This window comes from Varanus komodoensis, unplaced genomic scaffold (assembly GCF_004798865.1).
Source record: "Varanus komodoensis strain SLA01 unplaced genomic scaffold, ASM479886v1 scaffold17, whole genome shotgun sequence".
Lineage (NCBI taxonomy): Eukaryota > Metazoa > Chordata > Lepidosauria > Squamata > Varanidae > Varanus > Varanus komodoensis.
This window is the reverse complement of record NW_025335505.1, coordinates 7,934,204-8,066,081: the sequence shown is the minus strand read 5'-3', so window position 1 is coordinate 8,066,081 and position 131,878 is coordinate 7,934,204. Positions and strand designations below refer to the sequence as shown.

Below are 131,878 nucleotides of genomic sequence, written 5' to 3'. Positions count from 1 at the left end.
GGTGTGGAATGGGCTTTCACGAGAGGTCGTTGAGGCCCCATTGGTGTGGGTGTTCAAGGATAGGCTGGACATCCACATGGTGGGCATGTCGTGAGCGGAGCTGGCTGGTGCCGGAGGTCAGACTAGATGGCCCGGGAGGCCCCTTCTGACTCGCTTTGTTTTCTGTGTTTCTATGTTTCACACTCCTCATTTAGTTGACAGGCGAGTGTGAGATAAATGGGGGAAACGGGATGTCACCCTGTTCTTTCCCCAAGCTCAGCAGGTTCAGCTAAAATTTTGCATGGGCCCTCTCTGTGGGCAACAGACCTCATGTGCAGTCATTCTGAACATGTCTTTTGCAGAGAGGATCTAAATGCAGTTTGCAAACATGTGGTCAATCCTCATTGGATTGGATTCAGCTAGGATGCATGGAAATCTTGATCAGAGGGAAAAAATGCAAGCATCCTGGTCCCCCTCCATAAGTTTCATAAATGTGAGAAAAGGCCCCTGAATTTTTTTTAGGTGGTGCTCATGCTCATACATTGGCTGTCATGTGGGTGTGATTTGCTCTGCCCATTTGTGGCTGCCATGGTGGATTACAAAACACTAGTTGCCCAGAAGACAAATTGGCGAGACTGTAAGAAAAGTAACCTGTCCGGAGACCTAAGGAGAAGGCAGAGGTGAGCTGCGAAGGCATGCAATTGCCCCTAACACTAATAGTAACCATAAGCATAACAAATCCTAAGAAATAACATAAAAATGTGGAAGGCACTTTGAAGTACCCAGGAAGACAGAGAAGAGAAAGTGATCTGGTATAAGAGTGCTTGGGATCTTGTATGAATGCATGCACTTCAAGGACAAGAGTGTTGACCCCAACCAAAACCAAGGTCTTCATTCTAACTGATGGCCGTACAAAGTTAAATTGTCCCTTGCTTGCTTGACTTTCTCCATTCACTTCAATGGAGGGGAGAGTTTTGTGTGCAGAATGGGAGGCCTGTGAAGGGCTACCCCTACACTGAAGTGAAAGGGAAAAATTAGCATTCAGGAATTCTGTGTACACAGTTGAGTTCATAGGCCATTTCTGGACTGGACCTCCCTGGGTGTAGACAGGAACATGTAGGGATCTCTTTTTTCCATACTTGCATGCCTCACGTATTGGACTCTGTCAAGAATCCACTGCATTGTTACGTATAGATGTGTGCTCTGATCTCAGTTCCACATCTAATGGGAGAGTTTGTTCTGAAGCTTTCCTAGCCAACATTTTCGATGATGATGATGATGTGAAGAAAGGCATAACTTATCTGCACCATATGTGAAATGAATGCAGCATATGGACACCTTGAAGGTAACAGACTAATTGGATGTACTGAGTAATTTCTGTATTCGGGGAGAATCAAATGCATTGGCTTGTTCCTGTGCTGTCAGACATTTGGGCAATGACCTGGGTGGCACTGTCATGTTCAGACAAATGAGAAATAATTACCCCAAATTGACAGGTATGCTGTGAGCGACCGCCTCTCTCATTTGCGCTTTAATTTCATAATGCCAGTCAGTCTTGACTCACTTGGGCATCACTAGCCAGCTTCTCCTTATGCATCTGGATCAGCCCAGGGCCTTCCACTGCAGCCCAGTCATTGACGTTTCTCAGGCAAGTGCAAGGCTCATCCTCCATCCATCTGACCAGCCATCCTTTGTCCAACACCCTAACCACTGCACTACACTGCCTCTTGTGTATGCATCTTATGTCTTTGATGTGTTTTTAAAATATAGATCAACATTTTTTTTCAGAGAGGCACATTACTTTTGTATGTTTTTAAGTGGTAAATTGTACATGAAATATTTTCTTAAGAGAGATGAATGAACTTTTAAAGAATCCCTTATTTCAGTTGCACTTGACAAAGAGGCATTCTCAAAAATGTCAGGACACAAGTATATTGGGAATTAAACCTTGCAGACTGCTGAGTTACCCTATTTTTATGCTAGGTCATGGGATGGAGGATGATCGACAGGGCAAAGGAGGCATGAAGCCAGGCGGGAGCCTGGGGCTGTCCAGTTGGATGTGAATGCATCACTAACAATCAGCAGCACCTTCTTAGCAAGGGAAGAGCACCAGAAGATGCTGCTCTTCCTTGCCTACCAGAGGGCCTCGTGCATTCTGGAAAAACTTACGGCCTACCTGGGCTGCCCGCCTTGCTGTGGTGGAGGCAGGACTTCATGGCAGACGTGTGATTCATTAAAAAAGGCAGAAAGGTTGAATCATTACTGGTTGTCACACTTACTCTCTCCTGTTCCTTCCCTAGCACTCCTAGCAGCAGTTCTCAAAAGAACCCTTAGTAAAGCATTAAAAGGAGCACTTAGTAAGCTGTCCAAGCAAGCCCTGGTGAGAGCAACAAAGGCAAGGCGCTCCGGGGCTGCGGCTTTTGTGCAGAACTGGGTCGCCAAGTCAGGCAGGTGAATTCGGTGTTTTGGAAGGGCTGCAAACTTATCTCTTGTCATTGTATTTTTTGCTGTCAAAAGTGGGAGGGGTGCTTGTGGGATTCTCAGGTTTCAAAATAAAATTGCCAGGCCTTGGGTTGAGGATGATGGGGCTTCTAGTTCCATCTGGAGGGCACCAAGCTGCTCTAGGCCTTGCACAGGGCTCAGATGCATTAAGACCCACCGGAGTGGCTTCCAGGGGATCTGGGTGGCGCCTGTGGTGGAGGGCCTCCTCCCCACTCAGAACTTTGTAGGAGCTGCCCATTGTGTGCCAGGGGGCTCCATCTAGTGCAGGGAGAGAGTTCAGCACCATGGATAGCTCCGAGGCTGCTCTTGTGGATGGAGAGCCCCGCCGGCCCTACTGACGCACCAGTCTCCCCTGCTGCCCCCAAATGCGCAGCTCCTCCATTGTGTGGCAGGGAAGGGAAGGTCACGGAGAGCTCCGTGGGCATCAATGCGCACCGTTCCATGTTCATGTTCAAGGGTGTTTGAGTGTCTGAGGAGAATGATCTCATGTCTTCCTGTATGTACAAGCGGCACAAACTAATTACTGCACTGAAGTCATATAAATGGAGTGTGATGTAATTTGTATATGCAAGAATGAAGGTGTGCAAGTGTGTTTGCGTGGCTGTTGGTATCGGAATGTTCCCAAACCTGACTTGCATTCATAAAATGATAAAGATACAGTTTTATGTCTATCTATATTTAAATGCCCTTCCTTCTCTTAATCTTTTGTATGAGATAATCCATTGTATCCCCTGGGCACTTATTCATCAAAGCTACTTTAAACCTCTTCTTCAAGATCAAATGGCTCTTTAATCCATTTGCCCACAGTTCAGTCTCTTATAGAAAATTAATCAGAAGCGTTAGGTAGCATCAGCGCTCCGCTTCCTCTGAAGGGCTGCATTGCCTTTATGCTTGCTAATTCTCAAAGGGGGGGAAGGAGCCATGGCAGCGGGGGTGGTGATGGGAGGTGTCTTCTAATATCTGGCCACTCCTGTTACATGTTTCTCGCCAACTTTTAATGTTCATAGCACTTCACCCATCAAAGCAACGGATCGCCTGATTGGTCGAATGTCGGCCCCGTTCAAGTGCTTGACTTCTGAGTAGGGCGCCTCTTGTGGGGACACAGATCCAGCAAGTGTGCTTCAGTTCCGCCAGGAATTCTGCTCACACGGTGGCCAGGCAGCCTCCCACAGGCCGCACGAGCAGGACAAGAGCAGCCCCTGTTCCCTGGCAACTGCAGTTTCCTCCCTTCCTTATTTATTAGATTGATATCCCATCTTTTTTCTTTTAAAGAATGCAAAGCGACTTACCTCATTCTCCTCCTCCTGCCCTCAGTTGTATCCATACAACAACAACCCTGTGAGGAAGGCTGGGCTGAGAGTCTGTGACTGGCCAAAGGCACCCAGCAGGCTCCATGGCTGAGCGCAGACTAGAACCCAGGTCACTTGAGTCCCAGTCCTGCACTCTCAACCACTATTTATTTATTTAAAAATGTTCTGTACTGTCATTCATTGAAAATCACATGAAGGTTAATACTACACTACTCTGGCTCAAGACTTTGCCAGCCATTTGCCATTTAAACTTTCCGGTGTACAGTTACACTCTCCATGCCATAGCCAATGACAGGAAGTGCCAATTAAAGCTCTCATCCCCACTGCTGGAGTTGGAGAGAGAAGCTTCGAAGTGGGAAGGCTTCTCTAGTCATGGAGGCCCGCCAGGCAATGCCGAGCCCTGCAGCTCCCGAATTCTACAAAACAGTCTGCACAAGAGTTCCGGAGCATGTGCAGCCTTCTCCTTCTGGGGGAAGGTATCTTTCAATGCAGCGTGGAAGGGGGCTTGTTCCTGGCTACATGTAGATTGATGTCTCCCTTTTCAGCAGAGACTGAAATGGGCATTGCCCGCTGTCACAGCCGCCTTTCTGAGGAAGATTGTGGCCTGCACATGCTGGAATTCCTTAGAAATGGTCTGGGAGCAGACCGCTGGTGGTCAAAGGAGCGTTCGCATGAAAGGTTGCTGGCCCAGTGTCCTTGCCTCACGCGGAGGAACTCTGGTGGTATGCCAGTGCACATACCCCCAGAGGCTCCTTCCAAGAATCCGCTGCATGGGAGGCCAGCAGGGGGCACGGCCAGTGCGTGTGGAGGGAGTACAGCTCTTGCGTGGCCCCGTCTGTGTTCTTTCTTGTGCCAGCTGGGATGTGAACGCCCTGTGGTGCTGAGAGAGGAAGCGTTTGGCCTCTGCTCTGGGTTGGCTGGTTTGTCTGCATTGCATCTGGGGGGCCACAAGCACACATGCAAGCGGCTGGATCCTGATTTAAAGTGGGCTTCCCTGTGCCTGCTCCCACCCCCCACTTCCTGCAGCAGCCCCTCCAGCACTCTGAAAGAGCTAGACGAGATCAGGTGGCTCTACCGAGTGAAGTGGGCTGGGATGCGCCGTGGGAGGAAGGATCCCGCCCAGTCCGACAGAGTGGCCTTCCTCAGGCAGAAGGGCCCTCCTGCTGGAGCAGGCAGTGTCAGGATCCAACCCGATATCCACGGAATGCTGCCACAGACCCCTTGAAGCAGGGCAGTCCCCAGGGACAATGGCGAGCTTTCCGAGCACACAGGGTTACGCCTCTTCAGCGGGCAGGCGTGCCTTTAATTTAGAAAAAGTGTGCTTTGGTACTCAGACATTTAGGAAAGTGTGAGATACCAAGGTCTTGTCCTCCTCATTTGCAGCTGCTTGCAGTAATTATGGTTGCCACCAACTTAAGCAAATGTTTAGATTGGATTTAAAATAACATGTAAGGATTTGTTATTTATTTATTATACCTATAGCCTGCCTTTTTTTTCAGCTAGGAACTCTTTTACACAATCCTTTTCCTCCTCTCCATGTCATCCTCATGACAACCCTGTGAGTACGTCAGGCCGTGAGTGGCCCGGAGGAACCCAGGAGGCTTCATGGCTGAGGGGACTAGAACACAGATCTCCCGACTCCCAGGCTAACAGGCCACACTGGCTTTGATGCTGCTGCAGCCACATTAGCTGCAACATAACCTAATGGGCCAATATTCATGTCAGTCATAGTTTCCGACATGGCGACTTAAAACCATTTTACAATATGGGCAGTCCCTGAGTTATGAATGAGTTCCATTCCAGAGAAAATAGAAATTCACCTTTGAGTCAAATTGGTGAGTCAAATTATGTATAGGCAGCCTTCCCTATTCATGGGGGTTAGGGGTGCAGGACACCTGTGAAAGTGGAAAAACCTTGAATATCTCTATCCCTCCACACACTCACCAGTGGGGTGGGGGTTGCCAGGAAGTACTTCCTGACATTTAGGACCCCTAGGCATGGAATGGGCTTCCACAGGAGGTGGTTGAAGCCCCAACAGTGAGGGTGCTTAAGGACAGGCTGGACATGCACATGGTAGGCATGTCTTGAGTGGAGCTGGCTGGAGCCGGTGGTCATACTTGATGGCTTGGGAGGCCTCTTCTGACTCACCCTGTTTCTCTGTTTCTTTGCAACAAGAAAATGCTGGACAGATGTCCAAATGGACTGGGCAGGAAGGCATGCATTGGAGGCCTCCCTCTCCCCCCTTTTGCTTCCTCTCTTTCTATGGTAATTATGATTTTCTGCAGTAATTAAAAAAGGCTTTCTGGTAGTTCGTTCATAAGTATGGGTTGTTCGTAACCTGGATGTTCATATCTCAGGAATTACCTGTTTCCCCTTCACTTTCAATGATTTATATACCCAAGTTATAATGAGAAGTGAGCAGATTCTGTTATAGGGTAATGACTGGCTGATGCAGAAATATCCTCCAAGGAAGTTGGTTCATTGCATGAAATGATTAATGAGGCAGACAGTCATTTCCAAGACTGGGCGTTAGTGGGCACATGGGAGCTTTCCCACAGGGCCCATATTGGAAAGCTGCTGAGCTTTTGTGCACAGGTTATTTTACATAACGGCCGGTTGGATGCCAAGTCTGTTCTCTGGGATGCTGCAGCGGTTTGTCTCTACATTCTCCTTGGCCTGCACAGAGAGAGAATGGATTCAAAGCTGCACTCCTTAATTCTTCTGTTGGTAAATGTCATTTTGATGCAATCACATGGCTTGATACTGCAGCTGATCGCATTTTATAGAAGTACTGATTCAAGGGCTGTTGGAGGCAAGATAAGAGTAGGCAGGCCACAATGAGAATAAAGTCAGCAGTGCTAAAAGAATTGGCCACAAATGAATAGTGCCTGTCTCCAAAAAGTGTACAGAATATCAGCCACTTAAGATACGTAGCTGGGGAAGACAGTCAGCTGGTGCGCCCATCAGCTCTGCTATTATTGTTTTTATTGTGTTTATTGTGTACTCATCATTCCCTACATAGGATTGTTTATGGTTTCTTTAGGTGCATGTTAGTTTTTAAATAGCACTTTTTGAGCACTGGTTTTTTTGCAGACTTGAGATCCAGGCACTACACAAAGGACTTTCCTGTTTTGCTTTCCTGCTACGTGATCAGAGACACAACACCTGCCTAGTTTAAGAATATATGGTCATGCATCGACCAAGGTTTGCACGTTAAGCATCTTGGTCAGATATGAGCCACCTTTTGGGGTCTGAACTGATGCGCTTTTCTTTGGTTTTGTTTGTCTCTTAATATATTTTCAATGTTGCATTGCTTATTTCATGAACCTGCTTTTCAAGTACTTCTTTTAATAATTAAAATATGTTTGAGACTGTGTTATAGTTTTATTCTGTGTTTTTTTGGTCTGTCTTACTGTTTTTGTGAGTGAGAGGCTTAGATCATAAGTATTCATGTTTGCACATAAGCCTTTATATTTTAACATACTAGACCGCTGAAGAAAACTGGTTTGGTCAAAATGTGTTGGGAATTGGTTTTCGTAATGCAGGGATTTTAGTACAACACATTGTCATTCTCTTCTCTGTTTACAGGCCCATAAATGTATTGATCAAACCCATGCTTTTTGAATGGTATTTTACATTCCCCATATGGGTTATCCCAGTTCTTCCACCATGCCTGGTTTGAGAGGCCTTTGACATGATCCAATTGTGTTCTTGGATGCTTATGCTCCAGGCATGAAACTGGCTCATTTTCTCTAGAGTAAGAATGTTCAATTGTCCCGTTAATTACACCGCATTTGTACTTCACTATCAGCCTGCCAGTTCCTGATAAATAAGAAAGCGGTCTCCTCTCTGGAAAGCCCTGTGGAATCCTAGATGTCCTCAGTCGCCATGGGTAGTAGCTACTGTGGAGACAATGCAATTAAATTTGGACAGCAGGCTCACTTCTCTTTAATTTGCCTCTTCCACTTTAGTGCAATTAAAGCTCTCCCTTGACAGACGTGTGGTGTGGACTGTGTCATAGCCTTTTTCCGCTGCTAACAAGAGCACTGAAATCGTGCTGAAGTAGCTGCACCCGTTTTGGTCACAGCTTGCTGGGCTATCTTCTGCTCGTTTTGGGGGTGTGTTCAGAGTCCCCACAAATCCCCCCTGTGCTGTTCAAGCAACCAGTGCTTAAAGCAGCCAGGCAAACAGATGTGGCAGTCCACTCCAAGTCAGCTTCCAGCTGAGGCTCTTATTGTGCAATTGCCCTGCTCATTCAGGGGATTTTAGGAGATATCCAGCGAGCATCAGCTCCCACGCACAAGGTTTTTACCTCAGAAAATCAGTTAAGGAAAAAGCACTGGGATAGGTGCGCAATGCTTCCTGATTATTGGCACCAAGAGCCCTCCCCCTGGAAGCACCTTTGGATTGCGAAGTCTCCCTCCTCCGCCTGCATTTAGTGTGAGGAAGATTCTCAATTGTTAGTGAATAGTGATACATTTTCTTTCTGTCTAATGAAAAAACGAATTCAGGGAAACTGGAATCATCTGGTTCCCAGGTTAATTATACATTGGCATATGCTGGGGTGGAGAACGTGCAATGCAGGGATTACAAGATATTTTGGTCTCTGTCTCTCATCGTCCCTCACCATTGGCTGTGCTGACAAGAGCTGATAGGTGTTGTAAGCCAACCCTGCTCCATGTGAAAGATGGCATGAGGAGGTGCCTGAGGGAGCTGGGGTTCCCATATCCTCCATGCCCCCCCCAATAATATATAATACTCCCCTTGCCATGGCACCAGGGTCATGGGAAAGAGGAGGATCCAGTCCATTCAGGGGAGGGGGATACTTTTGACATGGAGGCCTTTTGGCCTTGTTCTATACCGAACGGCAACCTTGGATATGCATGGCATCTAGAGGCCTCAGGAGCAAACCAACCAACCAACCCCAGAAACTAGGCCTCCAGCTCGGCCAACCTAGGCCCAGCCATTTTGAATACTGGGGCCAGTTCTGCAGCTGAATTTGACAGTGGTGCAGTCTGAGCCCTCCTTGTTCCATTTAGCAGGTGTTTTCTGGAGCTGAGCCTGTGAATGAGAGCAGATGCTATACTGGCAACATGGTGTTGCAGCTTCCATCTCACATAGCAGATGTGATCTTTGTTGATAAGTGTTTGAGTCTCATGCCTGCTCCGCTGGGCTGCAGCATCATCTAGTTTTTCTTCAAGCATATTTTTGTGGGCACTGTGAATGATGAAAGACTTTCAAACACAGCTTAGCCTGTTGTTCAGAGATTTCTAAGACATCACTATTGATTATGATGTCACTGACAGTGGAAAAACCTCCTTCTGTGCATTTGTATTTCTTCCTCTTCCTCTGTTGGTAGGGAACCATAAAGGAATACAAAGGGCAGGATTGCTGAATCAGACCAGAGGTTCAACTATTTTAGCCAGGCAGGCAAGTGGATTTGGTCATCGTAAACATATGGCATTTGAAGATGCACAGCCTCTGGCACATCAAATATGCTGCTTGGCATATTTGCATCTAATCTGTTGGGCCTCAAGGGCAAACATGGGGACCTTAGATGTAATATATTTATCCCTGTCACCTTACAGATAAGGTCCTTTCAGTGTCCAGCCAGAGGCTGGTAGAGCTCAGTTGAAGCATTTCTTCCAATGCCTCCCCCTCCACCAAGCACAGTTATTCTTCACATGTGCACGTGCTCTTTTTCAAACACACTTCCCCCCTCTGTGAATTGGAGAGTTGGAGGGTGCGGGGAGATGCTGCTGCGGCTTCTCTGTTAATTACAAATGCCCCAGCCAGCATGGGCATGGTAATTATAATTACCATGATAATGGTAATGATTATTATAATTATTTGCAATGCCCCAGCAAGCAGGAGAACAGCAGGGGGAAGCCACATTTGCTGCAGAGAGTGTGGCTCAATTAGTGCCTGGGAGCAAACAGATTCCTCGCAGTGAAGGTCGTGGTGGTCGCAGCGCTGCGTCCCCGCCAGGAGTACTGCCGGCGGAGAAGTCGGGTCAGGGCTGGCAGGCACAGGAGCCCGTTGCAGATTTTTCATGTTGCATGTTTGGAAGGAGAGGCGAGGCGGAGCTGGCAGGACTGGCGTGTCCATCTCTGCTTCTTCTTCGCCTCTGCACATGCTGGGGAAGCAACCTTCTTTTGGCTGCTCTATTAATGTGCCTTGGGAGATGTTGAGGGAAATTCATTGGTGGAGAGCTGCTTTTCCTCCTCCTTCTTTTGGAATGCTTTCAAACCACACTGACATGCAACGGCACGTTCCTGATTTTGGTAGCATTACACTTGAATAAAAATGCACATTTCAAAGGGCAGTTCTGTTCAGGTCGCAAAATGTTTTTCATTTGGCCACAAGGTGGCACCCTGGCTCAGCAGAAATAAGACATTTAGCCTCCTAGCATTTCAAAGGGGCCAAAGATGCTTGTTTTGTAGTGTGGCTCCATGTGTCCAAAGGAACAGAGCAATCTGCTGTGCCCTCCTGCAGGTCCAGTTCTCCCCCCACGGGAAGGGTGCCCATGGGATGCAGTGATAGGAAATACATTGGTCTGGGGCTGCTCATGTGGGCAGGGCAGGGCAGGGCAGACCTCGCAGGCCACCAACGCACTGCTTTAGAGCTGGGTGGACTGTTTCAATATCACAGAACGTTTTTCACGTCTAACAACCAAAGTTTTATCCCACAGGATTGTAGCTCTTGAAGAGGTAGTTGATTGATGCTGTTGAAAAGAAGCTGTTAGTGAACCAGTTCAGATGCAGGGTTCCTGCATTAATAAACCTCAGTATGTTAAGCCAAGGATGAGTGTTACACCCACATCTTCTGCTTTTGCTGCCTCTATCTACTCCCTTATTTCTTTCAAGCATCAGATTTGGGGCTTTCAACCAAAATGCCCTGCTAGGTCCAAAACAAAGAACTCCGGTTGAAAATCATGATTTAATGCTGGGTTAAGATTCTTGTTTGCCAACTTAGTTTAAAACCAAGTTCCTGTTTTAAATATAGCAGGGAACTTTGGCTTAAACAGCCCAGAGCTGAAGCATCACAGCCAGAATGCAGATGCAGAAAATAAGGGGAAGGCAAAGCACGCAGGCCTCACACTTACTTGTGGCTTAATAAACAATGGTTTTTAAAACCAGGAACACTAAATCTGGAATGGACCACCATGCCCTTTATGGAGGTCATTTGCTACATGCACACACTGTAACCTTTTGTGTAACACTTTCAACCTTTTGTGAAATGTTTTTTGTTGTCCCCATTTTTCATGGGAAAGCAAAAGCCATGACCTTCTGAGAAGGGGTGGTATATGTGCTTATGTGCAGAAGGTAACATTAGACTGCAAAGTAAAAAAGGAATTATAATTTTAGTTTTGTGCACATGAGTCCTCACTGAGCAGCAGTGACTTCAGTGACCATTTCTTCCATAATAAGTAATAATTTGTACTATATTATTCTAAGCAAAGTTATTTGGACACTGATTATGAGCACTCTGGACTTATGGCAGCCACATGTGTTTGCAGTGACTACATAAACACCTTCATAAAAAGAAATTTATGAAGAGCTTTCAGTCATGTGCATGCAGGCGCCTTCCTTTTCAGCTGATCTGGCACAGAGAACAATGGCATGTGGAAAGCCCAGCCTTGGTCTAGCTTATAAGATCACTTGAGCAAGCATGTATCTACGGTGAGAGTTGTTACACTCATTAGTACATCGCATTTATATCCCACCCTTTTCCCTCATGTGAGGAACCCGAGGTGTCTTCCATAGCTCCATTTTATTCTCCCAGCGGCAACACTGTGAGGTAGGTGTGTCCTGCCTCATTGGTTTTTTATTTCCATTGAGTTTTAAAGCAACAGCAACCATGTCTAAACAAAGCATGATTGCCCACTATCAGTCTGAAGTGATGCAGTCCGCTCTACTCCTAGGGCCTTCTGAAGGCCAACCTAGGTTTGGATACAGGACCAAACTAAAGCCCTCTTCAGGCATTCCTGAAACTATGTTGGAACGGATGTGTCAGGAGATGGAGCGCTCCATCCCCACCCCTCATCCTTGTCAGGCTTGTCATCCTCCGCTGGTGGATTGTCTGCCTGGGGAAAGTGGTCCGTTGTATGGCTGAGTGAATGACAGACAAGGAGAATGTTCCGGAGAAGCACTTCTGGAAGCCCCTTCTCCTCATGCAGCCATATCATCCCTGCATTTTCAGAATGCCTGAACGAGCCTTAAAAACATGCTACTAATTGGTTTACTTGCTTTAGCATGCAGGAGCTTGGTTTGGGCCAGAATGGCTTGCTTGTTTTCAGCTGGACCTCCCACACACAGGTGGAAAAATGAAGGAAAAAAAAAACTTCATTGGATTCTGGTGCAAACGTTCTTTCTTTTTTTTTACCACTGCACGTGTGTGTGAGAGTGTGCACAAATTATGGCTGAAAATGGGAGGTGGGAAGCTTAAACCTCTGCTACTGAATGCCACCATCCTAGAAGGAACAAGGCAGCTGCAGTCAGGGAAAGTGGAATGAAACAGTTAAAAGATGCCATGGCTAGTACAGCTTCCCCTTAGGGTATTGTATAACAGCAATATTTTCCTAGACCCTTCCTCCAAGTTGCAATTTGTATAGGAAATGGTATGTGTAAAGCTCTGGAATTTGCGATGCTTCTGCATTCAAGTACAGTTCCAGCAGAGGAGAACATCCTTGTCTGACCTCTGTGCGGTTGTGATTCATTTCCTTAGGGGGAACAGCTGTTTGGTAGCAGTTGCCATCTTTGACTACATGGATGCGGCAGTGCTGTGAAAAATATGTGGTGTGCTCTTCATTACTGTAGCTGCAATCACCGAGACGAGTGCACTGGAATGTTAGCATAGAAGCTTGCATGTAACTGGTGCAATGTCACCAAATGGTCATTCTTTGGCAGCATTTTTTGCACGTCTCCAGATATATATGTATATAGGCAGTGGTCTTCTCTGAGGACAGTGCGGAACTCTTGGCAACATTTCTCCCTCTGTGTCAGCAAATGCCAGGGCCAGGCTTCAGTATCATCAGAGGGAGAAACCAGTCTGGTCCCAGGGTCAGGCTGCAGGATTCTTCGTGCCAAGCACACAGCTCGGGCAGGGGTGTCCAGGAGAGTGGTCTGGGAGGGCAGCCGCAAGTCAAGGAATCTGTCCAGTCCAAATGAGCACGGCAAGCGTTGGGTTGAAATGCGTCGTCTGCCGCCGAGCACAGGCTCTGGCAGGGCTCATCTAGAGCTGGCTGCGAGTCTGCACAGCTGGCAAATCAGGTCAGCACGTTGCTTTGAAGGGAAGCCCTGTGCTGAGCCTTCTGTTTGGACTTCTGACGCCCGCTCCTAATTCTCCCCTTTGCAAGGGCGAAATTGCCTCCAGCTCTGCCTCCTGCTCTCGGGCAAGTCCAGGAATGGCCCAGGAGGGCCCAGGCTGCTCTTCCACTGGACAGGCTTCAGCTGCAGCATCCACATTGCTGCCTGGCTGTGGGTGCCCTGGCTGCCCCCGCCTCTTCCTCCTATGACGCTTCCTCCTCCACATAGGGAATGGCAGCAAATTCCAAGTGAGAAGGGAGATGCTGCAGTGGCTTCAGCCTTTCTGTCCGCTGCAGCTCGGACTTGTGCAGAAGACATCTGAGAAGCTGAAAGGGCAAGGTCATTGTATGTCCCTCTTGTTCCTGCCTCTGCAGCAAAGTGATTTTTCAAGACGCTTGTCCCCAAGACATTTTTGTTGTTGTTGCTTGAATTCTTACACCACCCCTTGACATCGATGGTTCTATGTTAGTGTGATGGGTCAGTAACTTCATTATTCTCTATGGACTGAAATCAGGGCCATTAAAAACTAAAGGAACAAGACGAACAGCTTGCTGCATGTGAACAAACTTGTCACATAAGGCTGTATTTCACATAAAGGAACTTGGGCCTCCCACCCTGGCAAATCTGAACATCTGCAGCTCTCACTTGGACCCTTCTTTCCCAGGTGGATGCCTCTCGGGCTGGGGTATGTAGGAACGATCAGCGTCTGCCTTGGTACCAATTGTTTCTATGAATTATGACATTACTTTTTGTCACATATAACACTAAGCCACTCCAGTTCAGTAGCTGCTTAAGGATTTCCAAAAAAGGAGGAACTGATTCAGGAAAGAAGCATATGCTTATACATATATATGCAAATTTAGAATTGACTACAAGAATTTCCATAGAAACACCATGTATTTCACTGTGACCAGTTGACCTCTCTACCTTCTCAGTCTACTATCTAGGTGCTGTTTATAGATAACTGCAGGGGCTGTTTATAGGCCCCTGCTGAAGCCCTTCCTTTCTTAGGGTTCCTTAATTTCATATTGGATGTGGAGTGGTCACCCTTCAGAGGATGTCTTCACATAGAGGACTATAAAGCGGAGCACATGCCTCCCCTACGCTCCAGGGATGATGATCAACCTGGATCTGTTCAGATGTTTTGGGCTACAACTCCCATCAGACATATGCAAGATGGCCCATAGTCATGGATGATGGGAGTTTGTTCCAGAACATCAGGCATTTGGAAAGGTTGAGTCTGAGACTCCCTAAATAAGTTGTTGCCTGTGACTTTTGCTTGTTTTGTGGACTGTTTTGGTTACTGACACTCCAGGGTCATCCATATTGTTTTGTTTGCTTGTGGTCCAGGGTCATCAGAGCCTGGAGCAACTGGTTATCTGAAGATATGTCAGTGGAACTAAGTCCTGATCAGAGTGGTGATGTTTCTGAGACAAGCTGGATCACAAATCAGAGTGGTTTGAAAGCAAGTGGTGGACTACAGTTTAAAGGATTTGGTTCCAGAGTTTAAAATGTTGCATGTATGATGCAAATAAATCATCATTGTTATTATCATTAATGATAATAATGATAATACTGTTGTTATTATTTCCTTTTCTACATTGCCTCTTAGTGGCAGCCATTTTGGCAGTTTACAGCAATCCATAAGAGCAAAGCAGCATTAAAATTTGAAAAAGAAAAAGCAGACAGATCAGTACATGGGGTAGATACCTATGGGGCAAGAGTCTGCATGCCGTAGGCAGACATGCGGCTCTATATTAGGTGTGTTCTAGAACTGCTTCCGAAGTTGCAAAAGGAAAACAGAGATCACTGCTGCACAGGCAGTTCTGCAAATCCGGAATGCTGACTGTGCTGTGATGATTCTCCAGGCCTATAGATTCTGCAAAGCTGCCAGTGGCTGGACTTGTAAATGTGCATGCGATGCAGGTGCTTGCATACATGTGGCCCTTATTCGTGTAGCTATCAATTGGCAGTACAAATGTTCGACGAAGGTTCCTTTCAATGCCACTGATTTGGAGGAGGGTTGGGCATTGAACCACCCCGTGAATGCACTCGTTGGAGGCACCTTAGACTAGCGTTTCTTGTGCAGCACAGTTTTTCTGGGGCGGCTTTTGCGCCATGGCGTGTGGCAGGCAGGTCTGAAGAAGGCGTCTCGTTACTTCTTAGACGATCAATAAGACACCCAACACATCACCTGCAGATTTTTTCCCTTCAGTTTAACTTTTATTAAAAGAGGCTCTAAGGTACTGTACTGTATCCAGTACATGATATTTATTACCAAAATTATTAACAAATATACAAAACTTATATATGGAATATTTATTACATCCATTTATTCCTCTATAATACTGCATTTGTTCAAGTAGGTTACCTACAGTGTAAACTTCCCTCAGTTTGATCTCACTGCATTTGGGAAAGCCCCTCAAACCTCATACAGGGTTTTTTTGTTTTAAAAAAACGTTTTTTGGCTTTTACTGGTAGCATCTGATTTTCCCATTTGGCACATGGAAGAAATATCTACAGTGCAAAAAGAGGCATCTTTCTCTGGTTTAATTCTGAACCACACTTTTGAAAGCCGAGGAGGAGGCTCAATATAAACTAATTTGATATTAGTATTAATACTGATGAGACGCAGGTCGGATTTCATTCAACAGGAGTGCAGTTCTGTGGCTCCTCCACCTTCCCCCATGATCAGACACCTTTTTGCTGTGCAAGGTGGCAAAAGTCAAGGCCTTAAAAGGGCCAACAGACTCTTACTGGGGACAGACCACCCCCCTCGTTTTATCTTGTTTCATTCCGTTTTGTGCCTACTTGAATTTGCCATCAAGCAATTATTTATCAACCGAGATAGGAGTGGAGGGCACCATCCACTTGGGAAGGCTTTCTGCAGACAATTCCCCCGTGAACCGAAGTTATGGGTCTTCAAACGCAGATGTAAGGAACTTAAGAAGCCGTCATTGAAAACAAAAAGCGAAAGATGATAATATCATTCGAATCAGGGAGTGAAGTGTTCAAGTGTCGCCATAAAAAAGAGGGGGAAAGAACGAAAGAAAAGAAAACCAAAATGCCCAGGAAATATTTCCCACCCCCTTCTTCTTGACATTGTTTACAAACATAGCTTAATGTAACTGAGTAAAGCTGATCCAGAGAGTGCTTTTATTTATTTGCACTCCTATTCTGCATTCTCCCTCAAGCACCATATTGCTATTTGTAGGAGACCATCTCACCCACGTCCCCATCTCTGAGGATTGTGACTTCGGATGGCTGCACTGAGTACTGAGGACTCAGCCTTTTCCTTTCTGTTACCAAAGGGCCCCGCTTCCTTCTGTGGCTCCATACATTTCAGCCAGTTTCTTGAAGCGAGGCCCCCAGTCTGTCAGATAGTCGTAGCTCTGTTCGGAGTCCGTAGTTACAGACTGCAAGGAACTGAGGGACTCTGCCACTGAGCCGTTGCCTTCGAACATATAGGTCTGGAGAGAGTCAAAGGGGGGCGCCCAGAGGTCCATGTCGGCTTCGTAGAGCTTGGCCAACACGTAGCCGTGGACACTACTGTCCATTGTGCAGGCCTGGGGAACATATCTGGAGAGGCTTTCGATTTCCGGCATCATGTCCTGCCTGCTCTTCATGGCCACTTGGGCCTCTCTGGGGTTCCACAGGGCCGCAATGTCAAAGGCCTCTGTGTCTTCCTCCCCACCCCCCTCATCATCGTAGCGGACAATGTTTTCATGGATGTTCTCCTCCTCGTCAATGATATATGGCTGTTTCCTGTGCCTTCTCATGGATAAGATGAGCAGCACCAGCACTGTCAGGAGGTAAGCAAAAAAAACCCGCAAGACATTTAAGAGGACATGTTGCTTAAGTCACTGCCACAGTGTCCCTCAGTCAAAGGATGACTAAGGATGAAGCATATCAAAACCCGAGAGGCTTATGAGCACGGTGACTTTGTTTGATCACTTTCCCCAGTGACCCTTTTCTGTGCTGTGCTAAGACAAGGCTGGCCAGAGGTAAGTCCTCCTTGTTTCTGGTGCACAGGTGGGCAACTTGCAGAGGCTGGGGGGATGGGGGACGAACACTTCCCTGAGGGCTACATTCCTGCCTCCCCTGCCTTGTAATGGGATTTGGGTGGCATAATGCCAGTGGGGCTCGCAAGCTGGTCAAGGAGGGTACATGCAATGTATGCCTGACCTAATTTATGAGCTGCCACTTATACTTTTGCAGATCTCTTATCTTTCCAAGCAGGTATGTTTCGAAGCCCAGTGTTCAAAGCTACTGCCTACCGCCTACTGACATTGTACGTCTGTTCCGGTTTTCATGAAAAGAGGGAAGAACTTCGAGGCACAATGATTAGCGCCAAGCTGGGATGTTTGTGATGCCCACCACTGTGTCCAGTGCTGTACAACTAACTCTCTTATCCTGCTAGAGTGAATCTTACCTGCAGCATCCAGTGCGAGGTGCAAAATAGTATCTACAGGTGGGCTTACTCCATGAATTAAATAAGTGGTTGTTTCTGAACAAATACTCCAGGAGCTGAGCTCAGAAACCCTTTCTCACAAAAATCTGCTCTTCTGAGTGGTTTTTATTTTAGTGGAGAAACTTTTTAATTGTTGCTATTTGTCTCTGGGAGCTCTTTCCAAGGAAGATTACTTTTTTAGTTGTGGTTGTAGAATGAGTTTGGTGAGGTGCACTTGGTGCCTACCTGGTATTGTACTTTTGGTCCCAAATGCATGCCCTTTTATTTTCCCAGCATTTAAGACTTTATTTTTTACTTTAATTTAAATATTGCATTTTATTCTGTACTGCTGCTATGCTTTCTATGCTTGATTCAATTGCAATCGCTATTGTGGTTCTGTTGTTTTTAGTTAATTTTGTTTGTGTGTGTGCCTTTTTAAAGTTTTGTTAACTGCCCAGAGAGTCTCAGCTATTGGGCAGTATAAAAGTGAGATAGACAGACAGACAGACAGACAGACAGACAGATAGAGATCTGTTTATCTGTTTTGTAAGCCGCCCGGAGGCTTTTGGTGAATGGGGTGGCATAGAAATGTTTTAAATAAATAAATAAATAGATAGATAGATAGATAGATAGATAGATAGATACTGTTAAGACAATTGGGAATCAGAACTACTTTAAATCATCCAGCGTGAACTTCTGTGTATCACTGGCATAGTGGTCTAGTGTTGAAACTACATGGAATGAATGATACTTGCTGCATATCAATAGCAAGTCACTTGAATACCTGCATTAATTTGCAGAAATTGTGAACACAATTTGAAGAAATGCTTATTGTCTGTACCTATAATCCATCTTGGGTAATGTCCTTATTGAGATCTCTTTATTAGCAGGATTGTACAAAAAGTCGGTTTGCAGGGATGGGGAGAAAAAAATGCCTGACTATACAGATGCCTGCACAGTCCGAGTCTAAGGACGATATGGAGGATGAGGGTAGGGTTGCAGGCATTAAAACTGGCCTGTGCAAGGGGACGTGATTGCTTTTTGTTCCCAGACTGCTGGGAAGCAGTGTGTAATTGTCCGTCCTTCACTTTTGTGAAACCAAAATCCAGTAGTTAACCCCGAACTGCCTCCAGCTTGGACAGGCATTGGCTCTCCCTACTGAGGGTACGGTAGCCTCCCCCACTGTGCCTGAAGTGCTGAGGGTAGTGCCCTTTGCTCCAGCAATGGTAGAATATTTACCTAACAAGACAAAAATGCAGGCTAGGATGGCAATAAGTGCTCCTCTGCTCAGCGTGACTGGAAGTACGTAGGCCTCTGCATTGCAAGACATCAGAAGGCCTTTGTCATCACAGTTGCAGACGTGAATGGTTACCGTCCCAGTGCTGCTCAGCATGGGATGTCCGTTATCAGCTATCAAGATCGGAAGGTAAAAGGTATTCTGCTCATGCTGCCGGAAGCCTGATCTCCTGGTTAGAATCCAAGCTGTGTTGTCTAGAGGGAGAAGGAAAAGATGAAGATGCCAACACTTATTTACAAAGCCATAAGCCTTCTAGGGGAGAGAAACAGCCTGGTGAAAAGGGATGCTGGGGAAATAATCAAGAGTTGGTGAAAATGTGCTTGGTCAATCTGAAATATACTTTTGCAGCAGTAACACAACAGTTCTGTGTCACAAAAAGGAAAAACCTTTTCCTGTGGACATGTGTCTCAGAGGCCAAACCTCATTGGAACTGCTATCAGAAAGTAAGAGAAAATTAGTCAGTTGTGGGTTGCCCGTCCTTAGCAGATTTTTTTGACCTGATTTTGTTTGTTTGTATGTTTGCCTGTTTGTTCCCAGGGAACTGAATTAGGCTACTCTAGGCATGTGGCTCTTAATCTGGGTGTAAGAAGTCCTGGTTTAAATTTTTCAAGGACCTCATGTTTAACTCCTTGGCTAGGAAAATATGGCTCAGAGAGCAATTCCATGCATGTTTGAACAGAAAGAAAATATGGCTAGATGGGGGATATTAGGAATTGTGGGGTTTTTTTTATGACTAGCATGTGTAGAATTGCACTTCAGTAGTTCAGGTCGGATGCTTTTATTGAGAGCTGCAGGTTTGAAGGTCCTTCCAGAGCTGAAGGAAAACTGGGTTTTACATATCAAACATACTACAGAAGAGCCTACCCTAACCCTAACCCTAAGCTCAGGAGAGGAAAGGATTCAGCCAGCCCCTTCCAAGCGGAAAATCAGCACACTGTATCAGAGATGGTGGTGATAATTTGGAAATGTGCAATTACTGTGGGAATCCTGTGTGTGCATTCCCAGCTGTGCTCACCCTTCCTTAAGTGGAGAAGTAGGTGTATGGAGACATACTTCTACCTATGGATCTTCCCTGCAGGAAATAAGTTTCTGATATGAATGTATGTTGTATCTACTGTAATGCTGGGCCTTCACTAGTATGTGTGCGCATTTTGTTTGGTACACCATTTCCTTGCCTTTGGAAGTGGCTTCCACAACGTGCTTCAGAATCCTTTGCTCTTTTTAATATTAATTAAATTTTGGGTTTTTTAATGTTGGTGTTCATATGTATTTGTAGTATGGTGTTCCGGATGTATTGGAGTTCAGTGTGATTTATGTGGAAGTTTCCTGCTGCTGTTCATTCTTTTTATTATGAAGCATGAATAACAACTATACTTTGGTGGCTACATAGAGTGTAATTTTCCAGCAACATCTATGCTTTCCCTACCTTTTAACTTCTTTTACTAGCGTAATGTTAGGGCAGGACTCCAGTTGAACCTTTTGGGAATGTCTAGACTTGTTGACTAATTGACATTTCAAGAGTAATGCATTTGTGCCAATCTTGTTCTAGCTTGTGTCACAAGATGACAGAGTGATCTGATGCCGTAAGTATTGTTTGCAAGTAATGTGATGGGATAAGATACAAATGTCAGAAATCCAAAGGTTTCCCATTTCTACCCCAAGACTCTTTTGTGCTGTTCCATCTCTTAAGATAGACATTTTCACAAGAGAGTTAGATGTGGAGTATGTTTTTCAGCACACTTGCTATACAGGATGCAGAAGCCACTGCTGTTCATTGTTTACATGATAAATGTTCCATTCCTGCATGCTATGACAAGGCCTCAGTGGAACAGGTCATGGGTTTAACCAGTGCAGGTGCTGTCCCCAAGACCAGGGAGTGAGCTCTACGTTGCAGGGGTAGTCATGATGTGGTAGCACTCATGTGAGTAGCAACCATCCACACCTCCTATATAACCTTGAGCTTAATTCCTTTCAGAAGGCTGTATTTAAGTTTACTGAAATGGGTATCATGTAGGGTTTGGAAATGGATTAATTTACTTTCCATTATTTCTATTGGGGAAAATTGTTTCAGATTTCAAATGATTCAGAGTTCAAATGGCCTCCTGAAATGAATTAAGTTTGAAGTAAGAGGTGCCACTGCACTTATCATAATATAACCTCTAGGATGAAATATGGCTGATTTACAGTTCTGAAGATGCCTATTAAAAAAAGAAAGAAGTTAATATTTAAATGAGCATTAAATGCCAAAGGGCACAGCCAGTTGATAACATAAACCTATAAAGTGTCTATTCTTGTGATGGATAAAATTCCAAAAACTGGCTCGTTGACAGCAAAGTAAAAGAAACAGCAGCTCAGTCATTGCTGGCATTCCAAATTACTTATTATTTTGACTTAAGATATATAAAAAGTACATCTGATGTTGAGAATCTCTCTCTCTTAGCACGATGCCTCAAGGATTAAGTGAGCCTGAATTACCAAATGTTGTAGGGATGGTTCTTTTCAACTTCATCAGCAGTGCATGTTGAAAAGGGAAGACAAGGTCACCGTGTGCTCTAGCAAGGCAATGCCCCCAGTATCTTGACAGCTGTTTCCAAATAACTGATACAGGCAGTTTAGTGCTACAAGTATATTCTGATGTGAGAAGGCATCATTCAGCTTCTTGGAAGTTGCATGTATCTAAATATTCCAGTTTTGTCATTGACAGAAATATGATCTACTAATATTTAAAATCTACTTTAAAAACCACTGCATACATATGTCTGTCAATATGTTGTAATCTTGTGGTCTCTAGATGCATACAGTCCTATACAACTTAGCAGCCACAGGTTAGTTTGGGGGATAGGGTGATCTACGTACCTTTGGAACAGGTGATCTGACCTGCGATGCCCCCTCCCAGCCCTGAGACAGTGTCCATGGCCCTTGGTCTTCTCAATGCAGAGCTTAAATATTAATGGGTGCAAAGGTGTGTATGTGAGTGTGTGTGTGTGTGTGGGGGGGGGGGAGACTGAACTTTCCCAGTCTCAGTGATGTCCCTAGTATGAGAGAAATGTACTCAAGTGATTGAGCTGGTACACATGACCTTCCTCCTATTGATTCCGGGGGTTGGAAATTACCACATGTATGCCCCCTTGAGCAAAATACCCTGATGTTCCATTTAAAATCTCAGCAGGGTGAACCTTTTCATGGAAATAACCTTGGGGGGTTTCATACATTCCCAGGTCTGATGTTGAAATCATTTTCACCACTAGATGATGCTACAGGGCTATTTATTTCTATCCCATCCCTTAGACTAATAAAATTATACCTGCAAGTGCCGGTCATTATGCTGCTAAAAGAGATGAATCCGTGTGCAAGGGGCAAGTATAACCAGGAGGTTTTACAAAGTGTTCATAGGTACTCAAAAATATTCCCTCTCCACTTCAAAGGGGAAATAGCCCTAAAGCAGCCCAATGAGAACGGAGCGCTCTCCTTGGCCATGGAATGCCAGCTGCCATTTGGCACAGGGACTGGAAAACCAAAGTGCGTGTGAAGGAGGATCAAATGGAGGATCTTCATGACAGGCTGGCTGGCTGGACCTCTGAATAAAAGCACGCATCTAGGGCCACTTATTTATTTCTGGGCACAAGTAGTTTTTTGTAGATAGGACAAGTGTGTGTGGCAATTAAGCCACATGTGGGCACCTCATTATGTATTTTGATGGTAGAAAGCCTTCAGGCTTGCCTCAAATTCTGTGCCAGCAGCATAGGCAACAGGCATGAATTGCTTCTCCCAGGGCATTTCTCCATGAGATCTGAAGTCTTCTATGGAGGCCCTGCCATGAGAGCCCTCATCCCAGATACACAGGAGACAGAATTTTCAGCACTGGCCCCTCTCCCCAGAGACGTCCTTCTGATTCCTGCTTCAGGGCACAGCCTTCACTTCATGAAAGCCTCCGCCTTGGAGATGTATGAACTTCCAGTGCATGGAACCTGGTATGGAAGTGGTAGTCTTCACCGCTTTGCACACTGAATTTCATCTCAAGGGCCGTTTTTGGTGGTCTAGATGAAGTGGCGCAGAGGTGGAGGGAGGGGGCTGGGGCACCTGGCTATGGGATACCCTTGGCTCCCACCCCACATCTCTGCTGCCACCACACATGTGTCTTCCTTCTTCCTGAGACCAATGTGCAACCTCAGAATGGTAACTGGTACGGTTCTTTCTGTGCCTGCTGAGAGTGGGATGAGGCTTTGCTGTGGGACTCTTGCACCAGGTCACAGGACCTCGTAGCTGGGACTCTGCATGTATGGAGTCCCAGGGGACGCCAGGAGGCCAAACATGGGCACCCTTAATGCACGTTTGATGCCAAACAAAGGCCTTTTTATTCTCACAGGCCTTTTGAACTCTGAATATTTTGTTGCCATCTCATGTTTTAAGGTGGAGTTATTCTGTGAACATTTTAGACATCTGTGTTATTTATATTTGTTCTGACTTTAGACTGGTTTTTTTAACTTGGCTATTTAATGTGTTGCTTTTTATTTTATCTGATTTTGAATTTTGAATGCATTGATATTACTATTATAGCTATTATTCAATCATTACCCTGAAAACAAATCAAATCAATGACTGAATAAAATAAGCATAAAATGGGTTATTTGGGAGAATTAAAAAAGTAATAAACGTTCTGCAATCAGTGATCCTCTTCTTCTCCTAATGTGTCCAATTGTGAGCCCCTTGGCTCCTATAGCTGCAAGGGGGAGGGACTCCCTGGTATATGCACATAGCTTCTTTGGTGGGGCACAAGCAAGTCCCAGGTACAAAGAAGGGCTTGATTTTGTTAAGGATGAAGTATGTTCAATCATGCTGCAACCAGATGGGCACCAGCTCACCAACCAGCAGGCACCCATGTGGTTCCAAGTTTTGGCAAGCTCTAAGTACTTAAGTAACACATGAATGGGATTTAATTCTGAGTGGGTTCCATCCTGGTAAATGGTGTATTTGAATGAATGCCTGCTGTGAGAAGGCATGGGCAAAGTTTCCATTTCTCATTTTCCAGTACTAAGATTGGTTCAACTAAACTTTGGTGAATTTTTCCAGCCTGAAGTTCAATTCATTTGGAAGGGTGAGAACTAAAAAAAAAGTTTTTAAAAAGTTTGCATGGTCATAGGTACTTTTGATTTCCTAATGCATACTTTTATGTACTCATTTTACCTATCTCCCCCATTTTTTGAAAGCAAACTTCCTAGGTTAATGTATTTTTAAATATTATTTCTCCTGATCTTCACAGTTTTGCATGCAGATTTTTGGTTACTGAACTCCATTGTAAAATTATGAAACAAATGCAGATTTTGAAGAATAACTGAATTTTGGTTTGCCTCGTGGTTTGAAAATGTGAAATCCCTCATCTCTGACTCAAAGGAGCTTATATTCAGGAACATCATTGGCTTGAACCTGATGCATAATATCTGCCTTATATCTCAAACTGTCCAGTTCTCTTACATTCTGGTTGTCATTCCATGAGGGAGTATGCGTCTCTCCACACATATCTGGGCAACTTATGACCAATTTATCTGTGGCTCCAATTTTCTCCCAACTTTGCTTTTCCATTTTAGAAAAACAGCTCGTATATCTATGCCAAATGTGTTCATATATGAGGTCACTTACATTTTAAAGGTAAACAGCAATACGTTTAACAAGAATGCTTTAATTGAGACCAAACATCTGAAATATCAAGGAAACAATATTTTCTGTGTGGCAGGAGTGTGGGGAAAAGCTTGGGATACAAAAAGAACAAAATAACATTCCTCTTATTGTTCCCACCATCCAATTCCATTTTTAAACCTGACCTTTCAGTCATTTTGGGCAGAATCCCACTCACAGAAGGCGCCCACAGCATGACAGCAAGGTTTCGATTTGTACAACACTGGCATATTTCCTCAAAATAAAAGAACCTGTCACTGGGAAGCATGCATACAGGGGCAAAATCTGTATAAATGTTCAAAGTGTAAAATAATATGTCATTTTATTGCTGCCTTTAAGGAACAGGTGTCACTTGGCATTATTTGTCACGACAGCCTTCTGACGTACTGTTAAGCCACAGCCTCTTAAGTCCAACTCATTTCAGAAGACCGTGGTTAGCAAAACAAAGGGTTGTCCACTCCAATTACCTTGATTGTCCCTTAGAGTAAAATTGGGGTTGTTAGCTGCCTCAGGAGCCAAGCTATAGTAGAAGTGCTGTCCCTCTGGTGGGTCATCCTGGTCTACCGCACTTACTGTCTGAATCAGCTGCAGGATGGGAGAGTAAAACAAAGAGACTTCCACTGGAGGGAGAAAACAGCTTTTAAGAATCACACCGAAAACACACCAGGCCTAGCAGTTGAGCAGCAGCATCTTTCAGAAGGTGTTGGGAGAACCGTGAAGGCACTCAAGTGGCTTCAATGCTAATCAATGCTAAGTTGAACAAATTGCGCGCATTTAACGTGGCCAAAACATGAGAAGGACGGATTTAATGAAGGACGACTTTAGAGGGCCCTTGCCTCTTGAGGGCCCATGCTCAGTCCTTGGCATCTCTAGCTGAAAAGAAATGCAGGTAGCATGGGCAAGAAAGAATTTTGTCTGAAATATTGGGGAGATGCAGCCAGCTTATTTATTCACCAGATTTAGAAGGTGTTCTATGTTTAATAAGATTCCTGAACAGTAAGCAATAAAAAGAATGGGGGGAAATCCAAATATAGAATTAAAGTATTAAAAATCAAGCAATTGCCATGGCTGATTGGTCAAGGTAAGCTTCTTCAAATAAAGCAAAAACTGTACCTGTCAAAGTAGATAATGCAAGGCCAAACAAACCAGTGACCTGGCTGGCTCGGCATAACACAACTGAATGGGTTCAGTCCAGACATAGTTAGAGTAGACCCATTGACATCAACGAGATCAGTTAGTTATAACTGAAGTTCCATTGATTAAAATGGGTCTGCTCTGACTAAGTCTTGATCCAACTAAAGTTCAAGATTGGATTTGAATGTCTTATTTCAGGCCTTGAATATAAATACCTGCTGTCTTGCTTTCTTTCTCAATAAGAAGCTGCTACAACCCAACAGATAGGGTACACTTAATTTTACTCTACTGTACTGTATTCTGTCAATGTATTTGATTGCATTATATTGTTGTTATTATTGCTGTTTCTTTTAATGTAAGTCACTTCAAAAAAAATTGGTCTGAAAAGTGAGGTATAAGAAACTTCAGCAAAAATCAAATCAAAACAATCAATCAATCAATGATTATAGATTCATACTGGAGGATGCACTTGGTTTAAAAGAGGAGTACTGCCAAAATTGTTTAAATAGATTTTAAGTCTTTTCTAGAAAGGAATTATGAACAATTTCTATTTAAAGTGGAGGTTTGTAAATTCAAAGACCTGGACATTCAAAAAGTTAAGAGGAAGAAAAAAGTCACCTTGTAGAGACTTTCCTCTTTTATTTATTGCCTTATGGTTAAAACTTTCCTAAAATGGCAGAGTCTATGGTCAGATTTATCTTTAACTACATTCTGAACAATTTTTTAAAAATATCTTTTAAAATATGTGGTTCAATATTATCATGGAGAGTATCAGGCAAAGGTTAAAAGATGTGACATCTTATAGATGCAGCTGTGAATGAGATATGCAGAACTGCATTAGGTAGTGAGGAATAACTCAAAATGAAATCAATCACATATATTAGTTAAATTTCTTTGGACTATCTGGTCCAGTAATTTAGAAGGCTGTTAAATCAATTTCAGAATCATACCCTTTTCGCATGCCAATGTCTGCACAGCATTCCTGGAAGGAAAAAGGGCATCATATTTCAGCCCTGAAACCCTTATCCTAACTGTCTCCACTTGGAGATAAGGGAAAGCCTTGCATTTTTCTGTCAAAATCAAGGTGGAAAACCACTATGCTCAATCAATGCAATGATTCTAATCTGCTACTTCTGTCGTGCCGTGAATTCAGCAGATGGGGGAAAACAATTTTATTTACCTTTTGTTTTCATCTTGACACCTTTGAATAATTATTGTTGCAAGCAGACCTTTCATGTAAACCATAAAGGTTTCCACTGCATTTGTACCAAAGCAGTGCATGGAGGATTAGGGATTGACACAAGATGTGGTGTGAACATTGGAGAAGCAGGCACATCCTTCAGCAAACACCCCACCTTCAAGTTCTCACGAGCAGGATCAGGGTGACCTGCTCTCAGCCTGCTGAGAACAGAGCTGTCTTTTCCTTGATCCTGCAAACCACAAGACTCCAACTCACCATGTCCGTGGGAAAGTGAGGCTGTGTGCTATTCCTCCCAAAGAGAGGGTCTGCCCAAATTTTGTTACTCTGTGAAACTCAGGATCACAGTGAATGCCTTATCACAGGTTGGATATGTTGTCCATCTGCTCTGAATGATGGGAGAGTTACAAGGTCCTAGTCATAGAGGCTGACCCATTACGTGCCACCTGCTATTTTTAAGTTGAGATGTTAAGGACTGAAACAAGACTTTGTGGACACCGTTTAGTTGCGGCAGCCAAAGAGGAATGTGTAGTCACATTCTTTAGTGCCTTTGAGTGCTCTGCATGCACTACCTGCCGCTTCCTCAGAAGCTGAACCCTTTTCAAGAGGGACACTGGGGCTACTGATGCATCTCTAGTTAACACTGCCTGGCTCTTGTGTCCCTGTGGTTGATTTAGGGCAGTGCAAACAGTTTTAATGCTCTACTGAGAAGATTTGATAGAGATATCAGGGAAGCAACGAGGGCTTCAGGGGTGCTGTCTGAAGCTGTACAAGGTTGATTTTCTTCTGGAGTAAGGGGGATGCTCTGCTAGCTGCACTGAGACTGGAAGCATGACAAAGGAATGGGTTTGCAGATATCATGAGAACAGTTTTAATGTGACACACAAATGAATGGGAGATAGAAAATAAAGCAAATTTGGTAGGCCTTCTCTTGGAGTTCAGTTACAGTACTGGAGAGATAAAAATGGTTGAAAATTGTTAATAGCAACTGAGGTTGAGGGGGGTGGGAGGCCCTGTCAGAACCATTACTTCAGGATTGTTCATCTTCCTGGACCCTAAACTGGCAACACCAGCGCAGCATGCAGTGGAATTCACAAACAGAATTCTGTCTTGGTTAAACGTAGCACTGGGCATTTTCACTGCCATGGTGGGGTTTGCACCAATCTGCTCTGGTATGTATGATTGGCCACCTGTTCATTCACCCACCATGACTCCATAATCCATTCCCTGAGCCCCTACAATGCAGCTGCGACTGAAATGTCCTTTGAAGCAGTGTACAAGTGTTCTCAAGGATCACTGTCTAATCCTTCTGTTAGGTCACCATCTTTGTACAGATAGAATTTTTCTTAGATTCTCACCTGTCCAGCTTTTGCATTTTCACATACAAAAGCCTCATAGAATCTGGAAAATTCTGGAGCATTGTCATTCACATCCAGGACTCTTATTGTAACTGAAACACGGCCAACTTGTGAAGGGTTGTCTGGAAAAAGGAAAAACAAATTAAAATTAGAGCGGTTTACTCCTGGCATAAATTAATTTTGGGATTGTGAATTATGTTAGAGTTTTCTTGTGGAGAATACACTGTCCAGGAAGAGCAGGTGGGCAACCAACCTGTTACCGCATACATGTTGAGCTCTAGAGGTTCTGATTTAATTACTTGTGTGTCATGGAAAACTTGCCAGCATTTTTGATAACAAAAAAAAATTGCACTTACTTATGGAAGTTTGAATCTGGACAGCTGAATATCAATATAATTGTGTTACTTGGATTGATAAAATGATTGTACTTGGCATCACAGTGACTTGGCTGTATTGCATTCAGGAATATGTGAGAAATTCATTCCAGCGCATTTACAACAAGCATTATTGCCGTTATTTATTTAATTAATAGTAAGAAGCAACAGCAGCAGCAACTGCTCCTTCTTTCTGGCTAGTTAACAATTCAAAGAATACAGTAACATACATAGTAAAATGCAAATGTAATTAAAACATCATGTAATTTCACTACAAGCTAAAAAAATGGATTTAAACAGTTTTGAAAGTAAACAACTCAATATAACTAGACTCGCTAGCAAAAGCTGGTGTAAGTGCCCCACTGAAAAGCATTCAATGCTTCTGCATGGAGGGTAGTCTTAACTGGGTGCCTAAACAATAACAAAGTTGGCACCAGGAGGACTTCAGTAAGATCATTCTATAATTCGGGCCCTGCCACTGGGAAGACCCGTTCCCTTGCTGCTGCCACATGAACCCCTGTCAGAGGTGCTGCTGGAAGGATGTCTTCAGATGTTGAGCATGCTGTCCTGGTAGACTGAGGTCAGACAAGGTGCTCCAACATGTCCCATGGTCCCAAACTATGGCAGCCTTTATAGGTTAAGCCAGCACCCTGTATTGGACTTGGAAACATACAGGTAGCCAATGCAAGCAGGCCAGATTTGGTGTCACATGTTTGATCCTGACCATTGGTTTGGGTGCTCCATTCTGCACAAGCTAGACCGCTTGAACAGTCTTCAAGGGCAACACCATGCAGAGGGCATGGCAGTAATCTAATCTGGAGATTAACAGGTCATAGATTAGTGAAACCAAGCTATGTCAGTCCAAAGAGGGGCGTACACTGGGCCACCAGTGGGAATTGGAAGAAGGCACTGTGTGCCGCTGAGGCCATCTGAGCCTCAAGTTGCAAGAACAGCTTGAGGAAGATGCTCAGGATAAAGACCTTTTCTTCAAGGATAGTGCAACTCCATCTAGAACACCTTCCATCCCTTCAGAACCACCCACTAGCCTGATCTTAGTCTTGTCTGGATTGAGCTTCAGTTTTCTAGCCCTCATGCAGTCCATTGTCACAGCCAAACACTGATTGAGCACACCCAAAGCCTCGAGAAATAGAGCTGGGCGTCCTCAGTATACTGATGCCAATGGACTCAAAAAATCTTGATGATCCCACTCATTAGTTTCATGTAGATGTTGAATAGCATGAGGAGCAAGATCCATCTGTGAGGACCCCCATGCTGGAGAATCCATGGGGCTAAGCAATATTCCCCAAGCATCACCTTTTGGAGCCAGACATCTAAGTAGGAGTGAAACCACTGTGATTACCACCCCCCATCCCAACCTATGGAGCTGCCCCAGAAGGAAACCATAGTCAATGGTATCAAGAGCCACTGAGATCCAGAAATATGAACTGGGTCACACTCATCCATCTCTCTCCTGATGTAGGTAGAAGACTACCAAAGCTGTTTTTTGTGCTAAAACCTGACCAGAACCTTGACTAAGCTGGATCTGGACAATCAGTGTCACTCAAGTGTGTCTGGAGCTGGTTGTCCAGCACCTGCTTAAGGACCTTGCCAGGAAAGGACCATTTGCCATCAGCCTAAAGTTGCTAAGATTCCCAGGTCCACAGAGGGCCTCTCGAGGCCAATTTCAGGTGGCATGGAAGCACTCCCTCTTGTAAAGAGGCATTGATCACTTCCCTGGTCAAACATCTTCCCTTCTTGAGAAGTTACCCAATTCATACCTCCTGGACCTGATGTTGGATTCAAACACAATCTGGGCTCAAAATGAGTATAGTTCTGAACTTCTGCTGCACACACCAATATATTTCAAGTATGCATATATTTCAAACATTCACTAACCCTATTTAATCTAAGGAAGAAATGTATACATTTTTAAAAAGCATGCAACTGATATATGCATTTGTAAAAATAGGCATGAAAATACATACCATTTTTGTATGTGAAGATAAAACACAAGGCTTTCAGTCTGGCACAGACAGAGTTAAAACAAGACTTGAAATGGACATCAGAGAATCCTCGGGAGCTTACTTTTTAAGATTCAAACTGTATTTCCAGATCAAATAGTTTAGAAAATGGATACTAATTCTAAAGGACTGTAATGTGGCTTGAGCTAGCTGGTGCCCCAGTGATCACATATGGGCCTGTGGGGTTACAGTGGGGACTGCATGCAGGTGCCCCTCGTGTAATAAGCATCCACTGTGATTTGCCCAAACATGGACCTTTGCAATTGTGCATGTCTCAGTGGCCATTTATGGGAGTACATTCCATATGGAGTGCACCGCCACACGATCTCTGTTGGGTCGCTAGCGCATCACTGGCTTACTGAACTTCCACAACTGGTCAGAAAGGAGTCACAGACTGCCTGAACGAAGCCATGCATGCTTCACGTTCAGATTCCAAATGATTTCAGCACAAAATTCGCTTCATAATGTATCACCATGCCAAATTTTCTTCTCATACTGTGATGATATCACTTATGCTGCATTTAACTAAACATTATTGGAAATGCATAAATAGCTCCACATTTTGCAAGTGTTAACTCTATGTTGCCCTGGGGGTCCTATGTGGACCAAAAGACAACTCAAATTTACACACACACACACACACACACAGAGTAGTCATAGGGATGCTGTTTTTTATGGTAACCCTACATCTGTGCTGTAGAACAGTAGCTTCTCCATGCCCACTTCTCCCACTCTTGCCTATAATTTCTAATGAAACGCACTGGGTTGGCTTGCAGGTCATGGCAAGCAACACTGTATTGTTTCTGCAGTATGCGGCTTTTTGCCTCAACCTACCAGTCAGATGGCTGCCTGGTTCCCATGGTAACATGGTTTCCACATGCCCTGCTCTGTCCTCCCACTCTCAGCATTCATCCCAGCAGCCCCCACGAACAAAATCTTCTTCTGTGCTGCATTATTCCCTATGGACCTCAGCTGCCTCTCCTTGATTTGTCCGCTGAGGTTTTGAGGTATAGCTCCCACTTTCCCCTGGGTATTTTCTGAGCATGCCTGCATCTCTGTAACACTTTCTAGCCAATCCATGCCCACAAGGTTTTTTTTAATTGAACAGTTTTGCTTCAACCCACCTTCTCCTTCCATACATTCACCCACTTGTACCAAATGTACAATACTGAAATGCCATGGCTGGATACTGATGACACAATAGCCCAACAAAAATAAGCATTCATCTGCCTTCTCATGACATAAGAACTGAGCCACTTCGTGATGTGATACCATTATGTTGTGAGTGGGAATGGAGAAACTCACAGCATAATGCTATCATGTCATATAATTGCTAGGTTAGCGTGGGTTGTTGTTGTAGCATGGAATGCTGTTGAAGCATGAATCATCACACTGTTTGAACTCAGCTATGCTAACAAACCATGGTTTATTAAACATGAATAACCCACACTTCACAGCTCAACCACAAATCATGGGCTCATGGCGGGTAAACTATGGCTTGTTGTGCTGCTTGGTTACAATAAGCTGGGTTTCAATAAATCACAGTTCAATAACAACTCACACAAAATCCCTGAGCATGGGTTATCATATTGTTTGAAACCACTCAGTGAGTTTCAGTAGATGTTACTGGAAACGGGATAAGAACTTGCCTCGAAGTATGGATTTTTATGCCTTTTATCTGATTTGCTGTAATATCCAGTTCCATTGAAATAATTTCATAAATGGAATCTTAGTATGCATGGGAGCTGAAGGGTTCTCAAGTAAATGCTACAGTAATCGTAAAGCTACTGTAAACCAAAACTAAGTTTTTATACATATCTGAGACCCTGGAAAGCAGCCTTTTCTGCCCTATATAAGGTTTATTACAAAATTATTTCTACAGGCCTGTAAGAAAAAGTAAAAAAGCGGCGGGGTGAAATCAAGCAGATGGTAATGACAGATACTCACAAGTGGCTCAAGGAGGGTTTGAACCAGTGACCTAGAAGTGAAAGGCCCTGAGCTCATTAGCAATTCCCTGAGCTATCCAATCCTTACTGATAATGCGGGTTTTAACTCTGATAAGCTCTGCAATATTCAGAGCATCTGCTTTTGCTACTAATAGTTCTTGGAGAGAGAGAGAGCGAGAGAGAGCGAGAGAGAGCGTGTTCTAATCTGAACTGCAGTTTGGAAAAAAAAGAGAGAAGAGAAGAGAAGAGAAGAGAAGAGAAGAGAAGAGAAGAGAAGAGAAGAGAAGAGAAGAGACAGTAATTCTCTTGAATGCTAATAATGTGAGTAAACAGAATGTCACAATTCATTTGAAGAACCTCCCCCAGGAGTAGAAAAATTAAATGCTAGTTTCATTCCCTCAATCAGACACAAAATGTGGTTTCTGGTTTCCACTGCAATGCATAGCAATATGCATATCATATGGCAGAAACAGACTTTGCCCTAGCTCCTACTTAATTCCAGTTAATAAATGATTTGAGAGTGGCTTGTAGGATACAGACATTTCATCATGATTAAATATCAGCTCTAGGTTTCTTCTCTAGTGTATCCCATAACTGTGGTTTAGACAGGAGGGCTGAATTTTCCTGAAAGGAAAAGGGCAGGGAGATGGTACCCAAAATCTATAGCCACACCTGCTCTTAACTTAACTCTTATAATGGGTTAACTACTCTTAACCCATTATAAATAATCAAGGGAAGAGATACAGAATAAATAAATTCTGATCAAACTTTTCTTCATTTTGTATTATCTATATAGGTGGAAATATTTGTTATACCTCTGAAATTTTAAGAATCTATTACCTGTATAATTTGTAATATAGGAATAAGGAATATATTTAGCATATTATAGTAAATATATAACAGGTAGGGGTGTTTAGAATATATTGTAATATAATTGAGGTTGGGTATAGGGAATGGAAAGAGAATTCTTCAATTCTTATTTTAATACAAACTGACCTAAATTTGCACTTTCGAAACATTATGTGAACAAAAACTTAGTTGTTCTTTGAAATTTATATTTCTCCAAATTTTGTAATGGAATCCTCCAATTAAACTTAATATGCACAAAAATCTGGATGCTGTGGAAAATAATCAGAAATGCATTGCTAGATAATTGCTTACAAAACATGTGTGGATTAGGTAAACCCACATACAAAATGCATACAAGGACAAAAATGCCTATGAATTTCCCCAGAAACCTATTTTTTCACCCAAAATTGAGTATGAAGTTTGAAGGGAACTGAAGTTCAGAAAAATTGACAGATCAATCAGGAATATGCCTGCATGGTGATGAAAAATCCCTTCAATTTCTATGTTAAAAATCAGTAAAATGTAATTAAAAAGAGGATGTGGGAATAGGCAGCATTAAAACTCCACAGGCCTATGCAGCTGAACAAATCCACCAGCAGTGACCACACTATCCTTTTCGATTTTATCCATATTTTTTGTCTGCCTTACTCAGCTCTATGGCCAGGATGGTGATATTGTGCCATGAAATGTCTTCCCGATCCAGAGGTCTTGCAGTCATTAGAGCACCAGTAGTAATGTCAACATAAAAGAAGCGCCCAGGATCACTGCTTCGGTCAATGGAATATCTGTAAAAATACAAATTTGGAAGGCATTAGCACATAGTGTCAAGCTGTAAAACATTTGAATTCAGATCATCATCATCATCGTCTTAATTATCTGGTTTTGTTCCACCTTAGATACTAAGGTGGTTGAAAATGTGGTTTGATAAGCAGTTCAGCCACTTTAATCCTGAAAAAGTCTTTTAACATTGACTAGTGTAACAAGAATAAAAGAAGACAATTTGAATTAATTTCAAGTGTTATTCTTTTGTCCCTCCTGGCAAAAGCATAATGCTGTGTTGCACTTATTCTTGGAATTTTGTGTATAGTACTGACTACTCCAATATTCTATGATTCTATGAAACAAAACAAACTGGTGCTCTCCAGATGTTTTTGACATTCCTAACTATCAGCCATACTGGCTGGTCCTGATGGGAAGTGAAGTTCCAAACATCTGGAAGGCACCAGATTTGGAAGGTGGAATTCCACCCTTGTGTTCTGGGCTTCTGCTACTTTGATCATACTGGAAACTAACTGTTGGACTTGATAGTCCTTGGAATTATGGAAGACTACTGTTTTCTGGTTTTCAATTTCATTGAGATGAAAAAAGACTCTAGGCAAGGACAATATGTTTGTGAATACTTGCAAACCTATTGCTTTTTGGAGTTCTTACATACTGCAGTGTAGCTCAAGGTCACAATATGATCTAGCCAGAACTTTCTGGTTGGAAAATCAACCTTATTCCATTTACCATTTGTAATGCAAGGGCACAATCAGATAAGTTAGTAATTTTCAGATTTTATTCATTTGTAAAGGCATGCATATACTTTCTCCCATTGGATCTGAGTGGGACAGAAAACTGCATAAAAACTGCATTAGCTGAACTGCGTCCAAAATCTCCTGAAATTCTTTTGAAATCCATAGCTTAATTAGCTGGCCTACTTTGTTTTCATATTTAAAAAGTGGTTGATGCCAAGTCAGAAGAAATTCAGTCCTAGAAGCCACCTCTTCAGTCTTTTCATGCCTTCTCTAGAAGTTTCTTTCAAAATATATTCTTTTGTTGGTCTGTCTGTCTAGGACAGGAGGAGAGAAGGGTCCTTTCTCATGTCTCAAAAGCCACTTATTTTGAACAAGACAAGGTGTGTGCATGCGTTTAGCATTAAAAATTTAGCTTCAGTTCCATTTGATTGCAACTGAAATATTTTAGATTTGGCTTCAATTCCAGATCACTGAAAAACAAGTTCCCTGAATGAATGAGTTTTGAAACTTGGATTCTGGCTCAGTCTGACTCCTTAATTACATGGCATCTTTTTGCAGGAGCATTCCAAGCAAGAGAAACATTGCTGCCAGCAAAGTACCTCATTTACTCTGTACATCGGAAGCTGTCATATAAAAGATAATTGTATCCCCTCTAGGCCTGATGCTATTTAGTTCAATTCATCCAGGGCTGGATAGCTTTAACTATCGGTAGTTAAAATAGGTTCATATTGTTAATAGGCTGGAGCATACAAGATCCAAGGGCTGCATCTTTTCAGAAGGTCTTTGTGGCAGCATGCAATTAGGAATTAACATGCCCCCATCAAGCCTTCAAAATGACCCCACTGACGTAGCTGGAAAACTCCCAATGATCTTAATGTCTTGGGGTCAGGGAGTGACTAGTACCATGACACATGTCCTTATTTATGAAAGTAGACAACTGTTTATTTGAGCCAAATGATATTATGTCCAATACCAATATTTACAGTAATCCCAGGGCAAAGCTTTAAATCCATCAAATGTTGCCGACTTTGGCAAAGATGTTGTATAACATAGGGCTACAAGAGTGAAGACAAATTGATTGGCCCAGCATTCTGCCCAAGAACTCATAGCGGCATTAAAATAGCTTAAATCTCGAAAGCTCAGTTTAGCAAGGATCTGCATTAAAGTGCAACTAAATTTGTACTGTTTATTATATCCAGAGGCCTTTGGTTTGGTCCAATGTGTCTCCTGACCTATGATGTTCTTGTAGCATCAGAATTACAATATGATTTATGCACAGGTCTAACACATTTTGGGACCAGGCCATGTTAGATCATGCCCCTATCATGAAAGGACAATTCCCTAGGGAGTACGCGCATTTGCAACTTCTCGGGCTCTGCTGTTCACATATCAGCTGGTTTCAGACAACATGATAACCCACACTCAAGGCTGTTAAAATGCAGTTAAAGGAGTTCTACCATTTGAGGATTAGTATGAACACATATGAAAAGTTTTCTAGGTATCTGAAAATGCACTATACAAAGTGCTAAACATATGAGCTGAGAACCTCTTGTTTCCATCTAAGCTCTATTATGAACTCAGTAGGTAGCTTAAAGGATACTACCAAATTTGCCTCTAGTTGGTTAAGACAGCCAGTGTGGCCAATGGCCAAGAAGTATGGGAAGTATAAGGATAGTACCAGGTTGCCTTCCTCTGGGTTATTTGCTGGCTACTGTTAGTGTTGCTGTTTATTTATAAGACTGACACCTGTCCCAGATTTTAATAGAAATATGAAGGACAAAGTTGGTCTGATTTTGGCCCAGTATTCCAGAATGTCCAATGAGCCTTCTTTAATTTAAAGTTAGTTTAACATATTTAACCCTGGGCCCAGTGACTACTCCGAAGTTTGTGAAGTACACAAACCATATACAGGGACAGAAGGCTGAGATTTCCACTATGAACCAAAGACTAACTAGTGATAGAAATAGATATTTATTTAGTTATTTATATTTACATGTAAATTTCACTGACAGTCAATGTAGTATGGTGGTTACAATGCGGGTGCAGTGTGTTACAGGGGCTTCTAGTCCCTGGTTGACCATGAAGTGCACTGGGTGACTTTGGGCCAATCAAAGATTCTCAGCCCAACTTGCCTCACTGAATTGCTGTTGTGAGGATAAAATGGAGCTAGGTAAGCCACCTTGGGTCCTTCACAAGAGGAAAAAGGCCAGGAAATAAATGCAATGCAGTGTAATATAATAATAATACTTATATAGACTGATTTATAATCTCAGAGAGATTCGATATTGAACTGTTATGAAAAATTGGTAAGAACTACTTAGGAATTACACATGATTGTAAGGATGTCATGAAAAGGGCAAGGAGATGATTGTAAGAATAAGTTGGAAACCTGTTAGGATGATAGTGCAGTGAGAACTGATGGGCTTTCAGGTTAGGGAGAGAAGCAAATTGCTTTTGCATCCTGGTTTAAGCCTCCTTAATTTGAGCAAAAACATTCACTGTCCTTTTAATGCTTTGCTTTTAATACTGAGGCTCATACCTCGAAAAAACTGTTTGAAATCAATGGTGCTTAAGTTAGTCATGTTAAGGCACAAACCAGCTAGGGAATACTAGAAGATGTCTGCTCTGTAACATAATTACCCAAAGCCCCACTGATTTCAAATAGTCTTCTCTAAATATTACCATATCTGTATCCAGCTGTTATGTTGGGACTTAGAAGGAATGGAGTAAAACCAGTAAAAATCATGGGGTTCCTCATAAGAATGAATATATCTATGTATCATTTTTAATTAAATAACTTACAGGAATTCTCTGAACACACAGTCATAAATGAAGTTGGTATAATTAACCTTGCAATTTAACACAATCCTTCTTGATTAGGGAAAAGCACTAAAGAGTTAACCCAGCTTCATGGGCTTTCTTGTCAATAATGTCTGAGTTCTGAGGACTATGAAAGTCTCTGGTCAAGAGGGGAAGGAGATCCAAGCAGTAATATGGGAACCATAACGCTGGCTCATGTTGTGAAGCTGATATCAAATTTATTGGGAAAACCTGTGAGAAGGTTGAATAAGTGTTACATAAACAATTACTCAGGAGAATCACATGGCAAGGAAAACTCAAGGTACACAGCATTGTAAAACAGTTTGCAGGAAAAGGTAGCTGTATTTTGCATAAGAAATAAGGAGAACCCATTATCATTGTCTTCTGTCTCCCTTTTAAAACAAAGATGTTTCCTGGGGTGCTAAATTTATTAAGGAAATCCACACAGCAGCTTTGCAAGATTGTGAAATAATGATCTTTTTTTGCAAGGGCCTATTTTTTTTAAGTCTCCCCTGACAGTTTAAGGCTAACTTGTATCTGAAACTGAATATGGCCTTGTGATTAGTGGTGCAGCATTAATCACTGGTGTCATGTCATCCAGGTGGAGGCTTGTATTGCATCCTCTGTACATGTTTCTCTATTGTTAATAACTGATTCTCAACAGGAATTGAGTTCATTGAACTGTTTACATAATCTCCCTTAGTCATTCTAAATTAATCAAGCTTGCATTCAGCAATCAGCATCTCCCAACGTGGGCAAATCCAGATGTCAAAAAAGCTAGAAATAAGAGGATTTGAACTTTCAGTGGGCACTTTGGAAACACATTTGGCTTTCTAAAATTTCATTGACAAACATCTGACTGCCACTTCAGATCAAAACCGATCAGTAGAATCAAAAAGCATCTCATAGTGGAATTTTGATTGTTATTATAAGGCCCGATGTACACAGCCAAATAGCATCAGTTATAAATTAAGCTCCACCAAGGTTATACAGCTGTGCAAACACACTAATCTTGCAAAGATCTGTTAAGGCTAAGTAAGTTAATGAGACCATTGGTAACAATACAGTCTTAAGTAGCCAAGGTGGCCCATTTATACTTTTTAAGCCGCTCTAGGGCAATGCTTTTATTACAGGTGTGTGGAATATGTTTTTAAAAATTGCTATTAAATGTCCAGATTCCACCTGATACTCTATCAGGGTCTATATGATGGCAATGGGTGGGGCCATTCATTTTCTCCCTTTATTGCCAGATAGGATTCTTAAGATTTTATCATGTTATTCATATCTTAGTACTTATTCATTCTTTTTAATGCAAATATGTATATATGGTGTATTTTACCCTGTGATTTATTTTATGTTATATTGTCTTATTGTTAAACCGTCCCAAGACCATGGTAAGAAACGGTCCAGAAAAGTTTTAAATAAATATGTTACAAGGTGTGGTTACAGCAATATATTTTTACTATTACTGCTAAGCTCTTCTTTTTCTTTCTGAAACCACTTTACTTACTGTGTCTTTCTGCCACCACCATTCTATCTCTCAGACTGACTTCATAAACCATAATAATTCACACTCAGGGGCTGAGCATGGGTTGTTAACTAAACAAGGGCTAATGTGTTGTTTGAACTCAGCCAAGATAACAAATCATGGTACAAACTCACATTATCACAACTGATTCATAAACTATGGATTCTTCTGATGGGTTGCTCATGGTTAAAAGCCATGGCTTGTTAACAGAGGTGAGTACAGACAAACCATTTGTTTATTTATTTATTTAAAACATTTTTTATGCCGCCCCCATCACAACAAAGCCTCGGGGAGGCTCACCATAACCATAAACACCCCATAGTTCAGTGACAATCCACATTCAACCCTTCTCTCTTCTTCCTGTTTGTCCCAGGAGGCTGGTGAACTTCTTGCTTGCAGAGGACTTTTTGAAATTAGACTGAGGACTGTCCCTGCAGTCATAGGTCTACAAATCACCTATGTTAGCAGTATTAGGAGCAACCGCAATGCAACCAAGTTGTAAGCAAGCATTTGAGTGCTTCAGAGCTATGTTAATAAGCTTCTTATTCTTAGGGGCTTTAACATTATGCCATGCTAGCTTCATCTCAGCACATATGCAGAAGCACTGAGCTTCACCCCCTGACATCTTCAAGTTGGCTTGGAAAAGACCATGGTCTAAAACTCTGGAGATCAGCTACCAGTTAACTGTAGATGATACTGCACAGGATTAACCAATGGTCTCACACGGTACAAGGCAATGCAACTCCACACATTTCAACATTCAGCTTGAAAAGGAGTTCTGGAGAACTTGCGCATGACTTTGTGACAATTTGGTTGGTCTTAATAAAGGCTTTTCTCCTCTAATAATAATATAGTCATTACCTCAGAAGATACTAATGCTAACACATTTCTAACCATACAAATATGGTTGTACTTGTATGGTTAGCTTAAGTTTCTTAAACTTTAAGAAAAGTTTAGCTTATTTATGTGACGAGTGAGAAAGAAGTTAAGAGCCTGAAGGAGGTTGTTGGTACCCATATGTATATAGATAATTGGGCTTTTATGTTGGCTGTTTAAACACACACCAGGGAGATATTATATGAAGGAAATTTTGATTACATGAGAGTGCAAGCCAGTACATGTTTAGACAGAAAGATGTTTAAACTGGAAAAGCCATATATCTCCCAGCATACCCAGCCAGCCATGGAAATGTAGGGCTTTTCACTCTGAAAGAAGCATCCTAAATCACCCTTCCTCCAACATGGCGCCCTTTCAGTGTTTTTGACATCAGCCCTAGTCAGCATGGTTCATACTTCAGGATGATGAGATCTGTGCCTCCAAATACCTGGAGGGTGCCAGGTTGAGCGAGAATAATTTTCCCTCATCACTGGAACTGATTTGCAACCACCCCACTGACAAAAACTGTGACACCAGTGCTAAGTGGGTGGAAGATAATATCTGGATGCATTAGAGGTCCAGGTGTTCACTAAGGACAGGTGGACAAATACTTTAATTACAACAAACATGCCCAAAGACTCTACAATTCACTATCATTTGAGGATTATTTGGATTTGACATTCTGAAACTTTACTACTAGTCCAAAGAAAACGATCCTGGCAGGTAACATAGCAAATATGAGAATGGTGAAGAAAACCTGATTGAGTTGTTGGTCACATCAGGGTCCTTGGCATAAATCATTTGTATGGTGGTCCCAATGTCCACATCTTCAGGTACCTCCACAAAATAAAAGCTAGGCTCAAACAGGGGCGGCTCATCCACATCTTCCACACTGATATGCACGGTCGTAGTGTCGCGGAACGGGCCTAGGTTCAGGAAGCGCATCTCCAAGTGTGGATTGGCACCTTCTACTTTTAAAGTGTAGCTTTTCTTACTTTCAAAGCTCAATGGCTGGAGGAGGAGGAAGAGGAGAAGAAACAAACCATTTTTCAAGCTGGAAGGAACATTTTGAGTCATATTATCCAATTCAGTTAAAACAAAGCATTTCCCCATGTCCTTCTGTACATCTGCATTGTATAAATAGCAGGATAAATAGAGCATCTCTGCAATTTTAGTACTTCTAGCTGATTGGCAGCACTGAAAGTCCTGCAACTACCAACCATCTATAATTTGGTGGTGGTAGGCAGTGGGAAATGGTTGTGTGAAAATTCACAGGCTATATCATTCCAATCCATACATATGGAAATATTTGCACACAGTTATTCTAGAACATAGACAGGAATGGATACTTGGGTGTGCAGTTCACACCCAATATCTGTATGTGATGGAGTGTAGTATGTATAAACATTATCTTTATGATGCGTATTTGGATAGGTGTTCAATTTCTGATTGAGCAAGTTTTATGCATGTAGATGTCTGCACACATGAATGGATCTCCTTAGCTGGATTTGCCTGTACATAAACACCATGTATACTTTGCATTTCTGTTCAGGAATTTATGGACAGGCAAAAAATAACCAGTTGCTTTGGTGGCCACTTTATTATTGCCAAAAAGGAGGAGAAAATGCATCACTAAACAAGAACAACAACAAGAAAAGAATAGCTCTTCAAATGGAAAACAACTTCAGATAAAGTCCTCTGAAATGTAGGACTCATGGTCACTCTACCAGCTACAAGAACACCTCAACACCTCTCATGAAAAATACGAATCTTGGTGAAATACGGTAGTGAGTAGTAGCATGAGTGGGAAGTTCCAATCTCGCTGTAGCCATGACCTCTCTCGGTGGCCCAGGTAAGTTGCCATATCTTATCTTCATCTTCTGCCCATAATGCAGCAATAATGAAGTAGACATTTTACAAGCAGGCCACCACAACGAGTGATTACCATTCACAGATCACGTGTAGGTATACATTCATCTAAGCCTGTGCTTCTGGGGGCTGACCACCAATCCAAAGATAGGACCTTCTGCTCTAACTTGGTGAATTCTTTTGGGTTGTTTGACCATTTAAAGTGCAACTTTCCTACCTGCAGATCACTGGGACATGGAGCCTCTGAAGGCAACTTAGTGCTCGACTGGTCCTTGGAGGAAGTCTGAGGCTGTAATTTTGGGAGATTGACTCTGCTGTGATGTGAGAAGTATGAGAGGAATCCAGTCAGCCTCAGCACAGCCCTCTGAACTGCAAGAGGCTATGCAGTAGTGAATGATGTGCTGGTTATTCTCCCCTTCTTCAACTGATAGTGCCACAGAAATGTTGGTAGCAACTCTCTCAGCAGCCCAGACTGCAACAGGGGGACCAAAAGCTCTGGACAACACTAGAGGGTTATTGTAAACTTACCAGTCAGAGCCTGTATTCAGTGGGAATTGAACTGCTGGGCTGTGATAATCCCTCTTGCCCAGCTGTAGCCTCTTTCAACTATAGTATGGGAACAATGCATTGCATTTGCGGGATTATTTTTATATATTCCACAAGAACTGAGTTAGAAAGAAAGGGATTTTTCTGTTGCTTTCTTGGGTGGGTGGTGGCTTGGGGGAAGATGCCCAGTCCCAGCCATAATAAAGTTGTGGATTTCTTTTATGATTTAGAAACATAGAAACAGAGCAAGTCAGAAGGGGCCTCCCGGGCCATCTAGTCTGAACTCCGGCACCAGCTGGCTCCACTCACGACATGCCCACCATGTGGACGTCCAGCCTACCTTTGAACACCCGCACCGATGGGGCCTCAATGACCTCTTGTGGAAGCCCATTCCACACCCTCGGGGTCCTAACTGTCAGGAAGTGCTTCCTGGCATTCAAATGGAACCTTGGCTCCCTGAGCATTTCTATAAGCATCTCTCATGTTCATCCTTGGAGATATCTAGGACAATTTTTGTGTGGATTAGCAGATTACCTAGCATGACAATGAGATGGTTCTGCCTATTTCTTTCAGTATTGCCATGTCTCTTTCTTCATTCTCTTTTGCTCATTTCTTCTGGAGAAGGAGGAGAGAGAAGAAAAATGATAAAGAGGATAATGGAGAGGTGTAACTTCCACTTTATCCTCCTTATCGATCTCTGCTTCTTGCCTCCTTTCCTATCTACTGTTGTGGACACAGCATCCTTTCCACCAGCTATGTCCATTTTTCCGCTCTTCTGGTTTTCTTTTCCAATGGATGTAATGTTCTTCTGTGACACTGAAGCAGCTCATCCATCATTGGGGTTCTTTTGGACTATTAACTCCACCCACTCCTCAGGACTTTTTATATTCTTTTGAAAATTTTCGGGTTCCCTCAAGCCAGCTGATACTTCCCTTTTGTATGCAGATGATGCTCATTTGGCTAGACAAGGGCTGGCCCTGGGGGGAATATGGGCTCAGCATTAGTAGGAGTGAGTATTAGCAGTAGTATGTGAAGCACTTTAAGCATATAGCAAAAATGATAAATAGATGACATTATATTGTAATAGCTATAATCCAGCCATGGTTAAACACTGTTAATCCTGTTGATTTCAGTGTGAGATAGTTAAACACATGGTTAAGTATTATGCTGAAATCAGTGAGACTCAAATATGCTCTGCTTTGGCTGTTTTATAAGCACTTTATAAACTTTAGAGGGGGCTTTTATCACACAGCAAATCTGAGCCTTAAAAGTACCATGCTCCCTTTTGCAGAAGAAATTCTGTTCCATGCTGAGTTTTCATGCCCTTTTTCTGGTTACGTTTTACACAGAATGGAAGTCAGTGCACATAATTGTACTGCAGCGATGCTTAATGTGTGTCTTTTATGTGTAACAATAAAATGATAATTGAAAAGAAAGTTAGTGACAACAGCAAAGCGAGGTCTAGGAATGACCAAAGAAACTTCATAAAAGTAGATATGGAAATGGTTGCAAGAGTCTTATAGAACATTATGAGGCCTCCTGCTGATCATTTAATTTCCAAGAATGCAACGGTTATATGCTTTTTACTTTTACATAATGGGTAGTTTAGTGCTGAATATTAGCAAAATGCAATCTTTGTAATGGGCACAGACCTTGATCAGAGAAAAATGTGAGCTTCTTTAAGCAGTTTGAGAGGCAAATGTGTTGGATGTGGCTCACTTTCATTTTCTGAACTGGATTTTCTAACACAAGTTTATGGTTTATATTCACTTTCATGTTTATCATACACTTTCTTGAGTAAGGCCAATGCTGCACAGAGCAGCGGGTCAGCCTGTTTCCACAATCAGGGTTGCCTCTTGCAGCTGCTGTGTGTTCAGGATTTGCTAGCCACCTCCACTAGGGATCATCCAGTCATTTTTCCTTGACATATACTTCTGATACACATGTTTGCAAGTGTACATTTGTATCAGGTATGCTTTATACGTATCTTACATCCCGACTGAAAATGCAGTGGCTCTGATTTACGTAGTTAGTTGGGACGAAAAAGCTGAAGCTCATGGAAGACATTTTGTTTTCATGCAACTTGGGCTGTCCTATACTCATTGTTCTGTGAGTAAACCTCATTAAACTGAAAGGGGCTTATTATTGAGAAGGACTGTGCTATTAGTCACAAAGAACTTCACCTGTATCCAAGACCACCTGCTGCCCGGGGTAGAAGGTCATGACACTCCTCTGTTGTGTTCCTCCATGCCATCCTACTGGCTGTCACAGCAGAGACTTAAAAATCCTTAACTTTGGGTTGTTCATTTTAGTTTCTAACCTAGTTTAGCATCCTAAGTTTGTTCCCCAGGCTGAGCCTTGTCGTGGATTAAAACAAACAAGCCAACAAAGCACCATGTTGCTGAAAGGTATTTTACCAGGTGTTCAATTTCATATGAGAGAGAGAGAGAGAGAGAGAGAGAGAGACTGACTGCGTGCACACATGAGCTGCATATGTTAACTAGTTCATAGCAAGGAAGTAAACCAAAATGTCAACCCATTAAACAGCTTTGAAGATGTGTAAGAAAGGACTAACAAACTTAAGAAATGCTATTTGTGTAAGCAGCACAGGGTAGGAACAGTTCTCAGCTTAAAGAAAACAACCATCTCTTGGCTTTATCAGCACTTGAGGATCTTCAGGTCGCAACTGTTGGATTTTACAACTTTTTGCAGGTTTACTGTTAACTGCATGGTTCATTTATGATTGTTTCTTGGCTACTTGAATAAAAATGTGGATACAGTCGATAGGCAGACACTCAACAAACCAGTCACCTGCAAAAGTTAGTCTGATAACTTTGAGGAGGGGTTAATGATACAATTCCCTTTGAGGGTAGTTTCATGCGCGCGCGCACGTGCACACACACACACACACACACAGAGTTAAATCCTGAAGTGCCTAATCTTGGAAGCTAAGCAGGGTTGGCCGGGTTGAAATCTGGATAGGTGACTTGAGACCTGCATCGAGCAGGGGCTTGGACCTGATAGTCTGTTAGGCTCCTTCCAACTGTATGATTCAATGATCCTTTCTAATGCACATGTGTTATGCAAAATGGCTTGTACCAATTCAAATTGCAATATAAAAATATAAGAGTATCAAAAGAATAAAATTACAATGTAACAAGTATAAATTTGAAGTATAACAACAATATTGGCATTAAAGAGGACAGGAACAGCAGCTACACACAACCTTCCCTTGAGAACAATTCAGCCTGATAAATTAAAATTCTGCTGAAATAAGCAAGGGAAGTCTTGGAAGCTGACAAAAGGCAATAAAAAATGACGACCCAACACATAACAGCGACCCATAACACTGAAGAGGGTTATAAGAACAAAGGAACATAAGAAAATAAGAAAACCGATGCTGGATCTGATAAAAGGTCCATCTAATCCAGCACTCCATTCACATGCCCACAGGCATCCTGATCAAGCAGGATGGGTGCAAGGCCTTTGCCTGTCCAAGCCCCTCAGCAGCTGGTGTATTCAGGCAGGCCACCTCCTATCAAGAAGTTAGCAAAGCACATAGCCAGCAAGGCTAGCAGCCACTGAGAGTCTCCTCTCTCATGAATCTCTCCAATCCCTTTTTAAAGTCACCCAGGTTAGTGTCCATCACTACCTCCCGTGGCAGCAAATTCCATGGTTTAACTATACACTGTGTGATGAATCATTTCTTTTAACCTGTTCTAAACTTCCCACCAATCAGCTTTGTGGGATGGCCCTGGGTTCAAGTGTTATGGGAGAGGGAGGAAAATGTCTCCTCTACTTTCAACACACCATGCAATATTTTAAGCACCTCTATTAAGTCTCTGCTTAATCGCCTTTTTTTCTAAGCCAAGCAGTCCCAGTTATCATAGCTGCACCTCATATAGGAGCTGCTTCAGGCCCCTGATCATTTTTGTTGCCCTTCTCTGAACTTTTTGCAACTCAATAGTGTCCTTTTTCTGGTAAGGTGACCAGAACTGAACACAATATTCCAAATATGGCCACACAAAAGATCTGTATGAGAGAAGTAAGATTTTGGCAGTTCTGTTTTCTATTATGTTCCTAATTAAGCCTAGCACGGAGTTTGCCTTCTTCACAGAAGTTGGGCACTAGGCTGACATTTTCATTGAGCTGTCCACCACCACCCCAAGATCCCTTTCTTGCTGGTAGTTCAGATCCTATCAGTGTATAGCTGAAGTTGGGATTTTTTGCCCAAACATGCACTGCTCTTCACTTGTTATACTGAACTGCATTTGCCAAGCTGATGGCCATTATCCAACCTGGATAAATACTTTTGGAGGTCCTACCATTATTCCCACCCTCTGCCTTCTGTTCTTTAACCAGTTAGTGATCCATAAAGGGACCTCCCCCAGTGTTATTCCTTGACTACTTAATTTGCTCAGGAGCCTTTGGTGAGGGACTTTGGCAAAAGCTGTTTGGAAGTCCAAGAAAACAATGTCTACTGGATTGCCCTGGTCTATGTGCTTATGGACACTCTCAAAGAACTTCAATAGGTTAGCGAGGTAAGATTTCCTCTTGTGGAAGCCATGTTGATTTTTTTCCAGCACAGCTTGTCCCTCCTTATGCTACTGATTCTATCTTTAATAGTGCTTTCAAGCAAAACTCCCAGATGTTAAGCTGATTGGCCTGTAATTTCCAGGTTACCCCTGGATGCATTTTTAAAAATTGGCGTTACATTGGCCATTCTCCAGTCCTCTGTGCAAGGGCTAATTTTAGGAACATGTTAAATATTTTGGCAAGAAGGTCAGTGATTTCATGCTTGAGTACTTTGAGGACTCTAGGATGGATGCTACCTTGACTGGGTGACTTGTTGACTTTCATTTTGTCAATAAGGTTGAGTTACAGGTTCCAAAAACCAACTGACAGTGGTCTCAGCCATAACATCTGCAGTGCAATAGCCTCCCTAGCAAGGTCCACAGATTCTGAAAGCTGTTTGGTGTTCAAGGGAAAGGGAAAAATTTCTCTTCTGGGCAGTGCTTTTACAGCCCAATCCTGTGGATCCTGAGAGAGTGTGGATTTTCCCTCCCTGGGCTATAGACAAACTACAACCTTCTGGAGGAAGAAAAATATATTTGTGAATTTTTTCACCCCTACAGAATGCTCTATCCAGCAATTGCTATGAACAGTATAAATGATACTTTGCTGAGGGTTATAAACTTATTACCTTTCTCACTGTGATGATGCCAACTTGGTAATTAGGATCAGTGGTAATATCAAATACATCCAATCCATCTCCATCCACAAAACTATATTTCATTTCAGCGTTAATGCCTTCATCCAAGTCTTTAGCAAAAACACGGCCCACAGTCGAGCTGATGGGAGCAGACTCTAATACGGTCATCTGATAATGTTCTGGGGAAAAGACATTAATTATGAAAGAGAAAAAAATGAGTGTAGCAACAAATAACAAAGGCACAATCCAGCAAAGTTTAACTAATTTCAAGTTTCTCATTGATTTTAATGAGCAGGTAAATCAACAGTGCTTACATTTAGTCAGATGGTGACTTAAATAGATAAACAGAAGGGGAAAGACTTACAGAAGTGAAATGCACTGGCTACTGTCAAGAAGCCTATAGAGAATTCGATCTGAAAGTTCCTTCTGCTGGACTGAGAAAACATACAGTCAATTCCAGTGGAGAAAGCCCAAACAAATTTAAATCTCCCTTGCTATGATTCAAGAAGCTTTCCAGCATATCAGGAGCTTATTTAAATGGTTCTCATCAAAGCATCTATGCCTCCTGTGGCAACTTGAACTGAGAGCAAAACTTATGCATAACTGATTTGTTCTAATGGCAGGCCTGGGGAAAGACAAATCTACGGTGTTAAAAGTCCCCCTCAGCCCTTATGAATACACTGTTGTTTGAACGGATTCCTTTTACTAATGCATTTTGCTATATGATTTTTTTTTAACTTAAGAGCTTCACTATTTATTGTCTTTGGACTTTGAGAATGATATGATTTATTACCACAGGATCTTGGACTAGAAAAGAACACAGGAAAATGCCCATGTATAATTATTACACTGGAAAAAAAATCATAAGTTGGAATAGATGAGCAGTATTTTATTTTAAAATGTAGGAAATTTAGGCTTGGAGCTGATGTCCACTGGAAATCATAAAGCTTCCCAGGAGAACCACCTAAGCATTAATCCTCTAAGAACCATGCAGGTATTAGTCCTCTAACCATAAGCTCTGGTACATCACTGAAACAAGTCAAATAGTTCATAACATTTCCTTATCAAGCCTGATAAAGCGAGTTCAACTCTCAGAAGCTGATGCCACAGGTGGCTGCGGCATGATTCTGTGGTGGAACAAGGGTTACATCCAAAGCCCTCCTGGCTTGCTTAATTCAGGACAATAAATGAGCTGTGGATTTTAATTTTTTCCCTGTTCTGTTTCCTCCAATCAGCAAACATCAACTGCATTAACTACATCATCTTCTGAGCTGGCAAAATTTGGGGTCCAATGTGGGAGTGTACTGCTTTGGCTGCAGTGAATTCACAGTCTCACTTGCTACTCCCCCTAAATCCCTTAAAATGCCATATTTTATTCCCCTGCTACCGGCAGGTCACTGATTAAGCTTTTCACCACTGCATGATCACAGGGATGAGAGCTGTTTTTCCAGCTGTATTTTTATTCAATTATTTATTAAATTTATAAATACAGCTGTTTTTCCAGCTGTATTTTATTCAATTATTTATTAAATTTGTATTCTACCCTTTTTTTCTTTTCAAGGCACTCAAGGCAGCTTATATAAGTCTCCTCCTCCCCCTCCTCCCAGTCTTATCCTCACAACAACAATCCTCTCAATCTTATGCTTGTTAAATCACTATTATAGATTTGTCATTTATATATTAATGATGGTTTTTAATGTTTTGTTGTGCATTTCTAATTTTCTGCTTGTTGTATGCTGCCCAGAGAGTCTTTTTGGACTATTGGTGGCTTAGAAATGCAAAATAAATAAATAAACCAAGACTGTGAGGCAGGTTGTGCTGAGAGTCTGGCCAAGAGTTACCTGATTAGCTCCATGGCTAAGGGAGAACTAAACGCCAGATCTTCTGAGTCCCAGTCTTGCACTCTTAACCACTGTGCCACTCTGGCTCTATCTGGTGCTTGGGCTAGAATTTCTGTTGTTATATAGACAGATTGTAAAACCACCATATTTATTATTTCTTGCATTAGTACTTACATTATAGTTCTATCCCACCTCTTTTTCTCTTGCAAGAAACCGAAGAAGGCTTATATGTTCTTCTTCCCTTTCTCCATTTCCACCTCACAAAAGCCCTGTGAGGCTGGTTAGACTGAGAGTCCAAACCTGGCTCAAAGTTGCCCAGTGAGCTCTGTGGCAAGCGGGATCCCCTAAGTCCCAGTACACCACTCCAATCACTATACCGCACAGGCTCTGAACAATATATGTGCATTATTTATAATTTAATATAGAGAAAGGTTTTTTATACACAGATTTGTCACTTCTTCACTTGAGTAGTATCTAAGGAAACTGCACATTAAGGCCAATACCGTCTGTGAGGAAAGGTGAGTAGGGGAATAAGGGGCCCGGGTGAGCCCTGCCTTGCAATCAGCTGAGGAGCTGGGCACAGCTGATACTTACTCTGTGGGAACCTGGGTGGATTGTCATTGACATCTGAGAGCGTGATATTGACGGTAGTAGTTCCGGCTAATCCTCCCAGCTGTCCACCCATATCTTTGGCCTGGATAATCACTTCATAATATTCTTTTGCTTCTCTATCCATGTTCATGAGCGCTGTCCTAATTAAGCCTATGAAAGCATGGGGGGAAGCAAAAAGAGATCACTGAATAATAAAAATTATTAGTGCAATAATGCGCCACTAGGTAATAAATGTACTAACATTTGTTTCGAAAATGCTTCCTTTTCAAAATGAAAAACAAGATTTCTTGGCAACCTCCAGGAAAGGTCTGCCCCTTTACAGAATAAAGACAGGCTGTGCTCTCAGATCGTCATGGCTTAGATGCCAGAGCTGACCTCCATTGACGTCATTCTTGATTCATAGAAGAAATTGCTGTGAATGATACACTCACGAGTTAGTGATATAAGAACCTGGCCTCAGTACTTTCTCTTGCTTTTTACCGAGTTCATTCTTTTCTCATATATTTGTATAGTAAACCTGGGTAATTTGAATTAGCTGGGGGGCAATTTTAGGTTGAGCAAGAAGTGCTTGGTTCTGGAAGCTGTTTCAGATTTCTAATAGGGAATGCAAAAGAAAACATTTGGCAGAAGCTACTATTTCTGATATTTTAAGTTATCCTGCACTATAATATCTAAAGAAAGGCTTGGAGATTGTGATACTATCCAAATGTATTTAAAAATAACTATGAATTAATCAATTAATTGGCTAAAAGGCATTTCTTTAATCAGTAAGACTCATTTAATAGGTGGGCACTGAGCAGTCCCACTAATTACCTTTCTGTAATTCTGTTAACATTAGGTGAATATTGTGCTCTTGATGAAAAAAGCGTATCTTTTTTGTTGTTGTTGCAAGCATGCTACAGAACATTATTTCTAATCCATGAAAAAGTGCAAATGTATAGATGCAAATGCTGCTATGCATTTAAACCATAGTGCATAGAAAGCAAAGCAAAGATTCAGATTTTCATTGTCCTGCTTCAAGAGCTGCCTGTGCTGCTTCAGTGCGGATCACGGTGTGCCATTATACCCAATGCAAGCAGCAACAGACATAGGAGCATAAAAAGGCCCCACTGGCCTATTTAGTCCTGCGTTTTGTTCCGCAGTAGCGATGGTGCGACTGATAAACAGAGGAATGTTGCCTTAAATACTGGAGGTCAAAATATCCCTTGTGACATTCCATGTACAACAGTGATGGGATCCGCATTAAAAAAAAACTGCATAGCTGCTCTTGCGGCTAAGTGAGGCTGGGGATAGTCAGTGAAAAAGAGGCAGGGTTCCCACACCCAGGGCCACCAAAATAAGTTCTCCTTTCTGAGTGCTCTGTTCTGTTGAAACAGAACATGAGGTGGCAGCATGGTTTTTCTAAGAAAGCCTGTTGACAGTTTGCACGTACCGTTACGACTTCTGCTGAATGCTATTGCACACTGTTGAACAACTTAGACTTCTAGGTCTAAACCTGTCTGGACTTTCAGGTAATACTTTATTAGCTCACTTTCTGCCTGCTGCTTCAAGGACTCTGGCTGAGCAGACGATCTGTTTACTTTTATTCTCAGTTTGGCTTCCAATCACCTTCTCTCTCTTTCTTTCCCTCTCCCTCTCTGGGTTTTTATTCCACTATGTCCAAAAAAACTACAAAACAAAGGACACCAAGCATAAGGCAGGGTGCTTGGATATTTGCACAAAATCTGTGGATGTGGTGAAACAGCTGCTGAGTGTCAGCATATGCGCCACCATCACTGCATATAAATAGTAAACAAACAAACAGAAAGAAGCCCAAAGCAATTCACCTAATATTACAGCAACCTTCCTGCTTATCATCTTTGTAGTTGTTCTAGTCTTTCTAGGCTTCAGGTAACCTGTGGCAGGCTTCCAGCTTCCATGGAGTTTAAGCAAATGTCCATGGATTGGTGTTTGATGATGGTGATACTGTATGTGATCCATCAAGAAGCTTTAATCTCACACCAACCATACAGGCAGCTGAGCTTATAGTGAGGAATGATGGGCTATTTTGGAGACCTTATGTCTGTGCAGAACAGGGATCTACATTTTCCCTTTGTGAATTCTGTACACTAAATGACACCAATTATTTCACTGTTTGCTTTTAAATAGAATTTACATCTGCTGTCACTGATTGGCAATAAGAATTGCTTGGATACCTGTTTGGGCTATCATTAACAGCTGAAAAACAAGGACAACACTTCCTATGAGGGATGGTTGCTAAGTTGCTTCATGCGCATGCAGACAAGCTTGATTTTTTTTTTTTTTTGAGGTCTGGACATCTGGGTTGAACTTACTGTGCAGCACTGAGGCTGTGCCTGCATACACAGGATTGGCTGAGGACTTCTGTCTAGACATTGATAGGGCCAGAAGTACCCTGTTGACTCTGTTAAGGTGCAATTTGATACCATTTTGACCATGAGGGCCATTAGGAGCATTGTTGTTAGTCAGAATGTTCTGTCACTTTACACTTCATACAAAGCTGTTTTTGGTTATGTCTTTGCTGTGCCTTCCAACATTTATTTGGTATATTTACTTTAACCCCCATTTTACTCTGCTTTACTTAGATTTAGGTGCAATGTCTGCTGAAGTTCATAGCTGGTTTCTTTCCTATAACAGTTGCTGGAGTAGGAACACCATTTCTCACTCCTGTTTTTAATGGTTTTTTTATTCAAAAAATGTTAAGATGCATAGTCAAAGATGACTTAGATTTCTGGAGATGAAGTCTATGCAAGCAAATGGAAAATGTCACCTTCTTGGCTGATTTTTCTCTTCAATAAATTTACCTGTTCTGGAGTCCACAGAGAAATATGGCTGTCCTTGAAGAATACTGTAGACTACTCTGGCACTGTTCCCATAGGTAGGGTCATCGGCATCTGTTGCTGTCACCTGGATAACGGAAGTGCCTGACAAAAACAGTGCAGTACCTTGTTAGATTTGTAGCTGTGGAGAGAGGACATGGATCTAACGAGGTTCAGTGAATTATAAATGTTCTGCTACACCGAATCTTTGCTTAGGAGCCTATTCTCTGTTTGATGTTTGAAGGATTGACACATACAACTCATTACCACTAATGGGATTGACAGGCACAAATCCATTAGGAATCAGTGGGCCAGCAAATAATCAGCAGAGAAACAACACTGTATGGCATTCTTTTAAGAGTCATATGGTCTCCGTTTCCCACCTTCTTTCTGCATTGTATATTCTGAAGCACTAAAATACTTTATAAAAAACAGACTCAGTATTTTGCTAATGGAAAAAGAAGAAATTGCTGAGATAGTCCACTGAAAATTATACATTACCTAAGAAGCTGAACAGAAGAAAAAGGTATGTGAAAAAAATCCTAACTCCCCCCATTAAATATCAGTGAGGCATCCATTCAGAAATATCAACACAAAAGTATGAATATTGTAGGTTTGAAATTACAGCTGGTGGATAAACTGCACTTATTTCAAACTATAGCTATGCATTTTGTCATCCACAAAATGTGAACAAATACATAACTTACAGTGTGATTCTATGCATATCTACTCAGAAGATCTTTGAAGTACAGAATTGGAAGACCTGAAAATCCTATTATGGTGATGGGGGTGGGAGGCTATTTATTTGTTCTGGACTCTGACAGCCCTATCAAAATGTATTTTTATGCATAAATACTAGTATCATATCTGCAATGTTAGACATTTTGTGGGACACAAACTAGACAATATTGGTTAATAACAGAGTTCAGAATACGTTCATTTTCTCCCACTCATATCAAAAGAACTTTCCATAGGCTGTATTGCATAGCACAGTGTACCAATGGTATATTTCTTAGCATTCCTTTTTCCAAATTTATCTTTGCAATTTTAGGCACTAGAATGCAAAACTGGCACTTGTGAATTATACTGAGCTGGACCGTGTTTATACCGTGTTTCCCCAAAAATAAGACACTGTCTTACATATATATATATATATATTTGGCTTACAAAAACACACTACGTCTTATTTTCGGGGTAGGTCTTATTTTTTTATTTTATTTTTTTTAACGTGTACAACAATTCACACTTATTCATGTATAACAGCATGAACACATGCACATTTGGTACATTTGGTATCACTCTGCCTGGGACGGGAGCCGGCGCTATAGAGGAAGCAGAGGCTTATGCGGCTCTGCTCCCTCCGCAGGAAGTGGAGGGAGCAGAGCTGCATAAGCAAGTTTCCTCCACACAGTGCATTAAGTTAAAGTTAAGAAATAAAGTGTTAAAAGGCTCTTTTTGTTCCCCGCTGGCCCTGAGAATAAACACAGCTGGGTCTTATTCTCATGGTAGGCCTTATATTTTAGCAAGTACCAAAAATAGTACTAGGTCTTATTTTTGGGACAGGTCTTATTTTCGGGGAAACACAGTATATATACAGCCCCCCAAGAGCATACACAGAACTATAAACATGCCTGGTGGTTAACTGGGCGACCGCACTGAGATCATTCAAAGGACCTTTTAGGGATGTGTTGCACAAAGAAACGAGAATGGTCTCACACTATAATAAAAAGAGGCAAAACTACGTGTACGTATAGTTGTGCAAGGCTATAATAAACAGGAACTTATGGGGAATGAGGAATAAGAATCATTCTGAAAATCTATAACTGCACATCAGCTTGTCTTTCTGTACAATAAAATATGATACATGCGAACAGCAGGTGGGCAAGATTTCAATATTGTCTTAGAAAGTGCAAAGGTCTGGAGGCTACCCTTTATTCGACACATGATATTACAAGAAGACCAATAGATTTCTTATCCCATATACTTTTTCAAGTTTAAGAGGCTTTAAAACTACCTCTGCTGGTCCCTGATCTATAGGCAGTCAAAGTCTCTTTTAGCTCTTGGTGTAAAACTGGCCAAGGCTCATGACTGATCTAATTTACACAGGATGGTGATGGGCCCCTGGGGATAGCTAAACAGCTTGAAAATCAATGAAGCGCAAGGCTTGTTGCTACAGGTCTCTGGGGTCTCATCTCATCTGTATGGCTCTTTGCACTCTGTTTTGGGCATATGGATGGCAGGTGGCAGCATCTCCTGCTTGAGTAACAGACTGTGCCCCACACTCCTTTTACCGCCACAGCAGACCAACGCAAGAAACAGAACACTATTGACTAGCCTCATGCGTGATGGTTTGCTGAACTTCCTATGCATTTGCCATCAGCTTGGAACTTCAGGATGTGGGTGGGAGCTGAAACAACTGGCAGAAGACCCCTTATTAGGATGGTGCAATGAAGTCAGAAGAAGTGGGAAGAAGCTCAAATGAACACCCAGACCTCTGGCTTCTCAAAGCGGCCTCTTTCCCAGGTCACCAGTAGACACCTGTTTAGCTATGTTAAGTTTGGCAGGATCAGCCACACAATCCAATTTATACAATGTTCTGGCAAGGGAGAAAGTGCAGAGCACATACTTTGGGAGAGGATTTGCACATCAACAAATAAACACCCCATGAAGTGGCAGTGGACAATAGTAACCTCTTTCTGCAAACTATATGCCCAATTGTGCTGATGGAAAAGTCTTCTTAAGATGTTTTAGGTCATACACCTCTTCCCATATACACATACCTGGACCCTATGGTCATCTAAGGAGGTCTTTCTCTGAGAGCTACCTCTAAAAGAAGGTAGGAAGGGCCTTTTTAGCTGTGGCACCCTGATCATGGAACCACCTCCTCAGGGAGGTGTACCTGGTGCTGACCATTTATATATTTTATTTTCCTGGCACTTTAGCTGTTGAATAATTTTATAATGTTAATGATGATGTTACTGGATTTTATACTAGTTTTATCTATATGTCACTGGCACTGTGTGATTTGGCTTAATTCTTGTATAACATGCTATTATCACTATTTATTGTTACTGTTGGTTGATATTGTGATCCAATGAAGGTATCTGCCTTCTGATATATTCTATGTATATTACATTTTTAGATGGTTTTAAATTGTTCACTGTTTTGAGAGCTGTTGCTAATTAAACAATGTATAAAAGTTTTACATGCATGCATATCCTGGTCCTTGCTCTTCTCTTGTACAATGCTAGGAAAAACAGAGTATGGAGTAGGGCAAACCCAAACAACATCAAGAATCTTCTCCTACATCCTTCCTTGTGCTCTGACAAGGTACCCCAGCCAGGAACACTTTCCTTTTGCCTTGCCATGCCAAACAATAAAGGTAAGGGAGGTAAGCACAGAAGATGAAGCAAGAATGACAATGAATCAAAAAAAGAGAACTGATGTTCAAAGAAGATGAAGACTATGTCCAAGTTCTCAAGATGTTTGGAAATAGCACACTAGAGGGATTATGTTTTGACTGGATGTGTAAGAGGCTATATGTCATACCAGGGGAAGGTTGTGCTCTGACTGGCTGAAATTAAAGCCTAAATTGTACACGTGATGTCCATCCTTCCTTTTGCATCATTTTGTTAAGGAGTTTGAAGAATGACCAAGGATTAATCTAGTATATTTATTGATCAGTTTATTATGTATTAAAAGTGAGTGTCAAAGTCCTTACCCACTGGTGACATTTCTGGTACTGAGGCAACATATGGTCCATCCAGGAATCTGGGTTCATTGTCGTTGATATCTTGGATTTTGATGATAAATTCAGATTCTGGTTCCATTGGTCTGCCTGTCCGTCTATCCAAAGCTTGAGCCCTTAGGGTATACTGGGATCTCTCTTCTCGGTCTAGCCGCTGGATGGCATGGATATCTCCAGTAGTATCATCGATGGTAAATACAACACCTGCTCCTTCTCCTGATAGAATATATTTGATGGATCCATCACCTCTGTCCATATCAGAGTGGAGCTGCAGAAAGTAACCAGGTGCATTTGGAGCTTTAGCACACATTATGTTGAAGAGCAGATAAAGAATTTGCTTCAGGACATTTGTGATCTTATGGTAGAGACATCCCAGTAACAATAGAGTTTCTTAACACTATCACCACCACCACCTCTGTCATTGCTATGATACTCGCCTTATTTATTTCATTTTTATACTGCCCAAGAGCCAAAGTGCTCTGGGTGGTTAACAAAAGTTAAAAACAGCATAAGCAGGAGAGACATAAGGCAATAAAACCAGCATAGAAGAATAGCAGTAGTACTGGATAAAATGCAGTATTAAAAAAAACCCCTAAACTTAAAAAGTCAACTGTTGAAATACTGGGGAAATATAAAGGTTTTCACCTGGTGCCAAGACGAATGGACAGTAGGTGCCTGGTGGACCTCTTTGGGGAGCTCATTCCATAGCCAAGGCCCAAGAAGGCCCTTCTCCTGGAAGTCACCCTCCTTACTTCCTTTGGAGGGGTCTCTTGAAGAAGGCACCCTGAAGATGACCTTGGGGTCTGGTTAGGTACCCAAGGGGCTTATTTTAGTTGACAAGCTGCTTTCTAATCTATACTGTGCTCATAATTAATAACTCGTATAACTTTAACTGAGATAAGTATTGAATGTTCCCATTTTAGAAATAGGAAATTGAGGCAACCTGTTAGCAGCATTTGCGCTCCAGTGTCCGTGTATGCAAAAGTGCCATTTTGTTTTTCAGTTCTGGGCTATGGCAGGGTGGGGGGAAGCGGAAACATTCACGGCAAGATTCAAAGACCCACTTTTGTGATTGTTCTAGGATCTTTGTATACAGAAAACTGAATTAGTGGAAGGGTAATTTTACATAAGGTTCTCCTAATGCTGAACTGAATGACAATGCACAAATAATATGCAGAAATTAAAAAATTGAAATGCCCAGGATTTAGCAGCTGTTCCTTATACTCATGAATCAGTTAGGGAATAAAATAAATACTTATTACCTGACAGCCCATCACCAAGCAAAACGAAGTTGAAACACATCCAGTTGCTTTTGTTTGCGTTTATAGGACAGCTTTTTACCCTTCCCATCCCTATTGCTCAGATTACACAGACCTCACTGAGTCTACTTTGTAAGCTCCTTGGAGCAGGGAGCTGTCTTTTCCTAGTTTTTGATGCTGTAGCAACACGGTCATTGGTGAAGCAGAGTCTGTCTGTGTCAGTGAAAGCTACAGTAGCTCCCTCCTCCCACGACATCCCATTCCACCAACATTCTGTCATGCCGCAATATAACCAAGAAACAAAGGGACAGGGTACAGATATGGGATGGCTCAGTGTTATGGGATAAAGTAAATTGGCAGCAATCTGGAACACAGCTGGCAAAAACACTGCTTCTTACTGGGCTCATGAAGAAGAGCAAATAGGGTTAAAGAATGGCTGTCTGTCATTTTTTTCTATGGAGGGAAGTGAAACATGGCCCTTAAAACCAATATTGTGGTGGAGACAAAATGTGCTCACTGTTCTGGGTGATCTACCTACCACCACCACCACCAACTCCTCCTCGTCCTAAAGGCAGCTCTAAGGCTGTGAGAGATGGGTAGCAGTTCTCTGACTTTGCCCCGTCCACAACAAGTTGGAAGAGAGGAAAAGAGGTAATGCAACTTCGACTGGAATTGAAAAGAAGTATTCCTTTTTTCCATCTAGGACCCAAAGACTGTTCAGCCTGGGGAATAGTTATTTGCTCACTTACTGAATTTTATTAATTTATATTCCTTCAATATTGGTTTTCTTCATTTAACACATTTCTTGGCCCTCTTTCAGGGAGGAAACCCTTCCAAGGTGGCATGCAACAAGGAATTGATGCCGTCATAAAAACAGTAAAACTACAGTAAAAAACAAGAACAGCAGCAGAAATTTTAAAAATGAACAAACACGCAACAAAATAAAATAAAATACAGCAAGCAACAGCAGCTACAGCTCAGTTCCCAGAAACATAATCAGGGGTGGTTGCATGTTTTCAGGGCCATCTGAAAAGCATGCAGTGATGCAGTCTGCCAGATCTTTGATAGCAATGTATCCCAGAGGTGAAGAGACACTGTGGAAAAGGCCTCCTTTCATACAGGTAAAAATACACATAACAGTTTGGATACAGACTGGTTACACATAGTTCCTACTGAAATTAAGTCATGACTAACTTGTTCCATTCATTACAATATGATCTAAATGGCTGGATCTAATGAAATATAAACATTTTTGGGGTGATTCCCAACATAGAAAAAATAAATAGATAAATTCACACTGACTGCTGGAGAAAAATATAGTCCGATTGCCACAAAATGAGATAGTTATAATGCAGCCCTTGCAAAAGAGCAGGCCAAGGTAAGCAGCTTGGAGCATCTGAAAATCCACAACAGCACAGCTGCTAGAGATGATAATGCATCCTAGAATATTAAAGGGAATTAGCAAATTAATGCACTGCATGGTGGCTAATTAGTTCTGAGTAGGCATTGATAATTTGGAAAGCAACAGAACACAGACAAGCAAAATACAGTATCAATTATCTTTTACAAAAGGCAAGGAGAATGATTCAATTTGTTACAAGTCTGCTAAACACCTTTGTGGTGGGAAATAATTGAAAAATATTAAGAGCAAAATCACTCGAGGCCTCATCCAATGGTTTACGGAACCACAAGTTGCAATAGTCACAATGGGTTCGGGAAGACTTCCCCCCCCTAAAAAACCAGCCTGCTTTTCTGTGTGTGTGTGTGTGGGGCGGGGGGGGGGGGGGAAATGGAAGGAAATAATTGAAAGTGTGGAACACTAAAGCCTGAGCGATTTTCTCTAAAGAAAATTCTACTCAGGTCAATGGGAATTGCTTCCTCATGGGTGTGTTATTTGTAGAGAAGAGGTGGTGTTCCTGGTACAACAAAACACTAATCACCCGTTAAGTTAACTTCATTGCCTTTGTTTCTACAGTCTAGCATATTCTAGGCCACGGATGGACGAGGCCAGGAGAAACAGAGATTCACAGTATGTGAGGGGGTGTTACACGGAGGTGGGTAGAGACCTGTTTTCCCCTGTGGAGGGGGGCAGGATGCGTTCCAGTGGAACAAAGCTCAGGGAACCAAGGTTCAAACTGGATGCCTGGAAGTACTTCCTGAGAGTTAGGACCCCGAGGGTATGGAATGGGCTTCCACGGGAGATGGTTGAGGCCTCATTGGTGAAGGTGTTGAAGGACAGGCTAGACATACACACAGTAGGCATGTCGTGAGTGAGCCGAGGGTCAGACTAGATGGTGCAGGAGACCCCTTCTGAGTCGCTCTATTTCTGTGTTTCTATCCCTACTCAGTCATGCAGCTCACTAGCTGATCAGGGTCCAGTTGGTGGCTGGACTCACATGTCGCAACAAGCGAAGCAGTGTGGTTGCAGTTTTTTTTTACCTCAATGTGCCTGACAAACAATCAGGCTCACAGTGGTAACACTTCCCCCTTCCCTGTTTACCTCCCTCTCAGTCCTCCAGGAAGTATCTCAGAAGGCATCATGAGGAGAAAGGAGGCTCTTCCCTGACAGCCATGAATGTGAGCCAAGTTCGGCTCGCCATGACAGCTCGCCAAGCAAGCACCCCTTCGCTCTGCTCTGTCTGGAAGCAGAGCAGAGCGAAGGAGAAGGGAGCTAGCCAAGCAAGCACCCCTTCTACTACAGGGGGACCACTGGAGCAGGAGCGGTGAGTGCGACACCTGTGCAGGTGAAGGAGGGCGGTGTTGTAGACAGGAGCAGCACTGCCGGCTGACTCTCCCTCTGCCCTGGCTAGAAGGAAGTCCCTCATGTGTGCAAGCTGGAGAGGCAACGAGAAACTGGATGGTGGTGCCACTGGGCAGCAGCACTGCACAGCTGGGTCCTCCGCCACTCCCCTCTGCATGCCTTACAGAAGGAAGGGCGAGGCTCAGCGCCCACCTGGGGACCACGCTGCTCAGCTGATTCCCCCACCTGCCATGCATGTGATCGAGGATGGTGGGAGTCAGCTGGGTGTTGGTGCCCAGCTAGCGGTGGCAACTGTCCTCACTCCTGCTTGCCAGGAAGGTCTCCCCAACCCAATGCCCACCTAAGTGCCTTTTTTGTATGTGGCAGGGGTGAAGGGGGAGGCTGCGTTGCTCCCCTTTCTCACTCAGCTTGCCAGGGAGGTGTTGCCAGATCAGGAAAATCTGGGCAAAGGCCACCTCCCACTTTGTCGCTACTGCTTGCAGGAAAGGCACTTGGATGCGCATTGTGCTGGGCGTGCTTCTCTCACAGGCAGGGACAAGAAAGGGAAGTGGGTTGAGGAAACAGCAGTGGCAGAACCCCCTGCTGGGCACTGCTTCCCACCTGTTTGCAGCCCCTCTGGCACTTGCAGGGGGGCAGTTTGGGAATCAGCTGAGCAGTGCTGCTTCTGCTAGAAATCAGACATTTAGGGCAGGAGGCAGGCAGGCAGCCATCAGTGGTGCTCTCTGGTGGGCTGCTCATGCCAAATGGATTCTGGTTCTGGCCCTGGTACCACAGAGTTGTGCATTCTGGGCCTGGATGGCCCAGGATTACGGCATCAATAAAATGAGGCAGAGGTGGAAGAACTGTGCTGGTACCTCGAGATCCTTGGAGGAGGGAGCAGTACAAAACACAATGAACGAATCAGTGTGGGAAGATACTCTCTCAGTGTCCTTCCTCTAAGGGTTCCCAGGGAGGATGCCACTAATATAGGAAAGGATCACACCATGACTTGCGCTCACATGGGTCACATCCTCTTCAATATCTGGAGTAGCTCAGCAGGTAGTCTAAAACATTTGCATCTCACCTTTCCTTCAAAGGTCTCAGAAGACTGTGCACAGGAATGATTCCATGTTATCCTCATGATGCAATTGATTAACTGACACATTATGAGGCTCATGTGACTCCCTCATCCCAGGGCTAGCCTGACTGGAAGGCAGAATGAGGCCGCTGCTTCAGGCAGCAGATGCTGGGAGTGGGAAGGACCAGGGAGGTGTTGGAGGACAGTGCTATGCATGCCATATGGCAACTCCCAACTTGTGGAATAGCAGAAAAGCTATCCTTTTGTCTCTGGTGAAGGAAGGTTCATCTGGCCATACAGTTGGCTTCTGTAGATAGAACGAGTTTGTGTGAGTAGATGTGCTTGTCTTTTGCCTCAGGACAGAAAGGAAGAGTAAGAAATTACAGGACCATTTCACTATGGAAAACTGAGGGAAGGGCCTCTTCCATAATGACATCACAGTAGGGAGGCTGGAGAAATCTGCCACCGGTTCAGATGAGGTCAGATTTCTATGACTCTGATTTGTGAATTCTCTAGTGGACTGAATTTTTCTGAGCCCCACACATTCCATGGACATGTAGACAGATTTCTACTTTTGGGTTTGTGCAATTCTGTTCATTTGCAAATGCATCTTGCATTTACTTCATTTGCAAACCAACTAAATTCTCAAACAAAAAATCTGTCAGTTAAATGACAACATGAAAGATGTCTGATAATCCATGAAACACACAGAATGAAGTTAACAAAATCTCTACTTTCCATGCCAACTTTGCTCCAGTTTCTAGAAAACTCAGGGCCAAACAACAGTTATGTTAATTGCACAGCTTGTAGTTACATGTGATAGTTTTTCTTAACCTGTACACATGCATTGAACTGATGCAGATCAGAATGAAGGCGCCTGGGAAGGAGAGTGTTAAACCTTCTCCATTCCCCTGCCCAAATTCCATCCCCATGGAGTGGCATTCCATTTGCTATTAGTATCAATGCAGACACTTTTCTTTTACTACCTCTCCCTTATAGTAGTACATTTCAGGAAAACAATACGTATATGTGGGGGAAGATCCATCCATGCCCTCCTGAGCCAAATTGAAACTGCAGGAACTTACATTAGAATAAAGCAACTATGATCCATAGCTACACAATTCACATATAGTTTACCCCTTAGCCAATGGAGATGTTTGCTAAACTACTATGGATTAATTTACTAAAGGCTTTTGGTGAAGCACACCTGCCACCATTTTGAATTTGCAAGTAGCAGTAGGCTAGTAGCTTGTCATGCTGTGTGAACCTGGTGTTGTGGGTTGTTTGAGGGAACAGACAACACATAAATAACCCATAGATTATTTGAGGGTTGTCTTCCTCAGTCAGCCTTAATATTGGATTTGCAAGCAGGAATACGAATGGTGGGCTGTTGTGCTCCCTGAACAGTGTCACTGTCAACAAAAGCAGACCCTTTGAGAAGTGAATATTGCTAAAACAGTCTACTGAATTGTTCCTCACTTCTCACTTTATCCATTGCAAATGAGTGCGTGCACGAGTGCACGTTTGCATGCATCTACCTATATGTTTATAAATAACATCTGAAGAGTCAGAGAATTGTTTATTGCAAAGAGGTCCTGGCACACATTCTAGTTAGCTAATTGTTCTGAGTAATGGCTTTTTAGGAGCACAGTTGAGAGAATGAGGGAAGACCTGCTCATGTTCCATTGACCCTCAGGCAGCTGCTAGTTTAGACAAAACTAAACTAAAACCATTGTAGGTCTCATGGGTTCATGCAATCCATCTGATGGAGCTTTATTAATTACCTTGACATACAGTAGCTTTCCACAAGGACTGAGGAAGACACAATCATGCTTTATTGAAACACAGTGTAGAAAAGTAAAATGGGTATGCAAGATAAAAAGGATCCAATGGCCCCACCACTCATTAACACATTACTTTGAATGATAGACCAAGCCAGTGTTGTTACCTCCATCTCTGGAGCTTTGCAACCCAATAGCAACATGTTTGCAGAATTTACCATGCTCAATAAGAGCACAATACTTGCCAGGTTTCAAAGGGATCAGACAAAGGGACTTCATGTCAGAAGCAAGCATGGGATAATAATTTCCCCTGAATGTAAAATCCTGGGTCAAAAGTTCAGATATTAATTAGTCTGGCTATTACCCTTTGAACTGACATGGAAATATAATTTTGTAGTTCTCTGGCCAAATGACTTGAAATTTCCAGAGGATTCTAGTAGTCCTCCCTGGTCATCAGATCTAACACTTTTAAAAAAGAATGGAGCTATGTTGCCATCTTTATGTGTAGGAAAACTGCCCTTCCCCCATTACTACATTTAATAAGAAACTAAGCTCTCTTCATCTAGCAAGTATTTTAATGAGCTATGTTACCATACAACCTCCCGGGCATTCCCTGTTGGCCAATAACAGTAGCTAGGCACCGAAAAGAGCTGGTAAAACAGAAGGAAAGGCAATCAGGGCAGGGCCTCTTCAATGGCTCAAGGATTTTGAGGAACAAGGAGGAGATAGGTTAGACACACATGATAAAGGCATGGATGCTCGAAGCCTGGGGAAAAAAGAAAGGCACAGAGGCCATGAAGCAAAGAGGCTAGAAAAACTAGCTAAAACAAAGAAGGTAAGATGGGAGTAGTAGAAAACCGGGGCGTGGGTGGCGGAACAGCTGACTTCTTAGAGGGCAGAAGAGATGTCCCTGTGCTTCTGGAGCACACATGAGTGTAACTTTCAGGTGCCCCTGAGTCCCTACCTCCCAGCGGCTGGCAGGGTTCACCTTTCTACCCTGCTCCCCCAAATCCTGGTGCCAGACACTGGATTCAGCATAAGACAAACCAAGCATTGGGAAAAACAGATTTACTAAAAGACAGGGTAAATAATATAGGGGTGGAGGGTCTTAAAATTTCACTACAACATACAACACAAACAACCATGAAGGTGAGGAAGGGAACATGGAAGTGGACAGCGGCGATTTCATTGGACTCACACTGTCAAGTTCCCACAAGACCCCCAGGCCAATTGGCCACCTTGGGCAAAAAAAGACAAAGCTAGCTGCTCCTACCACCAATACAGAATACAGCATCAAACACAGCTGCTTCCTTGTAGAATAGCACGGTGTTCTTTGCAGAACCTCTGGCACCAACAGGGAACCTCTCCTCAGAGAGGAATCTAATCTGTCCTAGCTCCCTTCTTTTATCCCAGTAGATCAAACGGATGACTCCTGGGGTGACATCTCCTGACAGTACCCAGGTGAGAACTGTAAAACCTTTAGGTCTGAAATCTCTGTCTTGGAAGGGAATGTGAACGGCTCTGTCCTGGGAAGTAATTTACAGTTTCTTAGGGTTTTTTTTTTTTTTTTTTTTTTTGCATTCCAGGCACTATCAAGCCTCCATGGTCTTGGCGCCTTGTTTTCCTTGAATTGCCATCTGGCTGGAGCAGCCAGGCCTCTGTACCAAAGGTTAACCCTTCCCTAGTCGAGGAGCCCTCCACCAGTTCTCCATTACAAGGAGAAGAAAAAGAATTGACAATAAAAAGATTTGCTTGATTGCCTAGCAAGCCTGGTAACAGATTGTTCTCACTTCATTGCTTACCTGTGCTGCCTAGCACTATTAGGTAGGCATTGACTGATTCACATGATACAACTGACCACGGTGTATTTTGTCCAAGCTCAGTCATGGTATTTCAGCATGGTAAGCTTGGTTTTCAGAAACTATGATAAGAAACAATGCCTTGTACTCTGGTGTCTGCCTACTGCGATGGCTTGAAAAAGAGAGCTGCCAAGCAGCCAGCCAGATTGCCCCACCGACAGCTGCCCTACTAGAGGGAGGCACCCCAGCTCCTCTTGAATCTTTCCCTAGGCATCTTCTTTGGGGCAGCAGCTGGGTAGTGGTGCCCCCACTGGGACAGTGCCTGTCACTTGACTGTCTGCCCTCCACCCCGCACTACCTCCAGTTGCACGGAGCAGCTGGCTCCGTGCTCCTGCCTGAGAAGGTGTCTTTCTAGTGAAGAAGGGAAGACCTGGTCCTTGCTGATGCTGAAGAGAAAGCTGTTCGAACAAGGGTCAGGCCCACTGTAGTTTCTTGGCCCTTCAGGCAATGCATTGTGATAATTTAACTTGATGGGTTGTTGTGACAAGCAAATACGCCCATTCCCTCTGATTCTGCAACTTCACTGCTCCATGGATATTCATGCCAACTGTCTAGCTACTTAACTGTAGTACAGAACTTCATCCTGATTCTGTCGATACTCACCCACGTTGCTACAGGCATTCAACCTGACCTTGCAGATTCTTCCCTGTATCCCCCAGGAAACACCCATACTGGTTCTGAAGCCACCTACTTCACTCTATTACCTTTCAGCCTGGTCCTGCAGTCACCATACAGGTATTGATCCAGAGTCTTTTCAGCCTATCCTGCAGCTACTTACTGTCATTTTCAAGAAGGGAGCCTGATCATGCAGCTATTGACTTGAATGATTCTGTGCTACAAAAGGGATTAATAATATTTATAGTTGTTGCTGTCATGGGATTTTGGAGGGGTTTCATTCACAGGGTCACCATATGTCAGAGTGACTTGAAGGCTGCATGTACATGGTCATATAAAGGGCCTCCCTTGGTAGAGGGACAACCTTGTGACAAGGGAAAGAGGACAAAGGTTTTGTGTGGGGGTGGGGGTAGAAGAACAGCAATCAGATGAAGGTAAATGTTTAGGTACAGAGAAGACAAATGTATTACCGGCATACATTGGAAGAGCTTCCCTACTTTCAAGGCAGACTATTTTTCCATCCTCCATGGAACTTTTGACTTATTGCTTCAAAATTTTCCAGCTGCCATGCAACGCGATGCAACACAATGCAACAAAACCATTAAACTGAAACACAATAATTCCAAATAAAAATATATATGAAAGAGAAAAGTGAAAGAATAAAGGTTGAATTAAAATTGTAGTTACTATTTATTAATTCTGAATCGCATATGAATGGGATCTTTCTACTTTACCCCCATCAAAAGTCACTTGGACTACCTGAGTGCACAGCCACAGTAATGGGTCAGGGAAGAAAGGATGCCCAGTCCTTTGCCTTCTATATAATGGGAAGTCATTTTATGACAGCTTTTTACATATCCTTAGTAAAGCATGCTGTCCAAAATGCATGAAATATAGAGGGAGAAGTGAAAGGTAGATTCATACCAACTCTAGAGTATGGAAACAGAGCTTAACAAGGAGAAAGCATGCTGGAAGGTAGGAGGAAAACCAAGACTATGAAATACTAATGTAAAAGGAAGAAATATATAGTCAAATTTATAATCAGACTAGAAATAGTTTCAAAAAGGTGTGGTCATTTTGCCAATTCATAAAGCAATGGACTGCATTGCATCCTCATCAGGCCATCCTTTGATTTGCATGAGACTTTAAATTATCACAGATGCTGTGTCAGAGTGGCTTTATTGACTGTAGAAGGTAAATAGTAAGTCATGACAACCAGAAGGCCTGACCTTACGACTCCATGTATCTTTAGGGAATGCTCTTCTTCCCAACCTGTCAACATCCTGCTTTTGGCCTACATAAACTCTGCTCCTACTTTTATTGAATTCAGAAGATGTTGCGTAGGTCATACCCTGAATCAGCAATAATGCAGCTGGAATCGAGGAAATGTATTACAGAACGCCATACATTTTGTTTAGCTAAGGCCTCTGTTCTAAGCTCATTGCTAGTGCATTCCCTTGGAATAGACCAAGATGACTAAAACGTCAAAAGAAGAAAGTAGGATCAGCATTTTACTCTGCAATCAAGTTTGTTTGCTTTTTTTATAACAATTGGAGATCTGTGTTCCAAACACGAAAGTTCTGTTGACTTTAGGTAGTGTGAGAAAATGCATTCTTTCCTTGAAAATAAAAAGAAAAACTATCTAGATTTCTCCCCAGTATATATGCTACATATAAACATTCAAGGTGGATTAGGGAGCTGTCATATAACCATTGTGGTAGACAGTTACAGTCACATATTGTATGGCCCTAAGGCTCTAAAATTAATCATAAATGCCAGAGCCATACCAGTGAATTTTTAAAAAAGGAGCTAACAACATGAGCAAGTGAAGGGCAGCCTGCATGTTCTACATGTACAGTTGACATCTCCTTTCATACAGCCTGGTAAGCCCGGTGCCCTCCAGACTTACCCTGCCATACCTCCCAGCATGGACAATGGCAATGGATTGTCGGAGTTACAGTTCAAAGTATCAAGGCTCCAGGTTACTGACTGCTGGACTAAAGAAGAAATGGCTGACAAAAGAAGAAATGGCTGCCACCAACTCAGGCAATTCTACCATCCCACACTATATTTTACAGATAATGTTGGGATGTTTTTGTCTTCTGCACTCTCCTGTCTTCTAACAAAGTGAGGGCAGGGAAGCACTGAGTATGACGTCACATCTTGCTCTTTCTTTCTTGACCAATCTTTTCTAAGGTTATGTGGGTTAATGGCAAAAAACATGGGGGCAAAATAACCTGTCAGGGGCAGGCTAACCCTGAATACCAGGTGCTGGGGGCAACAACACAGCAAAGCCCTCATGTCCTGATTCTGGGAGCCCTCAGGTCTCTGGATGGCTGTGGAGAGAAACCAATCAGTCTCTAGAGACAAAACTAGAGACAGCTTCAGAGACACAACTGAATGGTCTCTGGCCTGATCCATGAGGTGTATAGAATATTTTGAGCCAAGGTATTTTAAGGAAATTTGGTCCCTAGGCGAGGAAAAACAATTGAAGCACCCGCCCTTCATCTCCTCCCTTTTAACTGCGAACATCAAAGGTGCTTCTGTGGCCTCACAAGTGTCTTTAGCATAGCTTCAAGGTTGGGGGAGTGGCATTTGTGTCACTAACAACAATGAGGTTGATCTGATGTTTCCAAATGCTTTATGGAGTCATAAGGTTGAAGATATCCTCCTCTTGATGACATAATCCTGATACTATTTTACTTTATTACTGAATAGAATGTTACCCTGTTGCACTGTATCAATAGTTTTGGTAACAGTTCAAACACTTAATGGGATCAACAGTCAAACTTGGCCTATCTATCTATCTATCTATCTATCTATCTATCTATCTATCTATCTATCTAATTTCTATACTGCCCAACAGCTGAAGCTCTCTGTTCACAACAGTAAATCAATTTATTTATTTGTTTGTTCTGAGAAATAAGTCTTTAGCAACTGGATCTACGAAAAATCCAGTCTTTCTGGTGGAACCGATAACTTTCTGATTTACTGTGTCAAACAAGAGGAAAATGATGGAAGTTGTCTTAATTCTGTCAGAAGAGTTCCTTTACAATGCATTCCTTTGCATCCTCTTCTGGAATCCTCTTTCCATCTTCCACTCTAAGTCTCCGCTACCAGTAAAGTCTACCAGTATTTTCTGATCAGCTGAGGTTGCTAGAAATTGCTGGTGTTTCTTCTAACATGCAGAATTATGTTTTGTTTTGTAATCGAAGGCAGGATTCTGCCACTATGGATATAATTTGCCATTAACATTATTCATTTATTATTATTTGAACCAACAACAAATGTTTGCCCCCAGACTATGAAATGGCCTGCTGGGACAGATGTGTTTGATATTCCAGCCTGCCACCTTCAAGAGGGAGTGAAAGACATATCTCTTCTAACAGGCCTTCCCAGATTAGTTCCCCAGGTAATTTTATTTAATATGCTTGTTTTTAGGCTGAATTTTAATTATTGTTGGTTTAAAATCTCTTGTAAACCACCCAAAGCCTCTGGAAATGGGGTGGCGTATAAAGTCAAAATAAAAACAACAACAAATAAACAAATTATTTTGTACCACAGACATAGTATGTGATGTTCTACGGTGGGGGTGGCCAGACTAACTCAACAGAAGAGCCACATAAGGTAAACGTCACATGTTTGGGAGCCTCCAGCGGGCACCCATGGGGCGGCAGTGCCGGGTGGCAAGTTGGGAGCTCATGGGTGCCTTCAGTGGTGAGCCACAAAATAAACTCAAAGAGCTACCTGTGGGTCCCAATACTCAGTTAGTATTTGCCTTCTCAGGTAGTCCACCCCTGTTATATGGCCACACACAGGCATTCAAACACAGTCTGCTGTTCGTGCTGAATTAGTGGTATCTTATAAATATAGGCAGTCCCTGAGTTACAAAGGAGGAGAAAACAGAAATTTTTCTGAGAAAACAGAAATCCATCTTTAACTCAAATTTGTATGTAAGTTGGATCACGTATAGCCAGCCCTTCACATGTGTTGGGGTTAGGGATGCAGGACCCATGAAAAAGGAAAACCCATGAATATCTCTGGCTTCCCACTTGCCCAAACTCACTAGCATATCATCTTTGCAGCAAGGAAATGCAGGAGGGTTTCTGGCTGGGCAGAGCAGGAAAGCATGCTTTGGACGCCTTTATCTCTCCCCTTTCACTTCCTCTCCCTCTATGGTGATGATGATTTTCCACAGTAATTTAATAAAATTAATAGGCTTCATGGCAGTTTGTTCATAAGTGCAGATTCTTTGTAACTCAGACATCTGTAATTTGGGGACTGCCTGTACTGCAGTTTGAATTTGGAGAGCTTGTGATGGTGACCCTGAACTTTCTATGAACTAATCCCAAATTCCAGCAAGGCTCAGGCTCATCTCAGAATAAGTCCACATTGTTGCCACCACAGATGCTGCTTCCCTTCCCTAGTTGCAAAGAAAGCAAGATGCCTATTGATTTCTATCTCCTAAAACTCTGGAACAGCAACGTCCAGATGTTACATGAAGTATCATTTTACTGGGTGCCTGAGTACTTAGTAGAAGCATCAAGCACCCAGCAAGCGCTCCTCAGGGCTCCTTCTTGACATCGTTTTCATTCTTATTTGCAGACACTACTGCTTAATGCAGGGGTGCAGAAACTCAGACCAGGGGTCCATTTAGTCTTCCGGCTTTCCCTGACCTCACCACCTTTCCTCCAACCACTGGTCTTTTTTGCAGTTTCTCAGCTTTTGTGTAGTGTTTTTCCCATTATAAAAGGTTGAAATGGCAATTCTAATATTTAGTTTCTGGCAGGAAGAGCTTTCAGCACATACTGGTATTTTTGGTGTTTTGGCCCTTTGGTTCCAACTACCACTGGAACCGTGCTTCCAGGAGCTTCTCTAAAATTGGATTTGGCCCTTGAGCTGGGAAGATTTTCAACAACCCTGACTTAATATTATTGACTGGGAAAGCTCATTTGTTAATAAGTATTTCTGTTACATCATACATTATATTCAAAACTATGTGGGGTGTAAGAGCTTATAGGAATAAATATCAGTGTGGGTAAAACAAGAACTAAAGGAAAGTGGTACTGAGAAAGTATGGATGTGTTTGCTAAAAGTGGCAGTGCTGTTTTGTTTTTGTTTTGATAAAGCATAATTCTGTATAACCCAAACTCTCCAAAATCTGGGCTGGTGGGTCTAACCCCCAGATCAGATTTTGAGGGTGCACAAAAGGTTGAAGGGGAAATTGCCTCTTTGTCGGTACATCTGATGGAAGCATTTATTTGGAAGATTGAGTTAATTAGATTCTATCCCTGGTAAGTAGAATTGGGCAGGTTTGCATGACACAAGAAGCCATGCTGAAATCTACCATTGTGGGTCTCTTGTGTTGTCCATACTCAGTTCTGGAGCTCCTGCATGGTAGGACTGTGTTTCTGAAACCATGATGGTCTTTCAATGGTCTTTTCTAGGGCTTTCACACTTCACAGTTTCTCTGGTTGCTTAGACCTGTTTTTTCCCCATTGTTGGTATGGAAATAAGAGCCTCTAGCCAGAACAGCCATGAAAGCAGATGCTTCTAACTTTCAATCTGTACTGCCCTCAGTACCTTAGCAACTGATGCATCATAACCTGCTTTATTCTTATCGGGTGAGCAATGTGTCCATCTCCCTGTCTACTTTAGGAAACAGGAAGACAGTGCAAAAATACACACACTGAGAGGGGGGATTCATGAAAAGCTGTTTATTCTCATTTGATAGAAATCTGCAGGGACTGGAGTGGCTGCAACACTTTAGAGTGGGGAGGAGGGGGAGCAGCCTCAGAACCACAGCAGACCAATTAGGAGGAGCCTGCTGCGGTCTATAGGGAAGAATAAGGAAAGGGAGGGGATTTCACTTGTGGGGCCTGCCGGGACGCATGGCCAGACTGGGAGGATGGAGCAGGGAGTGCAGAAACTGTCCTGCCGGGGTAGCCAGCTGATTGTCTGACTGGCAAGTTTGGGCAAGAATCCTTGCATCATGGAAACAGGGCAGTGTTGTTTGCTATGCCATGTGAGCCTGGCCATTATCTCAATGATATTGTAGAAGTACTGAAGCTTTGCTGCTCGGAACTGAATAAAAACTACGGCAGAATAATAACTGAATGAAGTTCCTTCTCAGCATTGGCAAACACTTGTTTGCACACACAGGTTTTGCTACCAAATGGGAAGAGAAGTGAAGTTTGCTGAAACTAACTCCACCTCACCATCTGAAGCCATGGTTGAAATGCAGACGACAACTTTCCAAAGCGATTTTTTAAAGTGGGGAAACATACCCATCAGCAGGCTCTACTTATTTATTGATAATATATAAATAAAGCAATTGTACAGAATTCTTTAGTCCATATTATGGTACCTGTATGTACTAAAATACAGTGTATGTATATATGAGATGATTCCTCTAGCTAATATCATGCAAAATTGTAAAATGAAAAATGCAGGCTCTCAGGACATATTTGTTATAAGAATAGAAGGCTGCAACAGAGAGAGAGAGAGCAAGCAAGCAAATGTTTGTACTAGGAAAGCTTTGAATCCTGAAACAAAAAGGAAAAAATTGAAGTTGGTTGGCAAACAAAAAACATCCTAATTCTTATTTGATCCAAGCATTTTCCAGATTATAGAGAAACCACAGTGTATGTTGCTTCCAGGTCTCAGAATAAAGTTTAAGTGAAAAATCATCCACTATTTTGCATGCAGACTAGAAAAGTGTCATAAGTAATATATCTGAATTGGATTCTACTATATAAGAATAAAGTGAGTTTAAACATTCATAAAAGGAGAAAGAATGTACAATCTGGGTAATTCAAACTATCATATTTTGTGTTTATTTTCATTTGAGAGTTATACCAATCCACTCACTTGATTCTAATTCAAATAATGTGCCTACCAAATCGTAATGTTGAACTTTTTATACAGGTGTGCTAAATAAGATTAATCCATCAAGCTCAAGTTATAGTAACTAAGAAGTGTGGACAACATGCACAGAAGCTGGAAGTCTAATTCAGACCTTCTTACATCCATTCTGGCTGCCTTTTGAGAGCCAATGCGGTGCTGTGGTTAAGAGGCTGGGATTGGGATTCATGTGGTTTGGGTTCTAGCCTCCACTCAGCCATAGAGCCAACTGCGTGACTTTGAGCCAGCTGCAGATTCTCAGCCCCTGGCAGGAATGTTATTTTGAAGATAAGATTGAGAGGAGGAGAATGATGTAAGCAACTTGAGTTTGTTGGAAGGAAAAAGACATGAAATAAATATAATGAATATAAAAAAAATATTTTTGTGGATTGTCAGGTGTTTTTCATTCTATTGCTAAGTCTCTGATGAACTGGGATTTTGTGTGGTTGCCAAATCCCTGCACCCAAGTATTTGCATATTCACACTTTAGTCTAAGGGAGGAAATGAGTATTTTTCATATTTATAATTTGCATAAAATTACGGGATATCTGTTTTTATGGAAAGTAAAAATAAGAGTGTACAGGTTTGAAGAATCCATGTAACTCATGAAAAGCTGTTCTGCTGCAGAATCTGTGGGTCAGATTTACAGAAATTCAGATTCATTTGAATTTGTTGTAGATTTCTTATTTCACAGAAGAAATTTTCAGATGCTCATCCAATCACTTTGTTGTAGTGCAGCAAGAAGCAGCTGGGTGCCTGTGGATGCTCATAATTCAGAGTGAGTATGATGGCCTTCCCTTCATGTTTGGTGTCTAACAGAATGTATTCAGTGGTTTTAGTTTCTCCCTGCACATCCTTTAGTTTTTTATTAATTCATACTCCATCAGCTCATGGACTGGACAGAATAACAGCTTGATATGGTTAGCTTTTCTTTTCCGCATTTGATAGCTGTGCATTTGTCTCTCTAGGCCAGCCTTCCCTAATGTGGAACACTACAGATGTAGCAAATGATAGTTCCTATCACCCTGATGGGCATGCAGGCTGGGAGTTATGGGTTTTGTACTCCAGCACATCAAGAGGCTGCCCGATTATGGAATGTTAGCCTGAGCTGTCACATGGCGGCAAGTGCAGGGGGAGCATTGCATTGCTGCAAAGTGTACAGTTCGGGGGTGTAGCTCTGCGATAACGCACTGGAAAAGCTTGACCACTGGGGATTTATTAAATGAAAAGGATGTTTGGCGGTAGTGGAAAGGCAGGGATGCTGATCGGCTCATTACCTGCACTGTCATCCAATAGGCATGCCTAACCGTCAGGTAGCCTCCGTCTAGACAAAAGCCGCAAGAGCAATGGAGAGAAAGGAAGGAAGGAAGGAGGCCTCGAGCTGCACAATAGACATTTCATGAGGCCAATGTTTCAAACAGAAGTCTTCCTCAGCGGCATTCTTGAACAACTGTTTTCAACCCGCACACCACTGTAACTTTATTCTAAAAGAAGCAACAGGGACCGACCTTTCAATATGGTGAGGTGAAAACGTAAAACTGGTTTGGTGTTGTGCCGCCAGTCAAAATCACTGAAATAGGCACCTGAGGAAGACCACTTTTCAGCACACATTGAAGGGGTTCCATTGATTTTTGTGTATAACTGTAGAGGCCTTTTTCCTTCCTTTCCTGTGGTTGGCAACTTTTATCTTTCTCAAGAGTAATGGATGCACTGTCAGGGGGAGAACATTTGCAGGCCAAATGCAAAATTTCTACAAAAGGTATCTATTACAAAGAAGACACCTCAATTATCCACGGATTAGTTGCCCTTGTGCACTGACTGGCTGGGGTAGTCCTTAGAGATCTTCACTTTGCAAGCTGAGTTAAGATTAATAGAGCCATTTAAGTACGTAACTGCAGCTAGAGTTAAAGCCGCCTTAACATGGAAAGCAGAAGAAATTTACTCATTGAAGACTGGAAAAATAAGTTAGTTGGCTATGTAGTAATGGTAAGCCTAACCAACCATGTAGAAAGATAACCAGCTAAAGAAATCAGTCATAAGTTGTATTACACACAACTTCCTTTTAATAGGGATAATGGAAAAATATAGGCATAAAGGAAACAGAATTTCTGAGAAAATTGTTTGAGATTAGAAACATTTGCAATGAATTTTAAGTAAGGTCTAAAAAAAGTTACTGAGTAGAAAGAATAGTAATCGTTGACTTACAGTGACCTTTTTAAATACTTGATATTCTATGTAACATTTGTTTAAGAACCCTTGGTGTTTCTCTGTAATTTTTACTTGTATTCTCATTTGTTCTTCTTTCTTTCTTTCAACCTTTATTGTTATTAAAATAAAAAGTTAAAAGAGAGACCTTCACTTTGTACATCTAGAGTACAAATGCTTGTGAAATTCAGTATGTGCAGTTTCTGATGTGAACCAACCTGATCTACATCTCCTGGAGTAGCTATGATCAGTGTTTGCAGTTTCCAGATAACACTTCCAGACAATTTCAGAACACATTTTTAAATACCGTATTTTGAAGGAAAACGTTTAGTGTGAATGTGTCAGTGAAATCAAGCACAGGGCAGAGCAGATTTATGGGTAAACACACATGAAAGCGGCACAGACCAGGCATAGCTGGATTCATGCGTCCTTAATCTAGAGCAGTAATCATAGAGCTTAGGAACAAATCTTGAGCTCTACTGAGTTTCAGTTGCAAATATTGTTCCTGTTACTTCTAAACTTAGTACTTAGTTACTTAGATATTATACAATAGAATTGGGTGGTAATTCTGCATGGCCTAAGGTAAATTATGAGTAAAGCCACTCATGGGCTTGTTCAATCAATGCTGCTAGGATCTAATCTGACATCCATACAAAGAGAGCCTCTCAGAATGGGGCCTATGCACAAGTATCTCTACATACATACCCGGAGGAGGGCTTTCTCTGCGGTGGCACCCAACCTATGGAATTCACTCCCCAAAGAGGTCCGCCTGGCACCATCGTTACTGGTTTTTCGGCGCCAGGTAAAGACCTTTTTATTTAGACATCATTTCAATTGTTAAAACATATGATCTGGCCAGGGCAACTTCTTCTTCCTTCTCTTTCTCCTCCTATATATTTATTTTATACTGATAATTTTAATTTTATATTTGTAAATCAATGTATTTTTTGTATTTTTGTATTTATTGGTAATTTATTATGTACTATTGTATTTCAATGTATTTTATCATGTTGTAAGCCGCCCCGAGGTTTCGGCAAGGGGCGGCATAGAAATGTTATAATAATAATAATAATAATAATAATAATAATAGGCTAGAATTGCACGTCAATTTCAGGTTTTTATTTTGGCAACTGACAATGTAATTCCGACCCACATCCCTATGTGAATAGGAGAGGTGGTACTGCTGGCTCAGTCCATATGTATTAAATGGGAAAAAAGACATATGGCACAAGTGTAAAGGAAAGGATGCTGATTTGCATGTCATCAGTGATGTCACTGGCACTATCCATTAAGGTTCCGTAACAGTCATTGAGCCTCCACTCACATGACAGCCTGAAGAGCCATGGAGGGGAAAGAAGGAAGCAAATAGATATCAGACCCAAGTAAGCCACCCACCCGTCATTCAATTATATGAATAAAGAATGCATGGTTATTTCTGCTCTGTCTTCGAACAGCACTTTGTGCTTGCTTTCACTAATGAAAAGACAGCATATAACGTAAGTCTGAAAGAATCAAGCTGGAACCGCGCGTTGCACTGAGATGCTCAAAACTCTAACACTAAAGAAACAGTTCCATTGCATGTACCCCCATCTGCAGTAACACCCAGAGCAACTCACACATACTCTGATGTCACTGGAGCATGCATTTCCTTTCTGCTGTGTTTTACTGATGATTAGTGCTGGCAAAGGGAAATGCAAACCACTGTGGTACCGGGGAACAGAGTGGAGAAGACCCACGAGTGTCTTGCAAGATGCACGGGAAAAAGCATGGGCCACAATGGGTTTGGTAGTTCAAATCTGATCAAGTTGCATAAAAATTCAGACAGAACAAATTTCTTAACCATTCCTTACAAATTTCCTGTACTCATTCCTGAGGAAATCAGAAGCAACTCTCGTGAATTTAAGAAGGTCCCTTGAAGAAGCCTTATTAAAAAACAAAAGAAAACTGCTGGCTAGTCCTTTTTATTTTGTCTTATTTACTTATTTGATTTACATCCTGCCTTTTTTCTTTTTTAAAGCACTCAGAGCGGCTTACCTCATTCTCCTCCTGCTGGTCTCAGTCTTATCCCCACAACAACAACCCTGTGAGGGCTCAGAATCTCTGGCCCAAAGACAGAGACTCTGGGGACCAGAACCCAGATCACCTGAGCCCCAGTCCCGCACTCTTAACCACTGCACCACACTGGCTGTCAGGGTTCTCATCAGTCTCGGCCACAGAAAATGCACCACTCCCCCCGAGTCCCTTTGGATCAAAATTACTGCTCTGTGCTCTCATAGTGAAGCAGTTCCTATACAGACTGTTTGAGATTTTGTAATGGTGACACCAATTAGAGCTGCTAATTGCTAGCGAGTGCTGATCTTTTGGAAAAAGGCAAATCATCGACAGCTTCTCAAAGGAGACAGCATTCACAACTCAAGGGGTCACCAGCATGAAACTCTCATGAAGTGAAATAAATTAGATGTCCACAAATATACTGCCAGAAGGAAAATGGAATAGAAAACCTGTGTGATGTCACGTACATCTCCCTCCTTTTCCAAATTTTCCCTCAAAGCTCACCTCCTTGGAACCAGAAATAAGCTTAAGAGTGTTTAACTCAGATTGCACTTATCAAACATGCTGTTGTCTTTCTCAGTATAGAGCCTCATGGAACTAAATCATCTTTTGTGTGTGGCTAACATTGCTCTGTTAGAGGCAGTGTATAACAAACAATTTGTTTGATGTCCGACATATACTGTACGTTTTTGTTCTACTTAGCAACAGTCTAATATGCCATTCCTTCTTATGCCGCTTACCTTTCCCACATACAAGGGGTCCGTCCCAGTGTATTCTTCCAAAACAAAGAATTGGTTCCACACCCAGCTCCTCTTCATGCGCTGATGAAGAAGCAAGCTGTCCGACAGACTATCTCCTCGGCTTTTGCTGGGTGGTCGGCTGCTCCCGCAAAATACAACTGTAATGAGGTTCATCATTAAGCAAAAACTTAAAGATATGCTTAGCCCAAGCCACTTCTTTGCACGGTCCATCCTGCATGATGTCTGCATAGTAGAGTAGTTCCAAACGCAGAGCTGCTCCTTCAGAGAATCCAGGAAGTAGGCCTTTGGCACTTCCACGCACTTCAACAATATGAAGCCACCCACATCAGGGACAATGGTCTCTGTAAAGTTAAAGAAAAGTGTTCAAATTGCTAGCAAGGAACTCTGAGTAAAGTTGCTTTTGGTTTAAAGAAGCATGCTTCATGGAGTTTTGCATTCCCTCATAAAAATGTGATAAGAAGGTTCTGTAAAAGGAGACCCTTTCCTCATAATCTGCAGAACTACGTTATCACACGGGGGTAATGACTGAATAGCTATAAAGGAAACACAGAAATAGAGTGAGTCAGAAGGGGCCTCCTGGGCCATCTAGTCTGACCCCTGGCTCCAGCTGATTCCACTCATGACGTGCCTACCATGTGCATGTAGGCATAACCTCTAGTCTGCTAAGATTGCTACCAGATTTTACTATATTACTGATTAGCTTGAGTTAACAAGATACATATGCGTGTGTGTGTGATATTTCGATACCATCGACCATGGTATCCTTCTGGATAGGCTGGCGGGATTGGGGGTCGGAGGCACCGCTTTGCGGTGGTTCCGCTCCTATCTCAACGACCGATTCCAGAAGGTGGTGCTGGGGGACTATGGCTCTGCGCCATGGCAGCTTTGCCATGGGGTACCGCAGGGTTCCATTTTGTCCCCTTTACTGTTCAATATCTACATGAAACCGCTGGGAGAGGTCATCAGGAGGTGTGGGCTGCGGACCCATCAGTATGCTGATGATACCCAGCTCTACCTCTCGTTTTCCACCAATCCAGGTGAGGCAGTGGCTGTACTGAACCGGTGCCTGGCCGAGGTAATGGGCTGGATGAGGGCCAATAAACTGAAGCTCAATCCAGACAAGACGGAGGTCCTGTTGGTTGGCGGTTCGGGCTTCGGAGAAGGTGACCTGAACCTTGTCCTGAATGGGGTTGCACTCCCTCCTAGGGACAAGGTCCGCAGCTTGGGAGTGCTCCTCGACCCGGAGCTTTCACTTGAAGCTCAGGTGACAACAGCGGCGAGGAGCGCTTTCCTCCAGCTTCGGCTGATTCATCAGCTGCGCCCCTACCTGGAGTACGACTGCCTTGCAACAGTGACTCATGCGCTGGTGACTTCCCGTCTTGACTTCTGTAACGCGCTCTACGTGGGGCTACCCTTGAAGACGGTCCGGATACTTCAATTGGTTCAGAATAGAGCTGCCAGGCTGCTGACGGGGACTGGACGTTATGTTCACATGACGCCAGTTCTCCGTCAGCTTCACTGGCTCCCCATTGAAGTCCGGGCCCAATTCAAGGTGTTGGTAATGACCTATAAAGCCCTAAACGGCTTGGGTCCTGGTTACCTGAAGGAGCGCTTACATCCATATTTGCCCAGTCGCCCCCTGAGATCGGCGGGAGAGGCCCTTCTCCGGGAGCCCTCCGTGAGAGAAATTAGGAGGGTGGTTACTCGGAGAAGGGCTTTCTCAGCGGTGGCGCCTAAGTTATGGAATGCGCTCCCCAGAGAGGTCCGCCTGGCGCCGTCGTTATTTGTTTTTCGGCGCCAGGCTAAGACCTTTTTATTTAAGCAACATTTTAAATGCTAAATACAATTGAATTTTATCTGGCCAGGGCGGCTTATTTTATAATGTGAGTTTTAATCAAGATTATTTTATATGGATTTTAACTTGTTTTATCTATGTTGTAAGCCGCCCCGAGGCTTCGGCGAATGGGGCGGCATAAAAATGTTTTAATAAATAAATAAATAAATAAATAAATTTATGACCAAACAGATTTGATAATATTTATAAAGAGGATTTGCTTCATAAGAATTGTACTATATAACTAATGCCGGGTACTGATTTGGTTACCCTCTTTTTTTCTACTTCTGCAAAATTCTCTGTGTTACGTCACATACATATATGAGACCTTGCAACACTGTGGTGTGATTTTAGTAGCTGTAAACTATGTGTAACTTTATTCATTTAGCACCCAACCTTTGGCTGCCTCAAGCCAGGCTTCAAATGCTGCTGCCTGCTCTCTGAGGAACTGGCCACTGCAGTTAATGTGACATTTCTAGAATTCTGAATGGTCAGTCAATCATTATATCAACGGCAAAGGTCTCAGAATGCTATAGTCGGATGCTCTTGTGGCATATGCCTCACTGAGTCAAGCTAACAAATTTTCCTCCTTGAGCCTGAAAGACTCATTTGGGCCCAGGAATGCTGATCTCCATCAAAGCACCCTTTCTCATCAGTCAAAGATCTTTTGTTGTCAAGAAGTTAGATTAGCTGGTGACCTCACTCCAGGCCATGCTTTGTAGCTGCCTTTTCTTTCACTGTTTCACTGGATTTAATGAGGTGGCACTGCAGTTTGCTACTCTGTCAGTGCAGTTAAAGAACATTCTCTGTGCGCTTAATTTCGAGAAGGGGAGTCGTGTCAGCGTCGTGCAGCAAAATCAACACAGAATCTTGCACCGCCTTAAAGACTAATACACTGATTCTAGCATATGCTCTCATGGAGGCTATCAGTGTCCTCAAAAGCTTATTGTAGAATAAATTTGTTAGTCATTGAGGTGTCAGAAGACCCCTTGTTATTAATGAATGCTTAATGGTTCAGATGTTATTATGGGGTACGGGGAGAAAATGTTACCCCTCTGGGCTACTAGGGTGGTATATAAATGCAAATAACAAACAAACAAACAAACATTCTGCATTCTCTTCAGAGAAATACATTCTTCAGAATGTTTAAAGTTGATCTTTTCAGAGGGCTCTAAAAACTTACTAGGATTTCAGTCTACTCTCTGTTGTAAAATTTGATTTGACTACCCACTGAATAGTGTTAACTAAAAATATGTTTAAAAAATCAGGTGATGCCAGCCTGATCACACTCATAATTGAAGACTCAAAAGGAACAAAACATATTTTGAAGTTTTTATGTTGTACAGATAAAAGTGCAAATATGTAAACAGAAGCTTATAAACATCCATGACTTTAGGTTTCAGGAAACAGATGTTTGAACGGATTGCACAACCCTGATTCAGACAGTGGGATCACAGGAAGGTAGAAACACTGTACCTGCCTCTTTCTTGAAATTTTACCCACCAGTGGGCGGGTTGTAACAAAAGAAGGAAACAAAGGCTCTGTTGATTTTGATGGATCCTCCTCTCATTTTTGCTCTGCTCTGCCCTGCACTGTGTGCAGAATTCCATTTAAAATGCATAGGTGGAAAGTGCAGAGGACCCTCTTAGGAGAGTGCCATGGCTCCAATCTGAATCAGGACCACATGTCTTTACATAGAAGTAAGAAAAGTAGTTCCATGGTGCATTTTAGACAGAACATTAGTTTGCATCTAAGGCGGCCTCCAGTGTGATGAAAATCAATCCTATGGTCCAATGTTCCCATCTTACCTGTGACTCTGGTTGCTTTGCACTGGAGTGCGAACTGTTGCCATGACACAGAATTCATGTTTTGAGTTTGGAAAGAGAGAGCTAAAAATGCATAGTTTTCAAGCTTTTTGAGTAAGCAAGTTATGTTGAGCCATTCATGTATAAAATTCTAGCTTTCTGTCTGCTGTGGAAATGCCTTCAGAATTTGATGCTCCTGTCAGTGATGCAAGTCAGTGAGCATTACTGATAATCTTACTGGCAGGATTAGCAAAATTCTTACATATGGTGAAGCACAAATAGAATTTGTAGTCTGTCTCCTGTGGAACTCTTTGTCAAAACATACAGCAATTTTGATGGATCAGGACTGTGCTCACTGCATTCCCACGAGAAACTTGTTCAAAGGTATGTAGCAACCCTTTAACTAATCTCATGGTACAGGGATCTTAGAATGAGTCATCAGCAGTTCTGCTCAACATTGTCTTGCAAGCACTCTTGCTTTCTGAACATCTGTGCACACCAGCATAGCTTAGGGTAATAACCGAACAAATGATGCAGCATTACACCCATTCTCACTGGCAACAGAAGGCTTTGGCGTGTTTGGGTTGCCGGTAACATTAATTGCTATACATCTTGGTTTTAGCATGGCCACATTCTTCCACTATACTAAGTGAGAATATCTTGTTGTGGCTGGTTTCTCCATGGAAATCCACTTTTCAAGGCCTTCTGGGCAATCTCCTCCACACAGAATTCTGCAGGGATTTCACTCATCTTTAGTACCAGTCTAGCTGAATTCATTTCTCTGCTACTACAGCAGAAGAATAAAGTTGGTATGATATGTGGATACAGATATTATTTTCATGTCCATATCTATATTTTCAATTATTATAATTAGGTATCAGGTAAGATATGGCTATACAAAACATTCAGGCCACCATCCTATGGATGCTAGATGCTGTCTAGACAGGGTCAGGGGAATTTAGAATACCAGCTTCAACAGTGGCCACTTCTTTGAGGTTGGTGCTGTGTCTCCAAAGCTGGAGTAGCCTCCTGCTGCCCTCATAGCTGGCACGGAAATAACTGTGGTAAGTGCAGCTCCAAGGCACAAGAGCAACTTCGGAGATGGAGCTTTGTGGATGTTCTAGGGAGAGTATGGCCCGCATACATATTTATCCTTGTGGCACCTCACCGTTGTCTCCTTGCAAAATCAGCCAATGAGCCAAAAAACATACGTGTTTTGCAGGTAAGCTTTGCATTCTGTCTACTCTCCATAGGGTGCCTGTAATCATTCAAGAATTATGGTAATGATATAATGATACTGCCATCATCAATGTTTCTCAGAAGGGAGATGCAAACATTTAATCTACCTGGAAGTCATCTCTATTAAGGTTTCAGTCCTTTGTAAATTTACAGTGGAGAAAGCTCTATTGAACAGAGCTGAACTTACTTTCAGGTAAATATTGCACTAGGTTTTAATACAGTAAAAGTGCATTTGTATCTAGTTCTAATAAAAGCCTTTCTGTTCTTGAAAAATAAAATCTACTTTTATACAAAACTAGCTGCATCTTTTTTTACATTCATCATGAAATGAGATCTCATTGAGAAGAGCTTAAGTACACATTGCTTTTGATTAACTGGATTACACAAGCCTTTTGAAAATCATCTGTCTCATGTGTGCAGTATTTGCTTATTCTTGCCAAACAGAGAACAGTCAGTTCCTTGCATCTTAATGTGAATGGATGCATTTACTTGATAAACTTTTAGCACATTGTTGGACTGGATGCAGAACATTCAACAACCTTGTAGAATCAAGATTCTACATTCATATGATGGTGATGCAGTTGTGTTGATTAATGAGCAGAGGTAAGATGTATTCCACATGCCTGCCTGCTTAATATAGCCATTACACAGAAACATAGAAACAGAGCGAGTCAGAAGGGGTCTCCCGGGCCATCTAGTCTGACCCCTGGCTCTAGCCGGCTCTGTTCATGACATGCCTACCATGTGCATGTCTAGCCTATCCTTGAACTCCCTCACTGATGGGGCCTCAACCACCTCCTGTAGAAGCCCATTCCATACCCTTGGGGTCCGAAGTGTCAGGAAGTACATCCTGGCATCCAAATTGAACCTTGCTCCATTGAAGTGCGTCCTGCCCTCCTCTGCAGGGGAGAACAGGTCTCTGCCCACCTCCATGTGACACCCCCTCACATACCTTTATGTCGCCAACAGATCCCCTTCGAGTCTCCTCTTCTCCAGGCTGAAACGACCCAGTTCCCTCAGTCTCCCCTCATACGGCTTTCCCTGCAATCCAGCCACCATCCTTGTGGCCCTACACTGCACTGACTCTAACCTGGCTATATCCTTCCTGTAATGAGGGGCCCAGAATGGAACACAATACTCCAGTTACGGGCACACCAGAGTTGTATAGGGTGGTAATATTTGCTCTCTGGATCTAGAGGCCACATTTCTGGCTATGCAACCAAGGGTGGCGTTTACCCTCTTGACCACCGCATCACACTGCTGCCTCATGTTTAGCCTGCAGTCAACCAGCACCCTGAGATCCCTTTCACAAGTGCTGCTCTCCAGCCACTTGTTCCCTAACCTGTACTATTACACCTATTCCTATGTCCCAAAGGCAATAGCTTGCTTGCCAACACTAACAACTGAGTTACTGTTAACTTTGTCTCGTCCAGAAGAAAATGTGCTCATCTTAGGGGACAATTCTACCCATGCTGATAAAGCCAAAAAGACCTACCCCTCTCAGCATGCCCCAACTGGGGTATGATGTGAGCCGTGAGCCTGTTTTTACTGTCTAAATGCGGATAAGGTTGTGTCCTTTCTTGCAGAACCGCTGACTTAAGTTTGGCACAAACCGGTCAGTCCTAGAAGAGATCAACCCTGACTGCTCTTTAGAAGGCCAGATACTCAAGATGAAACTCAAATAGTTTGGCCACCTAATGAGAAGGAAGGACACCCTGGAGAAGAGCCTAATGCTGGGAACAATCGATGGAAAAAGAAGAAGGGGACGGCAGAGGATGAGGTGTCTAGATGGAGTCACTGAAGCAGTTGGTGTGAGCTTGAGTGGATTCTGGGGGATGGTGGAGGACAGGAAGGCCTGGAGGAATGTTGTCCATGGGGTCGCAATGGGTCAGACATGACTTCACGACTAACGACAACATACACTACAACTTTAAAAAAAACTTAATTATGTATACCCAACTCTTACATCACTCTGATCATATACATAAAAACACATGTAATCTATTCATTTTCATCAAACTATCAACCTCAGCTCAGCCATGGCATCTAGATTCTGACTGCACAGTTCAACTTTATCCAACTCGTTCACACACTGAAGAAATTCAATTCTTTCAACATAGTATATCATTAAGAATATTATAAACCTCCTTTGGACTATTGCAACAATCTACAAAAATTCCAAGATCCTTCTCACTCGCAGTATTGTTGAGCCAAGTATTCCCATATGGTGCATTTGGTCTCCTTTTCCTAGGTGCAGAGCTCAGCTATTGTCCCTATTGAATTTCATTCTTTTTTTTCAGCCGGGCATGCCCAGCTATCAAGAACCCCTTGACACCTGTTTCCATCTTACAGGGCACTTACTCCTCCAAATCATTGATAAAAACGTTGAGCAGCACTGGGCCCAGGACTGGACCCTGCAGTACCCCACTCATTGCCTCACCCCAGTTTGAGAAGGTGCCACTGATGAGCATGTGGAACAAAGTAAGTCTAGCAAGTTCCTGCTCATCCATCAACTTTCATTCTTTTCCGAATACCTACATAAGACTAGAGATGTACTAAAACATGGTGCAACCACGGTTTTCTCATTATTTATATAATAATGGGGTCAGCTATCTTATTGCTGTCCTCTCTTCTGGTTCTTCCATCGATGGGACAACCCCTGCAGGCATAGCAGCTTACCCTCGGGCTTGGTGGTGCTGTTGTTGAGTGCCGGGTTGGTTCCCAATGAGAGCTCAGTTGTGTCCACCTTGTCCCCTAACCTATACTTATGACACCCATAATGTCACCCCTTATGACATTTACTGAGGAAGTCAAAAGCAGTCCACGGCCAATGACATACCCTGTTCTTGTCAATTCCCCCCCCCCCCCAAAAGTGGCTTTTTGCATTGGGATCCAATATGTTGTACATATGTTGCCAAAGGAAAGGAAAAATATGTCAAAATGGTGGCAGGGTGGGTGGGCCATGCTTATTCTGGCAACTCTTCCAGCATGACCATCCTCAGGGTGCTATTATCTTTGGAACTAGAAAGTCTCTCATTGTGTAGAACTGAGCTTGACTATTAATGGTTGTTCATGTACAGTTTAGTATGAGGAGGCCATAATCTTTTCGGCATTTAGAAGCATCTTTGTCTTTAGGTGTGATTCAGAAATGGAGCCCTCTGACACAACTGTGGGGTATCCTTAATTTGGCAAATCCTTACTATTTTGAGTGCTCTAATGCGGAGACAAAAGTACTTTACCACCTCCCACCCACATCCATAAGATGATAGGTCTCTACATAAATCAGAAGCACAAGCAAGCAGGATTTTGCAATTTGCATGGAAAAAAGTACAGCAATAATTTAGCAATAAAAATAATTGCATGCTTTCTTCACCACGATGGGTATTTGCTTGGTGTGTAATGACACAGTGAACCATAAGTAATTTTCTTGAGGGAAAATGCAAGTTTTCTTCACTGCCAGTTGGGCACTTTAGTGACTGAAAATATCAGTTAGGTAATCTCTTTCAGTATGCCATATTCATTAAACATGTTGTCATGTCTTTTTTATTATTCACAACAGCTAATTCTATGATTTTCAAATTTACTTCTGTTAAATTCATTCATTCATTTGATGTATATGCTGCCCCACTAGCCATAGAATTTCTGAGCGGCTTACATCATCTTAAAATCCATAGACAACATACAACAATACAAAAGATGATGTAGCAGCACACAGCTACAAAAGACCAATAACAAAACATCATAAATAAGCTATCAGAATTAATAAAAACAAAACAAATAAAATAATAGACAAAATAAGACAAAAAGCATTAAAATTTAATTATATCAAACTCTAGCATTCAAAACATATTGGCAACAGCACATAGTAACATAAAAAGTAAGATGAAAACATCAATAAAAATCAAGAATTCATCTAATTAAAAAAGCTATTGAACAAGTATGTCTTTAGTTGGCACCTGCAGGCTAAAAGAGTAGGCGCCAACCGGACCACCAATGGAATAGAATTCCAAAGTTGGGGTGCTGTACTCAAAAAAGCTCTCCTCCTTGCAAACTCCCCCCACAATTCATTGTGGGGAGGAACATGGAGGAGCGCTTCAGATGAAGACCACAGTGACTGGGCTGGTATATATGGAGAAAGGCATTCCCTTAGAGAGCCTGGCTCCAAACCATTTATGGCTTTATATGTTATCGTAAGCACTTTGAATTGGGCCCAGATGGCAACTGGCAGCCAATGTAGCTTGCACAGGACCAGTGTGATATGTCGGTGCGCTGCCTGACAAGTTGCAAGATCAAAGACAGCCCCATATAGAGTATGTTACAATAAACCAAATGGGAAGCTACCAGCACATGGATGACGGGGCAAGGCTTTCCTTGTCCAAATAGGGGTGCAGCTGATAGATCAGCCAAAGCTGATAAAATCCGGGAGCACTCCAAGGTTGCAAACCTTATCCTTTAGGGGGGATGCAAACCCATCCAGGATAAGTTGAAAATTTCCCAGTTGAACAGATGGACTCTCCATCAACAGCACCTCCGTCTTATCTGGATTTAGCTTCAGCTTATTGGCCCACATCCAGCCAATTACTGAGGTCAGATCTGAGTTCAGAACAGTCAATAAGTCACCCAGAGGTGATAAGAACAAGAAGCAGAGCTGAGTACACTGCTGACATTTCAGTCAAACCTCTTGATGACCTCCCACTGCAGTTTAATGGGGATATTAAAGAGCATGGGGACAAAATAGTCCCTGCAGAACTCCATGGTGCAAAGCAATAGTCCCCCACACCGCCATCTGGAGACAGTCAGCCAGGTAGGAGTGGAACCACTGCAACTCCCAACCTTGCCAACCTATCCAAAGGATACCATAGTCAATGGTACTGAAAGCCACTGAGAGGTCCAGGAGAATCAATAGTGTTCTGCTCCCCCCTCCCTCTCTTGCCATGAAAAAAATCATGTTGACTAGGTCCAGGGAAGGTTTCTTAAGAAGTGGTACAATGACTTCTGTTTTTAAAGCAGAGGACACCACTGCCTCTCTAAAAGAGGCATTAACAACCTCCTGGACCCATACTTGAACACCTTCTATAGATTTTTCCAACCAGCCAAGAAAGGCAAGGATCAAGTGAGCAAGTCAAGATTGCTAGATTACTGGATTACTAAAATCCAGTATGCTTTACCTATATGAACAAAACAGGCCAGAATTTTAGTTTAAATTATGTTCTCTTGAGAATAATCAACGTATTTAAAGAAAAAAATTGGAGACTTATTTTTGCAAGAGGTGACAATTTAGAGGACTTGGGCCATCAGATTCCCTGTGGTGTTAGACACCTAAGAAGCATTCCTCTCTAACACATAAAATGGCACACTGGAAGTGCAATGTACTTCAAGAGAAAGAAACTTGCCTACCTGAGTGCATTCAAACCCTTGGTACCCCAAGAAAAGTCCTAGAGCTGTGGCATGGTAGGAACTGTAGGACCTTTATCTGTCCATACATAACCAGAGATGCACCCTCAAGAAGCTGTCTAAATTGTGGCCAAAAGTTGAATCACAATGACTCAAATAAATCGCTCAACATATGGCAAGATTAGGAGAAACAGATTTTGGATCTTCTCTTCCAAAAGCAAGCTCCTAATGACATGATCAGAAGATCACATCTTCTAGTGTCTACAGTAAAACTGAAATTTTAATGATGACAAGCATTAATTTGACAAGTGACTGTTTTCTTACCAATGAAATACAAATGAGTTCCATTCCTGAGAAAATGGAAATTTGTTTTAAAGACAAATTTGTATGTAAGTCAGATCACCTATAGTCAGCCCTCCTCATTTCCTCTCTCTCTCTCTCTCTGGTGATGATGATTTTCTACAGTAATTTTTGTAACTTAATAGGCTTTATGGCAGTTTGTGTGTAAGTATGGGTAGTTTGTAACTTGGATGTTCTTAACTTGAGGAGTGCCTGTATATGCTAGTTTATTGTATGCTCGTAGTGATCTGCAGGTTCTTTAGTCATGATTGTCCAGTTTTGCTTCTGCTTCCTGAGCACTTTCCCAGGTTGTTGGTTTTTTAAAAAGAAAAATGCGATATTATTTCTGAAAGTGATGTTTGTACTTGTGCATTTATGCTGTTAGAGCATGGCTGCACCCAGAGGTGCAGAAAAGCAGGACAGGAAAAGCTGTTTGTGCAGACCCTGGTTCTTAATTCTGTGACAGCACCGAAAGCAGATGTGGCCACTAACCGCCTTGGGTAGAAAAGCTCTAAAAGTAGCTTGAACGAGAATGCTATTTCAGACCTGATTTAGCTTCATTCATATTTTTAGAACAGCAGATAATATGCTCTCCTGTCAGGTTTGGGACTAAAGGGCACAGGTAAGATGAGTTTAAACTCATTCCCAACACCTTCTTGACCAAAACAATCCAAAAGAACCAACCAAAACACCCAACCAAACAAAAAAACATGCTCTTTGAAGGCTACTGTCTACTTCAGGAGGGAATTCTCTCTGGCGCCTATCCTGAATACTTTGAAAGGATATGTACATGGAACTTCATAGACATCAGTTTGGCTCCTCGAGGCATAAGCATCAAGGAGATGAGCTATGCAGTGCCACACATTCAACTTAATCAAGTGGCAGTGAGAAAGAGAAAAAGGGGTGGAATGAAATTTATAAAATCCCATATGTATGTAGCTATACTTAGTTTTGATTTTATTTATATACACATAGTAAGCAGTTTCTAGTAGCACTTGCCCCGCTGCAGGAATACATTGGTAAAGATTGACTTGTGCATGTAATGACTTCTCTAAAAAGATATTTCCTCTCCCATCCTTATCCTGCCTTAAAGAAAGCAAACAGCTTGGTAATGAATACAGTAGGAAGAAATTAGAGTGCGGAGTGTTCTTTAAGAGTGCTGTTTATTTTGCCTTTTAATTTGTTGGAATATTTAAAACTGAGCACAGGGGTTAAGTGTTTTCCTTCATTATACAGTTTACTTTTTATGTATTCCTCACTTTTGGGGTTCTCCTTATTCCCCCTTAATTCTAATACTATTGTTCTGTAGTGGTACTGCTGAAGTTTGTGTACAGATGGATTTCAGAATGGCAAGCTGCAGGACTTTCTTCCTGTATAAGCATCCATATATGTGTACCCTAAATTTATTACAACTATGATGCCTTTAATGCCTTTCTCAGAAAGATTTACTTGTCTATTTATTGCCTGTTTTATTTCTAATATTGTGAGTGTGTGTGTATATGAGAGAGAGAGAGAAAGGAATTCTACTTTTTCCACATGCAAATTTAATTGTGAGGAAGTGAATAAGCATAGATTTGAAATTGCCACATCCCATCTGGAAGACTCCTCTTTGAAGGATGCCTTGGAACTGCCCAAGCTGCCTGTGTTATGATACCCTGAAGCAGAATTTTTATCTCAAAAGAACACCCCCCACTTATATCTAGAAGTAGATGCCAAATGTCCACCTAGCCCCAGGTAGCACAGGTGTCTAAAGGTTCAGGCCTGGCCAGATGCTTTTGATAGATTTGCCCACCTGAGTTGGTTTGTGAGCTTATAATAAACCTACTTAATACTCCTAAAGTCTCCATGGTCAGATGCTTGAAAAAATCGTGAGCTACCTTGATTCAGGCACAACCAGACATATGAGAAATGCATTACCTGATTATACATTGCCCCTAAGGGAAAAATAAAATTAAAAAGCAGTCACAAATAATCTTTGAACCACAGATCAAGGCAATTGATCTTTTCCTGTGAGGGGGTCCTTCAGAAACCCCTTTTCTGAACATCACAAACCTGTATCTACCATTAAACAAACTGGTGACACAGCTGGTTTAGCATTCGCTTGAGGTGGATTTTGGTCTTGGGTGTAAAAGACCTACTTTAGTAGACTTGCTATTCAAAGTTTCCAGTCACAGAACTGTAATGTTAGAGGCACCTTCTTGTACTATTTTGACAGTTTTAAAACTTATTATTCACAGAACAAACTCACTTCTCAGACATCTGAACTTATATGATGGGAATACTAGATACATAGGGTTCAGTTCTGAACTGACGAAATAACTGGGTCACAGAACTCAAATGTGAATTATTTTTCCAGGAAAGGTTTAGGAGGAGGCTGAAGTCTGCCAGACTTGCTTTTCCTGATTTACCAGCTGCAGCTGGGTCCTTCTTCTTATGGCTAATCCCCTCCTAGCAAAATGGCCCCTTGCTCCATAAAACCTTCTAATGGGCAGACAACACTGCAGCCACAACTCTGTGCATCTTACCTGGCCTGTTGCTGCTCCAGGCAGCTGTGAGATGTGGGAGGGGAGTGAGGAACTGTGACGGGGATGGAGATAGGGTCAAAGGGAATTTTCGAGACCTAAGTAAGCCACCCGTGGAATGGAACTCCTCAGGTGACCTCATGTCTTCACTAGGAGTGAGGTTTGTGAAGAATCCAGAATCTCCTCTGAAGAGCTTTGGTCCTTGAGCTTTGGTCCAGGGCTAGAGTACACTCTGTGGAATCAGAAGTCTGTAGCTTGATCATGACTAACTTGTCTTGATATCAATGCTTCTCATTTAAGCTTAATTAACTCCCAGTCCTTCTCATTAGTGGACATCGTGACACTAAGCACTCCATAGCAGATATGTAACAGCCATTTACTGGAGGCAAATGTTGTACCTGCGAATGGCTCCTTTTTAGTGGGGGTCCAGAGTCCTCCTTGTTAACAAATTTACGAAGGGTAACGAGCTACATATGCACAAACTGATCTGCCATTTGCATTGCAAGCAAAATCTGCATGTCCTCAAAAAGTGAAAGGAGCTAAGCTAAGGAAAGCCAACTAGGGATGGTGTCGGAAAACAACTGCCTGGTATTCTCCTACCACTGGATGCTGTGGCTTATTATTGCATATGGATGACTGCTACATATTAGCATGGCATACTAATATCACACTAATATTAGAATATTTTCCTTAAAAAATCCTAGGCATTTGTTTTCATTATTGAAAAAGAGAAGCTTTGGGTTTTTAACAATTTTTTCCTTTACCAAGATCTTGCACAAGTACAATGAAACTTGACATTCCACCATATGGTGCATAAACATTAAGTCAGAATATAATTCAGTGTCACAAAATTATAACCACAGATCAGTCAGCAGATTCTCTTGGGACACATCAACAATTCATTCTACTCAACATTCAAAGTACTCCATATATTCAAAAAAGTTGTGTATGTGTGAGAAGAAGACCTGTTGCTGTTATAAAACCCAGAAGAAAGCTAACAGGAACATATGCATAGCATCTGTTTTTTATTTTTCAATTTTCTCCATGTGGAGTCATGTAAATGGCATTAACCAGCTGAAAATATTCTTGTAAATGTTCTCTAAAAGTGAGCAAATTGGTGAAATATATGTATTCATATGTGTGTATACATTGTCTGAGTACGTGTGCATATCTCTGTGTGTATACAGACATACATACAGAAAAAGAGAATTATAGTATATATGCTGCAATTCATTTGACCTATTTTTAAAGTGCTTTTAAGTTCTGGAACCAAAGAATTTGCCAAATCCAGATTAATAGCAATAGCAGTCATATAGCACTTTAGCCTTCTCGTACATTATCTTGTAATCCTTAAAACAGCTCTCTTAAGGTAGATCAATATGATTATCTCCATATTATCCTTCACATGAGAAGCTGAGGCTGACAGTGACATGCCTAAGGTTGCCAAGTGAGTTTGGGGCGGGGGTGGGGTGAGATTTCCAGCTTAGTTGCTTCGTGTCTCTGCTACAATGGCTATATGGTAGACCTATAATAGTCGATTGTAGATTTACAAGTGTTAAACAACTGAAGATAAATGGAAGATACAAAGTAAGGTGAAGCAGACATTTCAGATAGTATGTTCACATTGTAGGGTAGCAATGTGTCTGTCTTCTGTTTGAGGAGCTGCCACAGAACTGTTCTCTGTTTTGAAGGTGTCTTCCCTGAGAAGGGATGGGCCTTAAAGTCACCCATTAACAACACCTGAGCAACAGAATGAGCAAGGCACATTGGTCACCTGTTGTGGTGGTCCAACTAGGGTAAGATACATTTCGAGTTAAATGGTAATGGTTATTTGTATTTTCGCATCCAGAAATATGATTAACATATCTAAGTGTTATAGAAACCATAATTTTGTCTTCTTGGTGGTTTGGAAATGATTACCCTGTCATTATTATGTGCCACCAAATCATGTCTGACTTGACCATAGGGACAATTGTTCTCCAAAATGGCCTCCTTGGTTCAGTTCTTGCAAACTCAAGGCTGTGGTCTCCTCGATGCAGTCAGTCCATCTCATAATTGGTCTTACTTTTCTTCTGCTGCCTTCAACCTTCCCAAGCATGATAGTTTTTTCCAGGGAGTCTCACTTTCTCATGATGTGCCCAAAATGTGACAGCCACAGTGTTGTCATTTTGGCTTCTAGGGAAAGTTCTAATTTGATGTAGAATAGATTTGATCATCTTTCTCGGTCCAGGGTATTCGCAAAAATTTCTTCCACCACCACATTTCAATACATAATCTTTCTTCCTGTCAGCTTTCTACACTGTCCAGTCTTCATACCCATACATAGTGACTGAGAATACAATAGTGTGGTTGATTTTGGACTTGGACTCCAGTGAAATGTCCTTACAACTGATGATCTTTTCTAGTTCCTTTATTAGACTTCTTCTAATTTCTTGGCTGCAGTCTTCTTTTGAACTGATGACTGAGCCAAGGGATGTAACATCTTCCACAATGTCAATGTATTCAATGCCTTTCAATACCTTTGGGATTGGAATATATATTGAGCATTTCCAATCTGTGAGCCATTGTTCTATTTTCCATGTTAGTTGACATATTCATGTTGGGATTTGGACCAATTCAGTCTTCAGCTTGGGATAGTTCTGTTGGTATCCTTTCCGCTCTGGGTGCTTCACTCCTTCCAAGTGCTTTCAGAGCAACTGTCGCTTTACTTTCTAATATTTCAAGTTCTTCTTCATAAGATTCCATCTGAAGGAGTCTTTCATGCTTTTATCTCCTCTGTATAGCTCTTCTATATATTGTTTCCAACCTCTATTTTTTAGTATAGCTAGTATGTTCCCCTATTGGTCTTTCAATATTTTCAATCTAGGTTTGAATTTTCCTTTGATTTCTTGGATTTTCTGGAAGAGGTGTTTTGCTTTTTCTGTTTTAATCTTTTCTGTTTCTTTGCACTGGCCATTGTGATAGGGTTTTTTTTTTTTTTTTTTTTTTTTTTTTTTTTTTTTTAAAATTTGTTTTTGGGTTTTTTTTTTTTTTTTTTTTTGTCTGTACATGATAGTTGCTGAAAAGTTGTCGTCGGGATTCCGACTCTGTTCCTGTCACCTTTTCCTTTTGTTTTTCACCTGCCCTTAGCAACAGTGAGTATTTCTTTCATCAGCTACCTATGTTCCCCCATTTTTTGCTTTTTTGCTTACCTTCCTACATATGTCTCTGGTTTTAGTCCACAGTTCTTCTGGTTTACGGTCAACAAGTTCAGAATTGCAAATCTATTCTTTATGTAGACTTTAAATTCCTCAGGAATGTTATTTAAAGTCTCTATTCTGTAAATGATATGAAAAATACTATTTTGACTTCTTAGGTATAAAATATCTAAGAGTGGTACTGAAAAAATAGGCATTTCTACATGTCATTCCAAACTTGAAAATAGTAACCCATGATGATGATTCTAGGCAAGACATACTTTGTCAACTGCAGGGTGGCTGCTGGATTTTCATTTCAGTTTTGAAGTTGTTTCTGAAATGGCTAATACAGGTTTGTATTGGCAAACAGGGCAGTGACCTTTTGCAGACATACAGAAAGGCGAAACCAGCTGGTCAGTTTTCCTACAATGGTCTGGTTCAGATGTAATTGTACTTCCCTCAAAACCATGGTTTGCAAAACAGGAACTAGCCTTGAGTACATGTATTCTCATTCCCTTCCTGCTCCATTCCTGAAATGACTTTCCTTTTCCTTGTTGGAATTGACTATGTTTTAAAGCTACAACGCACGGCTGTGACTAAAAGTTACGTCTTAGAATTCTGTTAGACTGCTTCTTCAGTCAATGAACACTTGAGGTGACAAACAATAAAAAGATGGATTGAAATACATTAAAAAACCCCAAAACAGTATTTTAAAATTGGGAATTAAGGCTAAAAAGAAAAGCATGGACCATTTGGTAGCACTATCATCTTCACCAGCCATCTAAATAATGAATACTGGGGAAGCTAGCGTAACCTCTTGGGTGGGAGTTCCAGAACTGGAATGTTGCTACACAATGGGCCCAGTTGTATGTGTCCACCAGAGTCACCTTTCTAGGAGACAGTCTCACAACAGGGTATCAGATGATAAATGCAAATTTTAGATAGTCTCATGACACAGAATTTTAAGTCACTGTTTCAGTTAGATTTGCAAACAATAGTTATGAAATTATTATCTGGTTCATCTGTTTACTAATTAGATATTTTAAAGGTTCTATCCCACCTTTCTGCCCTCCAAGATGGCTTACTTTTATGAAATAGAATAACATCAATTACAGTAAAAGCATTTTAACCGCCAAGAGCACTGAAAAGAGCAATACTATGAAAATAACCAGCAGAAGGGAGGAATCAAAACAAACCAAATGCCAGGCAAAATAAAACTACACCTAATTTGCACTTGTTGCTGCACTTTTTACACTTAGCTAATTTGCATTGGTGCTACAGTAATTTTGAACAATGGCTTCTAATTAGAAATGAAGTGGGATATTTTTGGTACACACACTCAAAAAAGAAATGAGCCATGTATCAGGTTCGTCTTGTAAAATTTTCATTGCCTCCAAATGGATTCAGGAAAAGCAGTTTAAAGGGGTGTTACATATTATATTAGCATATATCATGTGCCAGCCCAATACATCCTATGTATGCAAAGCTAGGAGCAGCTCAGACTTCTCCCATAGCTGATGGACTCCTTTCCCACAGGAAATTATAGATGGAAAGGCAGAATGGGCAATTGGGTGGGGGAAAGGAAAGGGCAGGGTAAACAATTCTTGCTTTCTTTTTAACTATTTTATAGGTCTGAAGAAAAAAACGTATCTCCTGAAGTTTTTGAAAAGAAAGTGAATGCAGGGTTGTATTGATGGGGCTGGATCTCTTCTTTTTCCAAACTTGCCCCTCAGTCAGCAGCTTGTCTTTTCATAACACCCTAAATACAGGCAAGCATTCAAGTTGTGCATATCTGTTGGCATTTTACCTTTTGCACTTACATTTGTCTGTGTAGGGCAGCCACAGGAACTGAAATTGAGGTTTGCTGCTAGATGATTCTATACTGCTGCAATAGGTGGTAACCCCAGGGCTAATTTATCTTTTCTTGGAAGTGACATTTATAACTGCTAGCCAGAAGTGACATCTATACTATCTGGTCCTGACCTTGCTGATTGCCTCAACTCCATGAAGGAATACTATTAGCCAACAAGATAAAGAACATTTTCAGTGGCCTGTGAAATCAAACCTAGGGAAGGAATGTGAGTCTTACAGTATATGTATAACTATCTGATACACTACAGAGCTATCACCTTGTCCTTATAGCCAGGCTTCAAAAGCCCTTTGGGAATATGAAATATGAGTTCATGACTTCCACAGCAGTTTTTCAGGCTAAAAGAATAAAGCAAAAGGAAATAAAGACATCTTGACCCTATTCTTTCCAGAACAGTCCTAATGCTGTAGAAATTATATTCTTGAAGATTCAAATGTCACCTCAGAAATCTTCCCATGAGAATTTCAAGTTCCTTCTGCTCAGTTGTGGACTAGGCATTGGAGGAAAGCTATTCAAGGTAATCTACAACTGACCTAGTCAGCATTGTAAACTATGAATACTGTAATATACTTCAAGTGAGTGTGTGGTAATCAAGCTTAGTTTCTTCAAAGATATACAAGTCCCATATTGATTTTTTTTTTGTTTTTTGGTACAGCAAAAGCACTTAAAATTGTGTTTTAAAGAACAAGTTGGAATTGCATGAAGTTTGTATACAGCAAAAGGTGTTCTCAGTATGGACTCTCAATCTAGCCAGAACATAAGGTGCAAATAATGTGCAAGCGAATTTGTACATTATATGAGAACACAGAACATCAGACTTCGCAGAGAAGTTTGTGCTCTTGAGCTGAGCGGATCTCAGTGGTCAGTGCTTACATGTAGAATGGAAAGGGGCCAGGCCAACCCATGGATCACTTGGAGGCAGGGCATGTGTCCTCACACACATCCTGTGCCCAGTTAAGCTCTTTGTGTGATGCAGGCAAACAAATGTACGGAGCCATTACCCAACAACTAATGGGATTTAGTTATACAAATTTGCACAAGACATTAAACACACACAGAGACTTTTTTATTGAAAAATCTGAGCATGTTTCATGTGCATTAGTTTACCTGGATGAAGAAGGAGCTATTATTTTCTTACAGTTGGATGCTTCACCATTATTTGTCTACATTTCATACTGCTATTTCTTTGAAAGTGACATATTCTAAGACTTTAACAGAGCATTCATATGTATGTTTACTCTGAAGTGAAGGCCAAATGTGGGCAATAAAACTTAATCCCACATACAAGCGGGTACAGGGATGAAGCTCTATCTAGTAACACTTTAATTATTTATATGAACATTTTTATACTGACCAATTGCCAAAGTACTTTGGCTGGTTTGCAAAAGAGTAAACCCTTAAAAATACAATATAAAACACACACACACACTGCTTACGTATTAAACATTTTTAAAGAATCAAAAACAGAAATTTTTTGTTAACTAATTCTGATTTAAGACCTTATGCTATGAAATAGCTGGGAGTAGAAGAACATCTGAACTTGATGTTGATGCCTATCAGGTCTGGCCCCAGGAAGATCTTACTGGCAATGTTTCATGACTGATGGTCAGCACTCAGAAGGTTGGCTCCGTCATTGCAATCCTCTGGGATTCTCTTGGAAGTGGTACCTGATGGGGTCCCCAGCTGGGCTTTTGCTATCAACTAGGCACTTTCTAAGTAACTACACACCACCGTCCATATTCTCATTGGCAAACTGTTGCAATAAACAAAAGCACTGGAGCACAAAAGTGACAGAAACATAGCATTATATATGGTTACTTATCTTCAAACATGAGGGAAGGAGAGTGGTTCGGTTAATTTATGTCAGATGCTCAGATAATTAGGGTGGCCTTGACTAGTTTTGTAGATTTTGTAAAAGCAAGTTCTTCCATTGGGATATGGGACGTTACAGGAACAGAGAGCTGAGTCCTTAACATGGAAGGTGGTGTAGAAAGACTGACAAAAGTCCTATTTTTGTTTCAAGGGATCAAGCCATCAATACGAGGTCTAGGCTCATTAGAGTACATGAATTCACTACTCTGATCATGTTAGTAAGCACCGTTAAATTGGCCACATAACTTAAAACTGCCTGAATGGTTAGCTAGGCAAGGACCCAAGCATGAACGAGGTTGTATATGTGCTTTTTAGTATCTCAGGCTTTTAATCATGCTTTGAGCTTTCTCCATTACAATAATGCATTTTTAAAATCTGAACTGCTGATTATTTTATGCAGACTCTTTTAGAAAGAATTTTTTTCATGTTATTCTGAATTATTATTGTTGGTTGTTTGCAGTTATTTAGCATTTTATATTGTCTATTTTGATCTGCAAACTGCCCAGACAATATTTGCTGATACACAGAACCATATAAAGCCAATCAATCAATTTTAATATTGTTAATAATTTCACTAAGGACATCCAGGGGATAACTGTGCATTATGTGCAAATAAGATCCCAAGCTGCTTTCCCTTGTCCCTCACAGGATTTAAAATATTTGCTTTCTGGACAAAGAAAGCTTATGCACTCCCATCTGCTAATTCTTAATCCCACCCCTATGAACCTACTTTTCTTTAAAAAACAAAGCAACTCCAGCATTTTGGTTCTACTTAGCTCCTCAACAAGCAAAGCATCTTACAAGCTTTATCTCATTCACCACGAAAAGCCCTGTGAGGTCAGCTACTATTAAGAGAAGAAATGGAGGTTGAGAGATTGTGATTCATGAGAGCTGCCCATGAGTTTAAGCAGAAATGTGAAGGTTCTTTTCCAGCTCCTACACCCCATTCATGCTAAATGAAATGCACTGTATATGTATAATATTGATAGTGCTTTAGCACCTGAAGTCATACTTTCCAGTAAGGAATAGCAGTAAAAAATAATATTCTAAGTGGTTTTCGGCGTTATTTTTCTATATGCTCCAATATGAGAAATCATCTGTAGTCATGAACTTTCCAGATTTTCAGGTCAGGTCAACTTTTTAAAAGTCATTCCAAAAATTGGTTTGGAGAATGGAATGATGGTGCAGACTGTCATTCTGAAAACCTGGATGTGCCACAACCTGAAAAACCTTTATACAATCAACAAAAATGAGTGATAAAGACATTGCTGGAGTTTGCTACCCAAGATAGCAGGTGTGTGTGAAGGGGAATATTTTATTCTTCCATACAGAATTGCCCGCAATCAGAAAATACGCAGATTCTTTCTACCAAACATGCTAAACTGTATGCCAGCAGTTTCTTGTGGAAAAACATACGCAACTCTGAGCCCTCATGAGTTATGAGCTGACTGAGAGTTCCACATAGCAGGACAGAGCTTCACTGGTGGATATGATACTGCATGTTTTCCTTTTACTCTGAAGTAAGTGCTGGGAACTTTGTCTGGATGAGGATCCTCCTGTGGGACTGGAAGGGAGGAATGTAACTCTTTGTGCTTCTGATCTGGCTCAGGGACCTGCACCTGCAATTTTGATTGTGCAAGTGATCTACTCAAAGAAGTATGTGACACTTTGGCAATACAAATTGCAAGTCTATGAATATGTTAAAGAAATAAACAAAATATATTGTTGTACAGGACATTTCAAAGCTTAGGTCTGGTTCAGACTTGCATGTGTGCAGATCGCTTGATAATGGTAGCATCACAGGGTAACCTCTGTGTGAATGAAGCATCATAGATCAACTTTTTTAAAAAAATCAGGTACAGCTTTCATATCATCCAATGCTTCCTCAAATGTGGAAGCCAGTGGTATCCATTCATATATTCAACTGCTACTTTTAAAGTACTGGCTTACACATTGTATAATTTCTTCTTGTTTTGGCTACTCATAGGCCACTGTGAGTGGGCCACACTGAAAAGCATTGATTTTGAAGTGATGAGACATGAACTGAAGCTTTTGTGTACAGTGTCTGGTCATTGATGGCTCAATCATATGCATTACTGGTTAATCACATAGCATGGATCCCAACTCATGAGCTTACATGAAGATTAGTAGTGGAATGCATAGCTGTATTTTATATGCAAAATCCAAATGCTGACTAATCCAATGGCCAGATATCAGATGCTCTATGCATGTGTGATTCTGTTCTAGGGGTTGATCTGCTCAGGCTTTGTGTCCCACTGGCTGGGTTCACACAACATGGCAAGTGACCCTTGGCTAACCATGCTTTATGGGTTTTTTTTTTATCGTGATCTGCTTGACAGATGATCAAGTGGCTTCCATGATCCTTCCTCAGTTCTAGTGTTGGCACATATCCCATCAGCTACTGTGCCTGAAATCCAATCCAAAATTGCATCACTCCCTGTCTACATTGCCTGCCCCTTTCTCCTTGGTTCTCACATCTGTTGCTAGGCAGAGAAGGATAGCAGAAGATAGATGCCTGGAGTGGCTCTTAGAGTGGCCAGTCTTTCCAGAGAAATGTGTGGCAGTTACATTCCAGAACCATGGAGATCACAATCATTGGTTCAGACAACACCACTGGCCATGAAGTTACTGGAAACCCATAGAACAAACAATTGTTTCTTCTTGTGGTTTCTAAAGACCAAACTTAGCATGGTGAAAATACATGGCTGGGTCTGGACAACCCAGTGGATCAACTATGCTAAAAACCCAGACACAGAGACAAAATTGTGGTTGCTGTGTTGTCTGAACCCAAGCACTCTTTCTATAATCAAATTAAGCTTGTCCCTTTACTGAATCCTCTGTTTCAGATTTATGAACTACCAGGATCACCCTTACATGCTCCAACAACAGATCAATAGTGATGTGAGGGTTGTTTAATCCTTGCACAAACCATAGTTCCTGCATTCGGATGGTGCAAGATGTGGCCACAGTGTGAGTATGCAAAAACAGCCCAGCATGCATCATGGCCACAGTGGATATGAGTGATCATTCAAACAATATCACTAGTGCTTGCCCCCTAGCTGTGGAACTGTATCATTATCCAGGGTATATCCCAGCAAAAACAAAACAAGACCTTAACCCCCCCCCCACCCCAGCCTCCCTTTGATTGGGTTTTAATTTTTGTTCTTATTAATGAGCTGAATGGGAAACTGTTGGAATTAACACAAAAAGAATGTATTAAAATCAAAACAGAGTTTATTAAAACTTTTTTCCATACGGTATTTAGTATTTCATGACTAGTCTAATGTCTAACATTTAATTAGCAGAGCAGGGCTCTATTGAGCCATTGTAATTTGTCTCTCTCTTCAAAGAAGTACATACATTGTTATATATCCTTCCTTTCTTTTGCCATAAGGCATGTTTCAAAAGAGCAGGCTTCCATATGCAATGCCATAGAAGTCTGATTATATCTACATAAAAGGCATACCGCAAGATAAAATAACACTCAGATGCTTATTTGGAAGGACTACTTTGATGTAGTAGTCTGCTAAAGAGTACTCGAAATCATAACAATACAAGATGGAGAATGTCTGTGTCAGTGCAATCCATGCTTTCCCTGCCCAGGGCTGCTGTACGGCATGCTGCGGTTGGGGCTCTCCTCGTATCCAGCCCCGTGCACAAGAATGTAAAGATGGGGCATCTGCTCTCATGAGGCGCACCGTTTCTAGTCAGGGCTTTGCAGAACGCAGGCTCCTTGGGGATTATGTTGCTGCTATCTCTCTAAATATAGGCAACCATTAAGATTGCCAGACATTTGAGGATTATTTTGACTCCTCCCAATGTCTAACACATATACCGCTACATGCTTGTTCTGATCTTAAAAGGATGAACTGGGCCTAGAAAAGAGGTTTCCATACACAGTGTGCCTTTAGCATGTAGTCCCCCCACACAGAAGGCAATACTGTAGGAAGTAGGTGGGTGGGAAATTGGCACTGCTCCTTCTGCCCAAATTGGTAGGCAGAATTAATATTGCCAATTATCTGTTTGGCCAATGCAACATTCATAGATAGTATTAATGCACTCTGCAGAAGAGCAACTCCGGGCCAGACTCATGGTTTTTTAATTTAAAGCTCCTTCTGGTGCTCTTACCAGCACTGTAACAGCTGCAGTTGTGCTTTTCCTCCACTGATCAATAACAACAGAAGGTGATAGAGGAAATGCCTATGATAAAGCTCCTCCTCATGCCAGGTTTGGGATGAAGAACAATGCTGGGGAAAGAACTTGCACAAAAGAATATTCCCTTGGTCACTCAACATTACAGAGGACATACAGGAAGAACACACACTGCAGCGTCTCTGCCACTCCCAGCCAAGCCTTTTTCCACTCAATAGTAAGCATGCATTAACCATGACATGAGTTGCAAGCAGCATGGACCAGGTAGGGAGGATTACTCCTGTTCCCTACTCATTGGCTCCCTGAAATTCTTCCAACTCACCGGCCTTGGGGATATAATAAAAAGCCTCCATGGACTCTTCTCTTGGGGTAGAAGCACTTATTATCATGTGAAAAAAGGGCTCAGCAATTTGCTGTCCAATGAACATAATAGAAGATTTGACCTTAAGGCAGCTCCAGAAAGGTCCCTGACCCTTAAATTTTTATAGCAAGTATCTCACAAGTTTAATTTCAGAGGCAGGAAAGGTTTGTATAATAAATGATAATATATACGCCTGCAAGGAACAGTGAGGCTTGCTCAATTAAGATATTAGTACAGGCAGTCACTGGGTTACGAATGAGTTCTGTTTTTGAGAAAGTCATCAGTGCCTTCTCTTTTCAGCAAAGAACTACCAGAGAGATTTCCCTCTCTGGATGGGCAGGGCAGGAAGGCATGCTTTGGAGGCCTCCCTCTCTACCCTTTCGCTTCCTCTGCCTCTCTCTGGTGATAACAATTTTCTTCTGTAATAGGCATTATGACAGTTTGTTTATAAGAACAGGTTGTTCATAACTTGGGTCTTCACGATTTGGGGACTGTCTAGATTGCAGTAGAATTCTATAGACGCTTGCAGGGTGTCCCAGCAGCTACAGAGTAGGGGCCTTCTTAATGGATGGTAGCAGAGATTTCTATCCTTCATGCCATGTGCATAGTCAAAAGGCAAGCATTCTAGAGTCATGTCAAGAGTGTCCCATGGAGGATCCACTGGCTCCAGAGCCCCATCTTTCATGGATAGGTGAGTAGAGAATCTATACTGACAGAGGTTATTGGCTGGTTGTGAATTTCCTCCCCAGTGAAGGCAATGATCATGGGTAATTGTGGGGCAGGGAAGAAACAGGAGGGGAAATGGTGCAGAAAAGAAAAGAAAAGAAGAAAAGGTCCCTCAAAATTCTTGCTCACAAAAATTTATAGTTTTAACACTATAATTGCTGCCTTGAAAGTGCCATACTTCTTTCAATATGTTTATCTGAAGCTATGTGCTGCCTTTATATTTATTCACTTGCATTATGGCCTTCATAGAAAGCCATGATAATCATCCTTCACAGAGGACAAGTGGTTATGTTTTTCCTACAGAAGCATGCTTTCTCTGGGACTCTCTTCCCAAAAAAAGTTCACATGACCAATTTCTTTGAAATTTTTAGAAGATTGGATCAAACCTTCTATTTTAGGGGACCTGTGTGTTGTTCTAGTAGATAGTGTATCTTGCTTTTAAAACAATCTGCTTTGCTGTTTTATCAAGTATGTTACTGAGGAGTACATTTGTAATCTGTTTTAAACCGATTACCCTTTACTTACGTTTATGTCGATATCATATAAGCCAAGAGTGGGCAGTCTTCAAACTTATGAAATTTGTTTTGTTTTTTTACTGGAATCTTAATATCCACCAAGCAGAGCCAGGTGAAAATAGTGCCTGAGGTAACTGGACACACTGAACTAGCAAGGCATGGCAACTCATCATGGGTAGCTAGCCATGGTGGGTTGCTATGTTGCCTGAATCCAGACCACTCCCCGGAGGGTGGCTTGTTTTGGGGTAACAAGCCACCCTGACAACACATGGCTTGTGCTAGGGGTTGTAAGGCCCGCAAAAGCTTGCCATGTCATCTAAACCAGGTACAGGTACAGCATTTTCATTATGTGTTGCAGAGATCAGCTGTACACACACACTTCCCCTCCCTGAAAGCTACATGTATTCCCCTGGAAAAAAGTGCAAATTTCCTGGGAGTCTTAACCCCCCTCCCCACAAAGCCTTAGAGGAGTTAGAATAGGACAGAGCAAATGGGTGCCCATCTTGATCTGGGCCCATTCACTGCACCTCATTCAACTGTCAGGAAACCACAATAACAGTTCTGAAAAGGAGTCCTTAAAAAGTCTATGTGAACTACTTGATGGCTTTTAAAAATATAAATAAATAATATTTCTGAACCCAAAGTATATTTCCAAGTGATAATTCATAACCAAACACTACTGTAAGTATTTCAGTTTTCTCTCCAAATCCTCATGTTTTCATTTCTGAAATCTTTCAAAAATAAAATTGACACCTCCCTCCTTAAAGCTTGTAGGCTATTTAAGGATGCACTTCTCTGTACACTGAATTAGGAGTAAGCCCCACTGGGATGTGCATCACAATAACCCTGCGTAGGATAAGGATGCATTGAAGTTAACATACTTTAAAGAAAAACAAAATATTTCAGTAGTTTCGTTTGCTCAAAGTCAATAAACATATATTTTTTCTGAATAACTGATTGAATTGCAGCAAATGCTTTCCTGAAAAAACAGGATTCAGAACATGTTATGCCAGGTAAAAATAGCATTGTATCATACCTTTGTATTTCTTTTCCTGATGCCACTCTGCTGGCCTTTCCTCTATGTTCCTGTCACTTATTGCTGCAGTTAGGGTTACAGTAAGAAACTTCATTCGACAGCTCTCTGGCAGGAGCCTCTGCAATTCCTTCTTTTTATCATCACACCATAGCTTTAACCAAGAGAAGAAGGAAAGGTGGTGGGTGGGGGAAGGGAAGAGTGTTTCACTTGTAATTTAAGCCTCCATCGACTTTCAGGCAGGAAGCATCATTTGAAACCACAAAAGACTGTTTAATCTGAAGGCTTTGCTTCTTTTTCCACTGAAGCACTGGACACTGAACGGTACAGCAGCTCATGAGGCAAGCTATACAGAAACCATTCATGAGAAGGACGCTGATGGAACACAAGCCACTTGGATGGACACTGAGAACAATAAGATGCCGTTTTGTTATGGTTGGAAATGAATAATGCATGTGCGGAGATAGCTGCTATCCTATTTTGAGCTGGAAAAGGTGGAAGCAGAATGCCCTAGCAATTATTTAATCAAGCCTGCAATCCCAGAGGAAATATCTCATACCCCTTTATACACTCATTACTATGAGAAAACATTGAAGCGAAAGCTAAACTATGGTTGGTTTTGGTGTCACAGAAAGAGAAAATAGTCCAAGTGATAGCAGAAGACTAGAGGCTCAGTCTTCTTTACCTTCCACAGTTGTGCAAGGGAGAGAATTTTGGCACATGGATCCAACTATATTGTTCGACTATCTAAACAGAATAGGAAGTTGGACTTCTGTGACATTTAGCCAAGCTTTTCATGAATAAACATGCACACAAGATGCAGGTTGGACCTGAAACACAGGTGCCCTTGTTTCTCTTGCTGTAGTTCCTTTTAAATCTGGTCTGGCCTCTTTACTAACAGTGCAATCCTCCCCATGTCTGTTCAGAAGCAAGTCCTTTCTGAGGTCTCAGGTAAGCGCCCACAGGATTGCATCCTACAGGTACCATCTCAGTTGAATTGCCCTATAGTTAAGCAATGTTCCATGATAAATTTCCAATTAACATCTTATGGAAGCAGTTTATTAAATTCTCCACTTCCCAGGCTTTGTAAATTAAGTTACTAAAAACTGGATCACACTTATTTTAGCTCAATTTCTTCTTGCCTTTTTGGAACTGGATGATATCATTCTTTGGTCACTTTTGTTTACTTGTGTACAAGTAGACCAAGGGACTGTCAGATTGCTGGATTGCTAGTAAATACCTTGTTTAGGGGGAGAGAGGGCTGACAATAATGCAAGACTCTGCACACATCAAAGTAGTGCAGTCTCTCCTGCTCCACCCCTGAGAAGTGTAAAATTACAATGCTTATCATTCTAAACAAGGTGTCTGATTGAAGTTTCACTTGTCAGTTCCACAGCCTTTAGAGGAGGTCACCGTTTTTATAGTGCGGTAGATCCTGTTTGTTGGTTTTCACATCACTGCTTTCTCTTTGAAATGTTTGTTATTAGCACAATGGGGACCTGCTCCTTGTATGTTGCTAACCTAACTTTGACATCTCTCCCTGTTTTCAGGATGTCATATGGTAAGAACAATCATCAAGCTTGTTAAGAGGGGTGAGGGGGCAGACAGTAGGAAAACTGAAGCAGAACAAACCACGATTTTAATGTGATTTCATTGGCAAAAGCTTTTGCCTCTCTTTTGCTCAGGAGCTGGGTATAAAAATGCTTTCAAGGAAAAGTTACCCATGTCATCACACTTCTTAAAAGCGCTTGCATGCCAATTTAAAAAGAATTGCTACTTCAGCGATTTCTTAAATAACCTGTTCCTTTCTCCATAATCATCCAATATATTTCTTTCACCTTTTGACTATTTCAAGGCTTTTTAATAAAGTAAAATACTAAAGTTTGCCAGAATTATATTTCAGATGTCTTCTCAGAAATATATTATCCTTGCATACTCTTTAAAATATAGAATTAATATGGAATTCTGATTGGCTGAAAAAAGGGAAGATAGAAATCTTAACTTGTACCTTGCCTCCAAACATACTTTTCTTCTATTCATAATCCCAAATTAATCTAAGACTAACCTTTATCAGTAGTAACAGAATCACTAAGCTATCTATAAAACACAACAGTATTGCAGTAATCTATGGAAGTAAGAACACAAAATAGATTTGATCTTCTTGTTACCATTCAATTTTTTGTTCATTTCTTTGATTTTGGTACGATTTTATTATTTACTTTTTAAGGTGGTTCTTCTTTTCATTCTTTAACTCTCTCTCTTTTTCCCATTAGGATTCAAATGGGGTGGTTCTTTAGCCAATATGTCGATTCATGCCTGAATACACTTGTAGAAAAGCCGCTTCTCCTTTTGTTTTGGTCCTGTATGGGTGAGCGTCCTTCCACACCGATAGGCAATGGCTTGGCTCACAGTGGGAACTTTCCAATACTTGCCAGAACAAATTAAACTGGAGCTTATCTGTTCCCTTCCCCTTTTAGCTGGAAAATGGATGAGCTTAAGAACAAGACCAGTTTTAACTTGTTACAATATAGCATAGAAATAGATTGGATACAGCTAGTGAAAAGTCATGTTATGGGCATGCTGTTTTTCATGAGTGAAATGGGTATTGCATCAAGATAACAGTAGAACAGTCTCTTCCTTCTGATGAAGAATGTCAAAGTGTTCTTGTAGGCTAAGAACCATCCATTCAAAACCATGGAAAGCAGCTACTAAAGATTTACTCTTTTCATTGAGCATGTGACCTCCAACAGGGCACTTGGTGGCTTTGCAAGGCCAACTCTTTTCCTGTGGGAAAATAACTGCATGCAGATCACAAAGACCCAGATTTTGATATTATCATTTATGCTAATATTAGAAATGAGGCCTTAGTCACAAGGAGCATTGGACATTTGGCTGTGTGGGCAAAAGCAACCTGACTATATTTCCATGAAGAAAAGGCATGCAGAGATTACTGATGAGTCCCTCATCCCTCCTTTTCTTTTCTCATGGGAAGCATTTCCCTTTCCAAAGCGATCCACTGGCATCATGGAACATTATCCCAGAACTTTCTCCAGAAATGTTTCTCCTATCACGCCTTGCCACCAAAGAAGTAGCTTTTACTTCTCCCTTGATGACAGGACTTCCAGTCTTATTCATTTACGCACTCTTTTGGTAGCACAAACAATGGGGTGACCCCGTATTTCTTTCCCTCAGCTATCAGGACATTCAATGCCACCCTCTCAGGATGGATCACACCTCTATGTGATTTCCCTAGGCACTAAATGTGATTGTTCACACCACTAATTCCTAGGAATAACCAGTGAGACAGCTAAGGTTATCTCCAGGAGTAGTGAAGAAGTGCTTCCCCTAGTAAAAATCTCATGAAGTAGTTCAGGACTTGACAGATGTATTTTGCTTAAAACAGTAATGTCTGTTTTCTCTTTTAGCATCTACTATTATCATGACCATTTTATATACAACTTAGGTGTGGCCACATTTTAAGTACGATATGCACTTCTAGTCTATCATAATGTTGGAGAAAGTTACAGAAAGGGCTGCTGAATGATCAAGAGGTCTTAGTGTCTTCTCAGGCAGCAACAGACAAAAAACCCAGCCTTTTAGTTTAGAAAACAGCAAATTGCCTTAGAACAAGTTGGATCATTGGCCTATGGAGGTCAGCATTTTCTGCACCAGGGCAGCACAACTTCTACAGGTCCAGTGGCCCATGTTTGCCTCCCAGAACCTCACCCCTAAGAATGTAAGTAAATGCCATCTGTATTTGCCATAGACCACTTAACCTTCTGGAAACCCTTCTCCTGTTCTGTAGCCACTACAGACACCATTTTTAATTAATTTCAAAAATGGAGCAACAGGGGCCCAGGCAGGCTGCAGACAGCCTCCCCCTGGAATACAGTGACTGGCAGCTACTTCTCAGGTTTCAGACAGAAGATCCTCCCATCCCTAAATGGAGATGCCAAGGGCCTACCTTGGCCCTTCTGCATGTAATGCATGCTCTCCAGCACTGAGTTCCTTGTCTTCTCTTGTTGATTAACATACTCTGTATTGTGGTTAATATCTAGCTTGCTACTACATGCATTCTTTTTCCTTACTCAAAACTAATTATGGGGACCAATCCAGGATTGGAACCATAGCATGGGAAGCAGAAGGCTTTGTCCCCTGCTTTGGTTCTGATCCAGATCAGACCTGGGCCTGCAAGTTGCACAGGAAAAAGGCCTACTTTCCCATTGAAGTCAATGGAACCCCACCATCATACAAGGAAGGAAGTATATTTCTGAGCTGTAATTACTGGAAACAAGATGGGAGAAGGCAGGGTTGTCTTCAAGACTGGCCACTGCTGAAATAAAATGCTGAAGTAGAAGGACCTTTGGTTCCTCCTCCTTATCTTCTTCTTGGCTTTAATAAGAGCAGCACTGTAGAATTTGGCTAAACTGAAGCAGTTGGTCATGACGCCATAGTTTACAATGGTGCCATCCCAGCTGGTTCCTTTGCCTTAGCAGGAACAGGGCTCTGCACTGCCCATTTTATAGTGCTAGAGTTTTGTTAAGAGCAGGGCAAGCTCCCAAACAGGGTGATATATCAGAGAAATATCACTGCATGTGGGGTTACAGCACCATTTTGTAAATATAATCACGTCCGTAGCTAAGCTTTGATATAGACTAGCTTGCTTCTGCATCAGCAACAGGCCTTTCCTGGGCAAAACTACTTGGCATGGAGTGGCTTATTAAGCATACATGGAGTTAACCTGAACTGGAACTAGAATGGTGAGTATTACAGTAACAGCCATTAATCACTTTCCAAATAGCTATACTATGTTCAGCACCTAAAAGCCTTCCAAGAAAAGCAGTTAGCCTGATAGAGCTTTAGATCACATTCTTATAGATCACACTCTTATAGTACAAACATGATAATGAGAAGTGTGTGTGTGTGTGTGTGGGGGGTCACAAAATCAGATAAAGCTGATTTTTGTTACACTTCTGCATGCTGAAATTCCTGTAACTGTTAATTTGCTTCTGAAAATGAACAACTAGAAAGTGAAGTAGCAGTGTTGATACTGAGCCAAAATTAATCAATTAGGATCTAATCACTTCTATTGTGAAATGTTCTTGGAATCTTTTATAGAAAATAATACAATAGATGTTCTGTACAGTTTTCACCATGCTTTTTCAAAGCTATATTTTATTGGAAGTACTATAGAATACAAAGACCCCAACCCAGAGAAAAATAGTTGTATTTATAGTTAGTCCATACATGTCTACTCAGAAGTAAACCCCATTATGTTCAGTGGGGCTTACTCCCAGGTTAGTTTCTATAGGAGTGTAGTTTTAAGTCCTTTTGACATTCATGGGACTTAGGTCAGCTGGGAAAAACTGAAGACCCATGAATTTCAGTGCAGTCCTTTGAACTGAAGTAGGTCTCACTGGCAAATAGCCCATCTGCACAGTATGGCAATGTTAAATAATAACATTGGAGGGGGTGGCTTTTCAGCAGGCTCACAGTCTACTTCTCCAGCTACAGAATAGTCAAGCCCACTCCTTGTATGTCTAAGGTGGGTGCTGGTGATTCCAGCTTCTAAGGTCAAATGGGATGGTAGTCATGTGCAAACCTTCTGTGAACTCACGTTCTCAGTTCAGAAATTTAAGATCTTTCCAGTTCTATATGATTTATGTTTCCGCATCCTGATGATTCATATGATCCATCTCTTGGAGGAGCACTGATCTATCATAAAAGGTAACTTGTCACTACCCTGAAATATATTCTAGTGAGAGAGCTGGAAGTCGCCAATACATATCCTACCACAGCCATGCACTCACCAGCTGGCTTTAACCCAAGCCATTTTCCTGTCTGAGGTGCTGGACAGAAGTCCTCACCCCTGCCTCCTTCCGCACAGAGAAGCAAATTGGACTGGCAGCTCAGTGTTCTCCCCTGCATCTGAGGTCAGTGGGCCAGCTTAGAAGTCATGGAGCAGATGGCCTGGCCCACGCTGCCTTGTTGCCACTGGCTCCCTGCTCTGCACGATACCTTCCGTCTGCCTGGCTCAGACAAAGGCTGCAAGGCAAAAGGAGCCTGCCAGTGTTCGTTACGTGGACAGAGCTCTGCACGGGGACGTGTGTTGCCTGCTGGTGAGCATGGCTTGGCGTAGGCGCTTCTCTGCCCTCTCCCTCGGTCGGGGGCCTGTCCCACGGGAGCCGGGCGAGACAGGCAGACAGCCAAGGCATCGTACCCAGCACCCCCCACCCCAGTCTGCACCGTGAAATAGGGATGTTTTAATAGGGGTGGTAAAGCTTTATTTATTTATTTATTTATTTATTTAGGAAGCTTCTATGCCGCCCCATTCGCCGAAGCCTCGGGGCGGCTCACAACAATAAAACACGATAATAACTACGAAGCATTCCAAACATCTGAAATGTATTTATTGTTGCAGCATAAGCCTATACATGTTTATTCAGAGGTAAGTGAATGCTTAATCCCAGTTTTGTGGGTATAGGATCGCACTCTTAGGGAGCAATCGAATTGTGATGCCCAGTAGCCTCTGAACTTGGAGACTTACGGCCATCCTAGGCAGGGCCAAAGGATTGGTGCAGGCAGTCTCCACCTCCCTGTTCCTCCCACTTCACATTATTGCTAGACAGCCATTTCCAGCCACCTGGCTGCGGTTCTTCGGAAGATGGAGAAAGGAAGCAAAGTGCAGAGGACACAGGGTGTCTCGGCATGGATTCCTAGCTCTGTTTCTGTCTGTCATGCATCCTATGCCTATGCCACCCCTGGCCACAGGATGTTGTGTAGGAAGCATAGGATCACTCCCTGGTTAGGTTATCAGGAAGCCCGTGCATTATATAAAGTGAATAATTTTCTCTCCTTTAATAGTATTGCTCTGAAATAATTGGAGGCAACCTTACTGTTAACACAATATCCAAAATGTCATGCACATATGAACAATGCATTACAGCAGCGATAGGAACAATCGGTACATGAACACTTAACTGGAACAGATCAGTAATACTCAGCTAAAATCAAAACTACAACAGTACAAACCATAAAACCATTAAAAACTTCACTGAGCAGAAAAGCATAAATGTGTCTCCTAATAGGGAGGGGTGGCCAGACTTGCTCAACAGAAGAGCCACAGATGGTAAATGTCAGATGTTTGAAAGTCACAAGACACGAGCAAATATTTACTTAGTATTAAATAATAAGCAGTTAAGTGCACAGAAAAGCAGGTCCTGGGTGATCTGTGGTAGCATTTCATTGCAAGGGCATAAAGATGCATCAGACACTTGATTTTTACAAATGTTTGGAAATGAAAGAAAGTTTAATCCATTGCTTAAATGACAGTTCTGACAAAATCAACTGACTAATAAATTAACATATATTTCAGCTAATGGAACACCTCCCCCCGCCCCCCACACACACTTCCCTACAAGTAAGCTTCACTGACCATAATAGAACTTATTGCTGAGTAGATTTCTGTCAGGGCAAACCTTCTGGAGTGAGGCCTTTCTGTTTCCTTTTTAGCTCTGAATAATAAAGGAAACTGAATGGCTGCGCTCTGCTGCCTCAGGAACTCGGGTGCAAGTGCAAGACATCACACTGCAGCAGAAGCAGCTGGCAATCTCACTGCCAGCTGCCATGACAGAAGCTTCAGCGAAGACTCGATCCTCCTTTGGTTGTGTGGTTCCCTCAGCTCCAGCAAGGATTTTGCATGTTGGCTTTGTCCTCAATTCCATGCATTGTCTGATCAGGCGTGGCCCATCTCGGCTCCATGCCAGATGTGACTAGGGACCTACTATATTATTATTCGCTTTTTCAGCCCCTATGCAAGCTGCAAAATAAACTCAAGAGCTGCATGTGACTACAAGCCTCAGTTGGGTCACCCATGGAATAAAGGGATAAGTTGAAGTTTCCCATGAGGGAAGGGCATTCCGTGGATGAGGTGCCACTACAAACGAGGTCCTTTCCTTGGTTGCCAACCAGGTTTGGGCAAAAAGACCAGAAGCTACAGTCTAGTCTTCTGTTCAGCATTGTACCACCTTATTCTGCAGCATGTGTAGACCAGGGCCAGGATACATAGGAAATACTCTTTCTGAATGGCCATTTTTTTTTGCAATAGGCAGCATACCCACTAAGATCTGATAACAGCACTTGACAAACTTCTTGAAATATACCCTGCTTGGGGTCACCTAAATCAGTTGCAGTGAGATAGGAACAGAAGGAAAGAACCATTGGCTCTGCTGGGAAGCCAGGCTCTCCCCTCCATCAACTATAATCTGACAGCAGGTATTCCATCAGAGAGGAAGAGAAGCAAAGCAGGGGACTACCTGGGGTTAGCTGAGTTGCAAAGAACTTTCCTCCATTCCCCTCCTTTCTATTCCAGCTGGTCATTAAGAACTTTGTGACAAAGAACTAGTGCCTGCATTTCTGCTTTTCTCTTTCCTTCCCAGTCCCTTTTCTTGTGCCATGTCTTTTTAGATGGTAAAGCTGAGGGCAGGAATTATCTTGCTTTTTCCTGCAATGTAAGCCACTTAGCCTGTTGGTTTGGATGCACAGATTCATAAAAACGTCTTCAACTAACTTAGGGTGCTATCCAATGTGGCTTCCAGCCAGGAAGGATTATGAGCATCCAACAGCATCTGCAGCCCCCTTGCCCTCCAAAACATTTAGAAGGCCAGTTTCAGCCAATGTTTTCTTGCTTCTTGGGAAAGGAGGGCCTGAGGAACTGCTAACATAATGCAGAATGACAGTGCCTTGCCCCTTCCCGCCCCCTGGAATAGCCACCTCATTTCCCTGTGCTACTTCTGAATATGGCCATCCATCTTTCAGCTAGTGCAGAGCAAACCAAGGTTTCAGCTGGAATCTTGTCGGGAGCTGGGTTTCCCCTTCTCTCTCACACACAACAGGCAGTTCTTTGGCAAAAGCACTTTATTTCCAGTGTACATTCAGCAAGCTATTTGCCAGCAAAGGAAGCGGCTCAGCATGCACAAAGTGGTGTGTTAAACCCCAACTAAAGGCTATTTCGGAAGACCCTCCTTTTCAATAACCCTGGGTCCCACCCCTCTGGAGATGGGTAAACCTCCTAGATCTATGCAGGCCCTCTCGTTGGGTTGCCCTTCTCTCCTGCTGCCATGTCATGAGGTAAAGGATTGGAGCAGGTTCCTCTGGCTCTTCTCCCATGTCCCTTTCCAGCTCATCCAGACCCTGTCAGTTCCCAGATTCTGCTTGAACACCTGGAGATGGCAGCCTTGAGATAGGCACTTCCTCCTTCATCATCACTGTGTCTGTGGACTTGCTTTCCCAGACCTCAACATTCTCATCCAAAGATTCAGTGCCACCCTGGCCCTGGAAAGTGCACCAAGAATAACTGTCCCTTTCATCGTCCAACAGATTGTAACCTATCCTATGGCTCCCTAGACAATGCTGGGAAGCCATAGAACTGCATTCTCAACTAAAGAGTTTGCTTCTTTGCAAGTTTAGGTAGGAAAAAATGGCCTGAAATTCCCATCATGCTGGATTTAAACTTGGATAGGATTGTGTCCTAACCAGGTTTTGCACATTCATCATAAGGGCACAGGAGAGGGCTATTAGAAGAAACAGACTGTTCTTCATTCAAGCATTTTACAGTAGGTAGTTGCTCAAGGACCACTTTTTCCTTTTCATTATCTTTTACAATTCCACAAGGATACTTGTTTGACATCTCTATCAAACCTGTTTGCATACTGGAGGAAAAATAATGAAATGAAACTCATACAGTGATGAGGAAAGTATCTGGAGAAATAGATCATATTAATTAAACTGCTACATATTGATCCTGGCCTCTGCCCTTCTTATATCAGCACATTGAAAAATGTACCCAAACTCTTAATGCTTTAATATAATAATCTTAAGCACTAGCATGACATTAAATGTTTTTATCTAGCTACAAATCTACCCCCTTTAAAGTAGATATTTCATTAGCTGATTGTTGAAAAATGTATAATGTATGCAATGCATAATCTATTGGGAAAGTTCTTCTCCCTGGTAGGGAAGAAAAATATCTCTGCACTGATTTAACAGAGGGAGTAATTAAAAATGGCCACTGGGATGAAATGTTAACTAAAGGTGTGATCCAGTGCATGTTTAGGCAAAAAGATGTCCTACAATGCCCAGCATGCCCCACCCAGACATGCTGTCTGGATTCAGATGGCACGACAAGCTGTGCCAGGTGGGGGGCTGGGCAAATGGCTCCCAGCACACCGTGGCTTGCATGAGTCACATCGGCTTGCCTAACCCATGGTGCTGGTGCAGCCAGGCCATTGTCAATACTTTGTGCCTTATGTTTTCCTTTTTTCATGGATCTGTAACATTGTCTTGGCCAAATTTTTTTTAAAATCAATTCATCATCATCATCACCATCATCATCATCATCATCTCTATTTCTAGATTGCCCAATAGCTGAAGCTGTTTGGGTTGATTATATCAGCACATGAAATACAATATGAAAACACAAATAAGAGCAAAACATCTAAAATTATGCTATAAAATGTTAAAATTAGATTTTAAAATTAGATTCTAACTGCCTGACAGTCTAGCTCCAGCTTTGCGCTCTGGTATGAGTCTGATCAACACATCTGCTTGGTGCCAGTAGAAGTCTGCCCCATAATGATTTCATCAGGACCTGCTGAAAAACATCCATAACAATCCATAATTCTACTTAACTCTGGCACTTCCTCCAAAAAGCTTAGGGTGACATACATAGCCATATACACTCCCCTAAATTATACACATAAATACTCCAAACTGTGGGGTAGGTTGGGCTGAGCCAGTGAGTGGGTTCACGCATAATGACAAACCATGGTGGAAACTTTGCAGGTTCTTGTGAACCTGGCATCCATTGTGAACCGGGGTATCCATGGTGAAGAGTGGTATGTTTGGTTTCCATGAAACCAGACAGAAAAACAATGGTTTGTTGTAAGGTTTCTTCACCTCACCATGGCTTAGCATTATTTCTGGATGCACTTGAATCCACCCAGTATGATCTGAAGTAACCTGGGACGGAAAAGATATTGAAGTCTGCTTAAGAATCAAGGCAAGACCAAAGTCAAAGTCAAGTATGCTTGGTCCCTCACAATGGGCCCACAGCCTGGCAAATCTGATGTCAAGAGCTCCCTGGAGTTGCTTCACTTCCCCACCTTTGCAACCTATTACTGCACTTGCCCCTCACTCTGAACCAGGCACTAGTGGTGGTAGGAAGAGCAGCTTGGTCTCTGGCAAGTGTAGATGTCTGGATGTTTATGTAAAAACCAAAATGCAACATGAGAAGACGGTAACTTATGGACTTATGTATGTTGTGTGGTCATGATGGGAATGAGGGTTTTAGTGACATCCAAACGGCTTTCAGACTTACTACTCAGTGTGAGTTCATGCTTTATTCTGTTCTGATGACTTTTTTTCTGAATTATTATACTTTTGATAGATTACGTACATATTGCATCCAGTTCAGTTACTTAGACAAAATGCTAAAGAGAGATCCTCCTGTTTCCAGCCATATTCACCCTGCTGCAAAAAAAAGTAAGAAAAGAAAAAGTAAAAAAAGTAGCTCTGGAAAAATTCTCTCTCTCTCTCTCTCTCTCTCTCTCTCTCTCTCTCTCTCTCTCTCTCTCACACACACACACACACACACACACACACACACACAGAGTTGAAGAAACAAATACAAGCAAATGTGTGATTACATCTTAAGCATGTCAACCCTTTGACCTCAAAAAAATCTGTTTTGACTTGTGAATCTCATACAGAAAATGACTGTGTTTCATAAGCAGCCTGTGAATATGCTAATCACCCAAATCAAGTCTATGGTTTTAGAATATTTCTTAAATGTCTAGAGAAAGGCAAAAGCTAAGTGCAAACAATGTTCATTACAACATGGTGAAAAGTGAGAATTTTGAAAGTAATAAATGCTAGTTCAATGCAAAACTTGAAAGCTGGATGTGAAATTCGTTCAAAAAATGGGATGATGTCTCACTAATAATCACACAGTCAAATTGCATTTTGCAGAACAGTTTTGTCACAAAAAATCTGACTTTTTATGAAATTAGTGCCACACAATTCTCAGCCCCTTGGTCAAACATCCACTGAGATTTGGCACAGAAGAGACATTGCCAAACAGCCAGACTGATTCTTTCATGATGGATATTTCCTCAGTCCAAGAGATTGGAGAACCTCATTTAAGTGGATTGCCTACCAGACTAAAAGTAAAAGGGGGCTGTGTTAAAGGGAAAGACAGGCATTCCATGAACTGCCTTTAGTTCATCCAGGGGCCTTTCGGCATCACTGCACATTTGGCTCTCCTCTTCTCAATAATCTGATCTTCACGATATCATAAAACGTTTTTGAAACTTTCACAACCGATTTGCCAAGCAGCTTGGCAAGGGGATGGGGATGGACAGAATAGGACTGCTGTTCGTTTTAAAGAAATCTAAATGTTCGTGTGGGTATGGAGCTAGTTGCCTGGGATGGGGGATGGGGTTCTTGCTAATATGCACTTTTGTATAATTACAACTAGAAATGCCACAGACTTCAGAGACTTTTATTATGAATCTGTGGGCAAGTTTAAATTTGTGTAGTGATTATTACAAGAAAGATGGGCCACATTTTCTCAGCACAGAATGTATAATTACCCTGATACTTTAATCAGATATACCTGGTGGCACAAAATATAGTTTACAGAACACTTTTAACCCTTTAGAACATTGAGAGGAAAAAATCTGCACAAAAGCCAGGCGACCACTTAATAATTAGTGACTGGGGGAAAATGATGGAGACAAGGGAAGAAGAATGGTTCTTTGGGGGATGTGGAAGACTGGATTGGGACCTCAAGCAAACTGTATTTAGCCCCATGGCCCCTGCACCCCACCTTAAAGCCTGCACAAGAGAAAGGAGTGATGGATACTGATCGACTCTGATGCATTTGCTGTAGCAGCGTGTGGCTATTTACACACGTTGAGAGAAACAATTTGCACAGCCAGAAGCAGGGGAAGCAGTGGGTTTTAGGAATGTGCCAAGCCTCTCTGGGATCCGGTTCATGCCTGCCTGTTGGACTTGTTCTGGTACTTGCCTCTCCTTAAGGAAGCAAGCTGTGTCTGGAAGGAGTCTGTGAGAAGTCATGGACCCTCAGCTGCACAACCAGCAGCCTTCCCCAGTTGCCATTTTCAGTGGCCAGCCTTCTTCCCCATTCACTGCTGCTGTCGGAGGCAGCAAACATGAAAGCATGGTGCTGCTTGTGCAGTGAATCCCCTGTGAATCCTGGGTGTGCTTGCCAGAAACTCAGACTCCGACCCACTGCAAAGCAGACTGGAGCCCCAGGTAGCTGAAACCAGGGAATCTAGTGGATTTTCCACTCAGAGTGGATTCCTCATACATCCCGAGTGGTCTTTAAAGATTCACACTGATGAATGCAGTGCTGGACAGGTAAAGAGCAGAACAGCTTTCAGCAGGCATTGGAAATGCTAAAGAAACCTCTGATTATTTACAGCCCTTTTCCTGCAATGCTGCTGTTTGGGGACCACCTAGTGAATACCAAGAACTATTAAAAACAAGGTGGGCTTTCAGCTTTTAGCATATAAACCAGGCACAAGCAATTTCCAGAGGTCTAATGTCAGTTCTGTTGAGGGGTGTCATGTCCTTCCTTACCCAAAACTCCAAAATTGCCAGAAGCACCACAGAGCACTACAAGGAGCTAAATTTGGTCTGTTTCCAAAGATTAATTTTAATCTTTCCTGCATCCCCATAAGTGGCTATGAAGGCATTTTTTCTGTAACATTTTCCCCCAAAAAGATTTGGGAACAATGAAGATAGTGGTCTCTATGAGAGGGAGTAACAGTGGCCATATGTGGTCCATGGGCCATATGTATAAATGGATATTCTTACATCTCTCTCTCCTTCCCTCCTGTTCTCCCACAAGAGCATACTTCCTAGCATTTAAGTTCTGGAGAAAAGTGCTTTGCAGATATTGCAACATAATAAAAGTGATTTTAAAGAATATGTTCAGCCTAACTAAATTCCCATTAGCTTTTCAATGACATATGTTTTTCTAATGATATTTCCTGCCGTAAGCTATGCTTGTTTGTTTCCATGTAAAGTGCAACAATAATTCTTTAATTCCAAATGTGATTGGAATTAAGCGTTGAGTGAGGCGATCCTCTTATATGTACCCTGGGGGTTCTTAAGCATGTGTGGTGCATCCCTAGTAGATAAAAACTTACCATGAATCAGCACTGTTATTGCAACAATAAATTGTTTTCCTTGGGCTGTACAGATCTCACTAACATGCATTCTCATTTTAAAAGAGTTTTTTCCCTTCCTATTTTACTTACAACAGCGAGGTGTGACTTTACGCCACAGATTCAGATTATTTTTAATGCACAATGCATTAATTATTATCACTCTGTAATAATTTGAGAGATAAGTGATGACCTGAGCTATAGACGAGACCAGTAGTACTTCAAAAGTTCTTTTTTGTGAAATTAATGGTAATGCTCAAAGCCAACCAATATAGCACTACCGAAGTGGAAAGAAGAAAATGCTGGACTTCATACACATTAAATGAACACCCTAATGCAGGGGTCTCAAACTCGTGGCCCGCGGGCCGGTTGCCGGGACAGGCGGGTCACGGGGGAGGGGCCCTGCAGCCTTCAAAGCGCCGGTGGCACCCGGGCCGGCCCCAGGATGAGCAGCCCACCACAACCGCGGTGGTGGAATACTTGATGCGGCCCAGCCTCACCCAGACTCTACTTCCAGCAGCCCCCAGGTAAGTTGAGTTTGAGACCCCTGCCCTAATGGTAGGCCTGTTGTGAGAGGAGCTGGCTAGAGGTGGGGTCAGACTAAATGGCCCGGGAGACACCTTCTGACTTGCTCTGTTTCTATTTCTAATGGATCATTTGCAAGTGTAGAGATGTACACAAATTCTGTTTTGTAGGTGAAATCTTGACAAAATTTTCTGAGTTAGTCCTGGAAAAGAGTTGACCAAATACCTCTATTTTGTGTTGTTGTTTTTAATGGTGGAAATTTGAGCAAGTTGGATTCTTTTCTGAGATCTTAAAAACTGCAAATGAAATAGGATTTTTGTATTGGCACTCCTGGGTAAACGTGCATGGTCACAAATACTCTAAGCAGCCCTGCAGAAGAATATTCCTCCCTTGTAAATATTCTTGTCAGTTTTACCCAGTCCTGCACACAATACTTTGCTTTACCTAAAGGGACTATATTTCCCACTTGTCAAAAAACTTGAGAATTCCATCTCCATCTCATATATACTTTATTTGGCAAGCCCAGAAGGGGAAGATGTAATTTACAACTTCTCTTACAGGTAAGGAATATGGCTTTGCTTGGCTAAACGAAGCAGTGTATGGGGAGGATGAAATGGGCAGGATATTTACAAGAGAGGGGAGTAAACTTCTGTGGGGCTACATAACACACAGGCAACTTGTGATTGTGTACACTTGCCCAAGACTGCCAATTTAAAATATTTTAAAATATATATGACTTCACCTGTGCAAATCTAAAGATCCCCTTTATCAATAGATTCCACAAATTTCCATTGCAACGTTCCACCCCCAAACATGCAAAACAAAATATGCACTAATTTACTGCAACTTACCAGATCAGAAACACTGCAGAACCCTATTGGGCTTAAAGCAATTCCCAGAATTTTACATCACTATTACAAAGTCATTCAATATTGATTAGTTATAAGCAGAAATGTATTAATATGGCTGGCTGGGGCATGCTGTGAGTTGCAGGACTCTTTCTATCTAAACTTGCATAGGATTACATCTCTAGTGAATTACTTATTTCTGAAGGATTTCTGGTTGGTTTTTGTTTGTGATGGGAAGTGTTAATTTTCTCCAAGTGTTAGCAACTCAAGATAGGCTTGCTATGCTGTCCAAGATGCACTTGCCAAACCATGGTTCCTACACTCTGGGCTTCTGTACACAAGGCATTTATTTTGTGCTCAGGACCCTTCACTCATAGAAGTTTGCAGGGTCTTTTTGCTGATGTGAGTATTAGGGATAGTGCCCATCATCAAGCGAGGTGATCCTCATATGTACCTGGGAATTCTTACACATGTGCGGTGCATCCCCAGCGAATGAAAACTTACCATGAATCAGCACTGTTATTGCAATAATACATTGTTTTGCTTGGGCTGTGCAAATCTTAGTAATACGCACTCACTTTAGAAGGGGTTTTATCTTGGAAAAAATACTGTCCATTATATTCAGTCTGCCTTTGAGGGACAACTCAGAAGAGTCAGCACTTGTGAGACCTGTGTAAAAGAAGGTGGCCCGCTGTTATTAACCAGTTAGTGATCCAGAAGAGTTCCCTCCCCATTTTATTCCCTGACTGTCTATGTCTTTGGGCCATAATTGGTGACTTCATCTTACAGAAGGACACTAGGCAGTGCTCTAGATATATCCACATTGAGGTTATGGTAGGTAGCTCAATGGAAATACTGACCTCATATGAAAAAGGTACATTCCATATTAGGCAGAAGTATAATTAGGAAGGGAATGGAGAATAAAATGACCAGTATTGCATCCCTCTACAAAATCATGGTCTGACCACACTTGGAATTTTGTTTAAAGTTCTGGTCCCTACTTTGCAGAAGGGATATTGCAAAGCTGAGAAAAGGGCAGAGGAGGAGGACTAAAATAATCAAGAGATAGGAGCAACTCCCAGTGAGGAGCGGGATTCCTTAGCTTGGGAAAATGTCAAGAGAGAGAAATGCTAAAGGTGTGTGAAATTATGCATGCTAAGGAGAACAGAGCCCAAGAGCCATTGTTGTCCTTGTCTCATGATACTCGAACCTGGGGCCAACACATGATGCTGAGTGGTGGGAGATTCCGGACAAACAATAGAAAGTACTTCTTCACACAGCACACAGTTAAATTATGGAATTCACTTCCATAATATTTAGGGATGACCACCAATAGTGATGACTTTAAAAGCAGATTGGACGAATTCATGGAAGACAAAGGAATCAACAGCTACTAGTTCTGATGCTTTTATGCTGTCTCCAGTATCAGAGGCAGTATGTCTAGGTAACCAGTTGCTGGGGAACATGGGTAGTGGGGTGTTGTTGCTTTAATGTCCTGCTTACAGGTTTCCCATGGGCAGCTGGTTGGCCATGAGTGAACAGAAATGTTGGATTCAGTGAACCAGCAGGGTTCTTAGGCTATGATTATAACTGGTGGCAGTTCTGTAAAAATAGGAGAAATGACAATGGAGAGAAAAAGGATCATTGGGGTGAAAGTGCGGGGTATCGGAAACTCTCACAGGATTCCTAGGCTCAGTTTTGTTTATTCGCTCACTATACATGAATGGGGATTGAAGTACACAAAAGAATCACTGCAAAATTGTAAGTGAGAGTCAAGGGTGAGCTCTCAGTTTGCTTGTGTCTGTCATCTTTTAAGCTTTTGGGCTACAGAAAGTCGATCCAGACTGTACATACCTGACTTTTTAGTAATGCCAGAATTTTATTCCTTGTCCCTCAATCTACTGCAGATTTGTTATCTTACATAGCAAACTCAGCCCCTTGAGCATGAGCAGGATTTCTCTGTGCAGCTGTACTATGTAAATAATCTATAACAGATAATCCATAATGGACATACGTCCCCATACTGAGGCATGTGTGCTATGCCACTATTTCACCTTATTTATCGCTCCAGCAAGCCAGATATCCCTGTGTGGTTTCTGATTATGACCTTTTAGTAGTGACAGCTCTAAGAGACATTTTGAATAATTACCCATGAGAAAAGATCTTTTAATATAATTTTATAGGTATCCTACAGTGAGGTGATCTTTCATAGAATTTTCATTCTTATTAGGAAAAAAAATAATGATTGTCTAAGTTTGGAATGAAAAGGGGAAAAAAGGTGTAAATATAAACAATCCATTCTTCGTTGTGGCCTCTGTGCATCACACATAATGGGTGCTGCACCTGTGCAGTGCCTAGGCCGGAAGATTAAAAAGCTAACGGTTTTTGGCGGGAAAACTCCGCTCCCCTCCCCCTTCGTGGTATAAATAGAGTGGAGTGTCCGCCATTTTGTTCAGTCTTTGTGACCGCTGTTCACTGTGCCTCGTGTCTGTTAACGTCCCTCGCTAAGATCTTTGAGTCCTTACTGTCCGTTTTTTGCCTTTATCCCTTGTTTAACTCTAAACTCTTATATTCCAAGTTTGTGTAGCCCTCTCTCTTTCTTCTATTCTAAAAACACAAAAACAAAACAAAACCCCAAAATATTATCTTACCCTCTATCCTGTCATCTTTTCTTCTTTTTCTGCGATGGCGCAGCAAGCGGCCTTCCACAAATGCACCGAATGCGGATCCAAAATGTCGCCTGCGGATCTACATGATCTATGCCTTCTCTGCCTCAGCGGGGGCATAGAACTGACAAGTGCGGCCATTGCTTGGCATTTACCAAGCAAGCGCGGAAGAACAGGAAGAACCGTCTCTGGAAGCTCCTCTGGGACCAGGCCTTGATGCAATCTGATCAACTGCTCTTACAGCCTGGTTCCTCTTCAGCCGCACCTCCTCCGCGCTCTGCCTCAACTGTGAGTGCTCCTCCGAAGCGTCCCGTTTCCACCGCTCCTCCTCAGCGCCCTTCGGCTGAAGGCACTACTCCAGCGGAGACCCAGGTGCCGCCTTCTTCCCCAGCCAAGAAACGGGAGAAGTGCAAGCACACGGGTTCGGATAAGCCTTCCGCTCATAAAGTACCGAGGAAGGAGAAGGCAGATAAACCCTCTTGCAAAACCAAGAAACCCGATCGCCCCAAACACCGGGGCTCGGGTTTGTCGGGCTTCATGGTACCGTCTGCTGCCACGGTGCTGACCCCTTCAGGACCAGCCCTGCAACTCACTATGCAGGTGACACTGCCGGGATCCCCCAGGCTTATCATTCGGCCTGAGAGCGTGCCGCCCCAACAAGTGGAGGAGCTGCTTCAGGAGTCCAACTCTGATGGTGAGATTAGAGACTCCCCACTGAGGGAATGATCTCTGACTCCAGTGCCCACGACTGAGCCACCTGCGGAGTCACCGTCGACACCTAGGCGCTGCAGCCGCTTGTCAGAACACCGGGATGACAATTGGAGGATGCATGGATATGGTGCCTTCCCAGACTGGGGTGGTTATCAATCCTATCCATATTTCCCTCGGGATCGTGCGTCTCCATCGGTCCCGAGAGAGTCGCCTTCGACGTCCAGGCATGTGGAGAGGGGACGTCCAACCTCCCCTGAAACATCATCTTTGAGTGACTGTCCTCCTTATTATCCGGATTCGGATGAATCTGAGGTTGACTCTACATCCCCCGATGTAGTAGTTACCTACCAAGGACCTGCTTCGCACGATGAGCCACATGTCTCTTTTACGGAGCTCATGTCCCACCTCGTCCGTTCCCTCAAAATTGAAGCGAGTCAACAGCCTGGCCCATCCATGGATCGGTTCTATGATGTCGTGAGGGGAGAACAGTCCGCGGCCATAGTCCTGCCGCTAATTACCATACTTCGGCAGGCTATGGTCCAACCCTGGGATCAGCCGGCCCAACCGCAAGCCACCTCCCGTCGGTATGAGGCCATGTACAGAGTTCGAGAGGATGACATCCCGTTCTTGATTCGCCATCCACGACCGAACTCTCGTCGTCGAATCCTCCCAGGGCAGGGAGTCCAGGGGGCACGCAGCCCCTAACGACAAGGAAGGGAGGAAAATCGATATGCTCGCGCGCTGAGTCTATTCGGCCTCTGGACTCGGTGTGCACATATCGAATTATGAAGCAACACTGGCACGTTACCAGTATTTTATTACGCAGAAGCTGGATAACGTTGCTTCCTCCCTTCCAGACCGCCAAGCCGAACTTGCCAAGGTCTTCATCAAAGAAACAATGCAGGTAGCAGTGCAACAGTTGTCTACTGCATGACATCACGTAGACACCAATTCGAGGGCTCTCGTGAATGCCATCTCACTGCGCCGACACGCATGGCTCCGCAGTTGCAATTTCCCCGACGAGATGAAATGCAGGATCGAGGAAATGCCATTCGACGGTACCGGATTGTTTCATCAAAAAATCGACCGCAAGCTAAAAGCGATACATGAATCGCGTATGACCGTGCGCCGCATGGAGCTTCCTCAACAGAGGCTTAAGTGGCAATGGCCTCGTTCCTCCTACTGTCCACAATTCCACCCTCGGCAACACTACCAGCAAAGGCAGCTACGGTGGAGACAACTGCCTCAGCAACGTTTCTCCAGGGCCGGCGGCGCTTCGACGCCAATAAACGTCCACGTTGACAGTCTGGCAAACCATTCTCTCTCTTCCCACACCACCTTCCCCTCTCCCTTTTGGGGACCAGCTTCAGGGCCGGCTCCCCATTTGGGAGTCCATTACATCTAATAGGTGGGTGTTGTCTATCATTCAGTTTGGATATAGGATAGAATTCGATGTTGTCCCTCCACCATGTCCGATTCAATTTACATCTTCTTCATCGGTACTGTGCGAAGAAGTCTCTCAGTTGCTTCGCAAGGGCGCAATTCGATAACTATCCCACTTGAAGGGGTTGCACGGATTCTACTCCAGATACTTTACTGTCCTGAAAAGAGACAGTGGTCTTTGTCTGATTTTGGACTTACGAAATCTTAACAAATACATCAAACCAAAAAAGTTTCGAATGACCACTTTACAGAATATTTTTCCGTTACTGAAGAGAGAGGATTGGTTCACCTCATTGGATCTGAAGGATGCCTATTTTCATATTGCTATCCATTCTTCGCATAGACGTTTCCTGTGTTTTACTGTTGGGCTCGACTTGTTCGAATATGCTGTGCTGCCCTTTGGCCTGGCCACCGCACCTCGAGTTTTTACAAAGTGTATGGCACCAGTACGTGCACACTTACGGACACGAAGAGTGCAAATATACCCATACTTAGACGACTGGCTAATTGTTTCCCAAACTAAACATGGTCTTCTGTCTGCAATACACGTGACCTGCATCTTGCTCGATGATCTTGGACTATGTATTAACCACGAAAAATCGTCCCTTATTCCCACGCAGGTCATCGACTTTATCGGGGCACGTCTCGACTCCACACGGGAAAGAGCTTTTGTCCCTCCGGACCATTGAGCTACCTTATGTGCCCACATCCATCAAATCTGAACGCTCGGAACGGTTCTGGCTATATCCATTCAGAGACTACTGGGGCACATGGCTGCTGCAGTTGCCATTGTCCCATATGCCAGACTATGTATGAGGGCCATGCAGCTGTTTTTCAACACTTCGTTTTGCCCACAGCGAGATTCTCCCAACAAACTGATCCAAATTCCGTCTGTGATACTCGACACTCTAGCTTGGTGGACCATTCCTAGCAATCTGTCTGTTGGTGTCCTGTTTTGAACACCTCATCCAACGAAGACCCTGTATACAGACGCATTGCTACTCGGATGGGGCGCAACATGTTTGGATCTTCGGGTCCAGGGGACTTGGAACCGATGGGAAGCAAGGAAGCACATCAACTTCCTTGAACTTCAGGCGATCTTCAACACCCTCAAGGCTTTCAAGACTGTGCTATGCCAACAAGTCATCCAGATTGCATCAGAAAACATACCAGCTGTCTTCTACATCAACAAACAGGGCGGCACAAAATCGCCAGCTTTAGCACGTCTCTCGATGGACATTTGGGACTGGTGCATACCGAGGGACATTATGCTTCTAGCAGTCCACCTCACAGGGACTGACCACACCGAAGCAGACATGTTGAGCAGACATATGTCAACAACGCACAAATGGGAGATGGACAGACAAATATGCCAGGACCTCTTCTGTTTGTGGGGCTATCCGGACTTGGACTTGTTTGCCACTTGCGACAACAGAGTGTGTGCCCTATACTGTTCCAGGGCAGGCATAGGATCGGGATCAATAGGAGATGTCCTTATGATCCCCTGGGACAACATAGCCTTTTATGCATTTCCTCCAATCCCACTTCTAACGAAAGTGGTAGCGAAAATATCTCAAGAGAATGCCACGGGAATAATAACAACTCCATGGTGGCCGAGACAACCGTGGTTCACCACCCTTCTACGTCTATCCAAAGGAACGTTTCTTCGCCTCCCGTCTATTCCTCAGCTATTAACGCAGCAAAACGCAGCGGTCCGACATCCAGATCTGACTGCCTTGAGGTTGACGGCATGGCGGATCACTTGAGTCATTCCGCTGCATTGGTACCGATGACATCCCAACCTCTAGCGGACTGTATTCACTGCACTGTACTGACAGCCCCTACGTCGGTTTTGATGGCAACTGCTTTGCTAATGACGACTGTTGACCAAGAAGTTCAGGCGATTCTTACATCTGCTTTAAGACCGTCCACTTGTCGCTCTTATGCGGCTAAATGGAAGAGATTCTCTTCCTTTGCAAAACGCCATTCTTTTTCTCCTCAATTGGCCTCAATTGACAATATTTTGCAATTTCTCCTGGAACTCTATCACTTGGGACTGAAACCGTCATCCATTAAAGTTTATGTAGCCGCCATTTCACACTATCGTGGTGTGCTTCAAGGGGTATCAGTTTTCTCTCAACCTCTGTTTCAACGTTTTCTTTGGGGGTTACAGAACTTACACCCTTCTATTCGCCCAGCTATGCCAACGTGGAGCCTTTCAGTCGTACTCCAAGCACTTACCAAACCTCCGTTCGAGCCACTGGCGACTGTCGACCTATGCCTGGTGTCCTGGAAAACAGCTTTCCTCATAGCGGTGACATCAGCTTGGAGAGCGAGCAAACTTTCTGCTCTCCGCATAGACCCTCCATATCTTAATTTCCATAAGGAAAAGGTCGTTCTTCATATGGACTCTTCGTTTCTTCCTAAAGTGGCTACACCATTCCACTTGAGTCAAGATATTGTTCTGCCAGTGTTCTATCCAGCACCATTGAATCCAATAGAGCAGGCTCTACACACCCTTGATGTTCGCCGCCACTTGGCTTTCTATTGCTCCCGTATGGAATCCTTCCATCGCACGAACAGACTCTTTGTTAAGTACTCTGAACATAACAAAGGACTGCCAGTCACACCTCAATGGCTGTCGCACTGGATCACCCAGACTATTGTCTTGGCCTATCAACTATCAAAAATAGACTTACCTGTTACCCTGAGGGGTCACTCTACATGAGCTGTGGCGACTTCGTCCGCCTTTGCCGCAGGGGTCCCGCTTCAAGATATCTGTAAAGCTGCAACGTGGGCAGGGCCATGCACTTTCGCCAAGTGCTATCGGCTTGATGTGCGCGCCAGGCAGGACTGCTCTTTTAGCAGGGCTGTTCTTTCGTCTGTTCTTCGCTGACGACACCTCCCTCCTCTGAGTTGGGTAAGCTTGCTAATCACCCATATGTGTGATGCACAGAGGCCACGATGAAGAAAGGCAGGTTGCTTACCTGTAACTGATGTTCTTCGAGTGGCCATCTGTGCATTCACACAACCCACCCACCGGCCCCACTCGGTGTCCATGAGTAGATACTGCTTTTCGGTACCATACTGTAATTTGCATCGGTACTGATGGTATATGACAGTGAGTGGATATTGTTCTCGGTACCGTACTATAATTTGTATCGGTACCGTTGGGGTACAATGCTATTTGTCATTAATTTTATTCTTAACCTGTAGAGGGTGAACGTTCGGTCTTCAAGACTGAACAAAATAGCAGACACTCCGCTCTATTTATACCACGAAGGGGGAGGGGAGCGGAGTTTTCCCGCCAAAAACTGTTAGCTTTTTAATCTTCCGGCCTAGGCACTGCGCAGACACAGCACCCATATGTGTGATGCACGGATGGCCACTCGAAGAATATCAGTTACAGGTAAGCAACCTGCCTTTCCTTATTGGTTTTGAGCACCTATCTCAATACAAAAACTGTATTTAAATTAGTGCTGAGAATCTGCAGAATATAAGCATAACAAGTCATTTTTTCCCAAAGATGCTTGAAAGGTCAACTTAAATGAGATACGAAGCAAGCCAATTAAACTCTTATTATATTTTATTATTTTGTTACTCATGACAGAAGGTCTACACCAGCCTTACCCATTTTGGTGCCTCCCAGATATTTTGGATGTTAAATTCCTTCATCCCAGTAAGCATGACCAATGGTAGGAAAACTAGCGGTTACAGCCCAAAACCTTAGCTTAGCACCTTGTTGTGGAAGGTTGCTCTGCACTTTTATTATGTAAAACCCAGTAGCTGAAAATGAGTGGCATCCAATCATGTGCTGTAGTGGATACACTTGAGCGTCATGCAGCTCTGCCAGGTGGTCTGCTTGCCTATGTGATCTTCCCAAGACCTGACCAGCTGACATAGAAAGGCATAGTATGGGGAGAGCTCAGGTGTGGTCAGGTAGCAAGGCTGTATAAGGAATATAAAAAGGGACATTCCATATGCAAAGCTGTTTCAGGCTGGGTCATAATTCTGGCTCTTTCAGGCTAAAAGGCGATACCAGTAAGACAACTAAGTTCTTATTCTGGGGCCCATTTCTGCAGAGCTGCTTAGTAAGAAGATGAAACTTTGAAGCAAGTAAAATTTCCAGACAAGCATCGCTGTAGGGCAGAGAAAGCAGGAAAAAACCGGTTCAGCATATTTGTTATATTGGTTATATTGACTTAAAGTGAGCACACAGAAACAGAAAACTCATGTTTACAAGAGTTAGACCAGCTCCTACAGCAGGGAGGTAGAACCTCAGGTCTGGAGTCCAAACCCACTAGGAGCCCTCAGAAGGCCAGAACTCCCCTGTCCCCATCCCTTCCCCCTGCCATCACTGATAATGGGGTGGTTTCTGGGTTTTGCGCAGATTTCTTCCCTACTCTAAAAGGTTGAAACATTTCTTCGAAGGCTTAGCAGCTGGCAGTATAAGTTTTAAGTTAAACTATGCTGCCATGCTTGATTTTTAGGCCTCCCTCCCTTGAGGCCTCAGCCCTATCCATGAATGGAACATCTTCTCCTGGAGCTTATCTGAAATGGAATTTGGCTGCCAGGCAGAAGGAGGTCTTGCAGCCTGTCCTAGACTGTATACATCCCTTAGGGCTGCTTTTATCTGACATTTTGCCTTGGGTATATGAATGCTGCCTCAGTTGTAAAAGTTGTATTCCTGTATTAGATGCACATGCTTTTAAAATAGTGGGACATGTTAGCATAATCTTTCCCTTGTATGACATCCCAGATGTTTTGAAGTGACATGTGTCTCATAATACATGAATGGGCTCTCTGCCAAATGTATAGAGCTTTCCTTTGTGTTTGGGTACCTTCACTGGAGGATGACAGATCTTGAAGCACTGGATCGGAAGAACATATTCATCCCACAGAGATCACCGGAAGAAGGGTGGGATATAAGAAATGGATAAGCCGCAGAGCAGGAAAAAGCAAAGTAGTTGATTCAAAGAGGAGGTTCAGGTTCTTCAAATGAGTTGTATTACTCCTGTGAGAAGCACTGACAGATCAGAATGGCACTTTTGGCTGTTTCCTGCTGCCATTTCTTCTTTTTCATTCAGGCATTTCTCACCACTGGCTAAGCTGGCTAAAACTGATGGGGGGGTCTTGGCCAAATATTAGAAGGCCTACTCCTACATTAAGAAATGTCAGCTGAAATTTTTCTGCAGTCTTGTGCATTATAGTCTCTCTGTTTATTTTAAAATGAAAAAAATCTACCACTACTATCATTATATGGCATTTTTATCCTGCGTTTTATCCTTTGTGGAACACCCAAGCTGGCTTGCATGGCCTCATGTTATCTTCACAGTAACCCTGTGGTTAGGTAAGGCTGGGAGTGAGTGACTGGCCCAAAGACACCCAGGAAGCTTCACAGGCAAAGGAGAACCAAAACTGGGACTTCCTGGATTTAGTCCATGCTCTAACCACCACACCCCATTGGCTTTTCTTCTCGTTTTAGGCAGCAAACATAAACCTATTTAAGAATGCACCACTGGACAAGGTGCAAGTGACATCTGAGTTAACATGAAAAGGGTTGCACTGCAGTTGCCTCATGCATCTATTTTAGTAATTTTATTTTTAAAATAATATTTTAACCTAGATGCATTTTAATTGTGCTTGCTTTTGCTATGGTCTCAGATTTTATGTTGACTGTGACTCATGCTGGATTTTTAAAGGAAGAAATAAGCTTATTAAAAAAACAAATCTTCATATCCCCTCCAACTTTCCCTGCTCCACAGTAGTAGACTTCACTTCAGCCAGAGTCTCCTTGCTTGTTCATGTCTTACACCCAGTGGTATAGCAGGGCCCACAGGGACGTACTGCCAATACTTTTATTAGCAGGGATGCTGTTGTCCTCTGCCTTGACCACCTTGGGATTCCCTGTCCCATCTCAGTTTAGTTCTGATCCTCACAGTAGCTTTGTGTGTGGACGGGGATGTGGAAGAATTTCCCAGGAAAATCCCCTGTTCCCTGTCATAATGGAGTGACTTGGCCTTGAAAGGGCAATTAGGACCCCATTAGTTTCACATATCAGGCCAGGGCTTTCCCTGGAAGCAGAAATGTCAAAGTTGAGGCTGTCATACATTGGACACATCATGAGAAGGCAGGACTCCCTGGAGAAGACCGTCGTGCTAGGCAAAGTCAAAAGCAGAAGAAGAGAAGGAAAATCAAATAAGAGGTGGATTGAGTCCATGAAGAAAGACACAGCTTGAATTTACGGGAGCCAAGAAGGGCTGTCATGGAGAGGACATTTTGGAAGGCTTGCATTACATGGGGGAACCGTAAGTCAGATGGCACATGATGACGACAACAACAGTGTTACAAAAGCAGCTTTCTGGTATGAACCAACAAGGCAGCTTGAGGTTTTGGAACCTCCTTGGCAGCGTGGCTGCAGAGTGTGTCACGAAGGGTGCCTGCATCTGAATGAACGCTCTTCACCTTTGCTTGCTGGTGAGATGTTCTGTGACTGCAACTGATCAGCATAGCCAC

At 42.5% G+C, this 131,878-nt stretch overlaps 1 protein-coding gene across 2 annotated transcripts; it reads right to left on the bottom strand.

Annotated features, from left to right (window-relative positions):
- Positions 1-16,401: 16,401 nt before the first annotated feature.
- Positions 16,402-78,286, bottom strand: CDH20 (cadherin 20). Of its 2 annotated transcripts, XM_044426412.1 has the most exons (11): positions 78,038-78,286; positions 56,779-57,073; positions 53,043-53,162; positions 50,203-50,370; positions 47,759-47,946; positions 40,898-41,151; positions 34,048-34,184; positions 28,210-28,331; positions 24,987-25,104; positions 18,789-19,040; positions 16,402-16,901 (listed from the first exon to the last, which is right to left on the bottom strand). In XM_044426412.1, exons 1-11 carry the CDS (start codon positions 78,284-78,286, stop codon positions 16,402-16,404), a joined length of 2,403 nt encoding a protein of 800 aa, XP_044282347.1. The 2 variants fall into 2 exon arrangements, with proteins under 2 accessions (XP_044282347.1, XP_044282348.1); XM_044426413.1 differs by lacking the exon at positions 53,043-53,162 and having other exon boundaries at positions 78,038-78,112.
- Positions 78,287-131,878: the final 53,592 nt, after the last annotated feature.

Coding starts and splice junctions, on each gene's coding strand:
- CDH20 (XM_044426412.1), bottom strand. CDS start 78,286: ATGCAGACATCATGCAGGATGGACCGTGCAAAGAAGTGGCTTGGGCTA. Junction 19,041..24,986: donor TACTCTAAGGGACAATCAAG/GTAATTGGAGTG, acceptor TTCTCCCTCTAG/ACAACACAGCTTGGATTCTA. Junction 16,902..18,788: donor CTGCATTTTTGTCTTGTTAG/GTAAATATTCTA, acceptor ACCTCCTGACAG/TGCTGGTGCTGCTCATCTTA.